Genomic DNA, 144179 nt, shown 5'->3' with positions numbered 1-144179 from the left:
TGTACTCTGATGTGGGAGTTATAAGTAATTCGGTAAAGGTGACTATGTGCATAGTATTACTATAACTCCATTAGAGGACATCCGTGATCCGCTGATAGCTTTTAAATTGTACATGAAGTTCCGATTATGGTCAAGGTGACGCCTAAAGTTTTCGGTAAAGTTAAGATTTTATTCAGGGGCTGCAATGAATCGAAAACTTTAATTTTGTCAGATTTTCTAGTCGTTCTAGAGGCAATTATTATATGCAGAACATCACATTTTTTTGCAAGGTGAAGGGGATCTGACCAAATACTTAGAGTGGCTGTTGAGATGATGATCATTAGAGGACGGAAATGACCCGCTGATAGCTTTGAAATTGTACATGAAGTTCCGATTATGGTCAAGGACGACGTTTTCGGTGAAGTTGAGATTTCATTCAGGGGCTGCAATGAATCTAAAACTTTAATTTTGTCAGATTTTCTAGTCGCTCTAGAGGCAATTATTATATGCAGAACATCACGTATTTTACAAGGTGAAGCGGATCTGACCAAATATTTAGAGCGGCTGTTGTGATGATGATCGGTTAATATTCCGCGGATCAAATCAACCAAAATGTAATGTGACAAAAAATAAAACTATATAGAATCGCAGAAAGTTTGTTTTCCGTGGTAGTTTTTTCTTTTAGGGTATCAGGATGATGGCCCCGTCCAACTTAATGATGTGTTTACTTGTTTTCTTTTTTTAAATATTTTATAACTGGTTTCGAAACACTGTAACGTTTTTGTTTAACAAAATACAAAATCTCATGCCAAATAATTGACCTCCACATTTCATTTTAAAAATAATATACAGTTTATAAACCAACAAATATTTGAATCATGATATTTCCGTTTATATTTATTACTTACATACATGCATACATATGTGTGTGTGTATATTTATTTATTCGCCCATGCCAAAAGCTCTTCACCATGCAACAACAGCATCCCATTGTAACCACACAATAGATTATGCATTATCATATTTCCGCTACAGAACCGGAAACTATTAAAAACAATATATGTCCGTTATACAATTGTCTAGATAAACATGGCACTCACACTCACACACACACCCACACTCTAACATATACACCTACATATATAACATTTAACTTTTAGGTTAGACCTTTAGCTAAGTGGTGCGGGAGTGTGGGGTTATTGTATTCCCCACCACAACATTTAAACTGCACTGATTTTGGGGTTTCAAGTAATGAACATTGTAGAAAATTCGGAGGTGAGGGAGCGGGAGATCTAGCTCTTAGCTAAGTAGCTTTGTGGTTGGGGATATTAGTATTAAGTCTGGGTCCGGTTAAGTAGCCTTTTCTCTTAACCATGGTACTCTGTTGTGCTTGCCTTGGCAAGGATGTTTCGTTTTGGCTCATCACATACGGTAAATGGATGGTGGTTGGGCTGTCCGACCGACTGACTTTTGATGGCCAATCAACCACTTCTAAATCAGTTTAGGCTTGTCGAAATGTTAATATGTTTTCCCCATATGGTTGAAGAAGGTGTACCTCTACTACATACTCAGTTTTCATCAAATCTGCCGGGAGATTTCACAACAATTTTTGGTATAGCATATGTACAGGGGCTCCTGATTTTTTCCTGTGGTTGGCCTTTCTCTTCCCCTTCACACACACATGCCACCAACAACTAACTGACTGACTTAATATGAAACATTTTCAGTTGGTTATTTTTCATGGACACTCTCTCATGGAGGACTCAGTTAGAAACAACAACAACACATACACACCCATTCTGGTTTGTTTAGCTCCGAAAAACGTTTGCCATTTTGAGGTCTGCTAGAATTGTTTTCAATGGAATTTTGCTGTTGTTGTGAAGGTAGAAAAGAGGAAGAGAAAATGCTAGATGTGCATAGATCCTGGCATGGACCTCGGCATGACCATGGTGATGTTAGTGTTGATGTTCCTACTCAAAAAAGTGGTTACTTAAAATCATTAACTGCAATAAAATAAACTTTGTTTTTAGGATTTGGATTTTTTCTACTCTCACCACCATCCCCACCAACCACACCACATCAATTCCCCTGGAGAATTTGATGGTTGTTTTGGACTGTTGCAAATAAGGTTTATACTACTTGACCATAGTTGTTGTGTGTTGGGTATTGTGTTGAGAGGATTTGTTATATTTGTTCGGAACTGTTTTGGCCTTCTTGTTTTATTGTTGTTGTTGTTCCGGTTACATTCTGGAATTGTATTTTTGTTGTTTCTAATATCAGCAACAGTGTGTTTATACAACAACCCATCACATTTGTATTTTGGAAGGGGAGGGGGAGATTATTCTTCTCACAGAAATGCATGTGTTGTTTTCTGAATTGCTATTTGGTTTGGTTGTTCAACTGAGGGTGTAACATTAAAGAGTTGTTTTTTTAATTTTTGGTATTTTTTGGCATAGCCGTTTGCTTTCCAAGCGGTTTTACTTCGGAACAGAACAATGAAAGGGTTTTAATGAATTTAAAGCGAAGTTTAGCTAAGTATTATAATGATGTAAATATTTTTTGAAGGTATAAAAAAATACACGGATTTTGTAAAAATGTTTTTTGAGGGACCATCCGAAGACGTGGATTTTTATACCCTTCACCACACTGTGGTACAGGTTATTATGTCTTTGTGCATATGTTTGTAACAGGCAAAAATAATCGACATAGACCCATGGTTTCTTTTGAGAATATGCATAGAATCACTTTCTCAGTCGATTTATGCATGTTAAATTGTAAACAAAATATAGGTCGCATTTATGATCCGAATAGGATGAAATTTAACACAGCTCATTTGTTTACCCCAAGGACGAACCCTATTGAAATTGGGGAAAATCGGTTCAGAATTGGATATAGCTCCCATATATATTTTTGTCCGATTTAAGGTAAATGGTGTACCAGAGTCCCTATATACATTTCGATTTGCACGAAATTTGGCACAGCGTAATGAATAAGGCCTCGAATGATGTGTGTTAAGTTTCGAGAAAATCGGTTCAGATTTAGATATAGCTCCCATATATATTTTCATCCGATTTAATGTAAATTGTGTACCTGCAAAGCATTCGATTTGCACGAAATTTGGCACAGCATATATCTTTCGATTTGCACGAAATTTGGCACAGCGTAATGAATAAGGCCTAGAATGATGTGTGTTCAGTTTCGTGAAAATCGCTTCAGATTTAGATATAGATCCCATATATAGTTTCGCCCGATTTTAGGTAATTGGTGCATCAAAGTCTCTGCAAATCATTCGATTTGCACGAAATTTGTCATATCATACTGAATTAAGTCTAGAATGATGTGTGCAAAGTTTCGAGAAAATCGGTTCAGATTAGGATATAGCTCCCATATATATTTTCGTCCGATTTTAGGTAATTGGTGCATCAAGGTCTCTGCAAAGCATTCGATTTGCACGAAATTTGGCACAGCGTAATGAATAAGGCCTAGAATGAGGTGTGCTCAGTTTCGTGAAAATCGCTTCAGATTTAGATATAGCTCCCATATGTATTATCGTCCGATTTAATGTAAATTGTGTACCAAAGTTCCTATATATCTTTCGACTTGCACGAATTTTGGTATAGGGTACTAAATTAAGTCTAGAATGCTGTTGCTAAGCTACGTGAAAAGATCCTTAGCTAGGCCGATTGACACAACGTACTGATGTAATAAAAATTTGTCTCTGGCAAGTTACCCTGAAATCGGTTCAAATATAGATATATAACAAAAACGCGTCGTCTTTTAGGATGCATATGTAGAATATACCCAAAGTGGTGAAGGGTATCATATAGTCGGCCCAATCCGACTTTACTACTTTCCTTACTGGTTTAAAATTGTTTTTTGAAAGACTGTGGAAAGGAGTAGATTTTTTTTAACTATTTGTTGAAGGACTATTCAAAGGCGTAGATTTTTTTTAAAATATATATATTTTTTGTGATTATTCAAAGGCGTAGACTTTTATGCTTCGAAAAATATTTTAATATATCTTCGCCAATTTTTGGAAATTTGATTTTGTGGCTTAAAAAATATTTTTTTAAGATTTCCATTCCACCCAAAAAATATTTTTAAAAAGTCTATTTTCATTCTTGCAACTCTGAATCCAAGGTATCTCCATGTTTTTCTCTTACCTCTCCAAAACGCAAACATTTGCTTGCCTTGTACCCTTGTGTAGTTATTAAAAAACTTTTGTATGAACTACCAGAAATACAACATCTACAACAGCAACAAAACTTTAAGTAAAAAAATCTTCTTCGCAAAAGAACAAATAAATACACATATAAAATAATATTAAAATGTTTGAGTTTGTAGCAAAACAGTTACAAGAAAAATATCTGCAAAACTGGTTATGAAAATATGACAAACGCTATTCCGCATACAACCTTGGTGGCGGGCAACAAACCGAATGAAAATATTTTCTTTGGTACTAAAAATAAATAAAAAATATTTAAATACAATTTTCTAAGAAGCATGATGCATTTTTAAATATAAAAATATTGTGGAGCCTAAAAGTATGCAAGGAATTTTGAAGCAGAGCTTAAATAAAAAATTTCAATTTTTTAAAATTAAATTTTTGAAATGTTAACGTATTTTTTTCAAAAAGAAATATTTTGTTATTTTTCTCCAAATTGAAGCATACTTCCAGGCATTTATATAAACCCCTGTAACTATTGCCTACTTTTAGGTCATATATACTTATATAAATAGAATAAATCTATCTGTTTGTGATATAAATAACAAAGCAAAAATTATTTTCAAAATCCACTCATATCAAAAAAATATGGTGCCTACTTTTAGGAGTATCATTCATGTCATTTACATGTGATTTCCCTATATTCCATGCAAATAAATACAAAATTTATGATTATGATTTTTTTATGCCTCTTTAAACAATATTTTGTTGTAGTTGTTTTTCCACAAAAAGAGAATAACAAAAATACATAATTGCTTGGGTTTGTGTAAACATGACCGACCAGTTGTTGTTGAACACAAAGACCAAATTGAAACGAACAGGATGGATAACTGCAAATGAAAAATAAAAAAAAAAACAAATAAACTAGGATAAAACTGACATCCTTATTGTAAATTATATGGATGCTATATATTTTCATATATACATATGTATGTGATGATTGTTGTTGTTTGTTTGTTTTTTGCTAAATGTTATGATTTATAAACTAAACGTTCCGGAGTAAATGTAAATGACAGTTAACATGACATTTGCAATGTGTTGATAGATGAACATATACTTGCCGACATACATACTGACATTTATGTAAATATTATATGATATGGTATAAAAATAATGAAAACACTACACAGCAGTTACAGATTGACAATTAAAAAATGGAATTCGAATTAAAAAAAAATAAAAAAAAATCAGCACAGAAATTGTTACAGAATTATTCAAGTGGAAAAAACAGGATTTTTTAAATTTAATAGAACAATTTACACAAAGTAGGATGCAAAAAATATTTTTAGAAGTCCACACTTATTAGTATGCTTTAAAAATCTCTTCCAGAAATACAAGCTAATAAGTCTGCTTCTCATAAAAAATCTACGCCCATAAATATGCTTTAGAAAATATTTACAAAATCAATTCTTATAAGTATGCTTCAGAAAATATTTTTTAAAAATCCATCCTTATAAATAGACTTCAAAAAAATTTTTTTTTAAATATTTTCCAAATTATACACGCTTATAAGTAAGCTTCAAAAAATATTTTTTAAAAATCCAACGTGATAAATAGACTTCAGAAAATATTTTCAAAAAATTTACGCTTAAAACTAAGCTTAATAATATTTTTAAAAAATCCACGCTTAAAAGTATGCTTCAAAAAATATTCTTTAACAATCCACGCTTATAAGTATTCTTTTGAAAAATCTTCAAAAATTATTTTTAAAAAATTGACGCTTATAAGTGGCTTCGAAAATATTTTTATAAAATCCACGCTTATAAGTAGGCTTCAAAAAATATTTTAAAAAATCCAAGCTTATAAGTAGGCTTAAAAAAATATTTTTAAAAATACACGCTTATAAGTAACATAAGTATGCATCAAAAAATATTTTTACGAAATCCACGCTTATAAGTAGGCTTCAAAAAATATTTTTATAAAATCCACGCTTATAAGTAGGCTTCAAAAATATTAAAACAAAATCCACGCTTATAAGTAACATAAGTATGCTCCAAAAAATATTTTTATAAAATCCACGCTTATAAGTAGGCTTCAAAAAATATTTTTATAAAATTCACGCTTACAAGTAGGCTTCAAAAAATATTTTTACGAAATCCACGCTTATAAGTATGCTTCAAAAAATATCGTTTGAAAAATCCACGCTTATAGGTATGCTTCAAAAAATATCTTTTGAAAAATCCACGCTTCAAAGAATATCTTTTGAAAAATCCACGCTTCAAAGAATATCTTTTGAAAAATCCACGCTTCAAAGAATATCTTTTGAAAAATCCACGCTTATAATTACGCTTCCAAAAATATGTTTTGAAAAATCCGCGCTAATAGGTATGCTTGAAAAATAATTTTAAAAAATCCACGCCTATAAGTAGGCTTCAAAAATTATTTTTAAAAAATCCACGCTTATAAGTAGGCTTCAAAAATTATTCTTACAAAAAAAAACACTTATAAGTAGGTTTAAAACATATTTAAAATAATCCACGCTTATAAGGAGGCTTTAAAAATATTTAAAAAAATCTACTCTTATAGTTAGACTTAAAAAATATTTTTAAAAGAATCCACGCTTATAGGTATGCTTCAAAAACTATCTTTTGAAAAATCCACGCTTATAGGTATGCTTCAAAAACTATCTTTTGAAAAATCCACGCTAATAGGTATGTTTCAAAAATTAATCTTACAAAAAACACATTTATAAGTAGGTTTTAAACATATTAAAAAAACCACACATATAAGGAAGCTTTAAAAATATTAAAAAATAAATCTACTTTTAAAACTTTAAAAAAAGACTTAAAAAATATTTTTAAAATAATTTACGCTTATAAGTAGGCTTCAAAATATAGTTTTAAATAATCCACGCTTTATAGTATGCTTTAAATAACATTTTTAAAAAGTCACGCTTATAAGTATGCTTCAAAAATATTTCTTAAAAATCTACGCCTCAAAGTAAGCTTAAAAAATATTTCAAAAATTCAGGCTTATAAGTATGCATCAAACAGTATTTTTTTAAATGACGCTTATAAGTATGCTTTAAAATATTTTTAATTCATAATTTTTATTTATTTCAAATATCAAAGTAAGCTTAAAAAATATTTCAAAAATATAATCTCATAAGTATGCTTCGAAAATTCAGGCTTATAAGTATGCTTCAAAATATATATTTTTTTTTAATCCGCGCTTATAAGTATGCTTTGAAATATTTTTTTAATGCACTTTTTCTATTTATTTCAAATATTTTTTCGATTTCAAAAATATTTCCAATTTGTTACCCCTCCCTCCACTCCGTTGTTCTTACTTAATTTATCATTGTTTTTGTTGTTTCTTTGTTTTCGTTTTTTTTTACATTCATGGAGTCAAGTAATCCTTAAAGTATGCAAAGAAGATTTATGAATGAAATCATCTATACAAGTTTTATTGTTGTTTTGTTTTCATCATCGTCATCTTGTACTTCTCTCTGTGTTGTTCTGCTTGAAAATAATTAGAAAAGATTTAAGGATTACATGCTATATTATTCTCAAGTTAGTTTTTTGCCCGTCCCTGTACCGCATCTCTCCCACCCACCCAAAAAAATGATGTTGACATTTATTTGTTGTGTCTTTGAACGGAGGAATGGAGTAGAAGACATCCATGCAAAATATGATTTCAAAACCCCCCAAGCATAATTCACATTTTATAAATAATATATCTTGCTTTACAAATCCCAGGATTTCATAGACAACAAGGGATTTGTACCGAAGATTTCTAAAACAACATATGTTTCCGCTGCAATATTTATGACACATGGGAATAAATAGAAGTAAAAAGAGAAGAAGAGAAAGAGAAATAAAGATATTTAGACATTTTATTTAATATAAGAAAATAGAAACAAAAATTAAAATAAAAAACATAGCATTCTTTAGGTCACCAATATTGCATATTTTTTGAATTTGGAATTTTATTTAATTAAAATTATTTTTTTTAATTAAAAAAGGCTCGGAAAAATATTTGTAAAAAATAGAAGTGAAAAGACATAGAGAAGGAGAAATACAGATATTTAGAAATATCATTTAATATAAGAAAATAGAAAAACAATTAAAATAAAAAAAAACATAGCATAATTTTAGGTCACCAGTATGTTGCATATATTTTGGAATACTCTGGAATTTTATTTAATTAAAAAATACTTTTTTTAAATAAAAAAGTCTCGGAAAAATATTTGTAAAAAATCCACACCTAAAAATATACCCTTAAAAATATTTTTAAAAATTACACCCCTAAAACTAGACCCTGAAATATCCACTTATTACTCATTGAAAAAATATTATTAAATTATCAACCCTTTGAAATATTCATTAAAAATATATATTTAAAAAATCCACACTCATATACAACCTTTCAAAAAGTCAGTAGCATACATTTAAGCTTTTGAAAAATCAAAATTAATTTCAAAACAGTAAGTTATTTAATATTAAATAACCATTTCCCACAAAACAAAATAAATTTTGTGATTTTTTTGCATAACTTCAGGCTTAAAATATATATTTAAAAAATCCCCACTCATACACAACCTTTCAAAAAGTCTGTAGCATACTTTTATGATTTTGAAAAACCGAAATTAATTTCAAAACAGAAAAATTATTTAATATTAAATAACCATTTCCCATAAACAATATATATATATTTTTTAATTTTTTGCATAACTTTAGGCTACCGAAAAATAATTAACTTTATGTTGCATACTTTTGAGCCATTTTGAAAATTTCATTTAAAATAGATTTAATATAAAAACACATGTTTTCCTCAACATAACTTTTATAAACGAAAATAAAATTTCTGGTTATCTGTATTTTTTGCATAACTTTAGGCAAAACAAAAATTTAACTTTAAGTTGCATACTTTTGGGATAAAGTTATTTATTCTATATATACACATAATACCACATTGCTTATGGCATTACTTTGATGAACACATCTTTTTGTTGTTGTTGTTTTTTTTTATTTTCTTTAGTTTATAAAGCCAAGCTTTCCGTTCTGAGTTTTGCATAAAAATGCAAGCATATTTTTAGGATGATGACTTTAGTGTTAACATTAAAAATATGCAACCACAAAACAAAAAAAAAAACAACAAATTGTTATTATTCCTTTTTAGCTTGTCCTCTTTTAACTATCTAGTAAATATATAGAAACAACTGCAACAACAACAACTAGTGCAGAACTAGTGCAATAACAACAATAGCAACAAAATTAAAATGCTTAAGGGCTTAGTAAACAATGAAACAGTTTAACACAAAATTTGCACTATGACAAGAGGGTCTCTCTTAATGTTTTTCGGGTGGTTTGGATGGTGGGTGGTTTGTTGTTATGATGTTGCAAAAATATATTGTTGTTGTTGTTTTGTGTAGTTTTTTTTTTGTGTTTTTTGGTTATTGTGGTTGGTCAACATTATTGTTGTGTGTTAGGGTACCAAAAAACAAAAAAGAACTCTGAAAATGTTTTTTTAAAAAATTTGTGTACAATGAATGTTTCAAAATTTGTTTAAAGAATAATAAGACTGGCGTGGATTTTTTAAAAATATTTTCTTCATGGTCTATCCAAGGCGTAGACTTTTTAAAAATATTTTTTTCAAGGTCTATCCATGGCGTAGATTTTTTCAGAATATTTTTTTCAAGGTCTATCCAAGGCGTAGATTTTTTAAAAATATTTTTTTCAAGGTCTATCCAAGGCGTAGATTTTTTAAAAATATTTTTTTTCAAGGTCTATCCAAGGCGTAGATTTTTAAGAATATTTTTCAAGGTCTATCCAAGGCTTAGATTTTTTAAAAATATTTTTTCAAGGTCTATCCAAGACGTAGATTTTTTAAAAATATTTTTTTCAAGTTCTATCCAAGGCGTAGATTTTTTAAAAATATTTTTTTTCATGTTCTATCCAAGGCGTAGATTTTTTAAAAATATTTTTTTCAAGTTCTATCCAAGGCGTAGATTTTTTAAAAATATTTTTTTCAAGGTCTATCCCAGGCGTAGATTTTTTAAAAATGCTTTTTTTCAAGGTCTATACAAGGCGTAGATTTTTTAAAAATATTTTTTTCAAGGTCTATCCGAGGCGTGGAAACCAATTTTCGAAGTGACCCAAGAAAAACCAAAGATATTTTCGTGTTCCAGGGACTCCAACTAAATAGAATTTGTACATTAGAACCCCTGAATATTTTTTTTTTTGTTTTGTAGCACAGTGGTTCAATAACCCTATGGTATAAGGTCTACTTTTTGGCGTGGATATTTAAACATACCTTAAGAACTATTTACAAGCCCGGTTTTATAATAAACATTTTTCAATGAATATTTTATGCAAGCGTATATTTTTATACCCTCCTCCATAGTATGGAGGGTATATTAATTTTGTTTTTCCGTTTGTAACTCATCGAAATAATCATTTCCGACCCAATATATATATATATATATATATATTCTTGATCAGCGTAAAATTCTAAGACGAAAATTCTAACGTAAAATTCTAAAGATGTCCCCCTGTCCGTCCGTCTGTTGTAATCACTCTAGCTTCTTAACGAGTTGAGATAGATCGCCAAAACTTTGCACAGAGACGTCTTTTGTATGCAGGCAGGTCAAGTTCGAAAATGGGCTATATCGGTCCACGTTTAGGCATAGATCCCATATAAGGGTACCCCCAATTTTCGGTATTTTCAGGTTCTTGAGCGCGTTTTTTCAACCGAATTCGCTGAAATTTAGTACTTTAGGTTTTTATTGGGTACAGAATATCACCATTTAAAAGTATAAATATGTTGTAAGGTCTATTTTTTGGCGTGGATATTTAAACATACTTTAAGAACTATTTACAAGAACTATTTTAAGGCCTTAGACGTTTTTTAAATATTGTAACATTTTTTACTTTTCAATTTTTTTTTTACAAAAATATAATTTTCAAATATTTTTCGAGGCCTACTTTCAGACTTGGATTTTTTTTCAAATATTTTTTAAGACTCCTTTTAGTTGTGGATTCTTTAAAACTAGTTTTCAAGGCCTACTTTCAATTGTGGATTCTTTAAAACTAGTTTTCGAGGTCTACATTCAGGCTTCAATCTTTAAAAAATATTTTTCGATGCCTACTTTCAGGCTTGGATTTTTTTCAAATATTTTTCTTTAAAACTAGTTTTCGAGGCCTACTATCAGGCTTGGATATTTTTCAAGACTCCTTTTAGTTGTGGATTTTTTAAAACTAGTTTTTGAGGCCTACATTCAATTGTGGATTCTTTAAAACTAGTTTTCGAGGCCTACGTTAAGGCTTGGATCTTTAAAAAATATTGGGTACAGCACCACTAAAAATTATAAATATCGGTCCAATTTTTCTGGTACCACCCATATAACGGTACCCCCAATTTTCAGTATTTTTGGGGTTTTAATCACATATTTCGACCGAATTGTCTGTAATTTAGTATTTTGAGTTCTTATTGGATAACAAAGCTCTCCACTAAAAACTATAAATTTTCGGTATTTTGAGGTTCTTAAGTTCCTGGAGGACATCGAGATAAAAAAAAAACTAGAAGGTGAGGTTCTAGAATCACTATATCGCCCCCGCATTTAGGTCTAGCCCCAATATAAAACCACCTACCGATTTAATATTTAGCGTGAAGGAAGGTATCGAAATACAAAACTAAACCAGTAAGGAAAGTCGTAAAGTCGGATGGGGTGGACTATATAATACCCATCATCACTTGGGATATATTAAACAGATGCATCCTAACAGACATCGCATTTTTGAAGGACCATTAAAATAAAATTCGATGAACTAAAATATGTTATCATTATCTAAATGTGAACCGACTTAGATCAATCTAATTTCAAGCAAAAATCAATCGGACATCCTTTGAGCTATGTCTGTATTTCTACAAAACGTAACTTCGTGTCATTCTATGCTCAATTCTGTACATTGTGCAAAATTGCATATCAATCTGACAAACATAAGGAGTTTGGTGCGCCATTTGCTTAAAATATATGCAAGCTATATTCAAATATGAATCGATTTCAACGAAACGTGGTTATACTAATTTCAGTATATTTTTTTCCTATCTGTCATATTTTGGGTCAATGGTGTATATAATTTCAATATGTTTTTTTCCTATCGGTCATATTTTGGATCAATGGTGTATCATTTGCATAAAATCGGACGATAATATATATAGGAGCTATATCCAAATCTGTACAGATTTCATCAAAACTTTTGTCCCAATCGGCTTAACTTTGGGTCTTTGGTGGACTATGAACCTAAAATCGGACGAAACTATATATAGGAGCTATATCTAAATATGGCCCTATTTTCCCACATTTTCAGTTGTACTCGTCCTAAGGCCACATAAATGAACTGCGCCATTGTTTACAATTTAAGACAGGCGGACGACAGACATGCAAAAATCGACTCAGGCAAGTGATTATGTGCATATTCTCCAAAGGAAACATGTGTATATTTCGTTTCCGATTGCCTGTAACAAAGGTATAATACCCTGTACCACTGTGTTATGGTTTGCAACAATCGATTGGTAGAATTATCGTTAGTTATAGGTCCACTTTTTGGTATGTTCCCTATATTTTCATTTCACGTAACTCTCAATATTCCTGTGGTGGAGGGTATGTAAAGTTCGGACCGGCCGAACTTAACGCTTTTTTCACTTGTTTTAAATTATTTTTTCACATGACTGCACAATTATTAAATTTATATTTTATTTACAAATATTTCCAAATACAAATTACAATATACCCATCCATCAAAATTGTATTAATTTAATATTATAAAATAACAACAACAACAAATACCCAAACATCAAAGTTCAGCGGTATTATTTTCATAAGCCTTTTATTTTGTAACTAACTGCGAACACAAAAATTTGATGTTCCAGAATAACGTAGTTGGTTGGTTGTTCACAAGCCCCTTACATCAAACACCACTCACACAAGAACATCCACGACTATTACAAAACAACAACAACAGCAACAAAAAGTAATATCAAAATGTTAACACTTTACATGTTTGATGCTATCATCTCGCACACCCAACCAAGGTATCATATGTAAAGTTCACTTTTTTCGGTCGTACGTTCTCCTAGGTGCGTGTGTGTGTGGGTTTGTCTGAGTAACAGTAGTTGTTGTAGTAGTAGTTGTTCATCATGGTTATATTTCAACATACCGCATCTCGACAAAATCCCTGTCTGTGTATGTTAGCAGCCTTGTTTAAAAAATCAACACACACGCACATACATAAATATATCTGTTACGATGGTGTATGTTTCTGCTGCGTGAGTATGTGTGTGTGTTTTAAGCTATAACAATGCATATCCGTTTCCATTGTTTTTTTTTTCAAATGTATGTGTATTTAAGTGTAAGTGATTCAAACACACATACACTCACACACATTTGAGCTTAAAAAAAGGTTACACACAGCCCTTGTTATATTACACGAACATGCTGAAACTGCGCCAGTGATATGGCTGGGGGATAAAAGGAAAGGAGTGAAAAAGATCACTATTTTATTTTCCATAAAAAAGTGAAAAGTTTTTTTCTTTCCAAACAAAAAAAGTTTTCATTTCATTTTTTCTCTTTCTCTCGGTAAGCAAATAAATGAAAAATACATTTTACAACAGCATATCCGATGTTGATGATGCTGCTGCTGCAACAACCAACTATTGTTGTTGTTGTTGGTTCCTGCTCCTGTTTCTGATTGCTACCGTTGTCCATGTAGTTGTTCCTGCTTTGTTGATATAGTTCGACATAGCAGCTACTTTTTGTGTGTGTGTTTTTTTTTTTTTTGCTTTTCTGCTTGGCTCTGTTATCTTTCGGATGTTCTATTCACCAACAGACACCCACACACACATATACTTGCTCATATTGCTTACACTATCTATTGAAGGTCATGATACAGCGGAAGTTGCCAAGCATTTATGGTTACGAAAATATTGTTGTTCATTGGCCATGTTTTATCTTTTTTGCGATAGATAGACTTGACCACCATCGTCTAACCATAAATCCATAATGGAAATAAATGGGCGGGGTTAGGTTTATATTTTTGGCTAATGTTTAGAGGCTTTCACATAGGAAGATGATTATAACGTGGAAATTGTTAATGATTTAAGGCCTTAGATTTTTTTTAAATATTGTGGTTTTGCATTCAGCGTTATTTGAAAAAAAATTAAAGTTTTTTTATTTTTTTTTTCAAGGACTATTTTTTAAAAATATTTTTCTTTTCTTTCAATTGTGAATTTTTTAAAACTATTTTTCGAGGCCTACATTCAGACTTGGATCTATAAAAAATATTTTTCGATGCCTACTTTCAGGCTTGGATTTTTTTCAAATATTTGTCAATACCTACTTTCAGTTGTGGATTTTTTAAAATCAGTTTTCGATGCCTACTTTCAATTGTGGATTTTTTAAAACTAGTTTTCGAGGCCTACATTCAGGCTTGGATCTTTAAAAAATATTTTTCGATGTCTACTTTTAAGGCTTGGATTTTTTTTTCAAATATTTTCAAGACCTACTTTCAGTTGTTGATTCTTTAAAACTAGTTTCCGAGGCCTACTTTCAATTGTGGATTTTTTAAAATTAGTTTTCGAGGCATACATTCCGGCTTGGATTTTTAAAAAATATTTTTCGAGGCCTAATTTCAGGCTTGGATTTTTTTCAGATATTTTTCAAGACCTACTTTTAGTTGTGAATTCTTTAAAACTTTTTTTCGTGGCCTACTTTTAATTGTAGATTCTTTAAAACTAGTTTTCGAGGCCTACATTCAGGCTCGGATCTTTAAAAAATATTTTTCGATGTCTACTTTCAGGCCTGGATTTTTTTCAAAAATTTTCAAGACCTACTTTTAGTTGTGGTTTCTTTAAAACTAGTTTTCGAGGCCCATTTTCAAGCTTGGATTTCTTTAAAACTAGTTTTCGAGGCCTACTTTCAGGCTTGACTTTTTTCAAGACTCCTTTTAATTGTGGAATCTTTAAAACTAGTTTTCGAGGCCTACTTTCAGGCTAGGATTATTTTATATATTTTTTCAAGACCTACTTTTAGTTGTAAATCTTTTAACAATCGTTTTTGCATCCTACTTTCAGGCTTGGATTTTTAAAAAATATTTTTCAAGACTTTTACTTTCAGACTTGTTATTTAAAAAAAATCCCGAGGCCTACTTTAAGCCCTGGATTTTTAAACAATTTTAAAAGTTGTTTGCATTGCTCTAATTTCGGGCGAGGAATTTTTCAAAACTAGTTATCAATGCCTAATTTCAGGCATGTATTTTTTTAATGCATGTTTTCAGGTGTGGATTCCTGAAAATGTTTTTCAAGGCCTATTTTCAGCCGTGCATTTTTTGTAAATACGTTTTGAACTATTTGATATTCACGTTTGATTTTTTTTTTTTTTTTGATTTTTTTGTACGGTAATGCAATTGTGTTTGTATGTGTGGCATACTTTAAGGGCGGTCCACCTGTTTACCTTGATTTTAATATGTGGCTGCCAAAACATTTGTGGTCTCTTGCTTCAGCCCATGATGGGTGGTTCGGTGGTTGACTATCTATCTATGATGAGAATATAATTTAAATTATGTCCTTTCACATATGCACTATCACCACCACCACCCTGCCATTGTGTGCTATTCATTATGGTGGGTTTAAGTGGTTCTCCTACCCCGCAAAAGGGAACATTAATGCAACTGATGTTTTCTGGCCATACATTACATCCTCGGCTACATGTTCCCCCCTTCCTACCTTCTCTCTCCCTCCTCTATTGCATATTTATTGTCTTTTGTGCTTGCCACATTGAGTTGATGATGATTTCCGAATGCATTCCATTAAGCACAACTTCCGCTTACATTCATTGCGGTCACAGTTGAACAAATGGCTATGAGAGACCGAAAGAGAAAACGAAAAAAAAAAATCGACAAAACGTAAATCGTTGGAGGAGAGAGGTGGTCAGAAAAAAAATAAAACGTAAAATTTGTAAAGCATGTGGTTCGGAGGGGTGAGCTGGAATCTATCCATTGATGATTACATGGAAAATGAAAAAAAAAATCTCTCATCCTTTCTTTGATTTTTATTTCTACCTCTGAAATGTCCTTGGTCAAAAATATACATCATCGATTTATATATGTGCAATGAGTATGGGTGTATGCGTGTGTGCTTGTGCCCCGGTCCATATATAATGGCCAAGTAGGTCGTTAAATATGAGTAGGAATGCATTTGAAGGCAAAGGCTGCCTGACGACTGGCTCACTGGCTCACAACATCCATGTCATATTGCCATAGAAGAAGAAGCTGTGGCACGGATTATGCTGGACCATTTATGGGTGAAAGGATGCTGCTGCTGTATGTACTCTGTGTTCCTATCGTCGTCTTTTCGTTTGGAGTTAATACGTGGCCATTTAAATGCATCACAGACTGACTGGCTTATAAAAGCGCGTTTGAAAATCAGTCTGCATTTATAATACACTTCACTTCATTCGACCATATGTTCGGACATCGGTTCGTGGCCATTGATCATATTTTTTGTCCATATAAAATATTGAAGCATGAAATTAAATTTTCTTTAAATAAAACATTAAATAATTATTTTTTTTAGAAGAAAATTTAAAAATGTTTCGAAGAAATTTTTGTTGAGCCCCTAAAAGTAGGCAGCATACTTTTATTTCAAGTTAAGGGGGACTATTACTAGATGTGGAGGTTTTAATATATTTTTTAAAAAGGTTTTACAGATTTTTTAAAAATTATTTTCAAAGCATACACCAAGGCGTAGATATTTTAAGAATAATTTTCAAAGCATACACCAAGGCGTAGATTTTTTAAAAATAATCTTCAAAGCATACACCAAGGCGTAGATTTTTTAAAAATAATCTTCAAAGCATACACCAAGGCGTAGATTTTTTAAAAATAATTTTCAAAGCATACACCAAGGCGTAGATTTTTTAAAAATAATTTTCAAAGCATACACCAAGGCGTAGATTTTTTAAAAATAATTTTCAAAGCATACACCAAGCCGTAGATTTTTTAAAAATAATTTTCAAAGCATACACCAAGGCGTGGATTTTTTAAAAATATTTTTCAATGCGTATACCAAGGCGTGGATTTTTTAAAAATATTTTTCAAAGCATACATCAAGGCGTAGATTTTTTAAAAATAGTTTTCAAAGCATACACCAAGGCGTAGATTTTTTAAAAATAATTTTCAAAGCATACACCAAGGCGTGGATTTTTTAAAAATATTTTTCAATGCGTATACCAAGGCGTGGATTTTTTAAAAATATTTTTCAATGCGTATACCAAGGCCTGGATTTTTTAAAAATAATTTTCAAAGCATACATCAAGGCGTAGATTTTTTAAAAATAGTTTTCAAAGCATACACCAAGGCGTAGATTTTTTAAAAATAATTTTCAAAGCATACACCAAGGCGTAGATTTTTTAAAAATAATTTTCAAAGCATACACCAAGGCTAAACACTGGGGTGGATTTTAATTTTTTATATGACATTATTATATGAATATATACAATTGTTGGGGCTAATAACCATAAAAACAATGACATATTTTGAAATGTCTACGCCACAGGCATAGCCGTGGGTGGTTGGGCGCCATTGTCATAAACAATGGATTGAAAAAGAAAAACTTATTAAAAAATCTAGTATCTGATGATGACATGATGAACAGGACATTTGTCCTTTTTGTAAGCATAAAGAGGACATCCCCCATATTTGTTGTTTTGTCAGGAAATTCCTTTGTTAAAAATCAGAGATTTTTTTTAATAATCATCACACAACAAAATGCAAATACAAATAGATACAGTGGACATACAGAAAACCGGGAATATGTCAAAAGAATTTAAAATTTTTTGAAAAAAAAATCTACAATGTCTCACTGTCATATCATATCATAACAAATTAGATAACATTAGATAAATGATTTTTAATATAGCCACAAAATATGTCATCTGCAAAACATCTAAGACCAGATCATTGTCCATTGTCTGCCACCACTACTTTATGGTTTGCATTGTCCATTAGCAATCCCCAACTTTGTCCGACCCACAATGTTGAGGGATTAGTGATTTTGGTTCGGACAATTTTCATAACAAACAAAAGAAAAGTTTTCACTATTACATTGAAAGTTTTTCTTTTGAAAATAAATGTGTTTGACATTAGCCTTTGATTAGTTCTAAGTCTATAATTGACCCGGAATAAAGTATACTTTTAGGGGCCGGAAAAATATGTGTCAAAAATTTCTATTTTGCCAAATAATTGATTACTTATTAGTTTTGAAAATTTGTGAAGGTTCCATCATCAAAAAGGCCAACAGTATATATCATATATAAACCATAATTTCCAATTAATCTCGGGCAAAACATAGAAAGACTTACACACGCCTCATAAAATGACATTTCATGTCCTGCCATCAAAAACGAGAACAAATTATGAGCGACGAACGTGCGTGTCTTTGTCGAACATGTTTAACAATGTGTGTGTGTGTGGTTCAGACGTTGTCTTATAAATATTTCATGACCCTCGGCTTTATATGCTATGCCTTCGGTCCATTAGGGTGACTGACTGGACGCGCCAGCCATTCGGTTCAATTATCAGGGCTTATATTTTGTTATGAGTTCATTCATTCATTTTGTTTTGATTGAATGCATGGACAATGAATGAAGTGTTAGGTTCAATCATCATCCCCTCCTCGACTCGGATGACTCGATGAGAAAATATCATCTGTTGGTGGTGCGGATTTTTTTCTTTTGAGGGTTCTCAAGCTTCAAATAATTATAGAGATTTTTTTGTTTGAAAAAAAGAGACAATGAATGCTTTGTTTGTGTGTGGCTTGAGGTTAAATCATGACAAAATTAATAATGCCTGAATGACATGTATTGTCAGTCTTGTTTTCTTTTCTTTTTTTTGTGATAATAAGGGCGTGTTCTCTTTATTAAAGTTTTAATAGAATGGAATATTTTTTGGGTATTTTTTCCTAAAAGTAGGCAATAGAATATAACCTAGAAATATTTTTTGTATCTATAAATGCATAACATCTTTCTCACAAATAATTTTAATATGGTAAAATTTAATAAAACACACTTGGCTCGGCCACCACTGAAAAAATGCTGCATACTTTTAGGTGTAAATCTATTTTCTTTGAAATAATAAAACAATATCTATATACATTTATGAAAATGTTCTTCTTATAACAGAGCTTCAGAAAATAGTTTTTTTCTAATCCACGCCTTCTGAAAATATATTTGAAAAAATGCACAAGTTGTAATAACCAACAAAAAATATTTTTAAAAAATCCAAGCCTTGTAAAAAGTCCTCAAAAAAATTAAAAATCCACGACTTGTGATAGACTTTCTAATATTTTTTTTTAAATCTAGCATGTGGATAGTCAGTCGTTCAAAATATGAGAATGGACCTAAAAAATTAAATTTAAATAAAATCTGCGCCTTGTAATAGGCCTTACAAAATACATTTAAAAAATGCAGGCCTTGTGGGAAGGCCACACAAATATTTTTAAAAAATCCAGGCTTTGTGAGAGGGCCACAAAAAATATATTTTTTTTAAAAAAGCATGCCTTTTTATATGCCCTCAAAAATATACTTTTTTAAATCCACGCCTTTTGATAGGCCCTCAAAATATTTATTAAAATCCACGCCCTCAATTTTTTTGAATCCACGCCTTTTGATGAGCCTTCTAAAATTTTTGTTAAAAAATCCAGGCATTGTGAGAGGGCCACACAAATATTTTTTTAAAAAACATGCCTTTTTATTTGACCTCAAAAATATACTTTTTTTTAAATCCACGCTTTTTGATAGGCCCTCAAAAATATTTGTTAAAATTTACGGCTTTTCATAGACTCTCAAAGAAAAATTTAAAAAAAAACTTCGCCTTGTGGAAGGTCTTTCAAAAGCTATAGACCCTAAAATATTTTTAAAATATTCAATACTTTCTATAGACTCTCAAAAAATATTTTTCAATCTTGCCAAATTTATACACAAACATTATTTTAAATATTTGTTGCCTACTTTTAGGATAAACTATTTCAAACACACAAAGACCTTCATTGTGGAAGGTCTTTCAAAAGCTATAGACCCTAGAAATATTTAAAAAAAAATCAATACTTGCTATAGACTCTCAAAAAATATTTTTCAACCTTGCCAAATTTATTCACAAACATTATTTTAAATATTTGTTGCCTACTTTTAGGATAAACTATTTCATACACATAAAGACGTTCATTGTGGAAGGTCTTTCAAAAGCTATAGACCCTAAAAAATTCAATACTTGCTATAGACTCTCAAAAAAATATTTTTCAACCTTGCCAAATTTTTACACAAACATTATTTTAAATATTTGTTGCCTACTTTTAGGATAAACTATTTCAAACACATAATTTGTATAAATATAATATTAAAAAATAAAATATATATATATATATATATATATATCATATTTTTTCATGTACATGAAATCATATAAATGTTGCCTACTTTTTTGGGATAACAAATTCACCCGTCATCAAATCTGAAATGAATGAAGCTCTCCTATATTAAATAATTCAAAAGAAATTAATACCAGAAAAAATCCTTCATTATTGTATTTTGTGAAATACCAAAAGTGATGAAAATATTGTTGCCTATCTTAAGGATGAAAATATTTATTATTTTGTTTCTGATTGCTTGGCCATTTCACAAAGAATTTTATTGAAATATATTTCCATATATATATTATTTACCAGCAAGCATTTTATTTTTAATATACAAAATATTTGTTCTCATTTACCAAAGAATATTGCCTACTTATAGGAGGTTTGGAAATTTGATGCATACTTATAGGAGGCTGTGTGAGGTTTCATTGTTCGTTATTCACTTTTTTTTGTTATTGTACAACAAAGAAAGCAACCAAAAAATGGAACATCACTTCCAATCAAATGGAAATATGAATGTGGAACTGTTTTTGAGCTTTGTTTCCTGGCCGTTAAAAGAAAGAGAAAGCTGGCTGGCTGTGGCTTGCTTTTTGATGTTGATACTGATGATTATTATTCGCCTTCTTAACAATTGTTTCTGTCTGTCTGACTAACTGCCTGCCATTCGTTCTTTTAGCATCTTCAATTTTCAAACAGTTCATTTACTTTATGACAGTGATACTTAAATTGTATGGGAAAATGAGGAATGAGGAGGAGGAGGGTAGGGGAAAGGATGGTGTATTTTTGAAGAAACAACAAAAACACTGAACCACTGACAACAATGATGACAAATATAAAGCTGAGCCCATATGTATAAAGATCCAGATTAAGATATAAGTGAAGATATGTCACACTGAGATATCACAAACCAAGTAGATGATGATGTGGCTGCTGCTGAATCTATTATACAGAAGATTACATGCATTTATGAGAATTTGTGCATGCTGACTTGGTCATATCGTACATATGTTTTATAAATAAAAATGTGAAATTAAAAATGTGAAGAAGAATGCTAAAGACGACTCAACCCTTATCAAGCTGAGTTTCATTTTGTAAAGACCAAATAACTGTCAAGCAAAGAATTAATCCCTCCTCAACCCAGCAGGATGAAACATTTTAGAAAAATCCTTTGTTCATTGATTTAACAACAGGATTAAGGGAAAGTGCTTTTAAAAAAATTCACGCCTATTTTTTTACATTTGAAGAACATTTAAAAAAACACCTTTGAAAAATATTTTTACAAAATTCATGCTTAATGGTAAAAATATTATATATATTTTTCTTCATCCTATAAATATGCAATAAAATAATTTTTTTATACCCTCCAGCATAGTATGGAGGGTATATTAATTTTGTTATTCCGTTTGTAACTCATCGAAATATTCATTTCCGACCCTATAATGTATATATATTCTTGATCAGGGTAAAATTCTAAGACGATCTAGCCATGTCCGTCGGTCTGTCCGTCCGTCCGTCTGTTGTAATCACACCATCTTTTGAAGGAATTGAGATAGGTTGCTGAAATTTTGCATAGGTTTGTCTTTTGTTTGCAGGCAGGTCAAGTTCGAAGATGGGATATATTGGTCCACGTTTAGGTATAGCTCCCATATAACAGTACCCCCCAATTTTCGTTATTTTGGGGTTCTTGAGCGCGTCTTTCAACCGAAACGCTGAAATTTGGTACATTGGGTTATTATTGGGTAGTAAATGTATCCACATACATTTTATTGGGTAGTAAATGTATCCACAGTATAAATATAGGTCCACTTTTTCTTGTAGCCCCCATATATCGGTACCTCCTACTTTTCAGTATTTTGGGGGTTTTTATTGTATTTTTCCACCGAATTGGTTGTAATTTAGTATTTTGAGTTCTTAATAGGTACCAAATCTTTCTACAAAAAATTATAAATATATGTCAATTTTTTCGGATATCCCCCATATAAGAGCACCCCAAATTTTCGGTATTTTCGGGTTCTTGATCGCGCTTTTCAATCGAATTCGCTGCAATTTGGTACATTGGGTTCATATTGGGTACCAAATAGCTCTACTAAAAATTAAAAATATCGGCCCACTTTTTCTGATAGCCCCCATAGAAGGGCACCCCAAATTTTCGGTATTTTGAGGTTCTTGAGTGCGATTTTCAACCGAATTCGCTGAAATTTGGTACATTGGGTTCTTATTGGGTACCAAATATCTCTACTAAAAATTATAAATATCGGCCCACTTTTTCTGATATAACGCACCCCCAATTTTCGGTATTTTGAGGTTCTTGAGCGCGCTTTTCAACCGAATTCGCTGCAATTTGGTACATTGGTTTCATATTGGGTACCAAATATCTCTACTAAAAATTATAAATATCGGCCCACTTTTTCTGGTAGCCCCCATATAAGGGTACCCCCCAAGTTTCGGTATTTTGAGGTTCTTGAGCGCGATTTTCAACCGAATTCCCTGAAATTTGGTACATTGGGTTCTTATTGGGTACCAAATATATCTACTAAAAATTATAAATATCGGTCCACTTTTTATTTCAAATACCTGTCAGTATAACTGTGGTGGAGGGTATCCAAAGTTCGGCCCGGCCGAATTTAACGCTTTTCACTTGTTCTCATTCAAACCCAACGCCCAATCATATTCTTTATTAAAAATATTTTTTAAACAATTTTCTTCTTTCATTTCTTTATTCAAAAATCCCAAAAAATATACTTTGCAAATTTTCGTAAAGTAATTTTTATTTGATTTCTTTTTCAAATAATTCACCAAGAAAAAATTTGCTTAAAAGGAACCTTGCGGAAACAAGCCATCAACTCTATGGTGCCCTATCTATCTTAATAAATTCAGGACGAAAAAATCGCTACAAATAAGAACACATGTTGATGAGACCGCCAAAACCGCATTGCAAATTAGTTTATGTTCTTGACAACATAATTCTACATTGAAAGAAAAAAAGAAAAAAAACTAGGCAAAGGAAAGCAAGGCTGGCAGACAGACCACCCGCGATTTCAAAACCCAAAGAAGAAGAAGAAGAAGCAAAAAACACCCAAACGTAGTATCAAGTTGGCAAACGAACGAAATGGAATAAATGAATATATGTCGCTTTTAGTGTAACAACAGCAACAAACCCCCTCCACAGCAAAAAGCATTGCATATTTTAAGGCGTATGTTTTTTATTCTCATTTTTAAAGGACTCAGAGCAGAATATGCATTTTATTTCTTTTTTGAAAACGAAGAAACGAAACGACAAAGCATTTTGCCAAAACTGAATATAAATGAAATGACACACCTAAATTTGGGTTTCCCCAAAATAGTTTTTTCCTCGTAAACGATTTGACTTTCCAAGTGAAATTAAATAAAGTAAAACTATAAATTTTAGAGTCTTAAAAAAGCGGAGTTCGTTACACTACTTCTTAGAGGCAAGAAATATGAAGACTAGCATTTTCATGTTATTTTTTTATTATGGATCTTCTTCGCTCTCCTTCGGGCTTAGTATTTAAATATTTCTGTTTTCAATGTACTTGTGTGGGTGTGATTTTGCGAATACAAAAGCCATAGAAAGATAGGCAGCAAAACCAAGAAACGAACGAATGAAAAAAACATGACATGGACAGTTTACTTTGAAATACAACCCCTACAGATAAAGGCAACACCAATAACGAAAAAAAGTAAAAAAAATCTGTTAGCTTGTCCAAACCATTGCCATGAAGATTTGGTTGGTTTTCATTTTTATGCCTCCAAGTTATAAAACATAATTTTCTATCATGGCTTTTTATTTTAAAGGAAATGCCTTTAAGGGTTTTTGTAACAACGTCGTGTAATGGCGGTTTGTGGTTTTCTAGCTGGTTTTCGGGGTTTGTACAATTTTTTTTCTATATATATTTTACATTTTTTATCTAAACTAAATAGAAAATGACAAGAACATAAGTAGCGGAAAATTGGGAATAAATATTTTTTTCGTTCATTGCGAAAGGAAGCGAAAATTTTGAAATATTCCGTTTTAATGAATTAATAGCGGGAGGTAGATAATTTAATGATTTTTTTAAGAATAATTAAATTTCTTTATTTTATATCTTCGGAAAATATTACAATTTAATAAAATGTCGTGATGAGGAGTTTTTACAAATATTTTTGGAGGTTTCATTTTTTTTAAAATATTCTTAGAAGGTTTCTAAAGACGTTGATTTTTTTAAAATGCTTTTTAAGGGTCTGTAAAAAGGCGTGGATTTTTTTTTAATATTTTTAGAGGGCCTATAAGGAGTGGCATTTATTAAAAATAGTTTTCAAGACTATCCCAAAGTGGTACATTCTTTAACAATATTTGTTCAAGACTATCATACTGCGTGTATTTTTTAAAAATAGCTTTTCAAGACTTTCATAAGGCGTGGATTTTTTTAAAAATGTGTGGTTTTTGTTAAATAGGTTTTCAAGACTATCAGGCGTGGATTTTTAAAAATATTTTTTCAATGGCCATCATCAGGCGTGGATTATTAAAAATATTTTTTCAAGACCCAGGCAAGGCGTGGATTATTAAAAATATTTTTTACGGCCCAGGCAAGGCGTGGATTATTAAAAATATTTTTTCGAAGACCATCAGTAAATAATACTTTTATTTTTTATAATTTTATATAATTTTTTTTTCACGCCACCAATTTAGTCCTTGCTTTCTAGCTAAAAATCAAGTGAAATGACCCTTAGAATTATCCACAATAAAATATATAGTTTTCCGCCTCACTTAAACTTAAGCAGGATCCCCAATTGGTCTTCTACTCCTTTTTTTTTTTTTTTTTTGAGGACTAAAAATTTGTACCTTCTTAAAAGTCAATATATACCAACCATTAGTGTCTTATCCTATAAAGACAATGAGATTTTTTTATTTTGTTCACAAGGACTATTATTCCTTAAACAATTTGTATCCTTTTTATATTTAATCTCATATCTTTTTCGAGTTCCCCAAATCCCCAAGTCCTTTATCTCATGTTCACAAAAAACATATTGTTTTTTTTTTTCTTCGTGTTTCTTAAGGTGTTCTTAATCGTACTTTAGTTGTGTCTGTATTTATGTTTCTTAACAATATAAAGGATAATCCTGGCGATCAATAAGAAATTACCAATATTTGTTTTTTAGAGACATCCTTGCTTCCTTTTGCGTAGGGTGTAGTGGTGGGACATACTTATTTTATTCCTTTTTTCTCTTTTTTTATCTTCTTACCTTTTAAGTCATAATATTGTTGACAACATCTGAAGAGAAAGTCGGTGTGTGTGTGTGTGTGTCAGTACAAGGACTTACGAGTGATAACAGTAAATCCCTACGCAATAGTAAATAAAATATAAGCAGCCAGATGTGTCTCTCCAGAGTGTGTCGCTTTTAGAGAGTGTATCATAAACTTATTGTTGGCAAAAAAAATAAGGCGTGGCGAGAAGGGGAGGGGAAAGGGTTTCCCTTTTAGTTCTTTTTTTTCATGTTTGACATCCTTGTTGTTGATTTTTCACTGTTTAGCTGTGTGCGCTTTCCATCTTTACTATTTACTCTAAAAGATAGCAATTTTCTTAAAATGTTTGAATAAGAAATAATTGTCGTGGGACTAGTTCCGTCCTTTTTTTACGACCCCCTTTTTCGCAAATGTTGAAATATCTTTATTTGCTGTTGTTGTTGTAATGCCATAAAAATAGAAAACCTGGATGGGTTGTTGTATTGATAATAAAAATGTAAATTTCTTTTTGATAGATATTGTCATTCAACAATATATTATGGCTTATAAGGGATATAGTTTTGTTAAACATGACAGGATGAGGAGTGGGAGAGTGGTGGTGTATTGACATATTGTATGATGGGATCTATGAATAGATGAGGATGCTATAGTTTGACAAAAGGGAAATTCAATTGATAGATATTTAAAAATAAATATTTGTTTTTGGCAATTATTTTTACTGAAGACTATTGACAGGTGTTGACTTTATAAAAGTATTTTTTGAGCGATTTTTGAGACACAATAAGTAGTCGGGGATTTTTCAAAATATTTTTAGAGGGCATATGGCAAAAAGTATAAAATATTTTTAAAGTCCCTACGGCAAGACGTGGATTTCTTAAAAATATTCTTGAGGGACTATAAACAGGTTTGGATTTTTAAAAATATTTTTAAAAGGATTATCCACAGGAGTGGGGTTTTTGAGCAATATTTTTAAAAGGACTATACACAGGCATTGAGTTTTAAAAAAGGACTATCCACAGGCATTGGTTTTTTAGAAATATTTAAAAGAATGGCTATAATTTTTTAAAATGTATCCACAGGCGTGGATTTTTTTTAAAAATAATTAATAGTAAGGCTATGCGCAGGCGTAGATTTTTATACCCTTCACCACACTGTGGTACAGGGTATTATGTCTTTGTGCATATGTTTGTAACAGGCAAAAGGAAACGAGATAGACACATGGTTCCTTCTGAAAATATGCATAGAATCACTTTCTGTGTCGATTTACGCATGTCCGTCTGTCCGTCAATGATTTAGGTCTAGAATGATGTGTGTTAAGTTTCCTGAAAATCGGTTCAGTTTTAGATATAGCCCCCATATATATTTTTCGTCCGATTTAATGTAAATGGTGCACCAAAATCTCTAAATATCTTTCGATTTGCACAAATTTGGCATGGCGTACTAAATTTGTTCTAGAATGATGTGTGTTAAGTTCCGAGAAAATCGGTTCGGATTTAAATATAGTTCCCATATATATTTTCGTCCGATTTAATGTAAATGGAGCCCCTATATATCTTTCGATTTCACGAAATTTGCATGCCGTACTAAGTTAAGTCTAGAAAGATGATGAACCTGAAAATCGGTTCAGATTTTAATATAGCTCACGTATATATTTTCGTCCGATGTAAATGTTGCACCAAAATCCCTATATATCTTTCGATTTCCACCATATTTGGCATAGCGTACTAAATTTAGTCTAGAATGAGGTTTGTTAAGTTTCTAGAATATCGGTTCAGATTTAGATTTAGGTCCCACATATATATATATATATATATTAGTAAATGATGCACCAATCTACTAATGTTTGTCCGATTGACAAGAAATTTTGCACAACGTACCATATTTATTTCGAACGGGTGTCTGATTGAGATTATATTTTTAACAGTGCGGCATACTGAGTTGCATATATCATCTATGCCATAAATCGATTTCCTTAAATCTGATTGAAATTAAATTTAGCATAGGTTTTCATGTCATTAAATTGTTAGGATACACATACTATATGCATATAGTGGTGAAGGGTATCATATAGTCGGTCCAGTCCGACTTTACTACTTTCCTTACTGGTTCTTTACAGATTTATTCACAGGCAAGAATTTGTGGAAAATATTTTCCTGAGGTGTACTTACAGTACATTTTTTAAATATATTTTTTAGGGTTTTCAAATACAAATCATTTTACTATACATGAACCTTATATGTGAATAATAATAAGCCTTGTATCCAAAGTTTTTTTTTTTTTTTTTGTATAATTTGCTATGTGTCCTTTTGATGTGTAATCCCTTTAATGGCCTTATGATTATGTCATGGTTGAAATGATTTTCTCCCTTTTTTGCTTATTATGCATAAAACAAATTTACATCTTGTTTTGATTTCAACATTTCCCTTTTAATCCTTCCGTTTGAACATGTTCACACACACGAACACAAAAATTAAACAAGGTTCGACCAATGAAATTACATTTTTGGAGGAAATTCACAAAATCCTTCCCCCTTATATTGATGTTATACAAAAACAACAACAACAAAGTTCATTTAGTTACCTATAATTGATGTTCTTTTAATTAGGGGTTGTTGCAGCAGCAACAACAATTACGACATCACAAAAACAATACACAAATAAGGTCAACAATATTCTTCATGTCCTTTTTTCATCTCTCTATCAACCTTTTTTTTGATCGCCCGAAAAATCTATTCTTCTCTTGAAAATCCTCTTGTTGTTAGGGTTATTGATTTGTGTATGTGTTTTTTTTTTTACCATGGTAAATTGTATTGTATTTTTTGTATTTTTTTCTAGGATTAATTTATAATTAATTTGTTATTGTGTTTTTTAATGTGAAACCAATATTAATAATGTTTTGTTTTCTTCTTCTTCCCTTTCTAGGTAAGTGGTGTCAATGATGTGCTGACAAATGCCCTGAATCAAAACAATGTAAGATTCTATTTTTTAATTTTTATTTGTTATTTATAATTTTTTTAATTAAGTTTTTTTTAAGGGACATAATGTAATTTTAATTACAAAAAATTAATTATTTTTTTCAATATAAAGAGGAATAGACATAAAAAATATAAAAAATAGAGTCAAATATACCCCTAAAGTTATTTAAGTTAATTAATTTTAAAATTTGTTATTATTTTTATTTTCATCAAATTTTCTGTGTATAACTGTTTCATTATCACATTTTTGCAATTGTTATACACTTTAAATGATTGGAATTTTATGGATTTTCAAAATTACAGCATTTTTAGGAGTATAACAGTTATTGTATAACAGTTTGGAAAACTGTTATACTCTCGAAAATACCTCAATTGCAAATAATTTTTTAATTTAAAATTATTCTAATGTTGGTGATGATATTTTTAGTCCATTTTGAAACTGTTATACACGTAAAATCACCATTCTGGAATAATTTTTAGGGTTTCTTCGGACAAAACTTATTTTAATATTTTTTCTATGCCTATAATTATTTATTAAAAAAAGTTTGAAATGATTTGCTGTCATTAAAATTTTTTTTTATTTATTTTATTAAAACTGTGTATAACAGTTTTAATATAACAGTTAAAATTATACAAAACATTTAAGACATTATTGGTGATCTTTTGCCAATTTTGTGTGTATAGCAGTTTGGAAAACTATTAAAATTCTTTAATTCGCTTTATTTTTTAGTATAAAAGTTTCTGTATAACAGTTAAATTTTATATAAACTCTTAAAAATGGTTGATCTTTAAATGGCTTTCAAAATTATACATTTTCATGTTTATAACAATTTGGTTAACTGTTATACATTCGAAAAATGCTCGAAGTGTAATTATTTCTAATTTTGAAGTCGTTTAATAGTATAACAATTTATTTTGAGCCACTTTTGACCTTTGAAACTGTTATACATTAAAAATAGTTATATATTTAGGATGTTTCTTGGTTTTTTTTTAATCGTTCCGGCATTGAATACATAAAAAGTAATCGTTGATGTATATTTAATTCTTTTTGTTTTGTTTTTAATTTTCAAGCATTTTAAATTCTTATTTTTTTCTATGTTTATCAACTTTTCCGTGTATAACAGTTTCAATATAACAATTAAAAAAAAAATTTTAACTTAAAATTATTATTGCTTTTCAATTGAAAATTAATTTTATGTAGTTTTAATGTGTATAACAGTTACAGTATAACAGTTTGACAAACTGTTATACACTCGAAAATAGTTAGAAATTCAATATTTTCCTATTTAAATCTCATTTAAAGGAATATCAACTTATTTTGAGGCATTTGTGAAACTGTTATACTGTTATACTTTAAAAATGCAGCAAAATTGGAAAGTTTCACAGATTTTTTTCTTCAAGAATATATTAATATATTAAAATAATGCATTACAATATTTTTTTATTTTAATTTTTATGCTGTTTAAATGTTTATTTTTCCAATTTCTATCAAATTTTTAATGTATAACAGTTTCAGTATAACACTTAAAAATTGTGGTTAACACCTAAAACTTATTGTTTTTCTATTCGCTTTTAAATTTCGGCATTTTGGTGTGTATAACAGTTACAGTATAACAGTTTCGTAAACTGTTATACTCAAGAAAAACGTTGGATTTTTAATGTTTTGCCATTTTAAAGCACGTAAAAGGCATAGCAATTTATTTTTAGCTATATTAGAAACTGGTATACACTATAAAAGAACTTTTTGTGTATTTTATTGTGGAAAAATTAAAATAGTTTCCCTTTGCGACCCCACAAAAAAGTCGTGAACCTTTGCTGCAATCTACATTTTTATTTACATTTTAATTTAGTTTTATCTGCGTTACAAAAGTAACAACAACAGAGCCTTTCTTTGTCTTCTCTCATATACCGCAATAACTCTTCATGTCATTGCCTTGTGATGCAGAGGCGATAACATGATATACTGCAGCTACAGATGCAGCAGCCGTACCTATCCCGTTTTTGCATAACAGTTCATAACAACTTGTTGTCGACTCCTTTACACATGGTGGTTAATGCCTTTTTGATGGTTACCTAAATATGTACAAAAGGCTATCACATCATGCCTGGGTCCACCAGGCCCCCATGTAAACCAGACCACACCGTAGCTAGCAAAGAGAAATATCCACATAGACCAACAAACAACGTCGTCGTTGTCGTCGCGATGTTATGCATTTTTAAATAGTCTGCTAGGTAGCCTTGTGTCCTTTTGAAAAAAAATGGGAAGAAGAAAAGTAAACAGTGCCATGTTCCTAGTTTTGTGGCCAAACACTCTAGGGATAGGAAGGGACTCAGTGAGCGGACGGAGCGGTAGAGAAAATAATGCATCACAAACTGCAGAGAAACTAAAGGGGTCTGCCTTTAGCCTCCCCTTTCAATACAAAGGAAATATTTTGCAGCAAGGCAAAATTTATGTGTAACTTCATATGAACATGTGTATATGTGTGTGTGTTTTTGTTACCCAAGTATGACGGTAAACATTTGCATATCCATGTGTGTGTGTTTGTGTTCTAACAGAGAGGAATCTACTACACACAACACAAAGAAAGACTAGAAAGAACTAGCGCGGCTTCAGGTATCAAAAGCAATATGGAAAATATTTTCTCTGTTTCTCCCGGTATTTTTTCTGCTTCATCGTCCTGCTGATGTATGGCATCCAGGCCACATTACAAAGAACTTGTAATATCCATAGATTGCTTGGTTGCTTTCACGTTCTGCTACTAACCAACCATATGGATGGATGGCTCGGCATTCTTTGTACAGCCATCCTCTCTCCTTCTCTTGTGCATTTCTGTAATGTAATGATGGGGTGGGAGAGAGAGAGCGGAGGGGTTCTCTTGGCTTATATCCTGATAATGATTTGCATGCAAACACGCTGCAATTATCATTTGTCACCAATCTTTTGGCACAGATGATGATGGTGATAATCAGATTGCAGTTATATAGCCAACAATTGTTTGTAAAAAGAGCTATGCGAAACAGCTCACAAAGGGAAAGCAAAGGAGGCGACATCCAAGGCAAGGGGTTTGGTGTAGAGGGGTATTCAAAGACATTCCTTGAAGCCAACATTCATTCGTTCGTTCGTTAGACGTTGAAAAACATAAACATCCATTAGTCGCATGCATTCCGCTTGCCATTTACGTTCGTTCGCTTGTCGTCGTCGTTTTTCAAGTGGTCTAAAGTATGCTTAAATAACGTTGCAAAATTAGCCTGAAATTGCTTGTTGACACATGTTCTCTAAGTACCAAAAAAAGGCGAAAACGAAGAAGGAAAAGCATCACAACACACACACACACACAAAGTTCAACAATGCCAATTTTTAGGTGCCTTTTCCATTTCTTGTTGTAATTGTAGGCTAATATCTATCTGGTTGGTTGGTTTGTTGCTGCAGCAGCAGCTAACTTGATCCCCAACAAGTATGCAATAAATTTTGTTGATTACACAAAACAAGCCTAAAATGTATGCAATGTCAAATGGCATGTTGTGGATGTGTGAAAATCTTGATTTTTTTTTAAGAAGAGGGGGACACAGAAAACATTTCTTGATTAGAAGAGAAAAATGTGGAAAGGTGTAATGGACGCCTTTTGTAATTCATTAAAGAATAGTTTGCTTTCAAATGGAGCTGAAAATGAGCTCTAAAACTCTTTTAAAACTGCTTATATGTTAATATTATGCATATTTTTCTATGAATTTCCAAAAAAAATCGTGTATAACAGTTTCAGTATAACAGTTATGAAACTGTTATAAACCTTTAAAAACCGTATTTGCGGGTAAAGATTCATATGATTTAGACAAAATTTTGTGTATGACAAATTCAGTATAACAGTTATTTTTTAACTCATATTTCAACCAAAATTTTTTTTTACAAGAAACATTAATTTTGAGACGATGTCTCAAAGCTTCTTGTGAACTGCTAAGCACTCCAAAACTACTTATATCTCTGTAATATGCATTTTTTCGTATAAATTTCCAATAATATCGTGTATAACAGTTTCAGTATAACAGTTATAAAACTGTTATACACCTTAAAAACAACGTATTTTTTAAAATTATATAAGAAAACAGTTTGGGTATAACAATTATTTTTTAACTAATATTAAAAAAAATTTTTTTTTCAAAAAACAAAATTGTTAATTTTAAGAAAATGCCTCCAAAAATGCTGCTTATGAACTGTTAACTTTAACTTCTTATAAAAAAAACTTCTTGCGATTTATTTTTATAGTGCAGTTATTACATTAATTTTTGGCTAACATAAGAGTATAACAGTTTGAAACTGTTATACACATTCTAAAATGCATTATTTTGATTGGAGGCATATTTGCAATAGAATTGAGACAAATTGCGAGTGTAATAACTTTGAGATAACAATTTGGAAATTGTTGTACGCTTCAAACAGGTTTTTTTTGTTAGAACATCTCTTCGTAGAAAAAAATATCTATCGTATATTAATATTTTAATGAGTAATGTGAGATTGCCTAAAAGTAGGCTTTATGTTGCACATAAAATAATTTTTGTGTGCAACATATATTTAGAAACTTTTTATGATTTATTATTTTAAATTGTAACTATTATCGCTATTTTTGGGCAACTATACGAGTATAACAGTTTTTGTATACCAGTTTTCATACTGTTATATCCATTTTAAATGCTATATTTTTGCCTATAACCCTTATTGCCATATAATTGTTTTTTCATTGTAACGATTATCGCTATTATTGGGTAAGTATACGAGTATAACAGTCTTTGTATAACAGTTTTCATACTGTTATATCCATTTGAAATGTTATATTTTTGCCTATAACCTTAATTTCCATATAATTGTTTTCATATTCATGAGTACAACAGTTTCCGTATGGCCGATTATTGCTATTTTTAGCCAAATATGCCGGTATAACACTTTTCATTTTAAATGTTATATTTTTGCCTAAAAAGTTGATTTCCATATAAATTATGTATATACGCGAGTATAACAGTTTCAGTATAACACTTTGAAAACTGTTATACACATTTAAAAATTCAAATTTTTGGATATATTAATTATTTTCAATGGAATTTCAAAAAAAAAATTCATAAAAAAACTATATATGAATATTTAGTGCAACACATCTCATAAAAAATAAAATATTTTTTAAATAAATTATTTTTTTTTTAATATGAATTGAATGTATTTAAAAAAACAAATTCATATAAATTTTTACAAAATGTAAAAATTGTTTTTATATTACTTTCAATCCCAAAAATGTAATATTCTCCTCTACATACAAATTCCATTTAAATTCCATTTTTTGAGGGGCAAAACATACCCGTTGTTCTTTAATTTCAAAAAATTGTTCCATAAATTTATTTTTTTTACTTTTTTTCATGTTTTCCTTTCCACTCCCCGAAAATTTTAATACTCTTTAATATGTATTTGAATATTTATGTTTGGATTTTCCGTTGCTTCCTTAATGCATTGATTTTTTTTTTTTTTTTTTTGTAAAACTCTAAAAGCCAATTAAATCAACTCATTGCGAATAGTTTTTGCATAATGTTTACTGTCATTATACCATACCGCACACACACACACTCATTCAATTTATTCAATCCCTAAAATGAAATTGTTCGTTTTTGATTTTTTCCCCTCTGATGGAGTTGGTGTTTTATGATTGTCCAACCGACCATCAAAAGCGGCTCTCGCTTATTTGTATATCTGCTAATGACATATATCAGTGATGGACTATTTGTTAATGGTTGAATGGTTGAGCCTACTTAGGAATAAAGGCAGCATATCAAAATCAGCGGCGGCATCATCATGCAAATCAATAGCTAATTAGGCATATCAAATATTACATAGATTCGCTTACAATATGCGGATGGTTGGTGGGTATGGGCATTATTATCATAATGAACACAAGTTGGGGGGGCTAACAAAAATTACGATCATTATCAGTGTATGGTTGGACTTTTGTCATAACAATCCGTGTGTGATTTTTCTCTTTGGTTCATTTTTGAAAAAAAAAATCGAACGGAAAATTTAAACCACTAACAAAAAAAAAACCCAGCCATTAGGTTTGTTTGTTTGTTTTTCGTCAAAAAAAGATAAAACCCAAAAACAATATCGGGATATTGGATGACCTGGCGGACTGACTGGTAATCAGGCTCCCCATGGAACAGAGTTGCTGCAATTATTTTACACAGCAAGTTGACACACACATACAACCACCACCAAACAACTCCGGCTGCATGCATAAATGCGTAAGCAATATTCAATGTATATGCAAATTCCCTGGTCCTGTCAGCCATCCTCCGGGAGACTCCGGCGCTCCACACACAGAGATCAGCGCATCACCATAAAAATTGACAGAGGGCAAATTTACAAAATCCATACGGGGTTGACTTTATTACATTGCACCAAAAAAAATATTACCTTGTTATATGATGGATATTATGGCTGACTGGATTGGTTGGATGGCTGGTCGGTTGGTTATTTGGTTGGTCGGTTGGCTGATTGTCACTCAGCCAGCTAGCCACTTCTCTATCGCCATATGTGGTATATTTGGCATATTGATGAAAAAATGGTGTATTCTTGTTGTTGTTTAGTCCTTTAGCTTTAGGCTGATTTAATATCGATGCTAATGCTGTTGTCATCACTAACCATAGAGCTGACATGCATGGATGTATGTGTATATATGCTTGTGTGTTTTTCATATGGGGTTTTGGGGCAGATTTTGTGTTTTGTCTGTTCTGTTTTGATCTGAACTCATTTTGTAGCATTATCACATCTAATCAGAGAACCATAAACAAACAATAACCCAAAACCCCCCCTCCTGTCATAGCATTTAGTTAACAGCTATACACAAATACAAACACACACCTAAAAGACACACACACACAGTTTTCCAAATACGTATATATTGCATAGGCAGATACGTAAATGTGTGTGTGTGTGTGTGGGTTTTCATGTCATTGATTTAGTTGATAATGTGGTGAAGCAAAAAAATACAGTCGAACTTTGTAAAAACATCGAAATAAATAATATAAAATATTAAAGAGTCTTTATTAGTCAGGTTTTACTGTCTATTTTTGTTGCTGGCTATTTAGCGGTGGTTTTAATAAACAAAATGTGATTGGTAGTCGAGTATTTTTTTTTCCTGCTGCTTTGAAATGCTATTGGGAATTTAATTTTATCGCATAAACAATTTTCGTCATTAGAATCTGAAATTAAATACAAATAAATTGTATTTAGTTTTTGCTCATGTCCGAAATGGAATTAAATATCGGGAAATGTACGCTGATGTGTATTTGTATTAGGTTTATTATATTTGATTTTTTTTCTCATAATTATAATTTAAGCTGTTAAATTTTGATATATTATAAAAATAATAAAAAAATAACAAAAAAACTGAATTTTGAAAATATATTAAAAAAATATTTCTATAAGCCGTAATTTTTTTTAAATAATTCTCAAAGAAATACAAATATTTTTTAAGGACTTTCCCCAGGCGAGAATTAAAAAAAAATATTTTTCAAATTCTATCAACTGTTGTGAATTTCTTAAAAATATTTCTCAAGGAAACCAACAAGCGTGGATTTAAAAAAAGTATATTTTTTCAGAATCCAACGCAGAACGGTAGGTATACATTTTTTAAGGGCTATTCACAGCGTAAATATTTTTAAAATAATTTTTCTAAGGCTATCCACAAGCGTCGATTTTAAAAAATTAAGTTTGCAGGGGCTATTAAAGAAGCGTCGATTTTTATACCCTTCACCACACTGTGGTACAGGGTATTATGTCTTTGTGCATATGTTTGTAACGGGCAAAAATAATCGAGATAGATCCATGGTTCCTTTTGAGAATATGCATAGAATCACTTTCTGAGTCGATTTATGCATGTTCATCTGTCCGTCCGTCCGTCTGTCCCTCCATGTATTTTTGTTAACAAAGTACAGGTTGCATTTATGATCCGATTTGGATGAAATTTGGCACAGGCCACTTAATTGGCCCAAGGACGAACCCGATTGAAATTGGGAAAAATCGGTTCAGATTTAGATATAGCTCTCATATATATCTTCGTCCGATTTAAGGTAAATTGTGTATCAATGTACCTATATATCTTTCGATTTGCCCGAAATTTGGCATAGCGAAATGGATTAGGTCTAGAATGATGTGTGTTAAGTTTCCTGAAAATCGGTTCAGATTTAGATATAGCTCTCATATATATCTTCGTCCGATTTAAGGCAAATGGTGTACCAAAGTCCCTATATATCCTTTGATTGGCCCGAAATTTGGCATAGCGAAATGAAATAGGTCTAAAAGTTTCCTGAAAATCGGTTCAGATTTACATATAGCTCCCATATATATTTTCGTCCGATTTAAGGTAAATGGTGTACCAAAGTCCCTATATATCTTTCGATTTGCACGAAATTTGGCATATCGTACTTAATTAAGTCTAGAATAGTGCACGTTAAGTTTCGTGAAAATCGGGTTGGATTTACATATATCTCCTATATAAATTTTCGTCAGATTTAATGTAAATGGTGTACCCAAGTCCCTATACATATTTCGATTTGCACAAAATTTGACATAGTGTACTGAATTGAGTCTGGAGTGATGTGTGTAAAGTTTCCTGAAAATCGGTTCAGATTTATATATAGCTCCTATATATTTTTTGTCTTCCGATTTTATGTAAATTGTGCACTAAGGACCCAAATTTTGTCCGACAGCCACACAATTTTGTACAATAAACTGTAGTTAATATAAGTTAATCTCTGCTATTCTCATTGAAATCGGTTCAGATTTTGATATAGCTTCTAATATATAGTTTCGTCCGATTTTACACAAAATTGACACAAATTTTGTACAACGTACTAAAGATTTGAAATGTGGAAGCTCTATCCAAATCTAAACCAATTTCAAGGTTTAGATTTGGATAGAGCTTCTATATATATTTTCTCCCGAGTTTTGGTAATTTGGTCCCATTGAACAAATGAAAAATTTAGTATAGGTTGCAGAATTCGACGTCTGTTAGCATTCATCTGTTGAATATACCCAAAGTGGTGAAGGGTATCATATAGTCGGCCCCACCCGACTTTACTACTTTCCTTACTGGTTTTAAATTAATTTTTCGTGACCTACACATTTTAAAAATATTTTTTGCAGGGACCAAAAACGAAGCCAAGATCTCTAGAATTAAATTTTTGGGATCAACACGGAGCCTAGATTTATAAACGTAGATTATTAAAATATATTTTCAGGGGCCCACACAAAAGCATAAATTTAAAAATTAAATTTTAAGAGATCCTGACAGAAGCATACACAACTATGTTGTCAGGGTATTATAGCTTTGTGCAGCCCCAAAAGTTTGTAACGCCGCGAAATATTGGTCATAGACCCACCATTAAGTATATCGATCCTCATATCTCGACTAGCTGAGTCGATCTAGACATGTGTGTCCGTCCGTCCGTCTTTTTTTCCCAAATCCTTTATATGAACTTCAATTACAAAAAAATACTTTTGTATATAGGAGGTGATGCAAATGTGGTATACCCATTTGTTTTTAGATTGCCAAATTTTTATTTTTTATCCGATTAAATTGAAAATTTGCACATATCATGCTACATGTGTTGTCCTCCCATGTATCAATTTGAAAATAATATTATTTTAACAATTTAAGAGATATTTGAGAAAATATTTGAAATTCCATTAAAAGTGATTTTAAAAAAAGTGTAGGTAATGTGGTATACCACATGATGTTAATGTGGTATAGTATACTTTTTACTTTCAATTGATGTCTTATATAATTTATTGTTTTTAATGAATGCGAATTAGCTCGAGATTTAAGATTTTTAACGGATACGTTGAGTGGAACTTTAATTTTTATTATATAATAATGTCTACACATGGCAATATTTAATTTTTGTATGGAGAAGTTGTTAAAACTCATAGGCTTTGTTTTTCATCCTTGTGATTCATGGTAGATTCTCGTAGAGTACAAATGTTTCAAATAGTAATGAGATTTTGTCTAGTGCTGGCTTTTTTTCATGCAGACTCAAGGTATACTACATTACCTGCACTTGTGTTTACTGAAGAAATGTCTAATTTTTTCCTAAATTGGTAAATATGTGGTGCAATCGCGCATATTATTTGATTTTTAGTACTTACTAATTATTTTAATGCTTTAATAATAGGAATTAAAATACATCTGTAAAACAAAATTTTTTTTTTAAACTTCAACCGAAAAAAAGTCAATTTTACGAAAAATGTAGTTGTTGCTACTGATTCTCAACCTGAGTTAACTGAATTAAACAGCTCATTGATATCTTATTTTTTTGAGAACAGCAAACTATAGAACATGTTTAAGTTATTCTAAAATTTTCAGTTTTCAAAAAAAGTGAATATACCACATTACCAACCTATACCACATTTGCATCATCTCCTCTAGTTCTAGAATTTTCTCCGGTCCTTTAAAGTCTGTCCCATTCGAAAGCTACTCAAAAAATAGTTTTAAAAATCTATGGAAACAAAAGGTGCCTATAAATCCTAGTTGAAAAATTATTTCTAAAAATCTGCGTGAGTTAATGCTAGGTCTGAATATTTTTATATAATCCTGGTGTTTTTTAAATATGTTTCTACATTTTTTAATTTACTAGAATTAAAAAAAAAAATTGACAACAATTAGCTCCAATTTTTTTTATATATGTTCCACGACCTACAATAATTCTGTATATATAATTCAATATATATATATATATATATTCTCCCTTTCAATTGTAAACCCTATATCCTTAAAACATTCCATCATGTTTTTGTTTCTTCAAAAATTCAAAATGAATAAATTGACATTTGCTTCCTCCTACTTAACATCATCAGTATGCTTGACAACCGACTTACAACTACATGGCCGACCATTCGTCTAATTGTCATCATCGTCATCGTTTGTTCTAGGAACATTTTTAAGCCTTTTTGCACCACAAAAAAAGGACAACTACACAAATGACTAAGTTCGGTTTTTAGGAGACGACGACATGCTAAAAATAGTATATTTATATGTACTCTGTTTGTATGTACAGAGCTTATACATATGTAAATGGCAATATGACAATGCTCGTCGTAAATACCTTGTTGACCTACTTTAATGACGACACTTTTTGGTGTATGTAGTAGTATTTCCTACCTTGGTTCAGGGGGTTTTTTGTTGTTGTTCACTTTTGTTTTTTGTTAAACAAAAAAGCCCACGTGTTGGATATTAGGGTGGTGAGGAAGTTTAAGATTTTTATTAAAAAAGAGTAAAAGTATCAATAAAATAACTATTTTTAAATAAATGTATAAAAACAACAGACTGGGATTCTGCCTGACTATTTTACAAAAATAAAATAATTAGTCTTAAAATTATTTTTTTTTAATTTACCCTCTCCATTGTTCCATTTGATGTTATTTCCAAATCATAATAACAATTCTTCTTCTTGCTTTTTTTTTGAGCTCCTGTTCTTTTTTATTTTCTCTTTTGTTTTTGCTCTTAACATACCATGTCCTTCCTGTAATGCATCTTGTTTCTACATTTTCTGTCTGCTGAATGACCTTTTTTCGCTCTCTCTCCATCTCTCTCTTTTCTTGTATCCGGAGACGGAAACAAGAAAAAAAATTGGAAAACAATGCATTATATGCCATACATACATGGAAATGCATGTTTGTCACATGACATATATTGCTCTTTTGAGGTTTTGTTAAGAGGAATTTCTAAGGATCAGTCTTTTTTGTTCATTCTCCTTCTAAATAAAATTGTTCTTCTACAAAAATAACAGGCAATGAAACAGAGGTAATGGAAGAGGTTGGGTTAATTAATTTCATTTCTTCACCATTTAATTGGGGAAATGTTTATTTTTTCGGCTTTAAGGCTAATATTAAATGTTTTTTGCCTAAAAATATGCACTTGTTTATTTTAAATTGCTGTATAGTTCGCCATACTTAATATAGAGTTTTAAAATTTTGCACGCACATTACTACTACTCTCAGAAAGTTTGGTATTGAAAAATCGGTTCATGTTTTGGTATAGCACACATAAAAAGGTACCCTAAAAGTATGCATTATTTTTCAATGGGAAAAAAATTTACGTATTTTATAGAAATGGTTAATATTTTTTCCTTAAAAGTTGGCTTTATTATATTTTGAAGGATATATTAATCTGGTTAAAAAATATTAAAAACGTGTTTGCCTAAAAGTGTGCTTTATTTTTAATGGTTAATATTTATTTCCAAAAACATTATATTCTTTCTCTATTAACTAATTCAATAGGAACAAAATATTTTCTCGACATAATATTAAATTATTCTACCTAAAAGTATGCTTTAATTTTTTTCAATGGACATTTTTTTCCGGTTTGAAAATAAATGTGTGATATTTTTGCAAAAAAAAATTGGACTTTATTATTTAAAAAAAATATATATTTATCTTGCTACAAAGTAAATAAGTAGTAACATTTTTTAATTTTAATTATATTATTTTGCCTATATGTATGCTTTATTTGTAAATAAAAAATTTGAAGTGATTATTTATACTCTTTGGAGTCGGAGCCCAATATGCCTGAAGTGCCGCGTAACCAACGGCGAAACGCGTCGCATAATGGTGGATACGCAGGTTCTTCTCCTGGCTTTCCTTTTCATTGCAAAACTTTGGTCAGTAAGCTCGACACGAAAGAGTATAAATAATCACTTTAAATTACTTTCAAATGATCACTGCCCTTACAAGGCAAAATTCAAATAACAAAAAATAGAAAATATTTATTTCAAAAAAAAAAAAAAAAATGTTCTTTCCCAGTCCCCTAAATCAATTAAAAAAGGAAATATTTTCTTCTTTTAAACCTATCTTAAATATCAGTGCCTAAAAGTACGCTTCATTTGTTTTCAACAATGAAATATTTTAACGGCTGAAGGGCTTCTCAAACTTTAAACGCGTTTTTCTCTAAAAGTTTTTTTGCGAATGGCGGGCACGATAACTCAAAAACTAATAATCCAATCGGTTCCAAATTTTGCAACGTTTCTCTGGAAGTGTATAGCTCTCGTATGAACTAGGATAAAGTCAATCGGTGAAGATCTTCCTTATCTTTTAACTTGGTTTTTGGTAAAAAATCGGCAATTTTCCAAAAATATTTTTTCAAAGGTCCACCAATTTGTTAATTTTAGAGCGAAGTCAATAATCCCAGTTCATACGAGAGCCTGACATGCACCCTTTCTAACACCGTTGGAATTTTCGGATTCCGATGTTCCAGTGAGGAGTTATCATACCCGCCATCAAAAATAAGGACTTTTCTTTAATTACAAAAAACAACAACAAAACAGTAACAAAATTTTTTTGTAAATTATTTTTCTTCTTTTTTAAATCTTCAAATATATATGTGCAAAGTTACAAACCTCAACAAGCGTTGGTATTGATTTACCAGCCCATTGAAAATCTTGAAAAATTAAAATCGAGAATGGGGGGTTCCCTTAAATGAAAAATATTCATTTCCAACAAAAAATCCTTTTTTCCGGTGTAACAATTAGCTCTCAATGATTTTACCTAGAATTAGGTATTATTTATTTTTTTTTTTAAATTTTTTCCACATTTGTTGTAGTGTAATTAATGCTTGGTAGGACATATTTTTCGCCATTAAAAATCGTTAATGTTCTAGCCCAAAAGTATGCTTTATTATTTTATAAAAATGTAATACTTTCAGGGTTTTAAAATTAAATCTTTACATATTTCTTTTTTCTAAAATCTGGATTTATTATTAAATATCTTTTTCCTATAATTAATAATTTTTCCGTCTCTAAAACCTAATCTTCAATAAAATTGCCTAAAAGCAGACTTTATTATTTCTAAATTTCCTTAATTTACTGCTGCTAACACAAATGTTATTCCAAAGCAGCAATAGCAGCTGATACATTGTGTTAATAATAAATTATGTTTAGTGGCTATTTATATTAAATTAATTTATTTATTGCTTCCTGCTCAAAAAAATATCCTTTATCCTTCTACTGGCTATCGGATATTATTAATAAAATTTACATTTACAGAAACAATACAATCCAATATACATCGTTAGTTAAGAAATAATATAAAACATCATTTTACTTTCGTAGCCAACCACCCACAAGCCATCCACTCACTACAATCCTGTGTGACATTTGTGTTTGTGTCCTCCTACATACTTGAGTATAACACTTTTATGTTCTGATAGATATTTAACAAACCTTTAAATGTATTGGTAAATATTGATTTTGTTTGTGTGTGTGTGTATCTTAGACAAATAAAATGTGTCTGTACGTGTTTGTATTTATTAAGTGTCTTTAGTGTAGGTGTACACACACACACTTAAGTGAAATAGGATTTTATCTAATGTCAATAGCATCATTCATCCATTCCTATATAACAGCAATACACGTGTATATGTATTTGATTTTATTTGTTTGTAATGAATTTATAATGTTAAAATATGTGTCGCTTTGCGTAAGTGTAGTGAAAAAGGAAGGATTAAAAGGGTAGGATAATTTAGGAAAAAAATCAATGCTATAATAATATTGTTAAACGTTTGAAAATGCCTTCAAAATCGAAGAATTTTAAAGTTTTGAGTAAAAAAACTGCACAGAAATTATATTTCATATTTTAATCTATTGCTTACAATTTTTTAAAATTTTGTCAATATAATTTTTTCCATTTTTGTGAGTATAACAGTTTCAGTATAACAGTCTGAAAACTGTTATACACCATTAAAATGCATTTATTTCGATTCCAAATCCGTTTTCAAGCCATTTTATGCAATTTTAGCGTGTATAACAGTTTCAGTATAACAGTTATAAAACTGTTATACACATTAAAAATCGCTAAATTATATTTGATATTTTAATCTATTGCTTACAATTTTCTATAATTTTTCCTGCAATTTTTGTGAGTATAACAGTTTCAGTATAACAGTCTGAAAACTGTTATACACCATTAAAATGCATTTATTTCGATTCCAAATCCGTTTTCAAGCCATTTTATGCAATTTTAGCGTGTATAACAGTTTCAGTATAACAGTTATAAAACTGTTATACACATTAAAAAACGCTAATTTCACGAAATACAATCATTTGCAATAACTAAAAACTAATTCTCATATTTCCCATGCTCTTTAGACTATGATAATATCAAATATTTTGGCAATTTTCAATCAATCTCTTCAGAAAATTGATATACCATAATTTCCATTTCGTCCTTTGCCTTACCTCGTATGAAAAAAAACTTCTCCTGCAAACCATTATCATTTAAAATGTAAATTTGCACATAATAAATTATTCAATGCTCTCAATAGACAACCAGACACAGACACACTTTAGAATACATTCACACTCATCCCAGACTCATTCACCACTCTCTCATTTTTAAAAACTGTTTATCAAATTGATGATATCTATTTTCACAAAAATATTATTTGTCCGTATATGTAAACAATCGCATTGTGCAAAAAAGAATTTGCTTTTCACACTAAAATCTCATTAGTTTCGAAACTGCATCAATATTCGAAAATGAAATTTCTATTATGTGTGTACGTATGTATGCGTCCACAAATAGTGTGTGTTTAAATGTAAATAGAGCATGTATATTTAGGGAGATATTTTGTTGTTATTGTTTTTTTGTTATTTGTTTTCGAAAGTGTCAATATTTCAAGAATACATTATGTGACTGTGAGTAATAACATAATCCTTTTGTAATAGGATAACAATACAATATATAAAAATAAATGGATTTTTATTTGAAGACCAGAGACTGAACGACAAATCCTATTTGTATAACAGTTGAAGTAATTGTATTATGTAATAAAAAGGAAATTTTTTCTACTGAAATATATAGCATCCAATTTTTATGAAATAAAGTAAAAAATGGGAAATAAAAAGTAAAACCTATTTTTTGTACTTTATTTAAACAAAGGGACACTCTTCTACATACATAGGATTTGATGAATATCTATTAAAAAATCCACACCTTTTTATAAATCCACGCCTTATGTGACACGTATAAAAATATTTTTTAAAAATTAAAAAAAAATTAACTTAAAGGTCTTTAACTTAAAAAAAAAAAACATAATTTACGAAAATGATTTTTTGTAATCCGCTCATTGTGAAAGGCCTTAAAAACGATTTTTAAATATCTACGCCTTGAGATAGGCCTTAAAAAATGATTTTTAAATATCTACGCCTTGAGATAGGCATTAAAAACGATTTTTAAATATCTACGCCTTGAGATAGGCCTTAAAAACGAATTTTTAAATATCTACGCATTGAGATAGGCCTAAAAAACGGGTTTTAAATATCTACGCCTTGAGATAGGCCTGAAAAAGGATTTTTAAATATCTACGCCTTGAGATAGGCCTGAAAAAGGATTTGTAAATATCTACGCCTTGAGATAGACGTTAAATAAATATTTTAAAAATCTACGCCTTGAGATAGGCCTTAAATAAATGTTTTTTAACTACGCCTTGAGATAGGCCTTAAATAAATGTTCTTTTAACTACGCCTTGAGATAGGCCTTAAATAAATGTTTTTTTAACTACGCCTTGAGATAGGCCTTATATATATATATATATTTTTTTTTTTTTTAAATCTACGCCTTGAGATAGGACTTAAATAATTATTTTAAAAATCTACGCCTTGAGATAGGTCTTAAATAAATATTTTAAAAATCTACGCCTCGAGATAGGTCTTAAATAAATATTTTTTTTAAATCTACGCCTTGAGATAGGCCTTCAATAAATATTTTAAAAATCTACGCTTTGAGATAGACCTTAATTAAATATTTATTAAAAATATACGCCTTGAGATAGGCCTTACATAAATATTTTTTTTTAAATCTACGCCTTGAGATAGGCCTTAAATAAATATATTTTTTTAAAAATATACACCTTAAGATAGGCCTTAAATAAATATATTTTTTAAAAATCTACGCTTGAGATAGGCCTCAAACAAATATTTTTTAAAAATCTACGCCTTGAGTCCTTTGTATATTGTAATAAAATTCCTTTAAAAATCTACGCCTTGAGTCCTTTGTATATTGTAATAAAATTCCTTTAAAAATCTACGCCTTGAGATAGGCTATAAATAAATATTTTTTTAAAAATCTACGCCTTGAGATAGGCCTTAAATAAATATTTTTTTAAATCTACGCTTTTAAGCTTTAAACGTATATTTAAAAAATCCACGCATTGTGGTAGGCTTTAAAAATATATAAATCCTCGCCTGTGAATAGACTTTAAAAACTATTTTTTTTTAAATTCACACCTGTGGATAGGCTTTGAAAAATATTTTTTAATCTACGCCTGTAGAAAGCCTTTGAAAAAAGGTTTTTTAAAATCTGCGCCTTTAAAAATATTTTTAAAAAATCCAATCCTGTGGATAGTCTTTAAGAAATATTTTTCAAAAACTTCACGCCGTTTTATAGGCTGTTAAAAATATTTTTAGAAAATCCATGCCTGTGGGTTTAAAAAAAATTAAAAATTCACGCATGTGGATAGGTTTTTAAAATAATTGAAAAAAATCACGCCTGCGAATCTCTAAATAAATTTTATTTTTATTATATTTTTAAAGAATACAATCCTGTGAATTGGCTTTTAAAAAGCCTGTGAATAGGCTTTTAAAAAATCCACGCCTGTGGATAGGCTTTAAAAAAATCGCCGCCTGTGGATAGGCTTTAAAAAAATCCACGCCTGTGGATAGGCTTTAAGAAAATCCACGCCTGTGGATATGCTTTTAAAAATCCACGCCTGTTGATAGGCTTTTAAAAAATCCACGCCTGTGGATAGGCTTTTAAAAAAATCCACGCCTGTGGATAGGCTTTAAAAAAATCCACGCCTGTGAATAGGCTTTTAAAAAAATCCACGCCTGTGGATAGGCTTTAAAAAAATCCACGCCTGTGAATAGGCTTTTAAAAAAATCCACGCCTGTGGATAGGCTTTAAAAAAATCCACGTCTGTGGATAGGCTTTTAAAAATCCACGCCTGTTGATAGGCTTTTAAAAAATCCACGCCTGTGGATAGGCTTTTAAAAAAATCCACGCCTGTGGATAGGCTTTTCAAAATATTTTTAAAACGCCGGTGGTTTTTTTCATATTTTTAAATTCTCCACTCCAATTTTTAAAATTAGTCTTAAATTATGCCATCAAAAATTAGCTCATAAAATATGAATAATATATTAGCAACAATTATTTCCGACAAATAACAAAGCATACTTTTTGGCTTAGATATAAAATTACTTGTTGCCTTTTGTTTGCAATGTTTGTGTTTTTTCTAATTTTCTTTGAATTACTGATGAAATGAAATTGTTGTCTTGTTTGATTGCAAAATTGGCTTCGTTTCAATAATCTTTAAAGTAATCAAAAGAAAATTTGTTACCCTGTCCATACACCCTCTGCCGTTCCCCTTATGGTAAATCATTATATAAGCTGCTTAACAAAATTGGTCAGCAGGACGGAAGTGAAAATCAAGTATTTACTTGAGATGATGATGAGAATGCCGAGTGTTTGGAAAATAACTGAAGATTTGAAATAAAAAAGAGATACAAAAGAATAGTGGAAGAGGGAGAGATAACAAGAAAATCTCTCTTGTTCGGGGAGGTGGGATAACCTTGAAATGTTTAGCAGTCCGAAACATTGTTGCTCCAACATGTTATGGCTCTTAAGTAATGTCCATCTCCTCCTTTTTTCCACTTTGCTTGCCTGGGTGACATTTAAGTAAGTGGTCCTGCGTGACGCATATGGCGGTTTTAGTGACATTCCAGAGGATGTTTATATTGCCACTTTGGACGTCAATATTGCCATACTTATTTCTGTACAATGTTGTAGAAAATTTTTTTGCAACTATATTGTGTCCGGTTGAAGGTCATTTCCGAGCATGGTGGACACAGTGTGAAATTTCAATAGAATGACGATGATGATGAGGCTTATTTGGTGGGTGGTTGTGTGTGTGTGAGCGGGGAGGGGGAAGGAAGCACTTAGTAAAATGTTAAAGTTTATTTTACTTGTTGAGGTTATTTATGATTGTTTGTTTTGTTTTTCCTTTGTATTTCAATTTATTTTTAAAGAAAGCTAAATTGAAATAAGTAAGCCTACTTTTAGGATTTAGGCAGCAGAAGATAAATGAAGTATACTTTAGGGGATTAAGGGTAAAAGAAAATTGCTAGGGATTATTGAGAAAGCGGGAAAAAAGATAATATTTCAAAAAGGAGGATTAGTGGAATATCAAGTTAAATGGAAGCAGGCTTTTCCTCCATGGTCATTAAAAATTCGTAAGACCCAATTAGAACCTCTATAAAATGTTGTAAATTGTATTTTTGTGGGGTTGATATATTTCGAATGTGTGTTCGTGTACTAGAAATTTCTAAATTTGGCTAGAAATAGTGTTTTAAAAGTGTATAACAGTTATCAATCTGTTATACTGAAACTGTTATACACATGAAAATGTCACAAAATTATGTAGAAACTGATATAGAATGCAAAACTATGTTATTTATTAGTGTATAACAGTTTTGAGACTGTTATACTGAAACTGTTATACTTATGAATTCCGAAAAAAATAAAATTTTAAATAATAAAAAATGTTATTCATTATATCTAGGACGTTTTGGATTACTTTAAATACTACATGAACTTTGAAAAAATAATTGCCTACTTATAGGCTTCAACATTATACTCAAGCTAATGGTGCTCAATTTAAGGATTACCCCAAATCCCCTAAATTGCATTTTAAAAGAACTTCAAATCCTCTTAAAACCTCTTCATAAATTATGCCAAAATTACAATTACAATTTGTTGTTGTTGTTGTTGCTGTTATTGTTTGCCTCCATTCATATAATTAAAAGTTTCTTCTTCTTCTTTTGTATTCAAAATAAAATATATATTTAAACGTCCTGCCATAAATCATTATGGACTCATAATATATTTGTGTTTCTCTTTGTTTCCCAAAATTTTTTTAGGTTATTGTTTTGTTGTTGTTTTAGTTAGTTCCACTTATAGTCGAATATTATTGGGGCAAATAAACAAAAGCCCGAAAGAAAAAAAAAAGTTCAAACAAATTTCTGTGTGTTTTTGTTACAATTTAGTGTGTAGCGCAAAACAATTGTTGTTTACCCCCCAAGAAAATGCGGCAAATTATGGTGGATAAATTACGATGGCATATTTAACAATAAGAGGCGAGCTATTCATCATAAATAATAATGGACAATAATAATAACAGTAAGAACAATAATGTAATAATAAAAAAATTTGCAAAAGGTTGTTTGAGGGCTTTAAGGGGTTTAGAGAGGTGGGATATTCGGAGAAGTTACAATACAGAAGTTTTTTTTTTTATTTTAGGATATACCCTTAGAAATAATTTTTAAAACGTCCTAGCCTTGTTATAGGCTAGGATATGCCCTCAAAAATAATTTTAATTCAAAAAAATCCACGCCTTAAGATAAATCTGAAAAAAATATTTAAAAAATCCAAACCTTAAAAAAATTAAAAAAAATCCACGCCTTAGATAGGTTTGAAAAATATTTTTAAGGAATCAAGGCCTTGTGTTAGCCTTCAAAAATATTTTTAAAAAATCAAAGCCTTGTGCTAGCCTTTAAAAAAATAATTTTAAAAAATTAAAGACTTCAAGTTCTTGTGATAAACTTCTAAAAATCGAAGCCTTCAAGGACTTGTGCTAGAATTCAAAAAATATTTTTAAGTAATCAAAGCCTTTAAGGCCTTATGCTAGCCCTCTAATATATTAAACAAAATCAAAGCTAGCACCAAGCTTTAAAAAAATATTTAAAAATTAAAGCCTTCAAGTTCTTGTGATAACTTTCAAAAATATTCTTAAAAATCGAAGCCTTCAAGGCCTTGTGGCCTTCAAAAAAATATTTTTTTTAAAATCAAAGCCTTCAAGACCTTGTGCTAGCCTTCAAAAATATTTTAAAAAATCAAAGCCGTGTGCTGGCCTTCAAAAAATATTTTTTAAAAAATCACAGCCTTCAAGGCCTTGTGCTAGCCTTCAAAAATATTTTAAAAAATCAAAACCTTGTGCTGGCCTTCAAAAAATATTTTTTAAAAAATCACAGCCTTCAAGGCCTTGTGCTAGAATTCAAAAAATATTTTTAAATCATCAAAGCCTTTAAGGCATTGTGCTTGCCTTCAAAAAATATTTTTAAAAATCCACGCCTTTAAAAATATTTTAAAACATCTACGCCTTGTGCTAGCCTTGGAAAAATATATGAAAAAAATACACGCGTTAAAAAGAGGCCTTTAAAAATATGGTTAACAAATTCACGCCTTGAAATAGGCCTTTAAAAAATATTGTTAACAAATTCTTACTTACTTAGCTGGCTTGTGACAGAACTTTCGTTGCATAAGCCGAGCTTAAAACATATTTCCAGGCGCGTAGGTCTTTTGCGCAGTTTTTCCAATTTGAAAGATCCTATTCGGCAATGTTGTCTTCCATTTGGTCTTTCCATCGTATTCGTGGCCTTCCCGCTTCTGCGTGAACCATCAGCTGGTTCGCTTTTATATGCCTTCTAGGCTGGGGCATCTTCATCCATTCTCAGCACATGACCTAGCTAACGTAGTCGCTGCAGCTCAGTATGTCTAACAATGTCGATGTCCGAGAATAGCTGGTACAACGCATGGTTCATTCGACGGCAATATTCACCGTCAACGCAGATCGGCCCATAGATCTTTCGGAGAATTTTTCTCTCAAACACACCAAGAGCTGCCTCATCTGCTTGCGCAAGTACCCATGCTTCAGATCCATATAACAGCACGGGTAGTATCAGCGTCTTGCAGAGTGTGAGTTTGGTCTGGTGGGAGGTGGCCTTGCTTTTGAGTTGTTTGCTCAGACCACAGTAGCATCTGTAGGCCATCACTATCCTTCCTCGAATTTCAAAACTGATGTCATTCGTTTTGTTTATGGCGGTACCAAGGTATACAAAATCTTTGACTACCTCGAAGCTGTAGTTCTCAAGTTCCACAGTTGGTCCGAGTCTACTGGACGTCTTGCGCGTTGATATGCTTGGTCTTCTCGCCGTTTACTGCCAGACCCACTTTGGCAGACTCCATCTCAATTTGTTCAAAGGTGGCTGTTACCGCTCTTAGTGTGCGACCCTTTATGTCGATGTCATCGGCGTAGGCGAGTTACATCTGTTGTTTGGTATACAGATGGTACTCTGTATACCAAACAACAGATGTTCACTTTTGCCTCTCATATGACCTTTTCCAGCAGGATGGTCAAAAGGTCACACGACAAACTGTCACCTTGTCTGAATACTCGTTCGGTATTAAAGGGCTCCGAGAGGTCCTTTCCGACTTTAACTGCTGATCTTGTACCACTTAAAGTTATCCTGCATTGCCGTATTAATTTTGCAGGAATGCCAAACGCAGACATGGCTTTAAACACCCATGAACGGATAGGGCCGTCGAATGCGGCTTTATTCTGACTTCAAGGTGGTTTACAATCTGTACCAACAAATTCACGCCTTAAAATATGGCTTAAGAAATATTAGTAATAAATCAAATAGGCTTTCAAAAAATTTTTTAAATAATACACACCATGAAATGGCCTTGAAAAAATATTAGCAACAAATCCACGCCCGAAAATAGGCTTTCAAAAAATATTTAAAAAAATACACGCCTTTAAATGGTCTTTAAAAAATATTAGTAAAAAATCCACGCCCCAAAATACGCTTTCAAAAAATATTTAAAAAAATACACGCCTTACATAGTCTTGAAAAAATATTTTCAAAAATCCACGCCTTAAAATAGGCTTTCAAAACGTTTTTTTTTTATAAAAACCCTCGCCTTGTGTCAGCCTTCAAAAATAGTTCTAAAAAATACACGCTTGTAAAAATTATCCACAAAACTATTTTTTAAAGAATCCACATTTATAAGAATATCAACAAAATTATTTTTAAAAAATAATAGTTTTGAAAAAGTCCAGACTCAAAAAAATCCTTATAAAAATATTTAAAAAAAACCATTTCTTGTTCTGATGATCCTTCAAAAAAATATTCTACAAAATAAAATATCACATTTCTGTTTATCAGCCCTTGTTTCTTTTTTCGTTATTGTTGTTGGCGTTGCTTTGTGTGCGCAAACTATAAATTAGAAAATTAATTGACCTTTTTTTTTTGGTGGGTAATTTTCCATGACTTCATTCATATACATAATTAATGCATAATTATGGTTACCTATTAAATATTATAATTTATTGCATACTTTCGGGCGGGTGTTGGTGGAAACGCACACTCACATAAATTTCTTTATTTATGTCGAAAAAAGGCATCATAACTGCTTTGTTGTTGTTGTCGTCTTTTAAGTTATAATTAAATACTTAGCTTTGAATTATAATTTTGGTGGCTGGTGGCCGGTCGGTCTTTTGGCTAAAGTGTCGGGGAAGGACAGCCATAGACTTTGTTTTGCCCCCAAATGGCTCGTGTTGTTGTATTGTTCTTTGTTGCTTATTAAAATTCATGTTCATTTTGTTCCTTGGGGTTTTTTGTATTTTTGTTTTTTTTTTTTTTCGGCTGGTTCTAGTGTAAATTACAGAAGACTTTTAATGGCGTTGAATGGATAATAATAGAGCTACAGAGCTATAGAGGTGGTGGGATTTCCCTTTATACGGGATTTCCTTATGACTATGAATGAATGTGCGTGTTTGGTGGATATAAAGCTTTAGGTTTTTTTTTCGTGCGCTCGAAGTGCATTAGTAGTTGGTTAAAAGTGCATTTTGTTAAAGAAATCACGTAATTTCCCCTCCCTCCGCCCCTCATTATGGCACCCAAGAGTACACATTTGGCTAAAACACTTTAGTAAAAATCCGGAAAACCGGCAAAATGCCGACATTGCAACAATTGTAGACTCGGTTCTTTTCCTTGAGGACTTAATTTCTGTTCATGGTTCTTTCAACTTTGCTATGTAGAACACAAAAAAAAAAATAAAATAAAACTTGAAAAAGTGTACACCATCCTTTTGTAGGTCTACACTATGAGTCGGTCGGATTATATTAGGTAGAAGAAAAAAAATTGTATTTTTTTCTATTACACATATACATGCACATGACATTTATATTTATTTAAATTACTTTTACTTAATGGCATATCTGCCGTTGTGTAGTGTTACTCCTCCGGTTCGAAGCTCAGAAAAAAAATAAAAACAAAAAGCATTACAAGGTAATTCCTTCTACCTTACAACAACAAGAGCAACAACAAAAAATGATTTGCGTGTCATTTCACTTTTATTTGTCACTACAGCTACAACTACGATTACCTTTAAATCCTTGCCAAATTGCTATTTTTGTTGCCCAAAATAAAAAACAACAAAACTTTATTTTGTTGTTGTTGTTTTTGGGGTATGTGTCAAGTGTTGAAAAAATCCAAGCTCGAAAAGTGCAAAACACTTTATTGTTTTCGTTTTTATAATAGTTACCTTGTTGTCGTAGTTGGTGTTGTTGTTGTTCTTGTTGCTGTTGACGCCTGGGGCGCCTTTATGTCACCAACTTTATTTGTAGTTATTGCAGAACTACAAAATGGGGGGTTTAACATTCTTTATTGCGGAACGAACCAGAAGAGGAAAAAGAAAGAAAAATAAATAATAAACTTTTACTTTTTATTTGTTTTCTTCTAAGAGGAATGACATTTAAAGCAGAGAACGAATTCACAGCCACGCCTTAAGATAGGCCTTGAAAAATATTTCGAAATCCGCAACTTAAGAAAAAATATTTAGGAACAAATTAAAGTCGTAATATAGGTCTTAAAAATATTTAGGAACAAAATCAAGCATGCATACATCAAAGGCAGATCAGTGGATACAGCCCTACATGAGGTGGTTGGGTGTATTGAAAATAATATGGAGTCCTCTAGCTATACCTTGGCAGCATTCCTCGATAATGAGGGAGCTTTCAATAATGTAAAGCTGGAAGAGCCATCCATTCTGCTCTCGTAAGCATAGGTATCCCCTCACTCCTTACGGAATGGATTGATAAAATGCTGGAAAGCAGAATTATCAACTCATCGGCTTCAATCTTAAAAATATTTAGGAACAGAATCAAGCCCTCAGCATGCATACATCAAAGGCAGATCTGTGGATACAGCCCTACATGAGGTGATTGGGTGTATCGAAAAGAATATGGAGTCCTCTAGTTACACCTTGGCAGAATTCCTCGATATTGAGGAAGCTTTCAATAATGTGAAGCTGGAAGCCATCCATTCTGCTCTCGTAAGCATAGGTATCCCCTCATTCCTTACGGAATGGATTGATAAAATGCTGGAAAGCAGAATTATCAACTCATCCTTAGGAGAGAGTTCCGTAAGGAAATCTGTCAACAGAGGGACACCAAAGGGAGGAGTACTATCCCCCCTTTTGTGGATCCTGGTGATAAATGAGATATTTATGAAATTCAATCCTCTTAGAATAAAGGTTGTAGCCTATGCCGATGATGTAGTCCTGCTGGTTGGAAGCAAGTTTCTAATGACAATTGCAGACATCCTGGAGGGTGCCCTTTCAACCCTGTCAAATTGAGCTTGCGCCAAAGGTCTTGGTGTAAACCCCACAAAAACAGAACTGGTGCTCTTCACTAGGAAACTCAAGATTCCTAGTTTCCGTCTGCCATCCATGAGAGGAATGTCTTTAACCCTTTCTGAAGAAGCTAAATACCTTGGCACAATCCTTGACCGCAAACTAACGTAGAAAAGGAATGTTGAGGAACGCTCTAAGAAAGAACTGCTGGCACTCTACTCATATAAGAATTCCATAGGTAAGAGCTGGAGATTAATACCCGAAATTATACACGATGATCGTCTTACCCACTTTTAACTTATGGTTGTCTTATTTGGTGGCAGGGGGTTAACAAAAAGATGTTGCTGACAAAGTTGAATTTTGTACAACGATCGGCTTCAAACCTGATCACCGGAGCGTTAAGAATTACACCAATGGGCAGCTTTGAACGCAATTTTGAATTTCCAACCTTTGGACACTGATTAAATTCCAGGCGGTCAGGTGTGCCCTGAGGCTCCGGAAAACGGATGCTTTGAAATCGCTGAACTATGGTCATGCCAGCATCCTAAACATAACGCCAGGTTATAACCTCTTTAGGGGGAATAGTCAATTAGTGACTACGTTCCCTCTCATAGGGACGTTAATGACATCAAAGTTGAGTTTCCTAGTAGGGATTCGTGGACTAGTGGCTCCTTACCTCTGCCAGGTCTGTCATTCTTTATATAACTCATATAAACTCAACAATCTCTGTAGCGTTTTTCAAGCAGAGATTCTTGCAAGATAGTAAAATCGCTTAATGCCGACATTGCGGGACCGGTGACTATATATGTCTATAGTCAGGCGGTCCTTAAAGCGGTGAAGTCGCCCCCCAGGGCTCCCCCCCCCCTGCGTACGTCCCTGGTTCCCGGACATAGTGACATTGAAGGGAATGAAATAGCCGACGAGCTTGCTCAAGGGGGCTCACAGTCGTCCAATCTTCCGATTGAGAGATATGTAAAACCTTCCATCGGCTATTTCATTGGAATAATCCGTGCGTTCTACTACGAGGTAGTCGGCAACAGATGGCTAAGAGAACCTGCTTGCAGAATCTCAAGATCTATCTGGCCTGAATTCTCTCGTAAAAGAACGTCTTCGCTGCTGACACTCAATAAGAGGGAGATCAAAATCGTTGTGGGGATCATAACAGGTCACTGCAAGATTAGATCTCTCACTTCGAAGTGGGACTCCAGTGGAGAGGATTACTGTCACCTATGTGAGGACGAAGAAGAACTGGAAACAATTGAACACATCCTCTGTAAATCCCATCGCTGATTAGCTGAAGACATAAACAGTTTGCAAGATATGCAATCGATAATCTAGTCTTCTTCTCCGGAATAGACCCGAACCAGATTTTAGGCTTTGTCAAAAATTTGACATGGCTAAAATAAACTCTCTTCCGCTCTTCTTCTTCCAATATCTTTTCTCCTTGCTCCTCCACTTTCTCTTTTTCTTTCTTTATAGGTAACATATAAGGATGATCACAATGGACATAGTCTCCCAGTGGACGGTTGTTATTAACAACCGTACATCGCTAACCTAAGCTAAGCCCTAAGAGAGGGCTTTCCAAAAATGTTTTTAATAATCTACGCCTTAAGATAGGCCTTAAAAATATTTAGGAACAAATTCAAGCCCTAAGATAGGCCTTAACAAATTTGTTAATAGCCAACGCCTTAAGATAGGCCTTGGATTTTTTAAATTCACGCCATTAGATAGGCCTTGGATTTTTTTCAAATTCACGCCATTGACATTTTTATCACTAGAACGCCGAAGGCAGTCATTTTGACCGCTTTCCAATTTCAAGTACAAAAGCAACTGTGCATTTAATGACACTTTTTTTAAAATTTTGTGACTTTTTGTACCTCATAGAATTACGCTTATTATAAAAAAATCATCAAATTTAAAAAAAAAAGTGTAATTAAATGCACAGTTGCTTTTGTACTTGAAATTGGAAAGCGGTCAAAATGACTGCCTTCGGCGTTCTAGTGTTAATAACCCGCAACTTAATATACCTTGCCTTATCCTTTAAAAACTATTTTTTAAATAGTGCTAGAATAAATATGTTCGACAAAATAATCGCCATTCTTCTCTCACCCAACCTAACCCATACTTGTTTACACCTACAAAATTGTGTGTCCTATTTTTATCCTTTCAATGAATATTTAAAATGTGTACACCTTATTTTTGTTTTTGTTGCATCATATTACGTTTGTATATATATATATATATATTGCAAAAATAAATTAAATATAAATTACCTACCCAAGCAGCCTAAAAGTAGACCTTGACATTTTGGTAAACATACAAAGTATGTTTTAATTTATAAACAAAAACAACAGCAACAACAAAAAGCGGTTGTCATAATAAATTTGTATAGAGAGAAAAAACTTATGGTAGTTGGTTTTTTTGCAATGCAAATGTGTGTCCGAGTGGCGGGGCAGAGCTTTTTTTAAACTGTGTTGATAGTTCGGTATATGGTAATTATGGAAATTGCTTTTAAATAAATTTCATTGATTTCAATGGTTTTTTATCTCAGGGAGACACAAAGGGGGAAAATCGCCCAACAGTTATAACTTAATTAATTTCAGAATATTGTTTTTGAGAGAGGGTTGGTTATTAAAAAAAAACTTTTTTTCGGCACTTAGTAGTTCAATATGTGTGGATCCCCACAACAAAAATTTACAAGACAACTTTTAGTTTTGTGGTTACTCGGTTTTTATTGTTATGACCCAAATGGTTCACTTTAAAAAAAAAACATTATGACAGGCCATGGTATTTGTAAATTGCAGACAATATTTTTCGCATTTCGAAGCTCCTTTCCAACGCCTGGCTATATGCTATAGTTTTTGTTTTTCTAAAAAAAAAAACAGATTGTAATTTGATTTTATGTTTGCGTGGCCTAATGCATTTTCTAACTAAATTATAGTTTCGTTGTTGTTGTTTTTTTTTTCAATTTTTTCTCTGTGTTGTTGTCACTGAACAACAATGACAAAAACATGACATTTAATCATATACGGTATACCGGACCCGGATCTATATTGGCTGACAAAGGATAGTAGTAAATGGACATAGTAAAATTGGAAAAAAATCCATGAATATAAAACATGTCACACAAAAGAACTACAAAGAATTGACTATGGCTGTTGACAACAAAATACGTACGGACTGATGATGTACTATACCCACACACATACATATATACATACGTGGGACGATGACAAACATTTACTTGAAGGCAAAAAAGAAAAACAAATACTCGTTGCACAAAAAGGAAAAATGCTTGACAAATTCTAACCATACGTATGTGTAGGTGTATATAATTAAAGGGTTCTGGAATGGGGACAGACAATATCCAGAAAATACACAGAAAAAAAATTGTAGCCATTTGATAAAAAAAATTCAAAAATCCAATTAAAATTTGATTGATTTTTCGCCGATAAAAATAATGTTCATATTTACAATCGCCGATAAAAAAATTGTAATCCCATTCGAAAATATTTTGATAAAGCAATTCTCATATATACTAAAAATTTTGTTGAATTTTATTTTGTTAATCGATAAAATATTTTTCATATTGACAATCTTGTTTATCAAATTATTATTATTATTTCAAATTAAATTTCTTGTAGTACGATACAAAACCTTTTAAACAGCAATTGCCGATTTTTACCCTTATTATTACAGCTCTCCCACAAAAATACCTCCAAATTTTCTGTATTTTAACGGCTTTAAACTAAATGTGTAGCTCTATACCGAATAAAAACTTATATTTGTTATCCATCTTTTACAATCTATTCAACAAAGTACTTTGTAATAACGTAATAAAAAATAATATGGCATATTACAAAAAAAATATTACAAATTGTCCAACAAATTTAATAATTTTTTTGGTCAAACTCGTTTGTTGATGGTTTTTTTGTGAATTGTTGGTGTTTGATAAACATTTCCCCATACCTATTTTAAAAAAATTCACGACTACGTTTGAAATATGTTATCGACATCTTTTTGTCGAACGCTGATGAAGCTTTTAATCAAAAATTTCGGGGTGGCTTTTTTTCTTTTTCCTTGCCTTTGAAAAAAATATTTTTTAAAAAATCAGCGCCTTGTGCTATGCCTTTGAAAAAAAATTAAAAAATCCACGCCTTGAAACAAAAAATATTTTTAAAAAATCCGCGCCTTGTGCTGTGACATGAAAAAAAAATATTTTTAAAAAATCCGCGCCTTGTGCTATGCCTTGAAAAAAATAATTTTTAAAAAATTCACGCCTTGTGCTATGCCATGAAAAAAAAATAATTTTAAAAATCAAAGCCTTGTGCAATGCTTTTAAAAAAACAAAATTTAAAAATCTACACCTTGGGCTATTTCTTTGAAAAAAAAAATAATTCTTAAAAATCCACGATTTGTGCTATGCCTTTGAAAAAAATATTTTTTAAATAATCCATGCCTTGGGCTATGCCTTTGAAAAAAAATAATTCTTAAAAATCCACGCCTTGTGCTATGCCTTGAAAAAAATATTTTTTAAATAATCCATGCCTTGGGCTATGCCTTTGAAAAAAAAAATAATTCTTAAAAATCCACGCCTTGTGCTATGTCTTGAAAAAAAATATTTTTAAAAAAATCCATTATTTGAGGTCATGCCTTGAAAAAAAATATATTTTTAAAAAATCCACGACTTGAGGCCATGCCTTGAAAAAAAATATATTTTTAAAAAATCCACGACTTGAAAAACAATTATTTTTAAAAAAAACCACGCCTTGTGCTATGCCTTTGAAAAAATGCCTTAAAAAAATTATTTTTATAAAATTCCAAGCCTTTTGCTATGCCTTGAAAAAAACTTTTTTTTAAAAAAAAATTATTTTTATAAAATTCCAAGCCTTGTGCTATGCCTTGAAAAAAACTTTTTTTAAAAAAATCCACGCCTTGCAAAGGCCTTGAAAAATATATTAATATTAAAACCACGCCTTGCAAAGGCCTTGAAAAAAATTATTTTTAAAACACCTTGTAAAGGCATTGAAAAAATATTTTTAAAAATCCAAGCTTTGTAAAAGCCTTGAAAAAATATTTTAATATATCTAAAAATATATATAATAATAATATCTAAAAATATTTTTAAAAAATCCGCGTCTATGTTGAGTTTCTAAAAAAATCCACGTCTGTGTTGAGTTTCTAAAAAATCCAGGTCTGTATTGAGTTTCTAAAATATTTTTAAAAAATCCACGCTTATTAAAATCCTGTTGGTAATCCATTAAAAAAAATTATTTAAATATCCCCACTTTTAGGAATTTTTGGTATTTTTTTCTCTTAATTATTAACCCTTTGTGTATCTTCACAATAAAAAATTTCAAAAGTAGTAGCAAAAAATAATCGATATATTTCTTTTGGCACTCACTACTCATCCTTTGTTAAGTCAGCCGACTACTAACAAAAAAACTGAAGGATTCGTTGACATTCTTTGTGTCAACGATATCTATCTACTTCGGTTTCGCCTTCTTCTTCTTCTCGTAATTGAAGAGGGCTTGGGTTTGCTACCTTACAGGTTAATTATATTTACCTTTCGATCAAATAGAATAAAAGGAAAAATACTGAATTGATAGATTTTTACATACAGTAAACGAAAATTGACACACAACCATGCACAAAGGGGATCGATAATGGAAAATGTAGAATTTAAGGTTAAGGAGAAAAATTGGGACACCTTTTCTTTATTATATTTTATTTAATAATATATTATCTAGTATACAAAAATATGGAAATATTTTATTTATAAATTGTTTTCTTTTTTTAATTTTCATTTTAGGTAAGTCCATCTCAAGGATAATGCAGGCAGTTGGTAAAGTATTTTGGATTGGAAGGAATGTAAAACCAAGTTAAAATTCTTGAAAAATTCATTTTTTTCCTTTGTGTAGCCCTTTTGAACCTCAAACAAGTCAATTAAAATTTAAATATTTCTTTGGCCTTATTTCTATTTATATCGAAAATATTTTTGTAACCGCAATTCAATTCGGTTTCAATTTCTCTGTACCACATACATATACATTATAAAATATTTAAATATTTTAAGTTCCCTTGATGGCAAAAAAATAAAATAGAAATTCTTTTAAAGTATGCTTGAGAATAAGGCATATCATCTTATGCAAAGATGGCATAAAATTTAAAACCATTTTTTTGGACTTCGGCTTTTGTTTTATTCAGTAGCAGAAGAAGCCATTTTCAAAAGTTCCCTTTTAACACACAAATAATTTGAGGAATTTTTCTTTTAGCATATTTTGTTGTTATATATTTTTTGTGTGTCGTCCATCCATTGCATACTTTTTGGGTTATCTTGTATTGCAAAAACCCAAGTTTGTGTGTTTGTGTGCGTGAATATTGTTTTCCATTACTTGTGAACTTGTAAAACAGAAGGCCACTACTGCCACTTGCAAAACTACAACTGCTACTTCTCATTCACTCAGTCACTCCTGCTCAGTGACTGACTCACTTAGTCACCGAGTCACTCACTTAGAGTGACTATCAAGTGGAACTAACACAACAAGTACTTTTTATGACTTTCTAAACCATTTACAATTACAAGGACCCAAGACACGGGGACTTTCCTTTTTTTTCTCCTCCCTCCTCTTCCCTCTTCTCCCTCTCCTTCTTGTTTTTGGTTTCGTGGGAAGTCTTCTTGACTTTTCTTCAAGTGCATATTTTTCGTATGGAATTTCTTTTCATCCATTTCATTGTGTTCTTGCTCTTCTTCTTTTATATTAAAACATTGGAAAACAAAAATATTCCAAGAAGAAGAAAAAAATAGCAAAAAAATGCCAGTAAGAAAACTTTTAGCTTGGGCAAAAGTTTCAATAGCATTTTCTCACTTTATTCAAAATGAATGGAGAAAAAAAAGGAACACAATTAGAATTTTTCTTTCTTATTTTATTCTTCTTTGTACTCTTCTTATTCTTTAGCTTCTATCATATTTAATGGCTATTTGGTTAGTTTTTTTTCTTATTTTAGGGTGCTATGTAGAGCAGGCCAATAGAATTTAATAATAAAAGGAAACCATATCTGCTTCAAAAAAATAAAGTTATTCAAACTTTGTGATGTCCGTCCATGGTGCTTTTATTTTCTTCTTCTTCTTTTCCGGAAAATTATTAATTTAATTGTTTTGTAATTATTAATTTTTTCAACAATTTGTGGAATTTCATTAAGTGAAATGTGGTATGTTAATTAATTATTTTTGGGGGAAAATTCAAGAGCAATAAAGTGTTGCCTACTTTTTGGGAGTTACTTCTTTTGTGTTAATTTTTAATATACTCTCCCTAAAAAGATGAAAGGATGAATTTATTTTTGGTAAATATTTCCAGACAAAAGAAAATGGTGCTATATAATTTTATGAATTTATACAATTCATGTAAGATTTTTTATCCTGGAGATATATACAACATTTTAGAGAAAATAAATAGCAACAAGTGATTCATGCTCTATATATGCATTTGAAAATTTTGAATTTCATTAACTCATCTATGGATAAATACGACTTTAGATAGCGCAGATAAATCACTTATAATTTATCTGTGTCATATATATAACGTTATATAATTAAGATAAATTATTTACACCTCATATAACCGTTAAGGTAATCTAAATACATGTTATATGGCTACAGATAACGTACATAAACTACCCACGGCTAATTTTAAATGCTTTAGATAAAATATATATAAATCAAATACATATTTTATATGTGTTTATTTAATTTATATATATCGTATCTGGCATTAAACGGGATTTAGATAACATAGATAAATTAAATACACATTTTATATGTACTTATTTTCTCTATATAAATCATCTATGGGATAACTATGGCTTTAGATAACGCAGATAAATAACATATTGTCATTGTGTAACAGTTAAGATAACTCAGATAAATTATCTAAGGCATATATGGAACTTTATGTAACTTAGATACATTTTTATGACTTCAGATAATGTAGATAAACTAACCTCGGGCCACTTTAAAAGCTTTAGATAATATAAATAAATCAAATATGGCATATATGTATTTTTTTAAATTTAGATAATCATCTATATATAACGGGATTTATAAAGCTTAGATAATAAAATAAATCAAATATATGTAAATTTAATTTAAATAAATCATATATGAAATTAATATGGCTTTGGATAACAAACAAACAAAAATCCTCCTTTGTCTAATATAAGTATTTAGATAACACAGATAAATTATATAAGATATATATGGAATTGTATATAACATAGATTCATTTCTATGACTTCAGATCACACTGAAAATTTACCCATTGTCTTATATAACTGTTTAGATAACCCAGATAAATTATCTTTGGCATATATGGAACCTTACATAACATAGATAAATGGCCAATGTCTTATACATTCCTTTTACATAAACTAGATACATTTTTATGACTTCGGATAACTTCGACGAAATAACCACGCCTTAAATAACCGTTGAGATAAATAACTTATGGTCTAAGTTGGACTTTAGATAAGGTAGATAAATAAACCATCAATTTAATAATAATTTATGTAAGTTATATAACTTAAATTTGACATAGATAATACTTTTTATGACTTCGGATAACATAGATAAACAACACAAGTCTTTAGTAATCATTTAGATAGCTTAGATAAATTACCCACACTATAATCAATCTTAAAATTAGATAATTTATTTATGGTATAAATAATAGTTTAGATAACGTAGATAAATTACCTATGCCTTAATTTATCATTTAGATAACTTGAATAATTTATTTGTGGTATAAAAAATACTTTAGATAACGTAGATAAATTACCTATGCCTTAGTTTATCATTTAGATAATTTATTTGTGGTACAAAAAATAATTTAGATAACGTAGGTAAACTACCCACGCCTTAGGTATGTATTTAGATAACTAACATAAATTATCTATGAGATATGTAAACCTTTAGATGAAGTAGATAAAATACCCACCTCTTATATAAGCTTTTAAAAATCACAAATAATTTATCTATGGCACTTTTAAGCCTTTATATTAAGTAATTTAGATAAATTATCTATGAAATATCCCAATCTGTATATGATACAGACAAATCATCCATACCTTTTTTAAGCACCTACATAATGTAGATAAATTATATAAGACGTATTTTAAGCTTCAGATAAAATAGATAAATGTAAAAAAGTTTCTACTATTTTTAATATGATGTAAATAAATTATATATGGAATATATAACGATTAAATAAATAAATGGGTAAACCAAACATTTTCAATTATTTACATAACGTATCTAAAACATATATAAAGCTTCAGATAATATAGATAACACATTTAAAGCCTATATTACATTTTAGACAATCAAGATAAATTATCTATATCATATATAAAGCTTTATATACAAAAAATAATACTATCTCGCCTTTTATAAGCATTCAGAAAATTCAGATAAATTATCTAAGGGGATTTAGATATCGCAGATAAACCTCCACGTGAGTATAAATTGTTATAAACTTTAGATAAGTCGAAATACGTAAAAAAACACCTGAGATAAATAACTCGTATCTCTCGGATAATGTAGATAAATATTTGATAAGCTATATACGCCTCAGCCAAAAAATTCTGTTGTTTTTATAAGAAAGATAAATTATCTAGTGTGTATTTTATGCAAATCTTCATTATTTTAATTAACCAAAAATATATTGCATACTTTTAGGAGTTTACCAAATAAATAATAAATAACTTTCGTCACGGGGAATTTAATGCCCAAAAAACGCCAATGGTCCCCTTAGCTATATTTCATGTGTCTCTATGTTTGTGAATTTTTTTTCCGACTCAAAATGATTTATTATTAATTTTTTAAATAAAAATACAATTAATTTATTGTTGCGTGTGTTTGTGTGGTTTTCTAATAGTTTTCGATTTCCATAGATCAATAAAAATCGAACACTTTATTTCAAGATAATAATTTATAAAACAAAACGTAAACATAAATTTCCCCCCAAATTATGGATTGTTTTCCCAAAAACACCCCCTAAATGTATGCACCACAAATCAATTTTATGCTTGAGAGCACACACACAAACACTCACTCAATCAATCTATTGAGGTTAATAAATTTCCTATGAAATTTGATCATAAACAAAATAAACTATTAACTATGGGATTTTTTGGAATTTTATTCACTTTTATTTTGAAAAAAAAATTTATAGAGCCATAAAATATACAACCCCAATTCAAAACAGAAACCACAAATTTATTCAAAACTTTTAATAATGAATTTGTTGTCACCATAAGGTGTCGATTTGCAGGATGATGGAGGGTGTTAGCTAGCCACCGGAAAAAATTTGAAATCAATAATTTATTCACAGTTGTGTTGTTGCTGTTGTTGTCTTTTTTCATGGTTTATCATGAAAGTCATTATAATAATCATTGGTTTTCCGCTCGCTTCGTCCTTCTAGACAGACACCTCCACCACCACCCCAACAAAAGCAATAAAATAGCTTTTCCTTGGTGGTTGATGGTTTAACTGCCATGAGTGAGTTACTGATTTTGGCCCCTAGTAATTTGGCTGCCGATTATTTATTCGTAATGCCTAAGCAATTAGGCATGTGTTAGTAATAACACTCCCTGTTTTTTTCTTTCTATATTCTAACGGGGGAATTTGGGCTTCTATTCAAGCAGGCTGATATAATGGAAAGACCACTTAAGCAAAGAAGAAAATAAAAAAACAGGAATGTGCCCCAGAGAAGGGCCATAAAAATTCACTTTCAACTTCTATGAAAACGCAAAAAAAAGAAATAAAACAAAACAAAACACGGAAACACGAGAATAATTTATGCAATTAAGACTGGCTGGTATGGTATACCACATAATAGAGTGTTATTTGCTATTAGACATTTGTGAATTTCTTTCTTGCCCTCCACCCCCGAACTACCTTACAGCTAACTACCATAAAGCCCATCAATTTAAATTTTCCATTTAAACAAATGTCGTGGCTAATACCTTTCCTTAGCATTTCCGAGGTTTTATGACTTTTTTGGTGGAAATGCATTTAAATAACGAAAAAAAAAAATTGAAAATTAATTTAATTAACTCCTAAGATTATGCAATAAATTTTAAAAGTAAAAAAATCATGTGTAGTTATTTTTTGGGAAAATTAATTTTATTTAAAGGAGTTGTAGTAAAAATTCGATTATAATAGAAACTTTTACAAAAATTTTATTTAAAAAATGCTGCCTACTTTTAGGCATGCTTATTTAAATAAGTATTAAAAAACTAACTAAATATTATCAAATAATTCGGAAATAAACGTGTTTTCTTAGTTCGATTACAAAAAAAATTTACAAAATTTTTATTTAAAAAAAAAATGCTACCTACTTTTAGGCATGCTTTTTAATATAAGTATTAAAAATTAACTAAATGTTATCAAATAATTCGGAAATAAACGTGTTTCCTTAGATTTGTATTGTAAATGATGTACTCATTTGTTATATGATATCGGTAATAAATTTAGTGCCTACTTTTAGGCATGACACATACCATATATGCCATTAATTTAATTTCTTAAAAGTAAATGTCGAGACTAATACATTTTCTTTGAATTTACAAAATTTTATGACCTGATTAAACATAAACTAAATACTAAAAAAGATATTAATTTTATTACCACCTAATAGTAGGCAATAAAATTCAGCGGTATTAATTTCTTCAAATTATATGAAATTAATGTGAAAAAAAATAATTAATAATTATGTCAGATTATAGTTATTGACATTCAGCTGCGTTCAAAGCCTACTTGTTACTTACATAAAATGTGGTGCATACTTTTAGGTAGTTTTTTTTATTATTATTTTAATCATGATAATGCTCGCCATATTTATGATGGAGCTTTCACATTTTGTAGCATACATTGCCTTGCTCCTAGAATGTATGATATTGAAAATGGAACATACAGGTCCATGTTTTGGTACAGCTTCCATATATTTCCTAAATTTCGTTGTTTTGGGTATTCGGAGGACGTTTTTCAACTGAATTTGTCATTAGGTAGTCAAACCCTCTAAGAATTTTATCAATATTGTTCCATTTTTTATAGTAGCCTCCCTATAACAGTAGCTTCCGAATTTCGGCATTTTTGCATTTGCAATGTATTACATTAAAAAAAGCTGCCTACTTTTAGGTATTTTTTAAATTCTAAAAACATAAAAACAAATAAAAATGTTGACCAGTGACCGGACCAGCAGTCGGACAGGCCGACCATATGATACACTACACCACATCCACGAAAATTTAAATTTCTGTAGTTCTATATTCTGAGCATGGGCAATATTTCGCGATAGTTGCACTCTCTTGGCCGACTAGAGGTCAACAAATATTACAAATATTCAGTACAGCTATTCTAATTACTTGTCCAGATTCCTTTCACGGGGGGTTCAGTTGTCATGTTCGGCTTTCAATTGTGGCCTATAGATCGATCCGAAAAAACACAACAAATTAAGTTTTCGGTCCACTTCATCCCAATATTATTATCTGATCATCATTGAAAATTATAGGCGTTGTCCTTGACCATACCTGGATCCTCATGGAACATTTCAAAGCGATCAGCGCTATATTTCCGCCCTCTAGTGTGGTAATGGGTTACTAAATAATATATGAATACGTAAGCACTTGTAAATATTTAAGTGTAAATCCCACATCTGAGTACATATGACAATATAATTGGTATCAATTTAAAGGTCAACTCCTTCCCTTGGATATACTATCAACTTAATGGGTCTATGTCCTTCAGGGGTAAATATATACGCCATAGAATATAAAATTTGCAATTTTTCACACAAAAGTCAGAGTCAATTTGACCCGCTATCAAAACAGACATGTTTTTTCTTTGGCCCGATACACTTCTCCCTGTAAAAGCGACGTTTGGGCCATAATTGCGTCCTCTGGATCGACCATAAAATCGGACAAAAACAAAGTTTTTGGTCCTTTCACCCCCTAAATATTAACCGATCTGTACTAAAAACAATAAGGGTCTTCATAGGACAGAACCCATCCTACATGCAAAATTTCGTGAAGATTAATCCATAACTGTGGCCTGTATCGTGTTTACAAATTATAATGGACAGACGGGCGGACGGACACACATGTCTAGATCGACTCAGCTAGTCGAGATATGACGATCGGTATATTTAAAGGTGGTTCTAGGACCAATATTTCGCGGCGTTAGAAACTCTTGGGGCCGCACCAAGCTATAATACCCCGACAACAAATTGTGTATGGTATAAAAATGTCTGCCTTTTGTTCTTCCTCATTTCCACTATTAATTTGGTTCAAAAAATTCCCTTCGAAAATAGGAACATTATTTTTATTTTAGTTTTCAAGAAATTTGCTTATTTTTAGGTATTTTTTATTTAATTTTAAAAAATTCTTTAGAAAGAAATATTTTTTATAGTCTTTCCGTCCTTCATTAAATATATTGCCTATTTATAGGCTCGATTGGAATTTCTTTATTTAATTTAAATCGTTACTTGTAACATGGCCACAGTAAATTTCAATTCGCATTTGGAAAAGGAAAAAATATTTATATTAAATTTTTTTCAAAAAGGTTGCCTGCTTTCATTTACGTTTTCAAAAAATGTTGCCTACTTTTAGGACACTTTTTGAAATCCCTTAAATTGTGTCGAGGTTTAAAAAAAATCCTTTATTTTTGTCTTCCTCAATTCCACTATTAATTTGCTTCATTAAATGTATTGCCTACTTTTAGGGTCTGTTACATTTTCCTTAGTTAATTTACTTTATATCGATTTTTTCGTAGTATATTTTTTGGTTGTCTCTTGGGAAATTGTTGTGCTTTAAATTCCATTTGACAGTTATATCCTGACCAAGAACAAAAAATCGTATTTCCTTTGTGCCTTTTTCATCACTCGCTACACTTGCTGCTGTAATTAATTACATTTAACATTACAATGTGGTGGCAGCAGTCATTCGTTCTCTCAGTCAGCCTATACGAAACTATAGTGGGCCAATTTTTGTGGATCTATCGGGAGACACACACACCCTCCCAGAAGAAGCCTGTTCTTACATTTGTATTTGTTGGAAGCCTTTTGGCTGCTTATCACAGTTTTCCGTTCAATGTCTCCTCTGGGATAATGTAGATAAATATTTGATGAGCTCTACAGATCTCAGATAAAATTGTCCCCTTAACTATATTTTATGTGTCTCTATGTGTGTGTGAATATTATTTTCCTCACTCAGAATGATTTAAAAAAAACAATTAATTTATTGTTGCGTGTGTTTGTGTGGTTTTCTAATAGTTTTCGATTTCCATAGATCAATAAAAATCGAACACTTTATTTCAAGATAATTTATAAAACTAAATGTAGACATAAATTCCCCCCCATTTTATGGATTGTTTTCCCAAAAACACCCCCTAAATGTATACACCACAAATCAATTTTATGCTTGAGAGCACACACACAAACACTCACTCAATCAATCTATTGAGGTTAATAAATTTCCTATGAAATTTGATCATAAACAAAATAAACTATTAACTATGGGATTTTTTTGGAATTTTATTCACTTTTATTTTGAAAAAAAATTATAGAGCCATAAAATATGCAACCCCAATTCAAAACAGAAACCACAAATTTATTCAAAACTTTTAATAATGAATTTGTTGTCACCATAAGGTGTCGATTTGCAGGATGATGAAGGGTGTTAGCTGGCCACCGGAAAATTTTGAAATCAATAATTTATTCACAGTTGTGTTGTTGTCTTTTTTCATGGTTTATCATGAAAGTCATTATAATAATCATTGGTTTTCCGCTCGCTTCGACCTTCTTCGTCTCTTTCTCCTTCTTGGCACCACAACAGCCGGGTAATAAAATAGCTTTTCCTTGGTGGTTGATGGTTTAACTGCCATGAGTGAGTTACTGATTTTGGCCCCTAGTAATTTGGGTCTCGATTATTTATTCGTAATGCCTAAGCAATTAGGCATGTGTTAGTAATAACACTCCCTGTTTTTTTTTTTTCTTTCTATATTCTAATGGGGGAATTTGGGCTTCTATTCAAGCAGGCTGATATAATGGAAAGACCACTTAGGCAAAGAAGAAAATAAAAAAACAGGAATGTGCCCCAGAGAAGAGTCATAAAAATTCACTTTCAACTTCTATGAAAACGCAAAAAAAAAGAAATAAAACAAAACACGGAAACACGAGAATAATTTATGCAATTAAGACTGGCTGGTATGGTATACCACATAATAGAGTGCTATTTGCTATTAGACATTTGTGAATTTCTTTCTTGCCCTCCACCCCCGAACTACCTTACAGCTAACTACCATAAAGCCCATCAATTTAAATTTTCCATTTAAACAAATGTCGTGGCTAATACCTTTCCTTAGCATTTCCGAGGTTTTATGACTTTTTTTGGTGGAAATGCATTTAAATAACGAAAAAAAATTGAAAATTAATTTAATTAACTCCTAAGAGTATGCAATAAATTTTAAAAGTAAAAAAAATCATGTGTAGTTATTTTTTGGGAAAATTAATTTTATTTAAAGGAGTTGTAGTAAAAATTCGATTATAATAGAAACTTTTACAAAAATTTTATTTAAAAAATGCTGCCTACTTTTAGGCATGCTTATTTAAATAAGTATTAAAAAACTAACTAAATATTATCAAATAATTCGGAAATAAACGTGTTTTCTTAGTTCGATTACAAAAAAAATTTACAAAATTTTTATTTAAAAAAAAAATGCTACCTACTTTTAGGCATGCTTTTTAATATAAGTATTAAAAATTAACTAAATGTTATCAAATAATTCGGAAATAAACGTGTTTCCTTAGATTTGTATTGTAAATGATGTACTCATTTGTTATATGATATCGGTAATAAATTTAGTGCCTACTTTTAGGCATGACACATACCATATATGCCATTAATTTAATTTCTTAAAAGTAAATGTCGAGACTAATACATTTTCTTTGAATTTACAAAATTTTATGACCTGATTAAACATAAACTAAATACTAAAAAAGATATTAATTTTATTACCACCTAATAGTAGGCAATAAAATTCAGCGGTATTAATTTCTTCAAATTATATGAAATTAATGTGAGAAAAAATAATTAATAATTATGTCAAATTATAGTTATTGACATTCAGCTGCGTTCAAAGCCTACTTGTTACTTACATAAAATGTGGTGCATACTTTTAGGTAGTTTTTTTTATTATTATTTTAATCATGATAATGCTCGCCATATTTATGATGGAGCTTTCACATTTTGTAGCATATATTGTCTTGCTCCTAGAATGTATGATATTGAAAATGGAACATACAGGTCCATGTTTTGGTACAGCTTCCATATATTTCCTAAATTTCGTTGTTTTGGGTATTCGGAGGACGTTTTTCAACTGAATTTGTCATTAGGTAGTCAAACCCTCTAAGAATTTTATCAATATTGTTCCATTTTTTATAGTAGCCTCCCTATAACAGTAGCTTCCGAATTTCGGCATTTTTGCATTTGCAATGTATTACATTAAAAAAAGCTGCCTACTTTTAGGTATTTTTTAAATTCTAAAAACATAAAAACAAATAAAAATGTTGACCAGTGACCGGACCAGCAGTCGGACAGGCCGACCATATGATACACTACACCACATCCACGAAAATTTAAATTTCTGTAGTTCTATATTCTGAGCATGGGCAATATTTCGCGATAGTTGCACTCTCTTGGCCGACTAGAGGTCAACAAATATTACAAATATTCAGTACAGCTATTCTAATTACTTGTCCAGATTCCTTTCACGGGGGGTTCAGTTGTCATGTTCGGCTTTCAATTGTGGCCTATAGATCGATCCGAAAAAACACAACAAATTAAGTTTTCGGTCCACTTCATCCCAATATTATTATCTGATCATCATTGAAAATTATAGGCGTTGTCCTTGACCATACCTGGATCCTCATGGAACATTTCAAAGCGATCAGCGCTATATTTCCGCCCTCTAGTGTGGTAATGGGTTACTAAATAATATATGAATACGTAAGCACTTGTAAATATTTAAGTGTAAATCCCACATCTGAGTACATATGACAATATAATTGGTATCAATTTAAAGGTCAACTCCTTCCCTTGGATATACTATCAACTTAATGGGTCTATGTCCTTCAGGGGTAAATATATACGCCATAGAATATAAAATTTGCAATTTTTCACACAAAAGTCAGAGTCAATTTGACCCGCTATCAAAACAGACATGTTTTTTCTTTGGCCCGATACACTTCTCCCTGTAAAAGCGACGTTTGGGCCATAATTGCGTCCTCTGGATCGACCATAAAATCGGACAAAAACAAAGTTTTTGGTCCTTTCACCCCCTAAATATTAACCGATCTGTACTAAAAACAATAAGGGTCTTCATAGGACAGAACCCATCCTACATGCAAAATTTCGTGAAGATTAATCCATAACTGTGGCCTGTATCGTGTTTACAAATTATAATGGACAGACGGGCGGACGGACACACATGTCTAGATCGACTCAGCTAGTCGAGATATGACGATCGGTATATTTAAAGGTGGTTCTAGGACCAATATTTCGCGGCGTTAGAAACTCTTGGGGCCGCACCAAGCTATAATACCCCGACAACAAATTGTGTATGGTATAAAAATGTCTGCCTTTTGTTCTTCCTCATTTCCACTATTAATTTGGTTCAAAAAATTCCCTTCGAAAATAGGAACATTATTTTTATTTTAGTTTTCAAGAAATTTGCTTATTTTTAGGTATTTTTTATTTAATTTTAAAAAATTCTTTAGAAAGAAATATTTTTTATAGTCTTTCCGTCCTTCATTAAATATATTGCCTATTTATAGGCTCGATTGGAATTTCTTTATTTAATTTAAATCGTTACTTGTAACATGGCCACAGTAAATTTCAATTCGCATTTGGAAAAGGAAAAAATATTTATATTAAATTTTTTTCAAAAAGGTTGCCTGCTTTCATTTACGTTTTCAAAAAATGTTGCCTACTTTTAGGACACTTTTTGAAATCCCTTAAATTGTGTCGAGGTTTAAAAAAAATCCTTTATTTTTGTCTTCCTCAATTCCACTATTAATTTGCTTCATTAAATGTATTGCCTACTTTTAGGGTCTGTTACATTTTCCTTAGTTAATTTACTTTATATCGATTTTTTCGTAGTATATTTTTTGGTTGTCTCTTGGGAAATTGTTGTGCTTTAAATTCCATTTGACAGTTATATCCTGACCAAGAACAAAAAATCGTATTTCCTTTGTGCCTTTTTCATCACTCGCTACACTTGCTGCTGTAATTAATTACATTTAACATTACAATGTGGTGGCAGCAGTCATTCGTTCTCTCTGCCAGCCTATACGAAACTATAGTTGGGCCAATTTTTGTGGATCTATCAGGAGCCACACACACCCACATATCCACAAAATGCTGTTCTTACATTTGTATTTGTTGGTAGCCTTTTGCTGCTTATCACAGTTTTCCGTTCAATGTCTCCTTTTTTCTGAGATTTTGGTGTTGTTGTTGTTGGGGCATACTATCTTTATGTTATCTGCCGCCTACTCCTTTTTGGGCCATTTGTCCTGATTTTTTTTATTCCTTCATTCTCGTTGTTGTACATTATTGTTCTTTCCGTTGGTTTGTAGATTTTTTCTCTTTATCTCTCTTTCCCTCTCCTACTCTCTCTTCCATAGTGTGTTAGCCTTTTTATGCTCTTGACACTCTGATAAATGTCTTTCTGCACATAATTTAGCGTTTTTCCCAATTTTGGGTGAATTACTTTTAAACAGAACAGAAACGGAAAAAAGACAATGAATGTGCTGTAGTAAAAATGAAAATTCCATAAAAAATAGCGCTGCTATATTGGGGCCAGACTGTGATTGCGACTTTGAGCAGGAGAGACATTAGCCATTTCCAGTATTTTGTCTAGCATTTCCTCCTCCTCCCCGCTGTGTGTGGCAATGGAAATACGTTAAAGTTTATAGTTAAACTTTGTGGTAATTATTTTTCTACGCAATTAATTTCGTATTGATATTAAGTGTTATACTACTTTGGCAGCAGAAGCAGCCATGGTGGTAGGGTAGACGGATGTCCAATGTAAGGTCCTTGCTTTGACTCTAAAGGTTTTTTTTCGTAGTTGAGGTTATAAAAATGTAAATGAGTTTGTTGTTTTCATTTCTTTATTATTTTCCTTTGTTTTTGTTTTTGCTATTCCTGCATTGGTTTAAGTCATCGTTTTCGCTTGGCATTTTGTTTTTTTTCTCCAAACATTAAAAGTTTATAGAACCTTGGCGTCTATTGTATCTAATAGCGTTAATTCTGGCTGGCTTTGAGCAGAAATGTCTGGAAACGTTTGAAACTTGAAACAAAAAGTAATTAAAAAATATGTTTAAGAATGGGTTTTTGTAAATTGGAAAATAAAGAAAAATTAATTTTGTTGTGCTGTTTTTTTCCAAGAAAGGATTGTGGGTTATTAATTTTAAAAGAGAACGCCTAAAAGTAGGCAACATATTTTTGAAATAGAAAATAATAAATATAAGTAAGTTTTTCCAAAGAAATAAGGGAGCTAATGTTGGGGGTCACGGAAAAAAAACTTACAAAATAAAGACCACTAAAAATAATTTTAAAAAAAAATTGAATATGTGTTAGTCCTCAATAGAAAATAAATAAAAAATCAAGGACCATCAATAGCTCCTACAAAAATATATATTTTTTAATTTTTAAAATATTTTATTCAAAGACTATTACAAGCAACACCCCTTGTGGTAGTTCTTGAATTTTTTTAATCGACGCCTTGTGGTAGTTCTTAAAAAAAATTTAAATCCATGGCTTGTGGTAGTTCTTGATTGTTTTTAAATCCATGCCTTGTGGTAGTTCTTGAAAAAACATTTAAATCCATGCCTTGTGGCAGTTCTTGAAAAAACATTTAAATCCATGACTTGTGGTAGTTCTTTGAAAAGTAGTTTTAAAAACTCCACGCTTGTTGATGGGCATAGACAAATATTTTTAATAAATCCACGCCTGTTGATGGGCATAGACAAATATTTGTAATAAATCCACGCCTTTTGAAGGGCTTAAAATTATTTTTTTTTAAATCCACAACTTTTGAGGTACCCCAAAAATATTTTTTTTTAAATCGATGCCCAAAAAATATATTTTTTTTTTCAAACATCGATGCTATTGAGGGACCCAAAAATATTTTTTTAAAAAATCCACTCTTGTTGAAGTACTTCGAAAAATATTTAAAAAAAATCCACTCTTGTTGAAGGACTTCGAAAAATATTAAAAAAAAAATCACGCATCTTGATGGAAATCCTCGGCAATGAGGTACCCAAAATATATGTTTTAAAAAATCCACTCCTCTTGAGTTGCTTTGCAAATATATATTTGTTAAAAATCCACGCCTCTTGAGTGCCTTGAAAATATACTTTTTAAAAAATCCTCGCCTCTTGAAGGACCCAAAGATATTAAAAAAAACCACCGCTTTGAGGGACCTAGAAAAAGCGTTAGTGTCTTTAAAAAATATTCTTTGAAATCCAAGCCTCTTTAGTGGCTTTAAAAAATATTTTCTACATCCAAGCCTCTTTAGTGGCTTTAAAAAACATTTTTTTAAATCCAAGCCTCTTTAGTGGCTTTAAAAATTATTTTTTTTTAAAATATCCATACCTCTTAGTGGCTTTAAAACACGCCTCTTTAAAAAATATATTTTTTTTTAATTTACGCCTCTTTAAAAAATATTTTTTTATAAATCCACGCCTCTTTAAAAAATATTTTTTTTTTAAAAATCCACTCTTTAAAAAATATTTTTTTTAAAAAATCCACTCTTTAAAAAATATTTTTTTATGAATCCACGCCTCTTTAAATTTTTTTTTTTTTTTAATCCAAACCTCTTTAAGAAATATTTTTTTTAAAATCCAAGCCTATTGAGGGACCCAAAAATATTTTCAAAAACTCCTCGCTTATGAAAGTCCTTGAAAAATTAACCAAACTCTATTTCATTCAACATCTTAGAGAATTGTCCTCTTAGAGTATCTTCTATTTTTCTTCCCTTTGGTAATTGTCCGTTTCTTCTCTTTTACATCCCTGCAACTTAATATCAATTAACATGTTTATGTCTCAATTTACAAAATGAAATTGAAATTAAGAAGGTCACATAAATAGAAAGAAAAAATCTACTACTCCCCACACTCACACGCATACATGGTGAGATAATCTCATTTTGGTTTGTTTCTACATATTTAGAAAATCTTCGTTATTCCCCCCACCAAAAATCTTTATTCCCCCAAAAATATCCCCACAAATAGGATAATAACATACAATTTTGTGTTTTTAGTAAAATACATTTTTGCCATTTTATTTTCTTTTGCACATTAGTTGTACCTTGTTTGTGGCAGTACATTTACGAGGGTCTGTTTTTGGCATTAATAAAAATTACTTAGTTAATTGCCATAGTAAAGACCCCCAGCCCCCACCACCTCGCCTTACTTGTAGAACAAAATGTTTATATATTTCCCCAGTGGAGAAAGAAAAAACAACAGTAACTAAACAGCTATCAAAACAATGACAATAGCAGCAGCAGCAGCAAACAAAAACAATAAAAGGAAGGTCGGTCTTCTGAATACATTGACATTTGCAATGACTTTACACACACACACACACACATCTGCACACATACAGACAGTCGTGCACACCAATGACATGTGTCGTTCTCATCTATCTCTGCTATCTATTCTCGCTACTACAAATGTAGGAAAACCAACCATAGTTTCAAATTATGTCACTAAAAAGAAGGACACGTGTGTGTGTGTGTGAGTATGTTCACTTCATAATGTTGCCCAAGTTTGGCTATCTTCAAACCTGTAGAGGTATTAACCTCCTGTACGTGCATAACTATCTACAATATTCTTTTTTTTTCGTATCCACGACATGTGTTGTATGTAATGTAATACAATTGTACAATTATGTGCATTTGTATGTGTGGCTCTGTGTCTTTTTTTTCGTTTTTGACTTTGTATTGTACACACCGTCATCACATATGCATGTGTAGATGTTCATTTGATTGTACCTTTCTCCATGAGTGTGTGTGTTTGTCTGTCTGAACATGTAAATATGGTCAACTTGTGAAATATAAATGAGGTCATCCTTTAGCTGCTGCTGTTGCGGGCTATGACTATGCCACATGACCACTATTACAGTCCACCATCATTACAATGACTTTTGCCACAAACTTAGCATATATCTATATATGTGTGTGCGTGTGTCTGTACATGCATCATGTACTAATGATAGAGTGGAGGCAACCAATATTAAGAATGGAATGGTGTGTGTGTATTTTGTCCAATAAAATACAGGACACAATGTTGAGAATATATTAACAGTGTCCTGCCAAAGGTACAATAAAATGGGGATAGGCATTCAAAAAAATATATATTTTTTAATCCAAGATTGTATTGGATCTTGAAAAAATAATTTAAAAAAATGTTGGCTATTGTAGGTCATTGGAAAAAAATATTAGAATAAATTCTGGCTAGCGTAGGTCCTTGAATAATTTATTTAAAAAATTCTGGCTCTGTAGGTCCATGAAGAAAAAAGGTCTGGTTATTGTAAGCCCTTGAAAAAGTAATTTAAAAAAGTCTGGCATGTCCTTGAAAACATAATTTAAAAAATTCTGGCTAATGTACGTCCATTAAAAAATAAAGTCTGGCTACTGTAGGCCTTGAAAAAAAAATTAAAAAAAACGGGCTACCGTAGGCCCTCGAAAAAAATAGTTTAAGAAATTCCAAACATTATTTTAAAAAAATCCACTCCTTTTCTGGAACTTCAAAAAATATTTTTTAAAATATCGTGGAACTTAAAAACATATTTTTAAAAATTCACGCCTATTGTGGAACTTTAAAAAGAGTTTTTTAAAAATCAACATCAATTTTGGAGCTTGAAAAAATATTTTAAAAGCAGTGAGCGGAGCCGTATAGTCGAACGGGGCCAACCATACGATACCCTACACAACTTCCACGAAGATCTAACTTTCTGTGGTTCGATATTCTGAGCTTGGGCAATATTTCGCGATATTTGCACACTCTTGATCTATCTTTCTGCAGATTTTTATTCCAAGTCTGGGCAATATTTCGTGATAGTTGCATCCTCTTGCCCGATTTGAGGTCAACAGCATATTTTCCGAATTATTTTTATTCCCAGCCTGGGTAATATTTCGTGATAGTTTCATCCTCTTGCCCGATTTGAGATCAACAGCAGTCCTTCCTTACACTGACATATTTTCCGAATATTACTAATGTTCAGTACAACCCTTCTAATTACTTGTCCAGATTCCTTTCACCGTGGCTTGTGTTGTGATGTTCAGCTTATAATTGTAGCCTATAGACCGAATCGAAACAAAAAAATAAGTTTTCGGTCGACTTCATCCCAACATTATTATCTGATCGGTGATGGGCGTTGTGCTTAACCATAACTGGAACCTCATGGAACATTTCAGAGCGATCAGGCCATATTTCCGACCTCTAGTGTATTAATGGTTTACTAAATAGTATCTGAATACGTAAGCACCTGTAAATATTTACGTGTAACTCCCACATCCGATTACATACGACAATATAATTGGTATCAATTTAATGGCCAACCATTCCTCTTGGATATACTATCAACTTATCGGCTCTATGTCCTTCAGGAGTAAATATATACGCTATAGAATACAAATTTTGTAATTTTTCACACATTCTTATTCTTTGGCCTGATCACCTTCTCCATGTAAAAATTCGCAATGTTTGGGTCATAATTGCGGCCTCTGTAGCGACCAGAAAAACGGACAAAAATAAAGTTTTTGGTCCATTTCATCCACTAAATATTAACCGATCTTTACCAAAAACAATAGGGGTCTTCATTGGCCAAAACCCATCCTACATGCAAAATTTTGTGAAGATTGGTCCATAACTGTTGCCTGTATCGTGCTTACGAATTATAATAGACGGACAGACACACATGTCTAGATCGACTCAGCTAGTCGAGATATGACGATCGGTATAGGTGGGTCAAGGTATCGGTATCGGTGGGTCAAGGACCAATATTTCCTCTTGTGGCTGCACAAAATAATACCCTGACAACATAGTTGTGTAGGGTATAAAAACTCCACAATTGTTGATGGTCCTCCAAAACAATATTTAAAAAAAAAATCCGCCTTTCATGAAGGTTCTTCAAACAATATTTTTAAAGACCACGCCTGTGGATAATCCTTTGAAAATCTAAGATTTTTAATAGTGCTGCCAAAAATATAAAAAAATTCAAAAAAATATTTTTAAAATTTTTCCACAATTATCTTAGCTTTGATGGTCCTCAATATTTCGGGCATAACTGTCCTTGTTTCCCCTTGATAATATTAAACACTATATTGCTTTTAGTGCACTTGTTGTTGATGTTGTTGTTATTATCCTGTACATGTTCTTTTCGGGCCTTTTGTTTCTCTATGTAACTTTATTTTCTGTTTTTCATGTGCCTCCTCCCCTCCATTCGGTATGCGAAATATTTCGCTTGGCCAGTTTATGTTTTTCCATAAAGTAAAGAGGCTCTTGTGTTTTTCCCCAAAAAAAGAGAAACGCGGACTTGTTACAATGTCCAGTTGTCACCCTAGTTCTTCCTTCCTGAATATCTGCCTTGTTCCTTCGTGGTCACTTTTTCACTTTGCTATAGTTGCTGTATGCGATTTCGTTTATATTTAATTTATTCAATTAAATCGTATATGCCTGCGGCTTATGTGCCATGAGGGGTGGTGGGAGGAAGATGAGAGACGGGAATAATTGTTTTCTTATTTTTTCCTTTTGTTCCTTGGTTTGAATTAATAGAATTTTTATATAGTGTCCTTGTTTTGTGTGTGTGTGTGTGTGTGTTTTTTTTTAAGTATGCCCTTTTTTATGACATATTTTTTGTTGGTCTTACTTACCATGGCTATAACAATTTATCCCTGCCACAGAAATTGTCATTTGTGCGGCGGCGGACGAAGAAGAAAATTTAATTTTGTTTTTTACATTTCCAAGAAAATGTACATTTAAGGACTCTAAAGTGGTCACACAAATTAATTCAATTAGTGGCAAAATAAGCTGGTATTTATTTCATGAAAAACAATAAATTTGTCAGGCGGGGAATGTTTAAAGCCTTAAAGTAGGCTACATAATTACAGTTTATAAATCAATTACGTTTAGAATAAAAAATAAGAAGATAATTTTTAAAAATAATGAAGAAAAATTAATTGATTTTAATAACATACAGTGAAATATGGTTATGGCGAAAATTATTTAAAAATTAATAAAAATTTTTCCGATTCGATGTTTAGATTTTAGTTCATAATAACTGTATACACATTTACATTAAATATTTTCATTCACGTATTGGGTAATATGACAATATGACCGACTATCCAATCCTCCTAAAAATCTATTTTTAGTTTTAATTTATTTTTTTTTTCATTCTATATCCAAAATCTCCCATAAATTCTACTGACTTAAATTTCAAATTTATTGCATTACGATTTAATTCTTCTTTATAGCTCTTCAATTTCTTCTTCTATTCCCCTTGCATTTGAATTTAAAATCATGATTTTTTTCTTCTTGCATTTTCTTTGCCTACATTTCATTTAGTTTATTACCAATGTCAAAGTGTCTGACAGTTACAAAATATCCTTCTATGTAATAAACACCCCAAAAAGTGGTCCTTAAAAGTTTACAACAATTTGCAATGAATACAAATTTGATGATAAGGATATACCCGATAACCCGTATTAGAAGATGGGTGATAAGAGTTTCGATTGAACTTTCAATAATCTAGGTTAACATCTGAAAAGAAAATTCACGCAATCGACCAAAAACACTTCAAAAAATTCAAAATTGTAGCAAAAAAAAAAAACGCTTTCAAAAATTCCATGCTTGTTGATTGCCCCAAAAAAAATTAAAAAAATATATGCCGATAAACAGACTTTGAAAAAATATGTTTTTAAAAAACCTACTCTTTTGGGCAGTTTTGCAAAACGGCTTTCAAAAAAATTCAAGCTTGGAGTAGCTATCAAAAAGATATTTTAAAAACGCAGCCATTAAAGTCTGTGAAATCAAGATTTAAAAAAAATTATAGCTCCACTTTTGTAAATAGTTCTCAAAATTATTTTCTAAAAAATCCATGCGGGACCTCCAAAAATGTGTTTCAAAAATCACGATTATGGTAATCGTGCCTTCCCCTTTTGGTAACAGTCCTTCAAAAAATAGTTTTAAAAATTCAAGCTTGGCAATAGTCCCTCAAAAATACCTTTAAAGAATCCTTCAAAAAATATTTTTAAAAATTTATTCCGCCCTGATTCGAAACTTGCATATACGAATTAAATTCAAATTTGTCAAAGTTCGACATTTGTCTTCATTCTCGGAACAGTCCTTTTCAAAAGCAGGGCGGAATAAATACAAGTTATCAACGTACGACCTTTGTAAAGCCATATAGCCCCATATGCCTGATGAGCCGCTTAACCAACGGCGAAACGCGTCGCATAATGGTGGGTACGTAGGTTCTTCTCCTGGCTTTCCTTTTCATTGCAAAACTTAGATCATCAAGCTCGACTCGAAAGAGTATAAATAATCACTTAAAATTACTTTCAAATGATCACTGCCCTTACAAGGCAAAATTCAAATAACAAAAATATAGAAAATCATTTTTAAAAAATTCCGGCTTCTAAATAGTCTATAAAAAATAATTTTAAGAAAATCCACGCTTGTTGGTAGACCTCGAAAAATATTTTTAAAAATTTACTCTTATTAGCACACACCGAAAAATATTTAAAAAAAATCAACACTTGTTGCTGTGCCCTGAAAAATATTTCTAAAAATCTACGCTTGTGGATAATTCTCAAAAAAAAAAAAATAATTTTAAAAAGTCCAAGCCTATAGATTGCCCTGCCCACAAAAATTAGGAAAATCCACACATAGTAATAGCCCACATGATATATTAAAAAAAATACACGCATAGTAATAGTCCTCATGAAAACATTAAAAAAAAAAATCTTTCTACTTAAGTCCCCCAATAATTTTTTTGAACAACTAAGGATTGTATATTATAAAAAATATATTTCTTTTTAAATTCGCGCTTGTGGATAGTTTTCCTAAATTATGTTTTAAATAGTTTATATTTTCAAAAAATATTTTTAAAACATCCACGCTCTAAAATTTATTTATTAAAAAAAATCCAAAAATATTATAAAATATCTACGCTCTTCCAGAAATATTTTTAAAAAATTCCACGCCTTGAAACTATTTTGATGTAGATCTACACTTTTTTATTACAATGTTGCATATCATCATGATCACTCCAAGCTTCCAAGAAATGAAAGTTTTTTTATTTCGTAAAATCAGGTTTATTTTATTGCATTTTAAAAATCATTTAAAAGAAAACTGATTAACCTGACCACATACTTTAAACCAATGAAAATGCTACCATAATTACATATATGCCATTTGAAAAATAACAAATACCAAAAAGAAGAAAAATAGTAATTTTCCCAACCAACTCTCTCCCCTTGTGCAATTTTTTTTCTCCAATTTTCCCATATAAGAAAGTCTATTTTTCATGCAAGTTTTTTCTTCAACACACAGCAAGCAGTGTGTGGAAAATTGGATTATTGGTGCAACAACAGCAACAACGCCACACACATACATTTCGAAAAAGGCAAAAACCAAACAAACAATCTGAAACCAGTTAGTCCCGACTAGCCAACTCTCTAGATGTGTCTTGTCAGTCAGTACAGAGAGAGATGACCGACTAACTGTCATCTTAATTGGTAAAAATTGTGAACAGTAAGATTTCATTGGCAGAGATGTAGAGAGAGAAAAAAAACGAAGAAAAAAACGCACACATACCGAACTAGCCAATCAACCAGCCTGTGGGAATCTTGTAAGGAAATCGCAAAAAAAAAAACGAAAAATCCGGTCATGACTAGGTGAATTTTTTGTCGTTGTGACACCATTTTTTGTTGCTTAAACATCTCTGAAGGAGTATTAGGCCGACAGGTTTTCTTTCATTTTGTCTTGTTGTTGTTAATTTTTTTTCTTTGCTTGCTCTCAATTCGCAATTTTCATTGTTAGGCCTTGAAATGTAGGTTGACACATCGTCGTCGTATAGGTTAAAAAAATGATAGATGAAGGTGTTTGTTTGCCACCAAAGGTGAATATTGGGGTGGGTAAGAAAAAAAAATAGATTTATAGAAAACATTTAAAAAATAAAAACTTAATTAAAGATCTCACGTAAAAAACTTTAAAAAATATTTACAAAAATCACGGGTTTATAAATATAATTTTACAAAATCTACGCCTATATGTTAAACCTGAATAAATATTTTTAAAATCGACACCTATAGGTAGACCCTGAAAGATATTTTTAAATAATTTTAAATAATTTTTAAATAATTTAAAGCCAATAAAAAAAAACTTTTTTAAAATCCCCGGCTACAGGTAGACCCTGCAAAATTATTTTAGAAAAAAAAATTACACCAGTAGGTAGATCTTAAAAATTATTTTTTAAAAAAATCTATAAATCATTGAAAACATATTTTTAAAAAATCCTCACCTTGAAAAATGTTTAAAAAATATCCTCGCTTTGAATTTTTTTAAATCCTCGCCTGGAAGACATATTTATAAGAAAAAATACACGCCTTAAAAAAATATTTTTAAAAAATCCTCGCCTTGAAAAAATATTTTTAATAAATCCTTACTTTAAAAAAAAAATATTAAAAAAAAATCCCCGCATTCAATATATTTTCAGAAAATCCTCGCCTTGAAAAAATATTTTTAAAAATTTCTTGCCTTGAAAATATTTTTAAAAAATCGACGCCTTTTTTATGTCATTGAAACAATATATCCACGCTTTTGTTAGGTCTTTGAAAAATAAATTTAAAAAAATCCACGCCTTTGATTGGTATTTGAAAAATAATTTTAAAAAATCAATGCATTTTTTAGGTTTTTAAAAAAAAAATTTAAAAAAAAATTCACGCATCGAAAAGTATTTTTAAAAAATCCACGCCATTGTAAGGTCCTTAAAACAATATTTTTAAAAAAATTCTTTAACATAACTTAGCTGGCTTGTGACAGAACTTTCGTTTCATAAGCCGAGCTTAGAAAAGATTTCCAGGCGTGTCGGTCTTTTGCGCAGTTTTTCGAATTTGAAAGACCATTTCCGGCAATGTTTTCTTCGACTTGATCTTTCCATGGTTTTTGTGGCCTTCCCGCTTCTGTGTGAACCATCAACTGGTTCGCTTTTATATGCCTTCTGTGCTGGGGCATCTTCATCCATTCTCACAACATGACCTAGCCAACGTAGTCGCTGCAGCTCAGTATGTCCAACAATGTCGATGTCCGAGAATAGTTGGTACATCTCATGGTTCCTTCAACGGCGATATTCACCGTCAACGCAGATCGGCCCATAGATCTTTCGTAGAAATTTTCTCTCAAACACTCCAAGAACTGCCTCATCTGCTTGCTCGGGTATTATCAGCGTCTTGTAGAGTGTGAGTTTGGTCTGGTAGGAGGTGGCCTTGCTTTTGAGTTTTTTGCTCAGACCATAGTAGCATCGGTTGGCCATCACTATCCTTCTCCGAATTTCAAAATTGATATCATTCGTTTTGTTTATGGCGGTACCATGATATATAAAATCTTTCACTACCTCGAAGCTGTAGTTCTCAAGTTCCACAGTTAGTCCCAGTCTACTGGACGTCTTGCGCGTTGATACCATCAGCTTTGTCTTAACGCCGTTCACTGCCAAACCCACTTTGGCAGACTGCTTCTCAATTTGTTCAAAGGTGGCTATTATCGTTCGCAATGTTCGACCCATTCTGTCGATGTCAACGACGTAGGCGAGCACTTTTGCCTCTCATATGACCTTTTCCAGCAGGATGTTAAAAAGGTCACACGACAAACTATCACCTTGTCTGAATACTCGTTCGATATTAAAGGGCTCCGAGAGGTCCTTTCCGACTTTAATTGCTGATCTTGTGCCAGTTAAAGTTATCCTGCATAGCCGAATTAATTTTGCAGGAATGCTAAACGCAGACATGGCTTTATACACCACTGAACGGATATGGCTGTCGAATGCCGCTTTATAGTCGACGAATAGGTGGAATGTTTCTATGTGTTTTTCGTGGGGTTTTTCCAGGATTTGCCAGGTCTGAAGCCGAATTGGTATGGTCCAATTATGTCATTGACCATTGGCTTCAGTCGTACACACAGTACGCTGGATAATAAAAAATAACTTTTTAAAAAAAATAACTTTTTAAAATTGTTAATCTATTGTTAATCTTTGAAAATGCTTTTAAGAAATCTTCACCTTGATTTTTTTAATCCTAAACAATTTGATTAATTTCCCATCTTCTCATTGTCTGTTTAGAAAAGAAAATATTATTTTTCCATAAATCACAAAAAAAAAAAACATTCAACACAACACACCCATTAAAATACCATATAAATATTAAATTCGAGTGCAACTCGCTCTCTCTATCCGCATCACATCATATGCTTGCTCCCAAAAGTATACTACAAATTGTTTCACATTAAAATAACACTTATTCCCCCAAGAATAACACACAGCCAAACACACACACACAACACACATTTAGCCCGAGTATATAAATGTTGAAAGTTTCAAGCGAAAAAATAACACACTCACACACACATACCCACACACCCTTCTACTGTTGCAATCCTAATAAAAATTCCTTTTTACAAAATTAAAACAAAACAAATGTGAATTATTAATGAGATGATGATGAAGAAGAAGAAGAAGCAGAAAAAATAAAACGTCGACGACGAGCATGACTGGCTATGCGATGTGGAATATAACAAACCAACCGGAGGAAATCATAATAACTAAACAAATACTTTTTTATTTTATTTTTTCGAAATGAGGAAAAAACAACAACAACACTCGAGGAGAGGAGCAAACGGACGAATCGATAAACATTAAAAATTAATTTTTCCCTGCTAGAGCTTTGAAAAAAAAGAAACGGCAGCAAAAAATATGCCGAACATTTAGAGGTATAGCAGTTTCCCCGCCTAACAATATGCTTTGGGGGGAAACTGAAACAAAAAAAAATAAAACATGTAACGCTTGACTACATACAATCTTAAAAAACAAGGCATATCTTAAGGCTCAACAAGGGGGAGGAGAGAACGAGAAAAAAAATAAATTTATATATGAGTTTGCCAAGGGATTTGAACTGTGAAATGGAATCACATCAACATGTGTTGCTTCTTCGTTTTTAAGCAACTTTGATTTTGATTTCAACAAAATGATTAGGTGGTAGGCAATGATGCTTGGCAACAGTTGAAATTGTTGAATAGAGGGGAGGTGGGGAGGAGTAGTCCATTTTTTAAACGGTTGTGGATGAGTGGAGATTTTTTATTATATTATTACCAACAAACCAAAAAAATATATTTGATACAGGTAGTCTTCACGTTTCCTCTTCATATGCCTAAAAATATACTTCAAAGACAAGACACTCATTTTTTTATTTTTGCAACTGAGCGTGACAGTAATACTACCATTATTGTCATACATTTCCATTTTTATTATATTATAACACGAGAGTACATTTATCCTTAAAAGCAAAAGGTATATTTGTTTCCATTGTCATATAACATATTCGGTGTATATTTTTAGGCTTTTTCACATTACCATGGTGTTCAATAATCGTTAATCTTATTTTTTTTTTCGTTATTGTGGCACACAGTTCATTGTATTTCCTCCCAATCATGTAATAAAAATTCAACTAAACCACAAGTGAATGTGTGACTACTGTGTGTGTTTGCCAAAATAAAGCAATAAAAACCACTGCCTACATTTAGGCTGAAATGTGTTAAAGTATCATTAAAGGAAATCTCGCGGGTAAGATTATTGTTTTATTATGCTTATACAATGAGAGAGATACACCACGAGCGAACATCTTCCATTAAGTGTTTTCCTAGGGAAAAATATACACGAAAATAATTATTTAAGATAACGATGTGGTTATGAAAATTTCAAGAAAAATATAAATATAATTTTTTGGTGTAGGAAATAAATCTATGCGAAAAAATTGGTAGAATTCTATGCAAACAAAAATACTACCGAATTTTTTTCTATGCGAAAAAATTTTTTTTGGAAATTTTTCTATGCGAAAAAAAATATTTCGTATATTTTTTATGCGAAAAAAATATCTACGACTTTTTTTCTATCCGAAAAAAATATTTCCGAATTTTTTTTCTATGCAAAAAAATGGGAAAAAAAATTATTTCCGAATTTTTTTCAATGGGAAAAAAATATTTCCGAATTTTTTTCAATGGGGAAAAAAATATTTCCGAATTTTTATCTATGCGAAAAAAAATTATTTCCGAATTTTTTTCTATGCGAAAAAAATTATTTCCGAATTTCTTTTCTATGCGAAAAAAATTATTTCCAAATTTTTTTCTATTCGAAAAAATATTTCCGAACTTTATTCTATGCAAACAAAATATTTCCATATATTTTTCTATGCCAAAAAAAAAAAATTATTTCCGAATTTTTTTCTATGCGAAAAAAAATTATTTCCGAATTTTTTTCTATGCGAAAAAAAATTATTTCCGAATTTTTTTCTACGCAAAAAAAATTATTTCCGAATTTTTTTCAATGCGAAAAATTTTATTTCCGAATTGGATGAAATTTGGCATAGGTCCAACGACGAACCCTATGGAAATTGGGAAAAATCGGTTCAGATTTAGATATAGCACCCATATATATTTTCGTCCGATTTAATGTAAATGGTTCACCAAAGTCCCTTGATATCCTTCGATTTGCACGAAATTTGGCACAGCGTAATGAATTAGGTCTAGAATGATGTGTGTTAAGTTTCCTGAAAATCGGTTCAGATTTAGATATAGCACCCATATATATTTTCGTCCGATTTAATGTAAATGGTTCACCAAAGTCCCTTGATATCCTTCGATTTGCACAACATTTGGCGCAACGTAATGAATTAGGTCCAGAATTATGTGTGTTAAGTTTCCTGAAAATCGGTTCAGATTTAGATATAGCTTATATATCTGACCAAATCAAAAATGTAGTATCGGTTGCAGAATGACATGTTTATGGATCAAATTTTATTTTATGGTCCTTTAAAAATGCAACGTCTTTTAGGATTCATCTGTTGAATATACCCAAAGTGCTGAAGGGTATCATAAAGTCGGCCCCGTCCGACTTTACTACATTCCTTACTGGTTTTCTATGCGAAAAAAAATTATTTCCGAATTTTTTTCTATACGAAAAAAATTGTTCAGATTTTTTCTTCCGATTTTTTTTTTATATCTTATAAATTCATTATAAATTTCAAATTTAGAAAAAAAATGTTTTTCCGAAAAAATTGTTTTCTATACGGAAAAAATTTCTTCCGATTTTTTTTTGTATATCTTAATTTTAAATTTATTATAAATTTAGATTTCCATTCACCCCTCTAAACTAATTTCTAAAATCACATTTCCTTGAACATTTATTCCTTCCTACCCCGTATATGCCATAAATATATCCCCCCAAAAAAAAACAACAGAAACAATAATAAAATAATTGCATACTTTTGTGCGTATTGTTGCATGAATTATACAATCACAACAAAATACAATATACCTTGTACCAATTATTGTGTTATATGATCTTGGGTAGTCACATTTTCACAATATACAAAGCAACAACAACAATGTGTCTCAATGACGACGACAACAATGTGCTTTCTCTTTGAGCCATGAAATAAGGCATGGAAATAATGGCAAACACAAAAATATGGCACAGAAGAACCACATCACCCCTTTGCATTTTAGTTGTGTCACATTTCATACGCAACTAAGCCTGAAATTATGCCAAAGACCCCACCCAGAATTTGAGCTAAAAACTACACCAGGTATAACATCCATCCACCTCTACTTGCACACGTTTTCCTCTTTCGCAAAGACACACACACATCTACATCCACCCATAACATTTTAATTTATTAAGACGCTTGCAAACAATGGGCACACAAGTAATTGAATATTTAAGTACACAGGAGACCGACGAGCGTGTACTCACACACACACACACACACCCAGGCACAAAACATTAAAACTAAAGAACGTAATGGAAAAAAGAAGAAAAATACAGAAAATCAGACAGCCACAAGAAATCAGAGAAAAATGTAAATGAGCAAAGGAGCAAAAGAACATGAAGAGAAAAAGAACGAGAAAAAATTATTCACAACTTATGAAATCATTGTCGAGTTTAACCCAAGGGGGCAAAAGAAACTGAGAAACAAAATACGTTGCATACTTTGGGGAGCATATTATTAAATAATATCAGCAATAAGAGAAATGAAATAAAAACAAATGAACAAAAAACGAAAAGAAAAGAAAATAAAAGGAAATTGAAAATTCAAACATTAAGCCTTGTCGACGTCAACTACTCAACAACAATGGCTCACTCCTTGTCATTACAAAAATATGATTTCCTTTAGCAACTTTCTCTTCCTTTGGCGTTATTTCATTTTTTTTCACAAGAAAATTGTATTTAAACTTAAATAATTATCAAACTTTAAGGAAACATCTGACAATAAGTACCCATTGCTTGGTGGCGTTTTGTGGTGGTGATGGTGAGTTGGTCGGGATGAGGAAATTGTTTTAGAAACTAGTTTTTCCATTTGCCTTGACATCGTGACAATAACACCCAGCGACAGCCTAGCTAGCGACTAACGTCGTTGTTGTTATTTGCCATCATTATTGCCCAGCCCAAATAGTCGTTTCGAGTTAAGTCAACGCGACAGCAACAGATGTCAAATGTCATGACCTACATTCATGCCAAAAAGGATTACGAAAAGAAAATACAAAACAAACAACAACGCCAACATCAACAACTTGGATATAAACTAAAAGTGACAGGAATTCATTGAAGCGATAATAATCGCTTAGAAGGCGATTATTACAATGTGGAAGAAAGTGTAGTGGGATTTTAGGCTGAAGTGCCTTAACACGAATTAAACTAAGTTTAGTAAAGATAGGAAGAATAATTCTTATAAGGATAATACAAAAATAAAAATCCTATAGAAAAATTACTCAAGATTCAAAATCACTTTCCGAAATTCGGAAATAATTTTTTTTCGCAAAGAAAAAAATTCGGAAACAATTTTTTTCCCATAGAAAAAAATTCGGAAAATAATTTTTTTTTTTTCGCATAGAAAAAAATTCGGAAATAATTTTTTTCGCATAGAAAAAAATTCGGAAATAATTTTTTTCGCATAGAAAAAAATCGGAAATAATTTTTTTTTTTTTTTTTAGCATAGAAAAAAAATTCGGAAATAATTTTTTTCGCGGAAATAATTTTTTTCGCATAGACATGATATTCGGAAATAATTTTTTTCGCATAGAAAAAAATTCGGAAATATTTTTTTTCGCATAGAAAAAAAATTCGGAAATCATTTTTAGCATAGAAAAAAATTCGGAAATAATTTTTTTAGCATAGAAAAACATTCGGAAATTTGTTTTTTTCGCATAGAAAAAAATTCGGAAATAATTTTTTTCGCATAGGAAAAAATTCGGAAATAATTTTTTTCGCATAGGAAAAAATTCGGAAATAATTTTTTTGCGCCTAGAAAAAAATTCGGAAATAATTTTTTTCGTTTGTTTTTTTCGCATAGAAAAAAATTCGGAAATAATTTGTTTTTTCACATAGAAAAAAATTCGGAAATAATTTGTTTTTTCGCATAGAAAAAAATTCGGAAATAATTTGTTTTTTCGCATAGAAAAAAATTCGGAAATAATTTGTTTTTTCGCATAGAAAAAAATTCGGAAAATAATTTTTTTTTCGCATAGAAAAGAATTTGGAAACAAATTTAAATTATAGTAAACAATTCTAAATTATTTTAGTTTGTATTGAATTATTTGCATTTGATATATTTGGTTTTACAGTTCTTCAAAAAAATACATATTTCTAAAAATATTTAAAAAAAAAAACAAATAATCAACGATTTTATCTAATTTTTTACTTATTTCCTCTCCCGTTCCAGCAACTTTTCCGCTCACAGAATCCCGGTCTTGCTGCTGCCACGAATGCTGCGGCCGCAGCTGCAGCCGCTGCGGCGGCCACCTCTGCAGCACAGCCTGGTGCACCAAATGGCACAATGCAACCGCAACAAATGCAAATGGCTGCTGCCTCACAACAATTTTTGGCTGCCCAACAGAATGCTGCCTATGCTGCGCAACAAGCGGCACCCTATGTCATCAATCCTGGGCAAGATGCAGCACCCTATATGGGTCTAATAGCAGCACAAATGCCCCAATATTATGGTGTGGCACCATGGGGCATGTATCCGGGTAATTTGATACCACAACAGGGCACACAGCCGCGTAGACCGTTGACACCATCACAGCAGGGCGCCGAAAATCAATCCTATCAGGTGAGATAAATGATTTTTTTATTTAAAATAAATTGTAAAAAAAGTATTGTACATTTTTATTTTTGAAAACCAAAATATGTAAAATATTGTAAACATGATGACAATATTTTGTATATATTATTTATAAAAAAAAAACTTATTAATAACCACATCCTAAACAAAAAATATATATTTTCTCTTCTTCTCTCTTCCCCATACCAAACCAAAAAACCCTAACCCCTTTTGCTTTTTCCTGCTTCCCATACATGAATATTAACCTCTAAAATAACTTTGTATAAAAAAATAAAAACAATCTAACGCAAATTATTTTTGTAAAAATCAATGAAATTGTTGTACCACACTCCCATGGCAACGTCGTACTTCAATCGCCATCGTCATCATCAACATCATAATCGATCGCCCTGTTCAGGTCATACCGGCATTCTTTGATCAAAGCGGCTCGCTTGTCATGGGACCACGTACGGGAACACCAATGCGCCTTGTTAGCCCCGCTCCGGTCTTAGTGCCTCCGGGCGCTGCCCGCGCCGGGCCACCACCACAAGGTCCACCCCAATTGTATCCACCTCAACCACAGACAGCCCAACAGAATTTGTATTCACAACAGAATGGTTCAAGTGTTGGAGGTAAGAAGATTGAATATTTATTTATTTTTCATTATTTTCAATATATAATGTATTTATTTGTTATATATTAATTATAGAAATATATATATATATATATATATATATTATGGTTTTATATAGTTTTTGTACAAACGAACCATTAACATTAATCATAAACTAATTAAACATAATTTATTTGGGTATTAATAAAATATATAAAAAATTGGAAAGTAATACATATGGTTGTACATATGTAACACTTAAAATACTGTATATATATACAGTTTATATAACAAACACAAAAGAATGTTTTTATGTGGAAGGAGGTTCATCATTCACATTTTAGGTGGCTTCATTTTAAAGTAATATATGGGACGTGTAATAAAAAAGTTCGGAAATAATTATTTTCGAATAGAAAAAAAAATTTGGAATATTTTTTTTTCGAATAGAAAAAAATTCGGAAATAATTTTTCGAATAAAAAATCTACGGTATATTTCTTAGTAAAAAAATTAAAAATATTTTTTTTTATAGAAAAAAATTGGAAATTTCTTTTCGTATAAAACAAATCAGAACTAATTTTCTTTTTTTTTTAGCATGAAAAAAAAAATTCGAAAATATTGTCGTATAGAAAATATATATATATATATGTATATATAAAATTTTTTCGTATAGAAAAAAGTTCGGAAATAAATTTTTGGTATAGAAAAAAATGTTTTTTTCGTATGGAAAAAAATTGGGAAATAATTTTTTTATATAATTTTTTTCGTTAGCATAGAAAAAAAAAGTTCGGAAATAATTTTTTTTGGAATAGAGAAAAATTCGAAAATATTTTTTTTTAGTATAGAAAAATTCGATTTTTTTTTTGGCAACAAAAAAAATGCGGAATATAATTTTTTTTTCGCATAGAAAAAAATTTGGAAATAATTTTTTCGCATAGAAAAAAATTCGGAATCTTTCGAATAGAAAATCTACGGAATATTTTTTAGTAAAAAAATTAAAAATATTTTTTTCTTACAGAAAAAAAAATTGGAAATTTCTTTTCGTATAAAACAAATCAAAACTAATTTTCTTCGTTATGAAAAAATCGAAAATATTGTCGCATAGAATATATATATATATATATATATATAATTTTTTTCGTATAGAAAAAAGTTCGGAAATAAATTTTTGGTATAGAAAAAAGTTCGGAAATGCAGGATTTCGTATGGAAAAAAATTGGGAAATAATTTTTTTTCGCATAGAAAAAGTTCGGAAATATTTTTTTTAGAATAGAGAAAAATTCGAAAATAATTTTTTTCGTATAGAACAAATTCAATATATATATATATATATTTTGTATAGAAAAAAAATCGAAATAATTTTTTTTTGTGTTAAATTTTTTTCGTTAAATATTTTTTTCATTAAGAAAAAAATTCAAAAATTTTTTTTTTCCTTTTTTTTTGTTTTTGTTTTTTTTATCAAATATTTAAAATATTTTTTTCGTATAAAACAATTTTAAATATTTTTTCGAAAAAAAATTCGAAAATATTTTTTTTTTCGTATAGAAACAATTTTAAATATAGAAACAAATTCGAAAAAACATTTTTCATATAGCAAAAAAGTCGTAAGGAATTTTTTCGCATATCGAAATGTTTCCTTTACTCCAAGGAAATTTCCCAACCATCCAATTTACTTTTAAAATATCCCGTTCCCGTGCAATTATATTTATTTCAAACGTCAAGTGCCGCCAACATGCCAGCCAACCGTTTTTTTTAGACAGGTTTACGTGTTTTCCAACCTCCATGGCATAGAAAATGGACTAAAAGCTTATTTCACCTGACAATTACCTGTCTGACATATTCAATATTGTTTGTACAAACGAGAAAGAAAATCGATTTTCTAAAACAACAACAATGCAAACAAAGAAATTCAAATATAACTGCATAACTCAAGTGCCACATGAAAACTTGAAATGGATAGAAGAAGAAAAAAAATAATAAATATAAAAAAGGATTTTGAAAAAAAAAACACACACACAAAACTTTTTTGAAATCATTTATGGATATAGGAATAGAAATGTCAGACATTTCGTATTTCAAATGTTACTTGAAAAATTGCCTAAATGCCACATATGGAGATTTCATTCAATCTTAAATCCATTAAAAACGTTTTCAATGCCTACTTTTAGGCTTTTATCTGTAATGATGCCGTTAGAATATTATGATTATTCCCATTACATTTGTGGATTTATATTTTTTTCTCCTCTATTGAGATAATTATATTAATATTTCAAATAACATACGTTCACATTACGAAATCTCAACAACAACAAAACAAAAAGTTTATTAAATTGTGTATTACTTAATTAAATGTAAATAATACTCTCTAACAAATTCGTTTATAAATATAAAAACTTTGTAGGAAAAAAATATGAAAAAAAAACTTCCCAACAAACTTCATTAACATGTCTGTCTGTCTGTTATCAATTATTTCATTATGTCAAATGTGTTTATTATCATTAAAAATAATTTTTTATTATTATTATCTTACCATACAACAAGTATACTTTATATGATTTATGTTTTTTCACCCTCCTCCCCTAAAAGTATGCTACAACCAATTGCCATTATTTTTTTATAATGGCAAGCAAATATGTTGCATTTTTCCACTAATTTGTCCCAACTAATTAATGATTGTCTATAATTAAAAATAAATACACAATGTTGTTGTTGTTTGTTGTTGTTGTTTTTTTATGGAAATGATAATAATAAAAATTATTATAGCTATTATTGTTGTTGGTTGGTGGTGTTGTTATTCAATCGCGGTTTTATATGAAATATTTATAAAAATAATAACAACAATAATAATAACGAATATGATGAAAACATTGTATTAATGTTGGGGAAATTAATTAACCACATTTTATGCTATATTTAATATTAACATTTAAACTATTTATTATTAACAATTGTGAAATAGCTGTCACCGGCATTTCTGTGGTAATCTTTTATTGAGTGAACACTTGGCGTTTTGGTTTATTTGTTGATAGGTTTGATGGGTGTTTTTTAAGTTGATTACAAGTTTATTATAAATTGAAAAAATATATATATAGAAAAGAGAATATTATAGTGGGGAAATTGTATTTAATAACATGATTAAATTGTTATCCCAATGAGAAAATTAAACCAATAATTTAATTTATTTAACATATTTTTACGTTGCATACTTTGAGGCAAAAATATAATTAACTTTGCCTTTAAATATTTTTTTTTTTTAATTTGTTGGTATTAAAAAAATTGGTATATGTTTTGTGGTATAATAAAATTGAAAACAATTTTTGAATAAAACGAAAAAAGGAACATTTTGTACATATATTGTACATCGTATATTTTTCTGATCAATAAGTTTTTTTTTTATAGAAAAAATTTTAGAAATAATATAGAAAAAAATTCGGAAATATTTTTTTTCGCATAGAAAAAAATCGGAAATAATTTTTTCCGTAGAGAAAAAAAATCGGAAATAATTTTTTTCGCATAGAAAAAAATTCGGAAATAATTTTTTTCGCATAGAAAAAAATTCGGAAATAATTTTTTTCGCATAGAAAAAAATTCGGAAATAATTTTTTTCGCATAGAAAAAAATTCGGAAATAATTTTTTTCGCATAGATAAAAATTCGGAAATAATTTTTTTCGCATAGATAAAAATTCGGAAATAATTTTTTTCGCATAGATAAAAATTCGGAAATAATTTTTTTCGCATAGAAAAAAAAATCGGAAATATTATTTTTTTTTTTTTTTTTGCATAGAAAAGAATTCGGAAATAATTTTTTTCGCATAGAAAAAATTGGAATTAATTTTTTTCGCATAGAAAAAAATCGAAATTAACTTTTTTCGCATAGAAAAAAACGGAATTAATTTTTTCGCATAGAAAAAAATTCGGAGTTAATTTTTTTCGCATAGAAAAAAAATTCAAATGAATATTTTTTTTTTTTTGCATAGAAAAAAATTTGGAATTTTTTTTTCATGTTTAGTAAAAAATCGGAAATATTTTCTTCAAATAGAAAAAAAAAAATCAGAAATAACTTCATCATATAGAAAATAATAAAAAAAACTTTTTTCTTTTTTTTATTAATTTCTCTTTCGAGATGAGCTACCTAATCGGAGTTGCAATGAAAAGGATAGCCAGAGAGATACTACATTCCCACCACTATGCGACGCGTTTCGCCGTTGGTTAAGCGGCTTATCAGGCATATTGGGCAATGTGGCTTACAAATGTCTTTACTTGATAAGTTGTATTTATGTCGACTATTGTTGCGAAATTGCATCTACGAATTAAATTCAACCGTGTCAAGGTTCGGACATTTGGCATCACATCGGAAATTTCCTTTTCAGAGCAGATTTTTCTTATAGAAAAAAATCAAAATATTTTTTTTCATATAGAAAATAACTTTGTAATAGAAAAAATGAGTCATAACTTTTTTTTAGTATGGAAAAATTTTGTACAATTTTTTCACATAGATAATAAATTTACATTAATATTGCGTATAAAAAATTGAAAATGTTTAATTAAAAAATCAAATTTTTAAATATGAAAATTTAATTAATCTAAGCCGGTTTTCTTCGAAATTGGGCAAAATTCATTGCATACCTGTAGGACGTATAGGGAAGCATTCAGTGATAGTTTGTTTACGGGCATTTTACACAATTCCTTGATAATTTTTTTTTCACTTCAATTAATAAAATATTTAACTTTATTTTATTTTGTGTTTTTGTTTTAACCATGTAACAAGCTATATAAAAGCATATTAAAGGACATACTTTTATTATTACATGAATTTCATTATTAATATATATTTTCTTCTTCGAATACTTAATTTACAAATGTTTTCCCCAAATGTATTGTTTTACATTTAAAATTACAGTTATTAATTGTTCAACTACACTACGTTTAGCATTATGGAAATATTGCCTAGTGTTAGGCATATTTTCTCACTGTACAAATATTGTCTACTTTTGGGCATATTTTATTACATTACATGTCATTATTAATTTCAATGTTTCCTTGTTTTGTTCATAATGCTTTAATTAACAAATGTTATTCCCAAATGCATTGTTCAAACAATTTGCTTTGGTGGAGTATTCCCCAAGAAAATTGTGTAAATTTCTAAAATTTGTATTTGGATACCAAAAAGAAAAATACATATTTTAATGATGACATGAATTTGTTGTCACTTTAATATAAATTGAACTATATACATTATCCCTCTCACCTATCAAGACTATATTGTCTTTTCCATAAATTACAGCTATGTAAATGAAACTTAAGCCCATTAACCCTAGGTTATTTGTAATGAACATCACAAAACCCTTCATTAGTGATAATTTGTTATGTCCTGGCAGTAAAATTTTCTAACATACCAAACTATATATTTTATGTATGTAGATTCAGGTGTTTAATATTTTAATATAGAAAATCTTAAAACTAACATGAAATTATCTGTTGTCTTTATATTTTCTTCAAAAGATATTTATTTGGGTATAAGTGGGTGTGTGTGTTATGAATGGCAAATGATTTCCATTTCATTTGCATATATTATCCTTTGGAAAAGTTTTCAAAGATAAATGACACAAGTTGAATTACACATGTGTAATAATAAATTATGGGATGAATTTTGTGTTCTATGCGAAAAAAAATTATTTTCGAATTTTCTCTTATAAGCGATTTTTTTTTTTTGAATTTTTATCTATGCGAAAAAATATTATCGAATTTTTTTCTTCGCGAAGAAAATTAATTCGAATTTTTTTCTATGCGAAAGAAATTATTTCCGAATTTTTTTTTCCTATGCGAAAAAAATTATTATCGATTTTTTTCCTATGCTAATTTTTTTCCGATTTTTTTCTACGCGAAAAAAAATCATTTCAAAATTATTTCTATGCAAAAAAAATTTTCATCAATTTTTTTCTAAGCGAAAAAATAATTTTCGAATATTTTTCTATTCGAAAAAATATCAACGAATATTTTTCCATGCGAAAAAAAATTATTACCTAATATTATCACTGAATTGTTTTCTATGCGAAAAAAATAATATTGGACTACTTGTCTATTCCAAAAATATTATTTCCGAATTTTTTTCTATGCGAAAAAATATATCCGAATTTTTTTCTATGTGAAAAAAATATTTTCGATTTTTTTTTCTATGCGAATAAAATTATTATCGATATTTTTCCTATGCGAATTTTTTCCCGATTTTTTTCTACGCGAACAAAAATTATTTCCGAATTTTTTTCTATGCGAAAAAAATTATTTCCGAATTTTTTTCTATGCGAAAAAAATTATTTCCGAATTTTTTTCTATGCGAAAAAAATTATTTCCGAATTTTTTTCTATGCGAAAAAAATTATTTCCGAATTTTTTTCTATGCGAAAAAAAATTATTTCCGAATTTTTTTCTATGCGAAAAAAAATTATTTCCGAATTTTTTTGTATGCGAAAAAAAATTATTTCCGAATTTTTTTCTACGCGAAAAAAACAATTCAGAATTTTTTCTATGCGAAAAAAAAAATTATTTCAGAATTTTTTTCTACGAGAAAAAGTATTTCCGATTTTTTTTCTACGCGAAAAAATATTTCCGAATTTTTTTCTATGCAAAAAAAATTATTTCCGAATTTTTTTCTATGCGAAAAAAATTATTTCCGAATTTTTGGAATTTCTATCGACTAACAATTTTTTTCTATGCGAAAAAAAAAACATTTCCGATTTTTTTTTCTATGCGAAAAAAAATATTTCCAAATTTTTTTATGCAAAAAAATACTTCCTAATTTTTATCTAAGCGAAAAAATTTATTAAAGTTTTTTTTCTATGTGAAAATAGTTGTATCAGATTTTTTTCTATGCGAAAAAATATTTCCGAATTTTTTCTATGTGAAAAAAATATTTTCGAATTTGTTTCTATGCAGAACAAATTTTTTCCGAATTTTTTTCCATGCGAATAAAATTATTATCGATATTTTTCCTATGCGAAATTTTTTGCCGATTTTTTTTCTACGCGAAAAAAATCATTTCAGAATTTTTTCTATGCGAAAAAATTTGTCAACAATTTTTTTTCTATGCAAAAAAAAAAAAATAATTTTTGAATACTTTTCTATTCCAAAAAAAAAATAATTTTCTAATTTTTTCACAACTTTTCCATATTTAATGGACTCTTGTAATCCTCTAATTTACTCAAATACCCCCTCCAATTTGCCCCCCGGTGATGACTAAGCTTAAAAATATATAATAGTTGAATATTTTTCTCCTATCCCTTGTCATACTTAAAAGCTTAATTCCACTGCCGTGTAATGAAACCCTCCGCACATTGTCATCCACTACGTTTACACGACACGACACCTATGTATCACAACAACAAAGGATAATGGTGTGATAAAGCTTGTTTCAGCTTCTTGCCAACACATGTAATTTCCATCCTTTCCTTGTTACACACACTTACATACATCTACTTACATGCTTATATGTACTCGTAGATGTACGAATTCGTACGAACATTATAAGTATATTCGAACATAATTATATCCTGTCATTTATTGTTTGGAACACATGTCCTTTCCGAGTTACAGACACAGACATTTACTTGTCTAGGTGTGTGTGTGTGTGTGGAGTGTGCAACTGTATTATTGCTTCATGTTCTTCATTGTTGTCGTACAAGGTTTCAAATGTCATAGCAAATGTAGAGATGAATATAAATGTGGAAATTTTCGGTGTCACAGTAGTAGTTGTAATGCTGGACATTCTTTATATATATAAATCGCACTCACACAGACTTTGTATATGAGTGTGTGTGTGGGTGTATGTGTGTGTGTGTTGTCAAACATTTTCTACTGATGACCATATATCAAATAGTCTTTATAAATTTTTGAAAATGTTACAACAATGTGGTGTTTACTTTGCCGTTCTCCTCCCATACACATTATAATAATGTCCTTGGCAAAATTGTTCCAAAGGAGCCAGGACCGTAGGAAATGCTGCTCATCTCTTTGTGAGTGAACTAGTGGACACCCATATACATATTTACAAAGTGTTATCGCATTTTTGTTGTCTTGTTGTTGTCACATTTGTCTATATATATAAATTCAAATATATACACCGTTTGCCAACCTAACAACAATCCATTTGATTTGAAAATGGACATTTTACTCCGGTATCCATCGTCTCTACATTTAATTACAAATTTCATTTCATTTCGGACAAAATCCGTAAACATACTTATTCTCTCCTTCTCGCCCTCTCTCTCGTGCATTCAATTATTAATGCCAGGTATAATGGCAGATAATGTTCGCTGGGGCCATAACAAAACACTTGTAAATTTTAATTGTAATTACAGGACATAACAAAACAGGATATATGTAACAATAAATTTGAATTTGAAATCAATTAAAGAAATCCTTAAATTAGGAAGATTTTAGAGGAAATTGAGGTCATAACATTAAAGGGTGCATACTTTTAGGGTTAGATTATGGTAAAGAATGATTATTTTTAGAGATAAATTAAAAAACAATAGCACAGATTGGATTTGGTAAAAAGTGAGTTAATTTTAAATAATCTTATGGCAAAGGGATCAGAATTTTTCAAAAGTGTAGCATACTTTTAGGATCATTACCATAAAAAATAAATATTTTCAGAATTTAAGTAATATTTAGGTGAGCTAATGAAGGTAAACAAACTAAGGTAAATAAGGTAAACAAAAAAATACCACAAAATATGATGCATACTTTTAGGATCACCATATATAAAATAAAATCCCATTAGGAAAATAAAAATAGAAATTGGAGGTGGCAGAAAAATACCCTTAAAAAATATCGGTTATTATTATTTAAAATCGATTATTTTGTTTAATAAAAAATCGATTATTATTTAAATATTAAATATAACAAATATGGGACATAGTTTTAGGATCATAGCCGTATAACAAAAATGGGGCATAGTTTTAGGATCATCGCCTTATAACAATAAAAGCTTCAATTTTTATTCCCAACAACATTTTCTAACAAAAAAAAAATCCTTTAAAATATTTTAGAAAAAAATACCCAAAAATTCATGAATTTAATTTTATTTATGAAAATTTTTCAACATTTATTTAATTCCACATCTGTCCTCACCTCATATTTCTCCTCGATAATTACAAACCCTAATTATACAATTTGTTATACATATAAATTGTTACGACAAATAATTAAAAATTAAAAAAAAACAATTCAAACAAATATTACATGCACTTTAATGGACAATTGTTTTCCGCTAAATTAATTAACAATTACCCAAAAATGTATGCTATATAACATTTTTTTGTTGTTCGTTTTTCCAAATTATATGAAATTTTGTTTTAATGGATGTTTGCACTTTGGCAATTAAAAGAATTAAATGGGAAAACAAAAAACAACAACATCAACATAATATGACAAACAAAATAGCGACAAAAATTATTTTTTTAGGCGAACAATTTTAAATTTTGGGGAATTTTAAATTTTGGGGACAATTAAACACAATATTAGAAACAAATGTGGGGACAATTAAACACAATATGAGAAACCAATGTGGAAAATATTTTTTTGTATTAAAAAAAGTCAATGCATACTTTTAGGCAAACAGTTTTAAATTTTAGCACATTTTATATAAAATTAAATCGATTAATTGGAAACATTTTCAGGGCAATTAAATGACACAACAAAATATTATACATAAATTAAAAATAAAGTATGCATTTAGGCGAACAATATTAATTTTAAAAAATTGTATATAAAATGAAAGTGAAAGTAAATTTCGCAATACAATATAAACCAGTAAGGAAAAAGTAGTAAAGTCGGACGGGGCCGATGGAATCCTAGCAGACGTCCCATTTTTACAGAAATTAAATGATCATGAAATTAAACATGTCCTTCTGCAACCTACACTAAATTTTGGTCAGATATCGAATTGCTTCTTACAATTGGGACAAAATTATGTAAATAAATTTAAAGCAAAATATCGAAATCTGAACCGATTTCGTCGAAACTTGTCACATGCCAGGTTACACTTATTTCAGTAAATTTTGTGCATTCGGCCACATTTTGAGTTCTTCATTTACTTATAAATCCAAATTTCATGCAAATCGAAGGATATGTAGGGACTATGGTGCACCATTTACATAAAATCGGACGAAAATATATATGTGGGAACTATATCTAAATCGGAACAGATTTTCACGAAATTTAACACACATCGTTCTAGACTTGATTCCAAATTTCGTGAAAGGAACCATGTGTCTATCTCGTTTCCTTTTGTCTGTTGCAAACATATGCACTAAGACATAATACCCTGTACCACAGTGTGGTGAAGGGTATAAAAACAAATTTAGGGGGACAACTATTTTTATACCCTACACAACTATATTGTCAGGATATTATAGCTTTGTGCAGCCCCATGAGTTTGTAACGTCGCGAAATATTGGTGTGACAAATTTCATCCAATTCGACGAGCTGAAAACTGTGTCCGTCTGTCCATTGTTTACATTTAAATTGTAAACACGATACAGGCCACAGTTATGGACCAATCTTCACGAAATTTTTTCATGTAGGATGGGTTTGGCCAATGAAGACCCCTATTGTTTTTGGTAAAGGTCTGTTAAAATGTAGAGGATGAAATGGACCAAAAACTTTAATTTTGTCGGATTTTCTGCCTGTTAGGCAAATATATGCACAAACATCGCGAATTTTTACATGGAGAAGGGGATCGGGCCAAAGAATAAGCATGCCTACTTTGATAAAGTTCGGTCAATATTTAGCGGGTCAAATGGACCCTTACTTTTGTGTGAAAATTTCTATAACGTATATATTTACTCCTGAAGAACGTAGACCCGATAAATTGATAGTATATCCAAGAGGAGTGGTTGACCTTTAAATTGATACCAATTATATTTTCCTATGTATCCGGATGTGGGAGTTACAATTAAATATTTACAGGTGCTTACATATTCATATATTATTTAGTAACACATTACCACACTAGAGGGCGGAAATATAGCGCTGATCGCTTTTAAATTTTCCATGAGGATCCAGGTATGGTCATGGACAACGGCTATAATTTTCGTTGATGATCAGATAATAATTTTGGGATGAATTGGAACAAAAACTAATTTTTTGTGCTTTTTTGAGTCGATCTACAGACCACAATTGAGTGTCGAACACAAACCACCGTGAAGGCAATCTGGACAAGTAATTAGAAGGGCTGTACTGAATATTAGTAATATTTGAAATATATGTCAGTGTAAGGAAGAGGTGATGTTTATTTCTAATCGGGCAACAGGGCGCAACTATCACGAAATATTGCTCAGGCTCGCAATAAAAGTCCACAGAAAGTTAGAGTTCTGTGGTAGTTGTGTAGGGAATGGTATGGTGGGCCCCGTCCGACTATACTGCTCCGCTCCCTGGTTTATTAAAAATAAAATATACTTTAAGGCAAAAGGTTTAAATTTGTTAAATGGTGTATAAAATACAATTTAAATTATATATAATTTAAATTAATTGGTATATATTTAAATCAATTAAATGAGATGTGAAACATTATAAAAAAATTAATTTTATATCAAACAAACTTATTCCACTCATTGCTTACTTTTAGGCAAAACGAAAACACATTTAATAAATATAGAAAACTAATGTCCCACTTATATCGAAATTATTTATTTTTAATGATGGTTGATTGAAGATTTTATATTTTCTTCTCAATAATTTTTACAAAGCTAAACAGCAATTCTTTAACATATATATATATATATGTAAATTTATGTGTTATATGGCTTTGACCCAAAAAAAATGGAAAATAAAATATTCTATATATAAACAAACATTCAACACTTTGCTTTCAAATGTTGTGTTTGTGTTCAAAGGAATATAATAATAAATAGCGACCAGATGAAGAAGCTACAACCCTGCGTTCTATCCTCCATGTATATATTGCTGCAGTATATTCTTTGACTATATTGTTTTGTGTCTTGTGTTTCTTGATGTTTTATTTATGGGGTAACCCAGAGAGATAGTGTGTCTGCATTGGATTAGATTTTCATTTTTTTTTTTTTTTTTGTTCTCATTGTAGGCCTCTGAAACAATAGAAATTGCGACAATATTTTGTTTTTCCTTGCTGTCTATCATCAGCATTTTTCTTCATAGACAATTGGATGTCGGGTTGGGAATTTTTCTATTGTCATAATAATAATGACGTTGCATTGCGGTATATATATGGGGAAAATAAGGGCTTTGATAATTAGATCAATTTTGTCGGTAATAATAAATCACTCCCAGATAAAGGGAGAAATAAATTACTAGGGAAAGGCTAAAAGTTCTCTTTCGTGACGATCCGAGAAGAGAATAGAAAATTGTTAATACATTCATTCTGAAATAGATTTGATGCATACTTTTAGGTCATTACGAAAATATTTTTTTTAATGGCCTAACAATTTAATATTCTCTATATATTCCAACGCAATATTTCTTAGAATTATTGAAAATGTAAAAAAAGTATTTGAAAAATATTGCCTACTTTTAGGGTGGAACCTAAAGTATCATTTAGGTTGGAACCATTTATGGAGCATACTTTCTTGTGACCCTGTCATTATTTCTTCATTTAAATTATAGAAAAAAATCGAACGAAAAATAAGATTTTTTTTAACTATGCGTCTATTTTTTTCCAAACCTTGGAAAGCCTTTTCCTGAAAATATTATTTATTAATTAGGTTGTTGTGCATACTTTTAGGTTAGCCATTAATATAATTTAATTTCAAATTCTTTAAAAGAAAAATAACAATATTCTTATGGGTTTCCTCACTTCTTCCTCATCTGGCGATGTGAAAATTAGTTGTATTGTCCTTTTTTTTAACACCCAATCTAAAACGTCACTAATGTTGCATACTTTTAGGTGTCCTGTCATTATATGTCCTTTTTTTAAATTGTATAAAAAATTCGAATGAAAAATATTTATTGTTGAATCTCAGTCGCCTGAAGATGTTTCTGGAAAAAAATTATTAATTAAGATATAGTGCATACTTTTAGGATAGACTTTTATTGACATTTCTTTCAAATAATTTCAAAGACAAAATCATATATTTATTTACTATTTCTGCCCCAATTCCTATTTGTCTGACAATGTAATATTTTTTCTTCGAAACATTAATTTTGAAATAATTTCTGGTGCATACGTTTAGGCGTCCTGTCATTATTGATTTTATATATTAATTATTGAAAAAGATTGAATAAAAAATTGGAATTTTGTAAGCCATATTTATGTTATTCTTAGTCTTTTGGAGACATTTGAGGGGGGTTTATCGTTTATCAATCATCAATGCATACTTTTAGGCAAGACATCTACTATTCCCCATGTTAAATAATTTAAATGAACATATTGCGGTTTTTCGCTTCACTTCTTACTCGTCCAAAGATTTGTTTTTCCTACAGAAAATTTATTTTAAAGGAACGTCTGGTGCATACTTTTAGGCATCCCTAGTCATTAGTGTTTCTTTTCAAATAATTTGAATGCCAGATACCTTAATTTAGTCCACCTTATTCTATTTTAAACCATATGGGAGACCCTGAATTTACTTTCCTTCACAAAATGGGAACCTCTGCATTTTGTTTCAAATGCTTAAACTTTAAACATTTCCTTTCCACAAAAGGAAATTTTTGTTCCAAACGATTTAACATTGGCACAAAATATTCTCTTTTGTGCAAAGAGCCATCTACTTGCAGGTAATCAGCTTTATTTTTACTTTTATTTCCACCAACAGCCCAAGTAATAATTTAGCTACTTTAACTTGGGTCCATTCATGGCGAATGCCATATGTTTCGCTTTTTTTTTCTTTTATTCTCAATTCTTTTCATTGCATTCAAAGTGTCGCATTCAATGGCTTTGTATATTCATTGTGTCTCCTAATCGGGCGAACAATCACACACACACAGAACAACCACACAATATATATAGTCAGTCGGACGACCTGCTGTTGCAGTTATTTTCTTGTCGTTCTTTCATCTGTCTAAATGCATTCAGTTACGGGTGAGGGAAATCATTTTTATAAAGCTTCTTGATTACCAACCAACCTCTACCCCAAAAGCATTCACGAGGGTGAAATTTTTATTGCTGCTGACGTGTTGCTCTGCACACAAGCGAGCCAATGCGCTTTAGAACACATTTCGGATGCAAGACAGAATGGAAGCAACAGCAGCAGCAACAACAACAACAACATTTAAAAACTGAAATAAACAGAAAATCTCATCATTCTATTCAGGTGATGTGCTGGCTGGATGGCTGGCAGTTACACTGCCATTCAAAGACAGAATACTTGATAGGTGAGAGAGTGCAGAGTGTGTATGAGTGTGTGTGTGTTAGGGTTTTTTATTCCTAATGGCCTGCCTTTGTATGGGTAATTTTTATATTGCCATATTCATTCAGCTGGTTGCCTGTTTACCCCAGTGGCAGGATGGCAGACTGACTGCTTGGTCTGGCTGCCCATGTTGTTACTACCATTTTTCTTGTTGTTCTTATTGTTGTTGTTGTTTATGTCTGCATCCATGTTTAGCTTCAATTTTGTTTTCATATTACCCACACTCCTGTGCTCTTTATTTTGATGTTAAATTATCTCAGCCTCCAAATTTCTGTTTATTTTTTCGTAACCTCCTAACATAAGGTTGAGGGTGTATTAAATTTGTCATTCCGTTTGGTAGCACCTTGAAATATGCAGCGAAGACCCTATAAAGTATACCTATATCTTTATTGGAATTGCCTGTCTGTCCATCCTTCTCTCCGACTGTCTTAGAGCTTGCAATTTTTAAGATAGAACTTTAAATTTGGCAAAGTAATTGCTACTGCCCCTAGGATGTTTAATACTTAAAATGGGTTATATCGTCCAATATTTTTATATAGCTCACATAGAATGTTACCCCCCGATTTTCGGTATTTTGGGGAGCTTGAGTTCGTTTTTCAACCGAATTGGATGTCATTTCATATTTTGGATTCTCATAAGGTAGAACATCTTCCCGCAAAAAATTATCAATTTTTGTTCAGTTTTGAGGATAGTTCCTCCATAACAGAACCTTCTAATTTTCGTTATTTTGGGGAGCTGGGGCACGTATTTCTACCGATTTAGCTATAATTTCGAATTTTGGGTTCACATTAGATCACAAATTTTCCTACCAAAAATTATAAATATTGTTCCACTATTTGGTGTAGACCACATATAGCGGAACCATAAATTTTGGGAGTTTTAGATATTTTTTTTTCAACCCAGTCAACTTTAATTTAATATTTTGAGTTCTCATTAGGTTATACATCTCCTTACCAAAAATTATCAATATTGGTCCACGTTTTTAGTATAGCCCCCATTGAATAGTACCTCCCAAATTTAGGAATTTTGGGGAGCTTGGGTGCGTTTTTCAACCGAATTGGCTATAATTTGATATTTTGAGTTCTCATTGGGTAGTAAATCTGCCTACCAAAATGATCGATATTGGTCCACTATTTGGCATGGTCCCCATATAACGGAACCCTCAATTTTGGGTATATTGAGGATCTCTGCCATAATTTTCCACCCAGCTGGCTCTAAATTAATATTTTGAGTTCTCATTAGGTGACAAACCTTTCTACCGAAAATTATAAATAATGGTTCATGTTTTGGTATAGCCGCCATTGAATATAACCTCCAAAATGTCAGTATTTTGGGGATCTTGGGCACGATTTTCAAGCGAATTGGCTGAAATTTGTTACCTTAGGTTCTCTTTGGGTAGCAAATATTCCCACCATAAATTATCGATATTGGTTCAATTTTTGGTATAGCCGTCATATAACGGAACCCTCAAGTTAAGGTATTTTGAGGATATCATAGATATTTTTCAACCGAATTGGCTGTAATTTGGTAGCATGGGTTCACATTAGGCCACAAATCTCCTTACCAAAAATTGTCAATATTGGTCCACTTTTTGGTATAGCATCCATTAATTATTACCTCCCAAATTTCGATATTTTATGGAGCTTGGGCACGTTTTTCAACCGAAGTGGCTGTAATTTGCTATTTTGGGTTTTCATTGGGTAGCAGATCCTCCAACCAAAATTTATTAATATCGGCCCACCTCTAGCTATAGCCCCCATATGCCTGTACCTCCAATTATTCGTTATTTCAGGGATTATCTATATCTGTAACGAATTATCTGTAACTTGTTTTTTTCGGAATCCCGTTGGATAGAAATTCTTCTTACCAAAAATTAAGAATATCGGTCGAACTTTGGGTATAACATTACCTCCAAAATGTCGGTAATTTGGGGAGCTTGAGTACGTTTTATAACCGAATAAGATGAAATTTAGTATTTTGGGTTCTCAGTGGTTAGCTATTCTCCAGACCAAAAATTTATTAATATCGGTCCACCTTTAGGTATGGCTCCCGTTATTATCGTACCTCATTTTTTTTCGGAATTGGCGGATTTTCGGCTGGTTTTTCAAACGAATTGGTTCTTATTCGATATTTTGGGTTCTTAGTGGACAACAAATCTTCCTACGAAATACTTCAAATATCGACAGAACGTTTTTCAATATACATATGTTTACATACATAGCCCTCATACACAGGTCTTACCTGAGTTTCGGGTATGCTAAAGGTCCTAGACCAATAATTTCAAACCTGGTTCTTATTCGATATTTTGGGTTCTTATGGGACAACAAATCTTCCTACGAAATACTACAAATATCGATCGATCTTTGGGTATAACACCCCAATGTAAAGATCGAAAGCCTTTATTGGTATTTAAATGGTCTCAAGGCGAATTTTCCTACCGGGGGTCAATATATTTTAGCATTACGAAGTGTTGGTTAATTTTGCATTCCGAGACCATGGTTGATAACCACTTATTCACACAGTTTTTCAATATACATATGTTTATATACATAGCCCTCATACGGGTATGCTCAAGGTCCTAGACCAATATTATCAAACTTCAGTATTTTGAGTAGAAATTTCGTTTTCTCCTGACAGCACGACATAGCCTTTATATAAAAAAACGATCGATTTTAGGTAATTTGAATGTCCACCTTTTGAGGTGGAGGATATAAAAAGTTCGGCCCGAACTGGAACTTAAGTTTGCTTTTTTCGTCAGAATTTATTATTTTTTCCAATGTAGTATAACTGGCTAGAGTAATGTCTGGCCAGCCAGCCATTGTATCCCCCATGGCATTTTGCACGCCCACACACACACACACACACACAATACAAATACTACATTTTTTACATTTTTATGTGTATGTGCAAGTGTGTTTACATGTCTACATTTTTGTTAGATTTGTTTACATTGCGACAAAAAAACAGATAGTGAGAGAGTGCAAAAAAACCAACAACTAAACGATAACCCACCTGCTGCTGTTGCTTCGGATTCTGCTTTAGTCATTCAAGCATATACCTCTAGATCCAAAGTAAATAGTATTGCATACCTTGAGGGGTTGCTGCTTTTGTTTTCTCGTTCATGTTTACAAAAAGGTCCTGGAGTAGCACCAAAACAACACATACTTCTTCGGCAGCATGCAACCAGCCATCTAGCCAGTTAGAGATGATGTCTGTCGACCAGTCATCCAACCATTCATTCATTCGTCCTTACATCCACTCAGCCATCCATCCTGCCATTGTGTTTAGATTGTGTATGTTTAAATGTTTGTATGTATGTACATGAAATAAAGAATGCATGTTTGAAAGTGATACAATTATTGTTGTTGTCAAATGCATTCAATTGTTAGATTTGTTGCATTTGTTGTTGTTGTTTTCATCTTTCAGTTTTCAGATTTTATTCACCAACCATCACCAGCACCATATATCCGATGTTTTTTCTTATTTACTTTGGGGAATTCAATTCGAAATATAAATATTTAAAGAGTATAAATATTTCATAGTTACTTCTGTGTTACTGCATTTTTTCGTAGGAAAATCGACTCAGCTGTAAAAATTAAATTTTATTTTAATAAAATTTAATTTAGTAGAAAAAATAGCTTTTTTGCTCCCTTGGGGGTATGCTATAGTAAATGCGAGTTAATTTCTTTCGAAAAAAATAAGATAAATTAAAAAAGTAATGGTAATGAAAGAATTATTTTCATGGAAAACAATTAGCTCCTAGAAGTATGCAATACTTTTTATTAGAATCTTTAAAAATCATTTTCCATAGAAAAATTTGATTTGTGAAAAATTAAATTAAAATCAAATGATGAAACAAATAATGGTAATAAAAAATAAGTTCATGAAAAAAATCGCCCCAAGAAGTATGCAATAATTTAGTACATTAAAAATGCATTGAGTTATTCTTTAGCTAATTTTAGCTCCTTAGGGTTATGCTAAACAAAATCCGAGTTAATTTAGCTCCTAGAAGTATGCATTACACTAATTAGAATTAAAAAAAGTATTCCATAGAAAAATGTGAATTTGTACAATGAAATTAAATTTAAAAATACATGATTTTAGAAAATGCATTGAGTTATTCTTTAGCAAATTGTAGCTCATTGGGGGATATGCTATACTAAATACGAATTAATTTCTCAGAAATAAATAATAAACCCAGAACTTATTTTGAAAAAGTCGAACTTTTATGCTACCCTCCACCAAGAAGGAATGTCTACCAAAAATCGATCGTGAATCTTATATAAGGGATTGGAGGGCTATGTCATGGTACATTAATTACAGGTTAAAATGAAATACCAAATTACAGAAACTTATGTTGGACAATATTGGACTAGGGTCTTGAAAATGACACATGTATCGGGACTGTATGAGAACCATGGATTTATATTGGAAATGTTCTGTAAAGAACAAAATTTACCCACCAAACTCCCAGAATGCAGAAACTAAAACCACTAAAATTTAGTAACTTTGATTGGAAGATTTACCTAGAATTGCCTATAAAGAGTTTAGACCTTTATTTGAATGTAGAAACATTGGGGATTACGTAGTGCAGTGAAGTCAGGCTACAAACCTATAGGTTCAGGGTTCAAATAACAACGAAGAGTACAAATTCTTTCAAAATTATTTTTGAATATTTGTAGAGCAGAGGCTTCCAGATAAAATGCATCTGAAGCTCCCCTGACATTCTTATAACCAATATCATCTTCCATATATTAGGATAACACAACATAGGAATGCTGGGAGATAGCACCACTCAGAGCAAAATGGCAATATTAAGTAAGCATAGACACCAACCCCAATTCAATGAGGTGTTGTTTCTAGGTAAAGATAGATGGCAGTTCCGTTTCATAGCCATAATAATTAATGAAAATAACTATAAAAGGTCTAATCGAGCAAGATTGTGGCAATGATTTGTGAAGGAGTGTGCTCAAAAGAGGACTAGCAGGAGAAACAAATTTTCACAAAATGGACCTGTATTGTAAAAAAGCTGTTTATCCACCTAAGTCGCGGAATTCAAAATGATAACAACTTCGTAATGCTAAAATATAATCGCTTAGTTTGGCAAAATCTTTATGTTCGGGCTGTACCCAAAGGTCGAGCGAAATCTATAGTTTCTTAGCAACTAATAAGACACGTAAATATCATATTACAGTCAATTCGTTCAAAGCACCAAATTTTTTACGGTACCCTTATATGTGGGCTTTAACAAAATGAAAAACCCAAAATGCCAAATTTCAATTGAAAAGCATACTCAAATCCTTACAATACTGAAATTCAGAAGGTATCATTATATGCGGGATATACCAAAACTTGGACCGGAGGCTTGATACCCAATAAGAACCCAAAATTCCAAATTACTGCCAATTCGGTTGAAAAACGTACCCAAACATCTCAACATTTTAAAACATGAAAGTTTCCGCTATATGGGGTCTATAACAAAAACTGAACCAATATTTATAATTTTTGGTAGGAAGATTTGCTAGATTTGCTATCCAATTAGAATCCAAAATACCAAACTACAGCTACTGTAGTTGAAAAGATCCCAAAATATCGTAAAAAATTATACCCTTCACCACAATTGCATGTCAATGTTCCCTCGAAGGAACATATTCCTGTCTTTCTGCAGCTATATCGAAATCCGAACCATTTTTTCCGAAACTTACCACACATGATTCTAAACCAAATTCAGCACACCATTTACATAAAATGGGACGAAAATATATATGGGAGCTATATCTAAATCTGAATCGATTTTCACGAAACTTAACAGACATCACTCTAGGCTAGTACGTAGTACGCTATGCCAAATTTAGTGCACATCGAAGGGTATAAAGGGACTTTGGTGCACTATTTACCTAAAATCGGATGAAAATATATATAGGAGCTATATCGAAACCTGAACCGATTTTCACGAAACTTAACACACATCACTCTAGACATAATTCAGTACGCTGTGCCAAATTTCGTGCACATCGAAGGGTATAAAGGGACTTTGGTGCACTATTTACCTAAAATCGGATGAAAATATATATGGGAGCTATATGGAAATCTGAACTGATTTTCACGAAATTTTACACACATCTTTCTAGACTTAATAATTACCTCATTTTGCTAAGAAAACATTAACTTTTCTATTTCCCTCAATCCAAATTAACTAAATGTGTTTAATTTTAATTAATCTACAACAACCCCATAAAACTATGCTTTTCATTCTGTTTATGCAATTTAATTGAAAAATGCTATTTAAATTATATATTTTTTTATTATTTTCTTTTAATAATAATTAAACAAATATATAACATTATTTAACAATTACAAATAAAAATAATGTTTTCTATGCAAACACACACACACTTTCCCACATTCATGTGTGTGCGTGTGTGGCGTTTAGTAAATTCACAATAATTTACAATTACATCAGTCATGTGTGAGTACATGCGTGCGCGTGTGTGTGTTAGTGGTGGTGTTCGCGAATCTGTGAAATGCAAATGTTGTTAGCACGTGATTTTTTTTTCGTTCATTCTGTTCTTCATCCCTGGTTCAACGTGTGCCACATGTTAATGTTCCCACCATTACCCAGAATAGGGAATGGAATTGGATCCACAGGAGTGGAAGAGGCACAAGCCAAGCCACATTTAGCATCGCGTGTGGATGGAGTACAGTGGATGCTTAATAATAATAACAACAGTGTAACTCTTTTTAGCAGCAACTAATTCATAAAGGTTGCATGCCACACAGGCACACACATTTTGGTGGCACGCATCCATGCAAGTCAGGGCGATCAATATAAAAATTTCTAAGCACGTTTTATTCTCGGCGTATGCATATGAGGTATCATTGCACACATACACACACACATCACTGTTCCTGTGTTCCTTACCCTTTCGCCTCCGGGCTCTCTCACTATCGGGTCATATACATGCATGCATGCATAACTTTGGCGTTTAACAATGAATATATTTTTGCCACGTTTATTTATTTATATACATACGTAAATGTGTGTGTTTGTATATATATTTTTTTGGTTTTGGTGGAGCGTTCAAGCGCAACGCAAAGCATTAAAATAACCGCACAATGTAACATGAATGCATTACTGTTTCCCTTCCCAACCTCGCAGTATTCCTGGATACTGCTCCTCTTCGTCATATAACTGATATGCTATGCACTCACACACACTCACTTTCACACACACATACATATATTTCATACAATATTGGCAACAACGGCTTTGACAGTCACGTTATTTGCGTGTTCTCACTCGATATAAGCTACTATACTCCACTATATAGTTCAGCACAAAAATATTTTTATAAAAATGAAAAAAAACGAATATTTTTGTTGTTGTTATTAAAAAATAACTTTGACTACATTTCAAAGTTAAATAATATTCACGTGTTATATTGTGTTGTACTGAAACTGCGGGGCAAATATTTGTTGCTGGAATCTATAACAATAACATCATCACCATCCCGCCCATTTTTGGTGTGCTCTCGATAGCAGTATTTCGTGTAATATAAATAAAGAGGAAATTCCATTTAAAATGTTATAAATTTCATTAAAATTTTATACTACCTAGTTGCAAAAAAAAAAAAACAAATAACAATAACAATAACAATAAAAGAGGTCGGTGAATATTATTGGCTATATGGAAAGGGGCTTAGTTGGTATTGAAAGGGGCTTAGTTGGTATTGAAATCCACACTTCTTTATAGTCCCTTAAAAATATTTTTAAAAATCCACGCCTTTTTATAGTCCCTTAAAAATATTTTTTGAAAATCCACACCTCTTTATAGTCCCTTAAAAATATTTTTAAAAATCCACGCCTCTTTATAGTCCCTTAAAAATATTTTTGAAAATCCACACTTCTTTATAGTCCCTTAAAAATATTTTTTGAAAATCCACACCTCTTTATAGGCCCTTAAAAATATTTTTAGAAATCCACGCCTTTTATAGTCCCTTAAAAATATTTTTAAAAATCCACGCCTTTTTATAGTCCCTTAAAAATATTTTTAAAAATCCACGCCTTGTTATAGTCCCTTAAAAATATTTTTAAAAATCCACGCCTTTTTATAGTCCCTTAAAAATATTTTTAAAAATTCACGCCTTTTTATAGTCCCTTAAAAAATATTTTTAAAAATCCACGCCTTTTTATAGTCCCTTAAAAATATTTTTAAAAATCCACGCCTTTTTATAGTCCCTTAAAAATATTTTTAAAAATTCACGCCTTTTTATAGTCCCTTAAAAATATTTTTAAAAATCCACGCCTTTTTATAGTCCCTTAAAAATATTTTTGAAAATCCACGCCTCTTTATAGTCCCTTGACAATATTTTTAAAAATTCACGCCTCTTACAAGACCCTCAGACCTCCATAAAAAATATTTTTGAAAATCCACCACGCCTCTTTATAGTCCCTTGACAATATTTTTAAAAATCCACGCCTTTTTATAGTCCCTTAAAAATAGTTTTAAAAAACAACGCCTTTTTATAGTCCCTTAAAAATATTTTTAAAAATCCACGCCTTTTTATAGTCCCTTAAAAATAGTTTTGAAAATCCACGCCTCTTTATAGTCCCTTAAAAATATTTTTAAAAATCCACGCCTTTTTATAGTCCCTTAAAAATATTTTTGAAAATCCACGCCTCTTTATAGTCCCTTGACAATATTTTTAAAAATCCACGCCTTTTTATAGTCCCTTAAAAATAGTTTTAAAAAACCACGCCTTTTTATAGTCCCTTAAAAATATTTTTAAAAATCCACGCCTTTTTATAGTCCCTTAAAAATAGTTTTGAAAATCCACGCCTCTTTATAGTCCCTTGAAAATATTTTTAAAAATCCACGCCTTTTTATAGTCCCTTAAAAATATTTTTAAAAATCCACGCCTTTTTATAGTCCCTTAAAAATAGTTTTTGAAAATCCACGCCTCTTAATAGACCAAAAAAATAATTTAAAAAATATTTTTAAAAACCCACGACTTTAAATATTTAAAAAATTAAAAATTATTTTAGCCACGTTCCTGAATTTCCATTCCAATTCGCATACATATATATTTATATATAAAAATATATATGTATATGCATATATTGCCATCGGTAATTGTTAACAATATAATTGTTTTGTTTATGCATACAAATTTTAAAAATATCTGTCTGACGACGATGCATGTTCACATGCTGCACACACACACACACCTACATATATTTAAATTTACAAAAAAAATACAGCATTTGCCTTTTAATCATTTTGGCATTTACAACATGCAGTTGTTGTTTGTTATTGTTGTTACTGCTTCTGCTATAAAATAGTAATTGTTTTGCAAAATTGTTTAACATTTTTGGCAAAAATGCATTTAAAATGTGTGTGAGTATGTGTGTGTGCGTTCGATTTCTACACATTGCCATTGGTAATGAGAGAGAGAAAAAAATTAGTTTTTGATGTAAAAATTTAAACATACTTTTAGGCGTTCACGTTTTTATTTACAATTGTAATTACATAAACGTTTTGCAGCGTGTTGTTTTTTTCTTTTTGGCATAGCATACATTTAGGTGTTGTAAACAACAATTTGCAATTAAATTAAATAACAACAACAACAATTACTAATACAAAAAATGTGTGGTTTTTGTTGATTTTTAAGGGAAGGGAATCTGTTTGCGAATGAAGGTGTCGGCATTAAATTGATATGTGTGTGTCTTTGTTTATCAGGATAATTGGGTATTATTCGGAATGATGCTCTGTGGAAATGTTTTAAATTTTGTAATGAATATTTAATTTTTTTGTTATATATTTATTTAAAATATTTGAAAAACCGAACAAAAATTGATACTGAAAAAAAATTATAAATATGAAATTAATACTAAATATCCCCGAAAGTATGCAATTACTAAAATAACGGTAGGCATTTAATAGCAATACTGAAAAATTAAGGGAAAAAGTCTCATAAAATATTCTTTAAAAAATCCACGCCTTTTTGTAGTCCCTTAAAAATATTCTTTAAAAAATCCACGCCTTTTTGTAGTCCCTTAAAAATATTCTTTAAAAAATCCACGCCTTTTTGTAGTCCCTTAAAAATATTCTTTAAAAAATCCACGCCTTTTTGTAGTCCCTTAAAAATATTAAAAAACCAGTAGGGAAGTAGTAAAGTCAGACGGGGCCGACCATATGATACCCTTCACCACCTTGGGTATATTAAACAGATGAATCCTAACAGACTTCGCATTTTTAAAGGACCAACAAAATGAAATTGGGTCCATAAACATGTCATTCTGCAACCTATACTAATTTCTTTCATTTGATCAGATAAAGAAGCTATATCTAAATCTGAAACGATTTCAGGAAATTTAACACACATCATTCTAGACCTAATTCATTACGCTGTGCCATATTTCGTGCAAACCGAAAGATATATAGGGACTTTGGTAATACCATTTACATAAATCGGACAAAAATATATATGGGAGCTATATCTAAATCTGAACCGATTTTCACGAAACTTAGCACACATCATTCTGCACTTCATACAGAACGCTCTGCCAAATTTCGTACAAATCGAAAGATATATAGGGACTTTGGTGGACCATTTACATCAGATCGGACGAAACTATATATGGAGCTATATCTAAATCTGAACCGATTTTCAAGAAACTCTGCACACATCTTTCTATACTTCATTCATTACGCTGTGCCAAATTTCGTGCAAATCGAAAGATATATAGGGACTTTGGTGCACCATTTACCTAAAATCGGACGAAACTATATATGAAAGCTATATCTAAATATGAACCGATTTTCAAGAAACTCTGCACTCATCATTGTGGTCCTAATTCATTACGCTGTGCCAAATTTCGTGTAAATCGAAAGTTATATAGGGGCTTTGGTGCACCATTTACATTAAATCGGACAAAAATATATATGGGAGCTATATCTAAATCTGAACCGAGTTTTCCAAATTTCAATAGGGTTCGTCCTTGGGCCAAATAAGTGACCTATGCCAAATTTCATCCAAATCAGATCATAAATGCGACCTGTACATTGTTCACAAAAATACATGGACGAACAGACGGACATGCGTAAATCAACTCAGAAAGTGATTCTATGCATATCCTCAAAAGGAACCATGTGTCTATATCGTTTCCTTTTGCCTGTTACAAACATGTGCACAAAGACATAATACCCTGTACCACAGTGTGGTGAAGGGTATAAAAATTCAAGCTTTGCGGAAGTTGCTTAAAATATTTTTTAAAAAAACCCACGCCTTGTGAACGAAGTTTTCCGGTGTTTTTAATGAGTTTAACTTTAAATGTCAACTATACAAATATTCTAAAGCCATTGGGAAAAATAATTTTGAACATTTTGTAATCAAAATTTATTACCCTAAAATTATGCCACACCATTAATTAATTAATGCAACTCACTTTGTTACATTTTTCCCTTTACCCACCTTACCTTCTTACCCCTAAAAGTATGCAATATTATAATAGAATTATTCAATTGTTACAGTTTAGATTTGTATATGTTTGAAAATTAAAATACATATGTTTCAATTAATTGTGTCTATTATTTCCTCATCCCCTCTCTTCTTGAATTGCCTTCCCCTCGCGCTCCACCCCTTAAGAAAACTTTTATAAAAAAATCCATCTTCCAGTAAATGCTACCTTTTTGATTTTCGCACATTCATGTCAATAAATCTAAAGGAGAAAACCCATCCCCCAAAACTTCAAATGTCTAAAAAGGCAATAAAGTGATGGCTTGGTAAAAAGAAATAGTGAAAAAGAAAAACTTCTCGCACACACACACAACTAAAAACCAAAAGGGAATACGACACTAAAGACAGAAGAAAATAAAACTTTTAAATTGCATTTTGAGTCTGTGGGGATTTTTTTGTCTGAAAGCAGAGGCACAAACACTAATTCGCTCGTTCGCTCAGGCAGCATCATAGAATCCACTAATAGACACTGACATGGGGACGGACAGACGGACATGTAGTCTCAAAGTTACACTGTGTATACGGAAACGGATACTTTACTTTGCAAACGGATGCTTGGACGGACACACAAACAGACAGACCGACAGTCAGATAGATAGACAAACGAATGAATGAAACTGAATGAATCCATTGCACCTGTGAACGGTCACGTTTGTGAAATGTTATTATTTTTGTTGTACTTATTCGGTTTACCTCCGTTCACCCCTCTCTCCCGAAAGAGAAGTGAAGAGATTTTTATTCCCTTCTAGAATGGAATAAAATTTCACAAAAAAAGAAAGAACCCAAACCTTACCAACATTTTGTAACCTCAGCATTTGGTCGGAAGGTGGTAATGGTGGTAGTACGTGGATATTTGAAATTGAAATAGCCGAGATTTTAATGCAGTCGTAATGTTCACACACCACTACCAGTACTCACTGAATGTTATGTCGAGTGGTGGTGTGGTCGATGTGCTTGGTGGCATTCCAAGGATGTGGAGGACTGTGTAACAAGATTCTCCCAGATAGTCATGGGTACTAAACTCTGGTTACAAGCAAACAAACAAAAAAAAACCGGGTGGCCTAAAGAATAAAGTTTATTTAAGTAGTATTAGCGTACGATTTGTTTTACAACCACGTACATAATCAAAGTAGAGTAAAACATTTCATTTTATTTGTTCGTACCTTCTCTCTTCTTGTTAGAGAGTGAGTATGTGTGTGTGTGCCTGTGGTGTCTTTAATTTTTCTTCATTATTGTGGTTATAAAAGTTCCAGCTGCTGCAGGTTGGTTTCGATTGGCGTTTTGTCTGTTTGTAACAATTGCCGTCTAGATTTCTGTTTACCTGGCTACTCCGTAATAAACTAATGGTGTTTTAATATTTTATGGACCTCGAGGTTTACGTTGCATGCACCACTTACTTAACATTGGCTTTGGGTCCCCAATTGTAGAGATAAGACATTATGGACTTGGTTCGACTGTGCTGGTTTGGCAGTAGATGTCGTGAGGTTAACAAAGTTTTGTGTTTTTTTTTGTTTGGACAAATGTGAATGAAAATTAATTGAATTAATGTTGATGAAAATTTAATTATCAACAAAAAATCAAAACAATGCTCAGAGGGCCACCAAAAAGTATGCAATGGATTTTTTTTGTTACACTCAGGTTTTCTGGGAGTGGAAATAATTTTTTTTTTCTACATTAAAATTAATTATGAATCCAAAGAGAAAATGATTATGGGAATCTAAAAGTAGGCAAAGGGAAATCAAATGACCCCAAAAGTATGCAATGGAATTTTTGTTTTGTATAACAATAAAAAAATGTTTAAGGTTATAAAGGAAATGGAGGTAATTTTTGTTTGTTTTAATTTTGAAAACTGCAATTAATTATGAATGCCAAGAAAATGGTTATGGACACCTAAAAGTAGGCAATGATTTTTTTGTTTGTATTGAAAAAAATATGTGGTTACAGAGGTTTTAGCTAAGTGTAAAATGAGATAATTGCAAATAAAAAAATAATTTCTTTAAAAAATATTAACACCTAAAAGTATGCAATAGAAAATCGATGACATTTAACATTCGATGCCGACTTTGGATTTGTATTTTTTCAATTTAAATTAATTATAAATCCTAAGGAAAATGATTGTGGAAACATAAAAGTAGGCAATGGAAATTGGAAACCAATGCCCCTAAAAATATGTAATGGATTTTTTGTTTTATATATTAATCCGAAATTTGTTAAGGTTCTTATAATATTAAATAAATATTTAAAACCTTTTTTGAAATTAAAACATAAAATAATTGTATAAAAACAAAAACCGAAATTAACATGCCTCAAAGTATGCTTTATTTATTGAATATAAGGGATTCATAAATATTGTTTATAAAATATTTGATATCAAAATAATTATTAGAATATATTATCAAAAAAAAAAAAAATAAATAATCAAAATATGTTTTTTTAAAATAATATATGAAATTAACATCCCTAAAGTTATGCTTTATTTTAGCCGTAAGAAATTAACCGTTGTATATTTTATGGAAAATTAATAAATACAAATAAGGCTATGCAATAAATTCCATTCTAATTTACATTTTTACTATTTTCTGTTCCCTCCCACCCTCTCCTCATAGGCCTTGCATTGAACACATCCTCATTGACCGGTCGCCGTGATTCCTTTGACCGCACCACTTCTGCCTTCAGTCCCTCTGCCATGGATTATACCAATAGTAATGCAGCCGCTGCCAATGCTGTCTCCTCGACGGTGGCTCAAGCCGCTGCAGCAGCTGCTGCTGCCGCCGCTGCCCTCGGCAAATGGCCCGGTGCCGTTAACAATACATATGGCGCATTGGGCGCCACCGCATCCGCCAGTCCCATTGGAACTGCCATTACACCACCTCCGCCACCACAATCGTGCCTAATGAATAATCGTGCTCCCGGAGCTGAATCGAAGTATCGTCAACAAATGGCTGTGGGCTTACCGCCAACTTCTCTCGCTGCCCAAGTTAATAATATGTTCGGTCAGAAAAATTCGTTGTTCTCGAAACATTTGGCTATACCCGGTGCCACACCAGCTGCTGCTGCCGCTGCGGCCGCCGCTGCTGCTGCAGCAGCTGCTACACGTCAAGCTGCCGCCGGTGTTGGTGGTGTGGGTGCTGCTGCAGCGGCCGCCGCTGCAGCTGCTGCTGCCGCAGGTACTGCTGCCGGTGCTCCACAACCGGGACGTTCTCGCCTGCTCGAGGACTTCCGCAATCAACGTTACCCCAATCTGCAATTGCGTGATTTGGCCAATCACATTGTCGAATTTTCACAGGACCAACATGGCTCGCGTTTCATCCAACAGAAATTGGAACGTGCCACAGCCGCCGAGAAACAAATGGTTTTCAATGAAATCCTTGGTGCCGCCTACAGCCTCATGACCGATGTCTTTGGCAATTATGTCATACAGAAATTCTTTGAATTTGGCACACCCGAACAGAAGAACACTCTCGGTATGCAGGTGAAGGGTCATGTCTTGCAATTGGCTCTGCAAATGTACGGCTGTCGTGTCATTCAAAAGGCTCTGGAAAGCATCTCGGCCGAACAGCAACAAGAAATCGTACGTGAACTGGATGGTAATGTACTCAAATGTGTCAAAGATCAGAATGGCAATCATGTCGTTCAGAAGTGTATCGAATGTGTCGATCCGACGGCATTGCAATTCATCATAAATGCCTTCAAGGGACAGGTCTACTCGTTGAGCACACATCCCTATGGCTGTCGTGTGATACAGCGTATTTTGGAACACTGCACCGCTGAGCAGACCCAACCAATATTGGATGAATTGCATGAGAATACGGAACAATTGATACAGGACCAATATGGCAATTATGTTATACAACATGTATTGGGTAAGTTGAAATGTTTACCTCCTCAAATTTTGAGGAGGGTTGTTGTTTTTGTCAAATGAATTGTTATTAAACGACTATTTCCCTCCCTCCCTCTGCCAACATTTTTAGAACATGGCAAACCCGAAGACAAATCAATTTTGATTAATAGCGTACGGGGCAAAGTTTTGGTTCTATCACAACACAAATTCGCTTCCAATGTGGTGGAGAAATGTGTCACACATGCTACACGGGCCGAACGTACAGCTTTGATTGATGAAGTCTGCACCTTCAATGACAAGTAAGTATAGTGTTTGTTGTTGTTCTTTTTTTTTGGTTGATAGATAAAAAAGGACTAAATTGTATATATCCTAGGTTTTTTACATAAAAAATGATGTAAATTTGTAGTTGTTTTGTTATGCATAGTTTCCTGACCATTATAGGTACCTTTTTTGGGGGTAGGAAATTATTCGTATCCTAAATCCAATTGTATATAATTTGTCATGGATTAGATATTTATTACATTTGCATTAGGAAAACACATGTTATGGAGATTTGTTAGGATAAATGATTTCTTTCCAATTCCATTGAGATGGAAAATTTAGTTACAAATGGGAAACAAATTGTGTGTGGAATCATAGCCCTAAGGTCGTATCAGTAATATCAAAATAAAGTCTCTTGTTTATTTCAGAAATATTTGTTTATATTACCCTCAAAAAAGATTGCAAAAAATGGAGAGCTCTTTTGGGGCTATAAAAAGTATTCTTAAAAAATAAAAGAGCTGAATCGATCTTCAACTTTTATTTTATTTTTTTTTTTTTAATTTTCACTTCTAAAAAATATTTTTTAGAAAAATTAGAGGTTATTCCCTTAAAACAGGATTATGCTCTCAGTCCCTCGAAGAATTTTTCATCCACTTTCTAATAATTCTTGAAAATAGACTTTTTAAAAACCCACGCCTTGTGATAGTCCCTTAGAAAATAGACTTTTTAAAAACCCACGCCTTGTGATAGTCCCTTAGAAAATATTTTAAAAAAAATCCACGCCTTGTGATAGTCCCTTAGAAAATATTTTTAAAAAATCCACGCCTTGTGATAGTCCCTTAGAAAATATTTTTAAAAAATCCACGCCTTGTGATAGTCCCTTAGAAAATATTTTTAAAAAATCCACGCCTTGTGATAGTCCCTTAGAAAATATTTTTAAAAAATCCACGCCTTGTGATAGTCCCTTAGAAAATATTTTTAAAAAATCCACGCCTTGTGATAGTCCCTTAGAAAATATTTTTTAAAAAAAATCCACGCCTTGTGATAGTCCCTTAGAAAATATTTTTAAAAAATCCACGCCTTTGATAGTCCGTTAAAAATATTCCCTTAGAAAATATTTTTAAAAAATCCACCCCTTGTGATAGTCCCTTAGAAAATATTTTTAAAAAATCCACGCCTTGTGATAGTCCCTTAGAAAATATTTTTAAAAAATCCACGCCTTGTGATAGTCCCTTAGAAAATATTTTTAAAAAAGCCACGCCTTGTGATAGTCCCTTAGAAAATATTTTTTAAAGGTCCACGCCTAGTAATAGGTATTGAGAATTTGTTTACTCCATGCCTGATAATATACCTTAAAATAAATATTGTTGATGGTGCTTAAAAAAATATGTAAAAAAAAACTCCACACTTTTATGGTCCTGGATCTGATAACCCTTGAAATTATTTAATAGAAAAATGTCCCTGCTATACTAATCGTTTTTTTCCATTCTCTCCTCCACAGCGCCTTACATGTTATGATGAAAGATCAATATGCCAATTATGTGGTCCAAAAAATGATTGATGTCTCCGAACCGACACAATTGAAAAAGCTAATGAATAAAATACGCCCTCACATGGCCGCATTGCGTAAATACACCTATGGCAAGCATATTAATGCCAAATTGGAAAAATATTTCATGAAGACCTCAAATCCCATCACCTCAACAACAGCAGCCGCCGCCACGGGCACAACAGTAGCAGCAGTTCCAACATCAGCCGTAACATCATCAGTATCTGCCGGTTTAAATCAGGGCCTTAGTGCTGTAACAACAACTGCAGCTAATTCGATGTCCTCGTCGGTGAATAATACCAATACAACAACTGTGGTAACCGCGAGCAACAACAACAACAGTAATGCTGCCGCTGTACAGGCAATGGAAAATGGTATTATGGCAGCGGCCTCATCGATGGCCCAATCGATGGTGGGCGTGTCGGTGGCTTCTTCGGTGGCGACCAGCAGCAGTACAACACAATTGACATCGGTGACAGCGGCCAGTAATTTGGGACCCATTGGTCCACCAACCACTACCAATGGGGTATTGTAAATTTAAGAAAATGACCGATCGACCGACAGACACGCAGTCAGTCATGTCGATTTTTGTATGTATTGTGTAGAAGAAGTGCGGAATTTTTCTCTTGCAAATAAGTTTTACAACAAGAAATACAACATTAGTAATAATTTTGAAAAAAACACAACAACAACAACTGAAAAGGAGTAAACAAAGATGTTGATGGCTACCAATTTCAAAAAACGGAGTTCTTTCTTAGATTTTAAGTGCATGAAAACAAAAACATGAAAACCAACAACAACAAATATTATGTGGAAAAAAGTAATTAATTGTTATGACGCGCTCTCTCTTTGTAGTAAAGAAACAACAATAACAACAACAGCAACATAACACCAAAACCAAAGAGGGCCCAGACAATTGCCAACTTTTTTCATGTCGAAACAAAAACAAAAATACAGACAAGGCATTCGCTTTGTCATAATTAAAAAAATTGAAACCCCTTGGCATCAGAATTTTTTATGAAAATATTTTTTGAGAGACACTAGATAATAGAAAGAAAAAAAACAATTTCCAAAAATTAACAAAACAATTGTATAAAGTATCAAACAAACAAATCGATGAAGAAGAATAAAGAAAAAACTGGATTTTTTTACTAGACTCACACACACCCTTACCACATAATTGAGAAAAAAATACCAACAACAACAACACCCATGAATTTAAGTAACTTTGGCCTAAAGCTGAGTACTAAAAGAAACAAAACTCATAAATTAACCAAGTTTTTTTTTTGAAAAATACTTTGAGAGAACACACACACAAATGTTTAGGTTAGGTTTGTAATTGTAATTTGTAATTTTTTTCATTAAATTTAATTTTTTTTTTTTTCGTTTGGAGACCATCCTCTCTTACTATTCCTACTACTTTTACAATTACTTTTTTGTTATAATTACCAACTACTTACTATGAGATATGATGATTAAAATTTAAATTTAAATGAAAAAACAGTACTATGTAATTTCGATATTAGGACCATAACCATAACTTTATGTATTTTTATTTGTATTAATTTTCGTTTTTTTTTTTTTTTTTGATAACTTGAAACTGTTTATATATGTATGTTTTATCGCTTCATTTTGTATGTTATTCTTTTAATTTTGTTTTTTATAAAGACGAGATTTTGAGATAATCTAATAATTTAATTTTAAAAATATTTTATTTTTTGGGTTAAAGAGAGCCTCTTAGATTTTTTTTGTACTTTTTGTAAATTTTTCTTAAAAGCTACAAGTATTGAAACCAACTCCATTATTAAGTTCCTAAGTGCCGCAAAACAAACAAAACGCAGCAAAAAATTGAAATCATGTTTTCGTTTCGTGAAAATAAATTTGCTTGGAATATATTTCACAATTCTTAGTACTAGACGAAATATTCGATACTCTTTGTTCAATTTCGAATACTCAATATTCTCAGTTCAATGTTCAGATTTCACAGTTTTGTTTCGAATGAACCATTAACACTTTTAATTTTTTTCTTATAAAAAACTCAGCATACCAAATCTTCATAAAATTGAATTAAACCGAAACTTTTTTAATGATGTAAAATAAAATAATTATTTGACTTTTTTAAATGTAGTATCAATTTCTTATATTCGTTTGTAATGAAAAAATGTTCTAAAATTTAGTACAGTTTAAAAATACTCCTTTAATTTTAAAAATTGTCAATATTCAGACATTTGAAACCAAGTCAAATATTCGTCCTCAGTATTCGTTCAGTTCAACATAACGTTTAAAAAAAAGTCGTCTCAAGTTTAGAACTCCGAAAATTCATATTGCCAAAAAGCTTGAAATCATTTTAAATGTTGTTTAATAATTTTCGTAAATTAAAGATGATTGAGCTTTTCAATATTTCAGAATTAACTTCTTTATTAATACTAAATAATCAATTTGACCAATATTTGTACTAAAAAATAATTTCATATTTTCAAATAAAAAATCTAACAGAATCTTTTTTAATTAAATCCTATGAGTAATTTTTCCACAAATAACACATTTTTAAATTCAAATTCAATTTTTAGTACTCGGTAAACATTTAAACAGAAATTGTACTCTGTAAAAATTGTATAAATCCATGTAAACCTTATTTAAAAGATACTGAGATTGTCATCTTTTATTTGAAATTCGAAAAATTAACGAAAATTCTAAAATATATGTTAATTAAATCCAATTGTTAGTATTGTGATACAAAATTTAGGTTCTCGTAAATATTGCAATTTTGAAATGCTAAAGAATTCAATATTCCCTTGCCTAAAATATTGTAGACAGGTACAATTAAAAAAATTTATTATATTAGCTCTTTCACAAAATCTTCAAATTTATTTTCACGAATACATTTCTTATTGCCGGGGCACCTTTTCCCTAACTGTGTGTTTTTATGTAAATTATAAATATATGTACAAATGTATTTTAAAACAAAAACAATATTGTCCAAATGTAAAAAAAAAAATGTAACTAAATTTAGACACTTTCCTAAAGTCTTTCCACACTAACGGGCAAACTAAAATATGCTACGCCTCATCACAGGCATTCGTTGTCCCCAAAAGGCTTTTCGTTAATACCACCTACAGCCCAGCCTATCACTTTTCAAAATAAAAAAAAAATTGTAAATTTAAGGCCTTCGCTTTAGGCACTATACATATTTTACATAGAAAAGATAAGCCTTCCTCAAGAGGCATTCGCTAACAAAAAAAAACTTCCTGTACAATATAAAATATTTATTTAATTTTTTTGTGAAAATTGTAAATAAACCAAACTCGAATTGTTTTATGGTCGCTCTGTTTAACTTTAACCCAAAAAAAAAAGAAAATAAATTTTTTTTGAAACCAGAACTGAAACAAATTTAAGAAAATCTCAAATGTTATAATAATGATGAAGAAGAAGAAAATGAACATCTCTTTTTGTATTTTTAATTTTTTTCTTAATTTAATTTTTACATTCACGTTATAAAAAATAAATACTGATTTAATAATTTTGTATGTAACAATTCAAATAGTTTTAGTAAGAAACATGCAACTGAAAAGTAAAACAAAAACAAAACGAAAGAGAATTCCTAAAACAAACACGACTTTAAGTTTAGTTTAACAAAAGAAAAACGAAAAGATGATGAAGAAGAAGAATTAAAATATGTTTGTTTATAATTTTAATTTTTGATTTTACCCTCTCATTATTTTACCCCCTATTATAATATAATTGTCATGCTTAAAGAAAAGAACTCTATGAATGTAAAACTGTGTTTTTGATTTCTTTATGTAAATGTCTCAGTTTTTATTAATTTACTACTATTATATGTTTATTATTATTACTATTTTTATTCTTAATTATTATTATTACTTTGTGTTAATGTGTAAGTGTAAAAGTGTAGATTATGTTAAAACATGTATTTTTTTCTTGAAAATAATAACTATAAACAAAACACATTTTTTCTATAAATTTAAGTCTTACTTAACGTTATAACAACAAACAAACCAAACAACAACAAGAAATATTATTAAAAAAAACAACAACAAAACAAAAACAACTCTTTATATATTTGCAAAGAAAACTAAAACAAAAAACCCAATAAGATGAATAAGAATTGTGTTGAATGTATTTGTATAAAAAAAGAAACCAACAACAACAAAATGTGTAATGTTTAAAATAAAATAAAAATAAAGTGAAAAATATGTAAACTTTTGTGTAAAGAAAAAAAATATAAGAAATAATTTAATAATAATATGAAACATCCCCCAAAAGAGAAATAAGCATAAAAAAGTCATTAAAGGATAACAGAAAAATACCCAATCCCCATCTGAAAGTTTGAAGAAACAAATTCCATAGCTAAACAGCTGCTAATCGTGTAGGGTATCCAACAGCGAAATTTAATTGTAAAATATTTGAAATGGTTACTCCTTTAAAGAATTTTTTTGATCCAAATAAGAGAAAAATAATTCTTTTTTTATATTAAGAAAACATATTAGCTTATATTAATATGTAGGATTTTTTGGACAATATGTTTCTTAATCGGAAATATTTTTATTAATCTCGTTTTTGGACCAAAGTAAATATTCTGTGGGTTATAATTCTCAAATATTTTACATTAGATTTACCCCTCAAGAGACCATACCTTTAGGATACCCTGTATATGTCCTGTATCATAATTGGTACTGAAATAAGATTTGGGTATAATCATTTCACTCACATCCAACAACTTCAGATAAAACAACAGGTTTTTGGCATTTTTTGATTGGAAGATTGAGGGGGAATTTTTGGAAAGACAGGGTTCATAAGATTTTCTAATTGCAAAATTGGTTTTCTTAAAATGCCAGTACCTTCAGCTAAAGCAATAATAATTAGGTAATTCTATCAATTTCCTATTAAAGGCCCTTCAATTGCGCGAACATTAAATTGGTCTATAAATGCTGGAGGGTTATTATTTGCCAAATATTCAATAAGATATTTACAGTAAACTCTCAACTTTTTCACTCACGGATTATTGCTAAATGATTGTAACGGTATATTTGTCTCCAAATACTCTTCAATAGCGCAAGATTAACAATTAGAAGAAAAATATTTATCCACAGAAATTAGGAAATGGAATCAATTAAAAGGCTTCATATTCAGTGAGATTATATTAGGGCCCTTTATTAAAAGTACCTTTTTTCCTTTGGGTTCATTATCCCATTTCAATCGTATGACATATTTGTCTCATTACAGCATTCTACATTTCAGAATCTATTCTGAATCCATATACCCCTTAACATTGTATTGTTCGATGTTACCAGAAAATGTGAGACAAATTTAAGACCATCTCTAGGATAAATAAGTACATGATAGAAAATAACAATTGCACAAGGGACACAACGTAAGAAAAATAGGTAAATATTTATATGGAGTATTTTACTTCGTATTTATATGGAGTATTTTACTTCACTTCGACATTAGAAGAATCCATTAAAATATTTTCGGTTCCCTCTCCTTTTCGCGGCGGCAATTTTAGACAATTCACAAAAGGAAAAATTTAATTTCATGAAAATAACTCTGGAGTTTGCATGGAGGTGGACGAATTTATAGCAACAAGTTAAACTTAAAATATAAACAGTTTTAAATGATCTTCGGTAATGGCCTTCGAAACCCATCTTTATGAAATAAATCAATCGATTAATCCGTTTACTAAAAATATTTCAGAATTTCCATTATTATGACTATAATTCTATTGTGGATCATCACTGAGGTCATCTGATGACCTTTATACCAAATCCATCAATCATATTCATGAAATATCTCATACCTACTTAAAATATTTCAAATATAAAAATTTGATCAAACTGCCAGTATGAGTACAGAGTTGTATTTGTTGCACCAATGATATAAATATCAGTTTTGTAGTACATTTATTGGTGTCTCCACAAATTCCGACACATTTACTCCAATGATTCCTATATAGCTTCAAAGATTCCTATAAAACTAAATGGATATAGCCTATATAACTAAATGGATTTCATTTAGGAAGATCTGTTCAAACATGCACTATGGAAACAGAGTTGTATTTGTCACTTCAATAAATATATTTTGCGATCTTAGCAATAATCCGTAAAACATGATATTGAATATCTGTAGACAGTATATTTTTTGGTGTTGTGTGCGATTTCTAAAGAAATTTCTAAAGCAGTTGTACTTTTAGGAGTTGTTTTTATTATTTTTAAACGTCTTCTGTTAACCTGTACGATTTTAAATTTAAACTTGATATCTCAGAGTTTAAAGGTACAAATTTTCGACATTTAGTCATATCCAATAATTTATAAATCTTTGCCGAACTTAGTTTCTAAATCCCATATGAATTACAAGACGATTTTCTAGTGTCTTAGGATTATTTACTATTTTATGTTATAAAGAGGTTTATATGAACCCTACGGAATATTAAGGAAATGTCGAATATATTTTTTTTCTAGCTGAGGTCTTGCATGGCCATTCCCCTTACCTTTCAGAAAATGCCAAAAATGCGAGTATTACATTTGAATATCCTATGGTTCCCCTATGTGGAATCATTTGAAAATCCCCCAAACAGAAAAAAAGAACCTTGAAACCATCTAAGGATGAGTTAAACCCAAAAACCACACATAATTTCATATTTAAAAAAAAAAAAAACATATATATATAAATACATGGATATATAAATAAAAAACATACATTACATTATGAATACATTGCGCATTGATTGATATATCATCAAATAAATACATACACACAACCATACATACAGATATAAATATATAAATATTATATTATAAAATATATATAATCAATCTCTTATAAATATATCTCTCAACTCTTATATACATACATATATATAAATATAGAAATTAATATATTTAGTGAAAAAACAAACAAACTTTAAAAGTAGCTTTAGATTTTTAACAATTTAACAAACAAGATGAAGACACACTCAAAGTATAACAACAAAACAACACACAAGCATAGACATAACCTAAAAATAAGGGATGGTAAAGAAAAATTTTTTATGCCAACCTTTTAGGTTATGTTTAATGTGCTGTGTATTACATTTTAGTTTTATAAAATTTTGCAAAACAAAACTTATAATTGCCACACAATTTAAAAAAAGAACACACACACATGCCCACACATTAATAAAAAAATTCCTCAAAAAAAAACTTTTGATAAGAAACAGAGCATTGATAAGAAAAAAAAAACACCCAAATTAGAAACTTTGATATTTGAAAATTCATAAAAAAGATTTTTAACTTTTTGTGTTTATTTTTTTATGAAATTTTTTGAAACACCTAAGCACCCCTTTCACTCATCTAAATATTGAAAAATTTGTTAAAAATTGAATATTGTAAATTTTTCTGTTTTATAAAAAAAAGAAAACTCCCACACACAAAAACTTGTATATCTCTGTAATTAAATTATTTAATCCAACCCCGGAGCTTTTGATGCTAAAAGTCAGGAAAAAATAAATTGTTAATATTTTTGTAATTTTTTTGTAAAGAAAATAAAAAAGCCCCACAATTTGTTAACTAGTTCCATTGGTTCCACACATCCCTCAACCAAAATGATTCAATTGACTTCAACGGCAAGAATACAACCATGGAAATATCTTAATATTTTTATTAAAAAAAAATTGAAATTAAATATTTTGAAGGGGAAACAATCACTGGAATTTAATAAACAAATAAATCTGTATGTTTTGTAAAATTTATACGTATTTTGTTAATACCATTTCCAAATAACAAACTTCATGTGTCAATCTCTCTTAATTAAGAATTACATTTTAATTCTCTTTTTTATTTTTTTAAAAGAATAGTCCTCGCTTTAAAAAAAAACAATCTGTAACCAATACCAATTCTATTATTTTTAAAAATAAAGTCACTATTAATTTGTGTTTAATTTATTTTGTTTTAAACCTAAATCTAACATTCAAAGAAACTCATTTAATTTTAATTAGATTTATAGTCTCTCCCTCCCTTCAAAATCGACGATGGGAAGGAGGAGGAGATAAAAATCTTAGAACTGCTCTATTTTCTTTAAGATTTTAGTTTATTAAGTTTTAATTTAATTAACATTTTTATTCTTTATGTCATGTCAAGTTTTTCGTTTTTTAATGTTAATTTAAGACAAACCAAGAGAGACCATGAAAGAGAGGGTATAAGAAGTTTTGCGCTTTGTTAATTTTAATGAAAATAAATCTTATTATTAATAAAAAGAAACAAATACATTGTGTAACATTTTTTTTAATTTTAAACATTTAATATTATTTACAATCAGCTTATAAGAATAAACATTTAAACAACACATTGGATGTATAACTACCATATACGTATATAAATATTTTTGTCTATTTTGTAAATCGTCATCGTTGTCGTCATCGCTCGCTCGCTTTTTATTATTATAATAATTATTATTTTTAAAAATTTTATTATTAGAGCATCTCTTTTTTAGTAATTAATTTAAATATGTTTGTAAATTCTATATATTATTTTTGAAACATGATTATAAATATATACATATATAAATAAAAAAATACATTATAATTTTTAATTAAAGAATCTGCAACAGAAAAACAAAACAAACAAATATATTATTAATATGCAAAAATAAAAACAAAAAAACATTCTGACTTTCTTTTATTTTCCATTGTCAAAATTTCGTTGAGTTTTGGTTTTCCATTCGGTTAGCTTTTTTTAATTGGTTGTAGTCGTTTTCATAACATTTCTATTTGATTTTGAACTGGACATCTAAAGAAAATGTGGTTGCGTTTCAAGGTGAATAACTTCTGAGCCATTTTTCTTTTCCAATACATTATTGCTAAAGTCCTCAATTTTATATATCCAAAAGCAATTCTATTTTTTTGGGAAAAAATGTTCTCGAGATTAATTTCTACGTTCATAAATAACAGATGGGGTTATATCGATCCTGTGTAACCATTTTGCTGCGCCGTACATAATCAGTCCGATTTAGAATACCCGCAAGGAAATATACGCCCAAGTGCTGCATTTCGAGTTTGCTCGAATGTGAAACATTTTCCCACATTTGGTATGCTCCATTCCGAATACCCAAATAAATATTGGGAATATAATTTCCTTGTGGATTGAAAAAGAAATGAGATCGTAAGTGTTTTTCTGAGCACATACAAGCTAAAAAGAACGCAGACGTAATATTTAACGTGTTTTTACAATATTTAAAAAATACAGTACTTACATTAGTTTTTCTAGTAAAATTAACGAAAATAAAAAAGGCTCCTTTCATCAAGAACAGCGAATGATAGTAAAGGCTAACATTTTTTGTGATTAATCTGGCAACTCAACCACCATATAATCAAAATAAAAATAGAAAATGTAGAACACTGAAGAACCACAAATACGCGGGATATCCGAGCAACATGTAAGAAAATCTTAAATTAGCTGCTAACTGCAGCCTTTCGGGAATGGTACCCTTGTGTATGAATGGACCAACTTCTCTCAATGTTCTTTATTTATCCTGAAGAGATACAAAATTTAAAAAAAAAATATTGGTAGCTTGGGGCCTTGGAGATAATGATCACCTATACTTACACAGATTCGGGTATATCCGTTGTGTCCGATGCGTCCCTAAGACGACGTCGTTTAACACGTTCCAGTATCATTAGTCTTTTTCTGCCAGCAGGCATTTTATCTTAATTTGGTTGTTAAACAAATAGCAAATTCCAATGAAACATATGTTTTTTATTGAACACAGTTCATAACATAACTGTTCATAACCGCACTTTCGCTCGAAATTGAGCACACCATTTTGCACAACATGGAATCTAAAAAAGTATAGGATTTCAAAAACTCTCGGAACATATAATATGGTCGATATTCTCTAGGAAAATAAATTTCTCAAGAGTAAATATCTACGATCACGAAAAGTATGTAAATGTGGCAAACGCTAATGTAGTATTTTCTATCATGATTAACTGATCTTCTTGGGTGACCTTATTAAAAGAACTTTATCCTCCCGATTATGAATATTCGCAAGGAGGAAAAAAATTTTATCGGCAATTAATTCTTCCAATTACAAATAATTTGAAAAAAGTGGATTTGGCATCGCTATCATAATCTGAATTTTGCAAACATAACCTACCCTATTATGAATATCCGCAAGAAATTATTTTCCCTATTCTAATTTGAGAAATAATATGTGAATATGGCAACACTAATAACACAGTTCACGACTTGAAATAAGCATTTTTAAAAGAACACGATTGATAATACGATGATCGTATAAGTACTGCAGTAGATGAGATCCCAAATCTGCAAAATATTCTATTTCCTACCAAGATCTATTAATTATGTCAACTAGCTGTTTTTTTTCTAAGTCTAACGTCAAAATTTTGAACTTTGTTTACGTTTTCATAATAGAATCAATTCACAATAACGGATTTTGACAGCAAACTTGAGATGCAGCTGGTTTCCATGGATAACCTTATCCATGGATAACAAAATTGTCCATAATGATTGCTTCTGACACGACCTGTTTATTGGATCATGGACCTGACGTTTATACCGAGCATTTGACTGTAATCAAATTTTATATCGGAATTGAAAAAAAAATCTCATACAACTTGAAACGCTTTATTAAGTCAGTAAGAATTTGTAAACTCACTCTCAGAAACCCTACAGTCAAAGTATTAAGTATTGGACTCAAGGCCTATTAATAAGTCACCTAGTAAGTGAAAACCAATGTTAGTTCTGGAGTTAAATGTCAAAAATTTAGACGATTCTTTACGTTTTCATAATGTGAAATTATTTACAACAGCAAACTTGAGAAGCAGCAGGTGTTCAGCTGGTCTTTCATGATGATAATAGGATCTTCACCTGAGATGTCAAAACGCTTTCAATTTTGACTTATTCGTAAACAAAAAATTTGACGTATGGGGGATTTAACCAGATAATATTCTTGAACGTTTCATAATGTGAAGTCAATTCACAATAATGGATTTTGACATCAAAATTGAGAAGCTGATTATATATGCAATGACTAAACTTTTGCGAAAACAAACAAATTCCAAGAAAACCAGAGATATCGCCCGTTCTGTCATAATTTTTTTTATATTGATCGTGTTAAATTTTGACAATCACGATGGATGGACCTTAGTTTAATATCAACCAGAAAGCAAACGAAATCGGAAACAAATGTTACTTTTCAACTTAATTGTCAAAAATGTGAACGTTATTTACGTTTTAACAATGTGTGCTCACAATGATGTATTTTGACAGCAAATTTGAGAAGCTTCTGATCCTATTGCATGACATTATTAGAAGGACTTGAACCAGACTTGATTCTCCCTTAAGCCCAAGGTCTATTAATAAGGCCACCCATTCAAAATCAGATGTTAAATGTCAAAAATTTGACAGCAAACTTTAGAAGCAGCTGATTTGCAGTTGGTCTCCTTGGATGATCTTATTAATAAACCCAGATGATATCGCTTAAAGTGTATTGGAATTTAGTATGCTATGAGGCGATAACTCCTAACCGTCACACGCAAGCTTAACCATATTAACTGATTAACTGTCACATTAGCATTTATTTTATTGCATTTCTCAATATTCATTAGAATTGCACTTGCCGGAAAATTAATTAGAAAACAAACAAAATTACATAGTTTTTCCAATACAATATAAAAAGGGTTCTAAAAGTACAATTTTCGCTTTGGTTTTGTAACAGAGTAAAAGAAAAATCTATTACAAAATTTGGCGTTGTCGTAAATTTTACATATTACCGACCAAACACGACTACGCCTACGAGCCCTCCCGTACAACGACTACGCCATTGCACAATGAATAGGTAGTCCATTCAGAGCAGCTGATGTCTTGATTAACTGTCAAAGTGGTAAATTTTACTTGAATTCGATGTGCAATGCTGCCTAATTTTTGAAATATTATAAGGAAAAATTTGATAGATAATGGTGTTTTTACACGATATGTATTTTACATATGTGCTGTCACTTATTTGATCCATATGTAATTCCTTATGTGTGTCAATGTTTTTTTTTTGTGTTCCACATTACAAAAAAACACTAAATTATAAAACACCTACAAACGAAATAATAATTTGTAATTGTTGTCTCTTTCATCCTTTTTTTGAATTACAATTGAAAATTGTTTCATTCAAACAGCTGATATATATTTGAACACATATGTAAATGAATTGTCAAATTAGTATACGAATAAGTGGCAACACTAAATAGTTCTAAGTTACAAATGTCATACAAATACAATAAACGAATTATCACTTCATGTGTGACTTCCAAAGTGATCAAACTGTGTTTTAGTTATGACACGAACAATCGGAGTTATTTCCGATACGCAATTATTTCTCTATCGACTCTCAGCATCAGCCCCCAGTAAGGAAGATAGTAAAGACGGAGCCGACTATAGGATTCCTTTCGCCACTTTGAGTATATTTAACAGATGTATCTGTGAACCGACTTAAATCAATAATAGACATGTCATTCTGCAATCTATGCTAAATTCAAAATTATATAAATCGATTTAAAGCAAAGCTCAATTGGACACCCTATTAACATGAAGTCGGTCGACTATATATATATATATATATATACCATGTCTGCATTTCTACAAAACACAATCTACACCAACAGCTGTTCTCATTATTAAATTTCCCATGATTTGATTTTTACATGTCTAATAAACGCCACCATTTTCACATTTGAAATCGAGTGGGTCTGGTAGTCTAAACGTGCTCTAAATTCTCATACATATATATCATATTTTGGAAAATTACATATATGTACATGCATCCTCCAATTGAATTATGTATTTTAGAAGTTTTTTTTTATCACTCTTACCAAATGTAAAAATAAAACTTACAAACATTTGTATGTATATTTTGCTCTCCGTTTTGTATAATTTGTGTAAAAAGGTAAAAATGTTTTCTAAAAAAAAAAATTTGTAAAAATAAAATAGGAAATATATTTGTATAATATCAGGAAAATTGCCAAAATAACATAATTGAATTTTTAACATCATACATTGGAGTTTGGTCAAAAGTCACTCGAATTTGTTCGTATTGTATTGTACAGAAACAGACTGTAAATGTTATTGTAATATTTTGTATACTATTTTTTTTTTATAATTGTAAATTATACTTCAGAAAGTGAACATAAAATTACAATACAAAATTAGTAACTATTTACAGTTTGTAATATTTTATAGTCATATTCGAAATGTTTTGAATTAAATATTACTTAGACATTGAACAAAATTAGATAATTCATATAAATAGATAATTTCTGGTAGGAGACATTTGTAATTTAATTACACTAATTTATTTCCCTTAAAAATGTCAATAAGAAAGCGAAAACCAGTTGTTAGTTATTAAATTAGTTGCTTTCTCGATTTTTTTGTTTTTAAGTTTGTTTTTTCTCGATTTTAATCTGATTTTGACAGCAAAATTGATAAGCAGCTGATCTTCTTGGACGACTTTATTTATAATTATTGTTATTTATCTATTCAAAATGTGAAGTCAAATCACAATAATGCATTTTGACTGTAAACTTGAGAACAGCTGATCTTCCTGGGTGGTCTTATTAATAGCCCTTGATTCATTGGAATCAAGGACTATCACTCAGGAAGATAGTATATTGTTAAGCCAACTAGAAAGCGAAAAACTCCAGTTTATTAACATATTTTGGAATTTACGTTTTCATATAAAAATCATTTTTTTAATAAATATTATATATATATAGAGTTCTTAATAATCTTTTATATAATAACCCTAATATATTTCAAATTCCAAACATTTATTAATAATTTTCTACAAGATTGTCTGATGTATTAATATATTTAATTTTAAATCATTTTTATAGATTGTTTTAAATTAATAAAAAAGGTATAATAACCTCAAAACAATTCAATATTCCATAATTTTCCAATATTCCAGAAAAATGAAAGGGGTGCATTTTTATATTTATTCATCATATAAATTCCCAAACACACACAAACTCATTTATATACATATTCATAACTATATAATAACATATAAATATATATTTGTATTAAATGTAGTATACAAAACAAAATATTAACAATTGGTATAAAAGAAAATATTCATTAATACCATACATATATATATATATATATATACAAAATTTATAAATATGAATATATAAAATCAAAGTTTTTTAAAAAGTGAAAGAAAAAATACATATTGAATTAAATAAACATTTTTTAAATGAGCATTATATAAATAGCTTAAAAAAATAAAAACATAAATTGAAAAAACACACACACAAAAGTTTACACGATTTATAAAAAAATCCAAAAATATTGCAAATAAAAAACAACAATTTGTTTGAAGCAAACAAATTAATTTGAAAAACAAATAGATAACCCAAAAAATAAATATTTAAACAGGCACAGCAATATTTGCATTCACTAACAATAACACATGGCAAAATACTGGGTGATAAATTTGTTAACAGGGTGATTCGGAGAAAACAAATATTTTTTATTTACAGGGTGTTTCAAAAGGAAATGATAATATGGAAAATACGATTGAAATTTCTTGAATTTATAATAAATATTTATATACATCAATTAAAAAAATTATAATTTATCAAACTTTTTAAATATTAATACCCTGTGTATGTATTGTATTCCAAATTATATACATAGCACTATATGAGTGTACCGGTACCATGCCATGTGTTATTTGTTTTGTAGACATCTTACCAAAAACAAATAGTTAAATTAATTTGAACAACAGTAAAGAAAAAACACAATAGCATACCGAATTCTGTTCATTCCTATAAAAATTAAAAAAAGTTTTGAATAAAAAGAAACTCGAAATAACAAAAATTGTAAATTTTCATTTTTTTAGAATGAGGCAAAATTAAACCAAAACTAAAAATGAATGATGACGATGTAAAAAAAAAACAATTTATAAATATGCAAAAAGACATACATATAAGTAATGAATATATATAAATGAATATTTAATATGAACAAGAAACATCCCTTATGTAATTTTTTGTAAAAAAAACTCATATGAAGAGTAATATAACAAGACATTTTTTTAACAAAAGAGAAAAAAAATAAATTCAAAAAAAGAAAAACAAGAAACTGAAATTTACATACAATTTGCTAATGGAATGAAATATAAAAAAAAACATATATAAATAATACTGACAACAAAAAAAAAAACATCAACAAATAACGTAACAAAATCAAATTTTACCACACCACTTTTTTCTTCCTGATATCTCCAAAAGAAAATGAAACACCTAGACACACTGACACAATCCAATTACTACAACAACCAACCAAAAAGGAATCACTTTTTAATAATGAAGAAAATTTTCTAAGAAAAACACACTCACACACAAACACCAAGCAATTTCTATAAATCACACTTTCTAAATCAGTAAAAATTTCTTATACCAAAAAAGATCGACCCTTCACCAAACGGATTTACAGCAATAGAGTTTTTTTATTTTATTCCTATTTAATTTGTTTTATATATAAATATGTTAATAATATTTAATTTTCCACAATAGAAGAGACCATGAAATGTAATGGAAGTTGTTTTAACTTAAATATGATCGTAAAAAGTTGAATGATCAAATAAAACACGATTCATAATATTTTGAATTAGATAATGGGGTTTTAGTTAACCTAAAACATCATCACATTAAATGACCCATATTTTCCTTGTTTAATAATGTGAACGTTCATGTTCGTCATTCATCTGGCATTTACGAAAATATAAATGGTTTAGGACAGTCAGTAATCGAAGATATAACTGACAGTCCAAATTTATAGTGTGTACTCCCCTTAAGTCACCTATTGTCAAAAGAATGTCATCCAACATATGCTGGAATCAATAATCGCTTTATCCTATTGACATGTGTCATTTATCAAATTAACATTTTGAGACAAATTATTGAAGCAATATGTTTGGCATTATATGTGATAGGAAATATATACAGATCCAGGGGTAATAGTACGTTTACATTGCAACGGATTTAGTTAACCCAGTGGGGTTTAATTGTCAATTCCTTTGCATATTTGTCAAATAAATCCTCAAAAAGTAGGTTAACTCTGCAAAAAGTTATAATGTAAATAGCGTTTAAGTTTCTTATTTGGTATATGTGCTTCATTGTGATTGAATTAGTTTTATAAAATGTTCTTTATGTTTTCACAAGGCCTATTATAAAGATCAAGATCTATTAATAAGGTCACCAAGATAGCAATCGAAATCGGAAAACAGCTGTTTTTTCTCAAGTCTAATGTCAAAAATTTCGACTTTGTTTACGTTTTCATAATGGAAGTCAATTTACAATAATGCATTTTGACAGCAAACTTGAGAGGTATCGATAATCAGCTGGTCTCCCTTGGTGACCTTATTTATAGGCCATGATAAAGATCATTCATTGTGATCAGCTGATTCTCAAGATTTCTGTAAACTCCATTATTGTAAATTATATTCACACTATGAAAACGTAACAACGACAGACGCCTATTAATAATGTCATCCAGTAAGATCAACTGATGCAATCGCATTATTGTGAATTGATTTTACATATGACAGCGTACATGATGATCATGGCCTATAAATAAGGTCACCAAGGGAGACCAGCTGATTATCGATACCTCTCAAATGCATTATTGTGAATTGACTTCCATTATGAAAACGTAAACAAAGTCGAAATTTTTGACATTAGACTTGAGAAAAAACAGCTGTTTTTCGATTTCGATTGCTATATTGGTGACCTTATTAATAGATCTTGATGATGATCAAATTTTTGACATTAAACATGAGAAAAAAGAACAGCTGTTTATTATTGTTTGATTTTGAAAATGTCCAACGTTCTCTCCTTGGTTAACGTTTTTAATAGACTTTGGATTTTCATCGAAGGCCATCGATGAAGATCAGCTGAATATAAAGTTTGCTGTCAAAATCCATTATTGCGAAATATCCACTGCTGGGTGATATTGGTACTGGTCTTCCTGGTGACCTTATAAGTACACTAGAGAAATGTATGAATTACTGATTAAAGTCTATAAACAGTAATTTTTCTACAGCTGTAGGCCCAGAGATGATCTTCCCGATTGAAGTTATAAATCGTCCGAAAAAATATATGAATGACTGATCTAGATAATTATGAGACACTCTACAACAGAAAGCGAGAAACAGCTTGTATTTCTCATAATGAGATACATTTCACAATAATGAATTTTGACAGCAAACTTGAGAAGCAACTAATCTTCCTTGATGCCTTTATCAACAGGACTTGGGTTGACTTTCAAACTATACTAAAACCGAACATATGATTTCAATATTAAACTAAACAAAGAGGGTATGAAGGTGGGCGCTCCTCACGAGTTCATTCGAAAACCTTATTTTGAACTGCATTGCAATTTGGTACCTATTTTGTCCTTAAACAAGTAAAAAACGGTTAATGAAGTTATAAGTTTTCACTAAATAGCCAATCATTGGGCGCCATTGAAAAAAAAAAACTTAATTGCACTGTGGTAACCACAATCCCAGAAATATTGGTCACGCCGTAACTGGAATTTCCTGTAGTGTATTTCGGTTCAATAGACCATTTGATGCGATAGGGTTCTCAAATCCCCTAGTGTTTCTCGCTGGCGGTACTGATCCCACCACCAGAATCTGGGAGTTTGATACCAAGCACTGGTTACTCGTTGCTTCCAATTACATCGATCCAGTTATACATCTCAGATGTAGCCCTTTTCCATATACCTGTGAGATGGTTTTGTGAAGCTGACACATTGGAAAAAATACTTATATAGTTAAAAAATTTAACACGCTAGTTTGGTCCGAAATCCCTTAATGTGAGTGTTGTGTTTTTTCTCATTGATTTTGGGATTCCGAATTATTTGATCTATCAACATTAAAGAGTAACTATTGATTACATGACTGTCCAAATTAAATATTTTTGCTAAATATTTTCCATTACATTTCAATGTTTTTTCTTTAACCAACAAAAAAAATCCCACATTTGTTTAATTCTTACTTGCAAAATGTATTGTAAACTTTGATCGGTAATGAGGAAAATATATATTTTTTATTAGCATTAGGTTTCATTACAGTATACATATTATATATACTTGCATATATATAAATAAATAAAAAAAAGAAAACAACTATAGTTTAACATTTGTAATTTCACACACAATACACTATAAATATATATAATATGAAATAAATTAATTATTATTATTATGATTACCACTATTTTGTTTCTCATTATAATTATTATAATTACTATTTATTATTATGAATACAACAGAAACAAAAAAGAAAAATTAAAAACAAAACAACAACATTAAAATGAAAAATTAATGAAACAGAAACAAAAAAACAAAACAAATAAATTTATTATGTAGCAAAAAAAGTGTTTTCTTTACTAAGGTGGGAGCTTTGAAGAATTCAAGGAGAATGTTTTCATATGTCAAACGGTTTTATAAGATTTTCACTGTTTAAAAAAAATTGTCAAATAATATAAATAATTTTTTTCTTAGAATCGCCCGTTATATGTTTAATTAGTTTATGAGGTACCCAATTCACTATTTGATACGGCTCCATCTAGTGACAAATAGACACAAATATATTGCTAATACAATGTTTTCACAGGGTGGGTATGTGTCAATAGTTTTTTCGAACATAACTAATACACTTATTTCCGGTTTGTATTCGCTGCATATACAGGGTTGTATTTCATTAAATGGTTGAAATATGTTTTGGGAACGAAAATGTCAAAATCACTCACTCACCTGCTTCATAGCCTTCGAATCGACTATAATGGCGCGAATTATGTATGTACCTAAATTGTACCTAAAAAAAAGTTAAATATATTTTACAAAAAACCAATAAATATTGATACTCAAATAGTTTATTGTATTTGGTTTTTAATTCTCACTCAATTCTCATTTGTGGAACATAGTTGCAAAAATAGATTTTAAATTTGGTACTTTTTCAATTTTCGACTTCGTCTTCTATATTGAATTCTTCGCAGTTGTCGGTATTACTTCACGGACATTCTATCGGTTCACTACCTTGGGCCACTGGCTTAATCTTCTAGATCGGGCTATTCACCAATATCGATTTCTGTTTATCGGTCATTTATATTTAAAACAGCGTCAGAAAACCTTTATCTACTGACTTAATATCACAACATAAGCATTACATTTTTACAGCTTACCCTTCCAGCATTCATATTTTTGGCTTTTCTGCATTTTCCGCAAATTTTCTTTTATTTAGCTGTACTTTCTTTTTTTCTCAGCCTATTCTCAACCTCAGCTCGATCTACTTTTTTGGGAATTGGAAATTTGTCTATATGGTATCTCACTTATCTTCTGCAGCGTCTTATTGATAGCAGAGACAACCCTTTTGCGTGCCAACTCATCACGTTCAGTCTCACCTGCAAAATCTAACATAACATCTTCCCAGTTGATATAAATTACTCCATTTTTACAATATCATAACAACAGAGCAAACCCATCTATTGGAATTTATATTTAAGCTAGTTTATGGATTAATATGAATTCCATATTCGATTATGGGTCAATCATCGGGCGCCACTGAAGCGATTTTCGCAAAATGTCGGTCCTCCTCCGAAGAAACCTAACCATACGAAATTTTCTTATCTAATTCAGGTTCGAGTTTGAAAATGATTTTATCTAATTTCGGTTAGGATTCATATAACACAATTTGCGTGGCCAACTCATCACGTTCGGTCATTGCTACTTGACGACCCATCTGAAATTTACTTCTCTAATTATACCTTTCACCACACTGTGGTACAGGGTATTATGTCTTTGTGCATATGTTTGTAACAGGCAAAAATAATCGGTTTAGACCCGTGGTTCCTTTTGAGAATATGCATAGAATCACTTTCTGAGTCGATTTATGCATGTCCGTCCGTCCGTCCATGTATTTTTGTGAACAAAGTACAGGTCGCATTTATGATCCGATTTAGATGAAATTTAGCACATGTCACTAATTTGGCCCAAGGACGAACCCTATTGAAATTGGAGAAAATCGGTTCAGATTTAGATATAGCTCCCATATATAATTTCGTCCGATTTAATGTAAACGGTCCCTATATATCTTTCGATTTGCACGAAATTTGGTATAGCCAACTAAATTAGGTCTAGAATGATGTGTGCTGAGTTTCATGAAAATCGGTTCAGATTTAGATATAGCTCCCATATATAGTTTCGCACGATTTTATGTAAATGGTGCACCAAAGTCCTTGAAAATCATTTGATTTGCACGAATTTTGGCATAGCGTATTGAATTAAGTCTAGAATGACGGGTGCTAAGTTTCGTGAAAATCGGTTCAGATTTAGATATAGCTCCCATATATAGTTTCGCCCGATTTTAGGTAAATGGTATACCAAAGTCCCTTTTTATCTTTCGATTTGCACCAAAATTGGTATAGCCTATTGAATTAGGTCTAGAAAGATGTGTGCTAAGTTTCATAAAAATCGGTTCAGATTTAGATATAGCTCCCATATATAGTTTCGCCCGATTTTAGGTAAATGGTGCACCAAAGCCCCTGAAAATCATTTAATTTGCACGAATTTTGGAATAGCGTATTGAATAAAGTCTAGAATGACGTGTGCTAAGTTTCGTGAAAATCGGTTTAGATTTAGATATAGCTTCCATATATAGTTTCGCCCGATTTTAGGTAAATGGTGCATCAAAGTCCCAGCTAATATTTTGATTGGCATGAATTTTGGTATAGCGTACTAAATTAAGTCTAGAATGATGTGTGCTAAGTTTCATAAAAATCGGTTCAGATTTAGATATATCGTAGCTTCCATATATAATTTCGACTTATTTATGTTAATTGTACACCAAATAATCAATAGGTGTCTGATTGAGATAAAATTTTAAAACGTGCCGCATACCGAATAGCGTGTGTCAAGTTTGCTTTAAATCGATTTACTGTGCCACTGTGCGCAAACGACTAAACTTGACCAAATGAAATGAAATTTAGCATAGTTTCCAGAAAGACATAAAAATCACATATTTAAGTTCGTTCAATTTCATGCCAAAATTCCTTCAAAAAGGCGACGTCTTTTCGAAT

The 144179-nt window shown here is 30.8% G+C and overlaps 1 protein-coding gene across 1 annotated transcript; it reads left to right on the top strand.

Moving 5' to 3' along the window:
- Positions 1–28774: 28774 nt before the first annotated feature.
- On the top strand, positions 28775–123566 carry LOC133329450 (maternal protein pumilio-like; the record flags this gene model as incomplete). Its single annotated transcript, XM_061537923.1, has 6 exons — positions 28775–28822; positions 90489–90878; positions 91288–91501; positions 119984–121240; positions 121349–121517; positions 122981–123566. Coding segments are annotated over 6 exons (2661 nt in total), but the record flags the coding sequence as incomplete, so codon positions are not given.
- Between the last annotated feature and the right edge of the window lie 20613 nt (positions 123567–144179).

The sequence above is a fragment of the Musca vetustissima genome, unplaced genomic scaffold, assembly GCF_032173495.1.
Source record: "Musca vetustissima isolate MV318-11 ecotype Yass unplaced genomic scaffold, APGP_CSIRO_Mvet_v1 utg978, whole genome shotgun sequence".
NCBI lineage: Eukaryota > Metazoa > Arthropoda > Insecta > Diptera > Muscidae > Musca > Musca vetustissima.
Note: the sequence above shows the minus strand (reverse complement) of the source record. Positions and strands in the feature narration are given on the sequence as shown.